We start from the raw sequence: 144,179 nt of genomic DNA on the forward strand, positions 1-144,179 counted from the left end.
GAAGTTCAAAGCTTTTCATCAAGCTTTGGGCCTACTCCTCTTTGTGGACTGATCATGTCCTCAAGCATGGCACTTCCCTATACTCTATGTGCCAGCTCTCTTTCACCGCATCACTCCCAGGGAGGATTTGTTACCATAAACATGTGGTAGTGATGTGTGTGAACACACTAAGGACTCCCTAATTTTTTCCCTCACTAGGAGGTTTTCCCCCCGTGAATTGTATATACACCCATCACTCTAGGGCTATCTTATCTTTTCATTGCACACTAGCTAATACACTCTCTGTTGTGTGCCTTGAGCTTTCTTCGTCTTCTCCAAGCTATGTGTGTTTCCCTGCAACCCTAATTCCACAACACAATGACTATGTTAGCTTGTTAGGCTTGACAAAATAGCATATCCACACTTATTAATGAGCTTACAAACAAGAACAACATATCAAGACCAACAAGCAAACAATCTCACTACACATCTACTAACTATATTGGGTGTTTCATTGAGTAAACAATTCTAGAATACAACAAAATGAAAGGGTCGTCACATAATACTATAATACGCTATGTTGGACCTGAAACAACATCAATTTGAGTGTACAAAAAATCATGATCCATCATCTCAAAGGTGGTCAAAATTGATGCAACAGGTTTGCATTAGCTAAGGAATACCCCTCTTAACACTTCCCCAACCAAAAATTAATGAAAATTTTGGCATGATGATTCAATGTGAAAAAGACTTCCCAGTTGTTGAAGCACCTCCTTGTTCACTTCCATCCTGTTTTGTAAATAGAGGAAGGGTTTGGAAGTAATGTGTGCTTGATGTAAATCTTTCTAACCTGTTTTTGCACATACATGAGTAGGAGGAGTTAGGAAGCTAAATCCCTTTCCTATTGAAATAGCACCGCAAATGATGCTACATACTTGTAATGGCAACATATCCTTTATTGGATGTACCAGCTTCATCCAAAATTGATCGAACATCTTGTGCATGGAGTTGATTCTCCTTTAATAGGTTTATCAAGCTATTTGGCAACGATCTTACCATAGCGCTTGTCATCCAATAGGTCAGTGACGTTTTTGTGATTCAATATTGTGAGTGCACGAATGCGTACATGCGCGTGCGGTGTGGTGCGTGCGAGGAGCACGAGATGGTGTGGATGGAGCAACCTCTTGAAAAATATGAGTGAGAGCTCCTTATTCTACATATACAAAGAATAAGGGTATGTACACACGGTAGGCGGACACCGGACGTTCGGCCCCGAGCAAAGGCGCAACACCTTTACCCCAACAAACTCCCACTTAAAGGTGATGCACCGATAAGTGAGACTTACTAGCTAAACTACTAGTATATACAAGAAACTAGGTGAGAGACTCTCTCAACCTATGCCCGCTAGCTCACGTTGTTGATCTACACACAGTCGTATATCGGCTCTAGTGGTAGGCGAGCGTGTGTATCCACCCTAGAGCCTGCATGTAAATCTTGCAGACAACTCTGTATGGTCTGCCAAGCTCCAAGAAGCATCATCCTAGTGTTAGTCACCGTACGACTGAGCATCCCTGCTCCAAATGCTCCCACTGTAGCTGTTAGATCGGGCCTTGTCACTAGTAGGTCGTACAAGAGACGCCCGAACATTGATAACAAACCTGGTTGTACTCGCCTTCCCTATACTATCTGCAATCATTACATCATCATGACTACTCATCACGTATGGATGTGTCAACACTGACATTGGGATGTCTACATCCCTCTCACCCATAGGCAAAACCGTGTGCCCTGGTATCAACTCATCAACCTCTAGCATGAGCATATCAAAGAACTCCCATGTATGTCATTTACGTTTGTGTCTCTAGGGAGCAGACATGCTCTACCTCTGCCTGCACAAACTCTGACAACTCCTGTTGTGTCTCACTAGAGCACCGTCGCTCTACCTTTGTCTCTACAGAGTCTACTAGCACGTCCTGCATAGCTAAATTCTTTGTCTTGTGAGCATGGTCGAGCTCACCCGCGAAGGAGACACGTCTCGTCTCTCGCTCAAAGCATGCCAGCAACAAAATCAAGACTATGTCGTCTCGTACCTCATATACATACATAGGGTAAAACAAGCCACCTCGGCTCCTTTGGCAATCACTAATGAACCTCAATGCATCTGGAAAGACTCCTCTCTAAGAAGTGTCTGACACCCACAAGCTGCTAATTGTCTCACTGAGATCAAAATCTGCCTCAGCTGAGGAACATAGCGCACATGATGTAGCGTATATGATGCACCACTGGGCAAAGACAAGCAGACATCTCCTGCATCCTCTATGTCACATGCTGAACCATGAGCAAGTTGCACACAACCAAGTCACACTAGAAAATGTGTTGAAGCACACGAGGTGGTGTGACATGGAAAGCAACGTTGCTATCTAGTAACCACTGTGGAGAAAGTGTGCTATCCATAGACATATCAGCAAGAGGTACACTCGAGGCAAGCATGACATCACCATCACTAGCATAGACTACCACTGGAACCGGCTCATGCTTTCTCCCAAGCTGCTCAAGATCTACGCACGATGCCGAATCTATTGTGCTTGTTTGGGGTCGATGCTCGACAATGTGTGTGTGTGTGTGTGTGTGTCCCCTTACACACTCTTCGAGAGTTGAAAAATGGATTTTTTTGACTCTCTGTTTGTTGTCTGCTGCACTCTGTCAACTCTTTCTGTGAACGCTAACGAGTGTGTGTGTGTGTGTGTGTGTGAGAGAGAGAGAGAGAGAGAGAGAGAGAGAGAGAGAGAGAGAGCATCACACAACCACACACACAATTTCCTTTTATTGCCTACGTGAACCAAGCAATTTCAAGCTCTTTTTTTTTTGCTTCAAAGACACAAGCTATGCAAGATTCCCCCTAAATTCTTTTTTTTTTTAATGCTTTGCATTCACCAGCGCTGCAGGCCTTTAGAGCATGGTCACGCGAGGCTTAGTTATTAGTTATTGATAACTATGCCAACTATGCACAGACAAAGCATTTAATGAATAACTAAGCCTCTTGCATGGTCACGCGAGACTTAGTTATTCACTCATCCTCCCAACTATGCCTTCAACTTCACATCTATGCCAAATTCGACATAGTTACAAAGAGTAGGCTTAATAAGCCATTTAATGCTCCTTTTTGCGTGTGACCAAGAATGAGGCTTAGTTATTTGTTCAAATACGTGATAACTAAGCCTCGCGTGACCATTGCCTTAAAATTGGCTTGTTTTTGAAAGCTATTGAAATTCCCTTGGTTTTAATTCCCTAGCTCTGCTCACTAACGGCTACTGCCCGATTTTCTCAAGAGCTGATGAGCTCCCCAATCCCACACTCGGATTTGCTTGAAAATGCTCTGTCGAGCTCTGTTTTCTGCTTGCTGATCTAATTCAGCACTGCAAGATCTGCAATCGAATATTCCCCCTTTGCTTTGATTTTCTTGCCTGACGAGCGGCCAACGTTGTCTCAAGCTTCAAATGCTCGACTCAGTGCTGCTGCCGCCCGACCAACTTTGCTCTCAAGCTTCAATTTGCCCCTAAGAACTGAGTCTATTGCCCGATTGTAATCGTGAGTCGTTCCTTGTAGCCTGGACCTGTTTCTGTAGAGATGCCAAGCTTGCTCAAAGCTCCCTCAAGACTGGCTACACGCACGAGTATGCCGAGATCTCACCGATCTACTTCCATCCGTGCTGGATCCACCCCAAACCACTCCGATCCAGTGCCATGAAGCGCCGAGCTCCAATTGAAGAGTGGGTTTACCTGGATGCGTATGTCGCGGTGCGGTGCGGTGTGCATGTGGGAAGGAGAGAAGGAGAGAGTACATAGTGTGTGGGTGGAGCAAGACTTTATACAAGATCTATACACACTCAACTTGCAATTGACAACAAAAAATTGTGTCCTCAACTTGCTACGTATCAGACATGTGTCTGCTAGACCTTGGATTCTTCCCTTCTCTTGTGCTTTTGAGCTCTGTTTTGCCTGAGAGCAAGCCTTGCATTGCTCTCACACCAACCTCAAGCTCTGTCCTGCTTTCGATTGGCTGCAGATCTTCTGCCCAATTCTTTGGAGAAGCTACCAAACTTCCCAAGATTCCCCTCCTTGTTTAGGGTTGTTGCGCACACGGAATAGCCGAGATCTCACCCGATCTCCTTCGGGTGCTCAACGAGGAGCTCCGATTCGACGCCGTCAAGCCGATCCATCGTCGTCGAGCTCAAACCACTATGGCCAAGCTTTATCGCTTTCGTGTCTGTCGTCGAAAAGCTGTCACACACGCGGTTCGTTGTCGATGCTTTGATACCACTTGTGAGTGTGCGTGTGCGCGGAGCGTGCAGGCGCTGTGCGGTGCGATACATGCGGGGAAGGGGAGGAGCATGAGATGGCGTGGGTTGAGGAACCTCTGAAAAAATATGAGCGAGGAGCTCCTTATTCTTCATATACAAAGAATAAGGGTATATACACACGGTGGGCGGGCGGCCGAACACCGTATGTTTAGCCCTGAGCAAAGGCGCATCGTCTTTACCCCAACAAATATGAGGCCGTAAGGGACCGAGGAGGCGGTTGTGTTACGCTCAATTTCCTTGTTGAGGTGAAGCAAAAATATGGGCATGCATATCAAAAGTAAGAGATATGTATGAGATTATGAATATAAACCTAACAAGGATAGCTTGCACTCTTTTCTTGATTCCTCCCAAGCCAACCTTCCAAGTAAAGCATTTCCACTCAAAAAAGATGGAGGTAGAGCTAAATCTAGCACTAAACTCTAGAGGTTGTCAAGTTGGCAGTGGTAGCTCTTTCATTTTGCCTTAGAGATTGTTGCTGTGTAGCTGCAGAAATGAGAGTGAAGGGGACCCAGAGAAGTCATTAAAGGTCAGGTTTATGGAGGTGAGCATGGGAAGGGAGCAACTAGAATGAGGAGAAATTCCCTCTGTTGAGGGAGTGCAATCACAAGGAATTGCAGCCCAAGAGGAACATCAATTTGCTTACAATGAAGCGAAAGAATACCCTCCAAATAGTCCCGAACTATTGATGGCCTAGCCTTGCCATTTTTCATAAACTCATAACCAAGCTAGCCATTTTTGAGAGGTTGAGACTCACCATTCTGCTCTTCAGAAAGACTAGCCTTTTCTCAATTTGTGGCAGCACCATCTCTAGCAGGTACAACTGAAGATAGAGACTTTATTGTCGAGTAAGCTACACAGCCTGTGCAGTAACCTACTACAAAAAACTCTCAAAGAATGGCCCCTCCTCTGATGAGCTGCAGTAGAGGGCAGGTAAAGGAGACGTTGAAGATTTGGAACATTATCGCAATGAAGGTATGAAAAAGTAGAAAGACAAAGGTTTATAGCTTAGCCCTGTCTATGGCACAATCGTCGGCTCGTTTAGAGCGCCTAATCTCTAGCGACAGCTATGGCAGTCCTTCACAACTCGTGAGCGACATGTTTCTCTCTTGTTTCTCGCACGGGATCTTCGCAAGGAAGATTTAGATCCTTTGGGATGGAGTCAGCATATCCTTTGCTGCTGCATTTGCAATTCTCTCCTCTTTGGGTAAAGCTGATTGTGTCATTGCAGCTCCTGGAAGTGAACCATCTGGATTTTTACAAGTGACATATCAATGGAAGGGATGGCTGCTCCTTTGGAAATTTAGGCGGTCATGCAAGGCCACCCCTCTAACATCCTCTCGTTGCCAACTTTTGCTTTTTACTACGACAAATAAATGCGTGTCACCACAGTCTAGGCTTCACTTGCCCTAGTTACTAATTGACACCTCCCTAGGGAGGTGGGATCAATGGCCCATATTAGGTGTCGCAAGGCAGGAGCAGTCTCGGCCGTTTGATCATTTTTTGAACTAGGTGTGAACTTGGGAGGTCAAATGTGGTATGAAATAGGTGTGAACATATCCGTGCGACGTGATCTATAAACTTAATGCACACATACCTTTCAACATGTACGCGATAGCTTAGCGTTTAGAACTTAGAAGTCAGCCGAGAGAGAGAGAGAGAGAGAGAGAGAGAGAGAGAGAGAGAGAGAGAGAGAGAGAGAGAGAGAGAGAGAGAGGGTATGGGCGGACCTAAGGCTGGGTTCAGACTAAACTGGCGGAAGAAACAAGTCTTCGCAAATCTGCCGCCGCCTAGTGTGAACAGTGTGGAGGAGGAAAAGTGAAAAAGTGAAGGGAGCTGAGAGAGGCCATCAACTCTTCGGGGGGGGGGGGGGGGGGACGGAAGAAAAATGGAGGGCCTGACGGAATAGTGCCTCAACTCCAACCAATCAAATTTCGGCATGGAGCATCGACGCCCCTTTGCATTTCTCTTCTGCCGCCTAGTCTGAACCCACCCTAAGATTGTGGGAATTTTTTGCATTCCCTAGACAATCCGAGAGCCACGACCAACGGGCGATCGTGAACCGTTGATCCCACCTCCCAGAAGGACGTCTCAGTGTCACCGGGGCCTAGACAGCTTTCAAAAATCAAACGTACAAACCAGAAAACCACTGCCTCACTCGAAGTCACACCCATTTGCAAATGCCATCGTTAATCTGAACAGGCCGCAGCTACACAGACAATGAAGGTGAAAATTCTCAGGTCTCTCTCTCTCTCTCTCTCTCTCTCTCTCACACACACACACACACACACATACACACACACACACACACACACACACACACACACACACACACACGATCTCTCTGCCATTGTCTCCAGAACGTGGTTGACTTGGGTGGTTTTTTCTATGAGCCATGTCTCCAGTATAGCTATGTATTGTTTCACTGAGTATTCTTTTGAGAGAGAGAGAGAGAGAGAGAGAGAGAGAGAGAGAGAGAGAGAGAGAGAGAGAGTTCTTCGACTATGGTCTGTATTCTTGCTCTGTGCATGTTTTGAGCGCACACATAGAGCCTGAGAAAACTCAGACCAAACAATTGTTATTAGTCAGCAATAAAGAAAGGTTCCCAGGATTTTGTTTGCTTATTGGAGACTTGTTATGTGTTGGTTTGGTTCCGTGTAGGTATGTGTAGTTGTGTCGTGACTTTCTCATCTATTTGGATGGGGCTTTTGGGGGAGAGAGAGAGAGAGAGAGAGAGAGAGAGAGAGAGAGAGAGAGAGAGAGAGAGCTCTTAGCCTACCACATGCCGTTGCCTTTACAGGGGTCAGAGGTGTAGATAGGGAAAATCACCCAACAAACCCTACAAAAATGATGTTTGAGGAACTGCATGTTGTGCCCTATTAGGGGAGGGGGACGCCCGCTTGGAGGAGAGCATGCTACCACAACTTAGAGCCAAAGCCTAAGCTAGAACACCTCTGGGGAACTTGTACATACACCTCTGTGAGCGCGTTTGTAGCACTTGCATGTCTGGATAGTTTCATCAGATTAGTTAGAACCATAGTTGCAACCATATTCGTGTGGTTAGCTGAACCATACACGTACGGAAATGATATCATACTGGGCCAAAAATTGCAATAAAAATTCAAGCTGATGAGGTTGATGCGGGTATAAATGATGATTGAAATTCGTTGTAGTTTCAAGGCTAAAGTATGATGTGAAAAATTCTATACTTCCATGGTGCTATGAGTGCTTACCATGTACAGTTGTTTGTGTTTTTCCAAATAAACTAGGGGTCATGTATGTTTCAAGCTCAAGGGTCGAAACATACTTCAATCATACTTCTTTACCCGTATGCGTTTGCCATAAGGAAATGTATTGCAGAGACTGTGGTTAGAACCCTTGCATGACCCTCTTTGCATAAATGATTGTACAAGGAGCATTCAGATTATTGGCGGTGTAGGTCGCCTAGGATAGTAGACACGTATTTGCTGTCATGTTCTGGCAATTATTGCGAAGCATGATGTGATTGATCATGTGTATGTCTTACCCGGTGCGTCTTTGCAGGTACACTTTGTTGGTCTGACTGTCACGTGGACAACTAACCCTATGTGCATGTGCATGTCTTACCCGGTGCGTCTTTGCAGGTACACTTTGCTGGTCTAACTGTCACATGGACATCTAACCCTATGTGCATGTGGACAAGCCCTAACTCCTATTTTTAGGATGTAGAACAACCTTCGAAGTGTCCTGGCACCTTTGCGATGCTGTACGCAGGACATGCATGGACAGGCACTTTAGCGTAGTTGCATACTGTCAGGTGTAGCGGAATTGAATATGGTGAAGATCTAGTTTTACACTTCCACAAATCCTTTCCTTCTTTCCTTGCGTTAGTGAATGCTTTGTATTTGAATGAACGTTCCTTTTACTTTCCACTGAAGAGAGGCGCTAAGAGAATGGAATAAAGATGTGTAGAGGGAGAGAGAAAGAGAAAGAAGAGAAGAGCGCCAGTCGATGGGGTCCAACCAACCCTCTCAAGGGCCCCCCACACCGTTACCGATGTGGTATTTGCTTTAGATTGCGTAAATGGAATGTCTACTAACTCGATGACGACAAATCACCGCGGTAACTCCTCAAGAAGAGGCACCTCCAGGGCTGATTTGATGTTACCTTGGATCCTTCTCGATGTGGGAATTGCGGATGACCACCATGGGCTGATTTGCATTCCGATGTGAGAAGTAGGATGGGCTGAAAATGCAGATCTCGACGAGGTCGATGATGGACAACGATGGAGCATTCAATTTTGGTGGGGGAATTGCTGTGGGAGGGCTCAATTTATTGCCGAAGTATCGGACCGTATCCGTCATTGGGAACTGCTGCGGATCTCTTGCACATCGGGTGAGGGATGGGTTGAAAACTGAAAAATGCAGGGCTAATGTGTTGCTGCCGCAATGATAGGGCTGAAAACCAAAAACGCTGGCTGCTGAATTCTGGAAACGCTGGCTGCTCCTGCTGCAAAACGTTGGCTGATCTTGGCGCTTCCTCCTTCTTGCTCCAAGTGGTGGCAGATGGTTCCCTTTATAGGTGAAGAATGGGCCTTAAGTAATTATTAAAGCCTAGGTAGGGCAACTGTTCACCAAGATTTCCAACAAATAAATCATAAAAATGATTTATTAAAAATAGGTTAAGGGGATCCAAATCTGGTTGCAATTGTCGCACATCCGCTCACCTGGGAATCCGATTGACGCGTGGTCTAGCACGTCTGATTCCTCTAACGTAGAACTACATGCTCGTCATGCTAGATGCCCATCGTAGTGTAATAACATCCGTCAAATCGCGTATACAAACCATTTATGCAAGTGGGTTCTAAACTGGAAAACCTAATCCAATGGACTTGTCCGGACATGCAAGTCTTGCGAACAGGCTCATAAAATTGCCGGTACTAATCTTGCTAGGATTCTAAACATTCCTATCTAGGAAGAAGGGGGTAAAACGGGCTCTAGAAGTCGATGAAGTATGTCCACGTGGCACACAGAGTCATGTGCACGTGACATCCCCTCTTGCTTGAGGTGAGGTACAGGTACCGATCTCCATGCACACCATAAGATGGTATCCGATGAAGTTCCTGCTAGATGATGTCCTCCACGACGACTTTTGAGAGAGAGGCTCCCTTGGGTGATGTGGAAATATCCAAAAGACAAGGATGGTTATGATGCATCTACTCACAGACAATGGATTGCCTCTTGGATCAACGATACCCTTGTTGGTTACCGGCCAACAATAACCTTTGCTGCCCCAACTCTGATGGTGTGAACCAAACTGCAAACCGGATGGATGCTCATAGAGCGAATGGTTGGATATGCAAATGCCGATGTCCACGAAGGTTACCGGCCAGCCTATGCTGCCCCTACGTGGGAAGATTGGCGAGAGCAACGCCGAATGGGAGATGAAGATGGATATGTCCTTTGGAATGCCCACGAACCACGGCAAGTCCTCTATATGATGTCGCATAAAACCGCCAAGTAACTCCTCAGTGATGGAGGCACCTCTTGGGGCTCCAACTAGATTGCCATATGATGGAAGCTCTAGATGAGTCCTCGTCTCTGCAACGAATGTGCCTGCAAATGTAGGCTCACGATGCCTGCGAACTCCTGCGGTGGTTGCCACGGATTGGAACTCTTTGGCTTCGGATGGATGGCTACAGATTGCTATGAAGATGTAGATGGTGTGGACCCAATGTGCTGCGAAAGATGTGTACAGATCAATGATGATGCAATGCCTCCTTGGGAATGATATAATTCTCCAACAGATGGGAGAGATGCTTTTTCAAACAATGCCAAGACTCCAAAGCTGATAAGTGGATTTGGATGGCACCTTCCTTTGTCGTCATAGGCTGCTAACAAATCCTTATACTCGCAATCAACATCTCCAGGTTTCCAATGCATGTCTTCAATGATGCGATTTGTCATGTCGAAGAAGTTATGAGTGCAAATATCCATGCTAAGATTTCTTTATGTTGAGGTGGTCGAGCGCGCACACTAAGTCAACTACCATCTCGCACGTGCACCACAACTGTAACCCTTGGTATAGAGTGTTTGCATTTCCTACGCTCAAGGCGCACGGTCCTACGCACAATGCCAGGTCCTGCAGTTCCCTAAGTGAGAAAAGCGTCCTTGGGCGAAACGCTACAACACACACTCAAACACCAGAGGAAAAAAAATTCCAAAGATTAGCGGATTAGTGCAAAATCGTCAAAGCTATGATACCAATGTTAGGTGCAGCGGAATTGAATATAGTGAAGATCTAGTTTTACGCTTCCACAAATCCTTTCCTTCTTTTCTTGCGTTAGTGAATGCTTTGTATTTGAATGAATGTTCCTTCTACTTTCCCCTGAAGAGAGGGGCTAAGAGAATGCAATAGAGATGTGTAGAGGGAGAGGGAAAGAGAGAGAAGAGAAGAGCGACACCCGATGGGGTCCAAACAACCCTCTCAAGGGCCCCCCACACCGTTACTGATGTGGTATTTGCTTTAGATTGCGTAAATGGAATGTATACACAATGCAGACTCTACTGACTCGATGACGACAAATCACCGCGGTAACTCCTCAGGAAGAGGCACCTCTGGGGCTGATTTGATGTCCCTTGGATCCTTCTCGATGTGGGAATTGCGGATGACCACCACAGGCTGATTTGCACTCCCGATATGATAGGCTGAAAACACAGACCTCGACGAGGTCGATGATGGACAACGGTGAAGCACTCAATTCTGGCGAGGGAATTACCGAGGGGAGGGCTCAATTTACTGCCGAAGTACCGGACCGCATCCGTCAATGGGAACCGCTGCGGATCTCTTGCACACCCGGCGAGGGATGGGCTGAAAACTGAATAACGCAGGGCTGATCTGCTGCTGCTGCCGCAACGCTAGAGCTGAAAACCAAAAACGTTGGGCTGCTGATCTGGCTGCAGGCTCGGCTTGGGCCTGAGCGGGACAAGCACTTCTTTCGCGCTTGTCTAGAGGTCGTTCGGATGCGGATTACTCCCCATCCAAACCGGCCTCAAAGATAGCGAGGTTGCCTGCTGCGCCAACATCTGTTTTCTCTTACTGACTCCATGAGAATCATCTCATGGAATGTGTAGGGATTAGGAGGGCCCCAGTTTCAGCGTCAGAGGGGTCGGCTGCGTCAGGAGCTGCAGAGATGCCTTGTGGGTGGTTAGATTGACATTCTTATGCTACAGAAGCATCATCTTTGTGAGAGCCGCATTCGGCAATGTGGTTAGATTTTGCGTGGTCGCTATGAGACGTTTTGGTTAGCTGCATTTGGACCTAGAGGCATCTAGGGTGGGGTATGTATGACTATTCCGGACTCTTTGCAGCAAGCCATTGTGGGTAGAGGGATTATTGTGCCAGTGAGGGCTCAATGGATTACTATGCAGGTTCAGGGTTGCCTCATGGGCTTCTTGAACCTCTGCGCGCCCAATGTGGCGAGCGCACATGTAGATTTTTTTGGGCTCACATTGTAGAGTCTCTGCCCACAGGCAGAGCAATGGTGCATTGGGCCCTTGGGGGAGACTTCAACATGTTGGAGGACCCCGCTGACAGGATTGGAGATAGCCATACTAGTGTGCATAAAGTTGAGTTGGCAGCTTGGGAGAGGTTATGTCTGACTGCGGGTTTCAGATGTGTGGCAACATTCTAGCTTTGTCAGGCCACCTGACAACTTGGCCTTCTCTCGTTCGGACCGGTAGAGTGGGAGGAGTGAATCTATCTTGGATAGATCGCTTCTACACTAGTGACCACTTCTGTGACTTGGGTGGGTCAGTTTGCATTTTGCCTTGGACTTCTTTTTCGGACCATGCATCAGTGATCCTCACAGTGACAGATACACAGAGGAGGGGGAGCATGATGCTTCGCATCCCTGAGGGGGTCTTGCCGGACTCTGCGCTCAGAGAGCGAGCGGTGTCTCTGTCACAAAGTGATGACGTGGCGGACAACAGAAACCCTAATTTCTGCCAGAAACCCTAAAATTCCTGCAAACCCTAAAATCTGCCAGAAACCCTAAATTGCAGCAAACCCTAATTTCTGGAAACCCTAACTGCTGGCTGAAACCCTCATTTCTGGCGCCAGTGCCACGTGGCAGGGTTGTATGGATTTTCCGGAAATTGCGCCGCAATTTGCGCTGAAAGCTTTTGGGCGTTGCTTTTTGCATGAAAGAGAGAGAACTTACTTTTTTTATAAAAAAAAGACTCTCTCTAAGAGAGAGAACTGATGCTTTTGATTTTGAAAGCTTTTGGGGCTCTGCTTTTGGGCATCCCTTGTACCTTTAAATTTGTGGAGAGGGCTTCACTTCTTAGGGCATCTGGACGCAGAGTCTGAGAGTGAAACCCTAGCCACTCTCTTGTACTTTGATCTGATTAATATAAAAAGAAATACCGAAAGGGGTGCCAGTCTTTGGGGCCAATATCTCTAGGCACGGAACTCCGCCGGGCCAATGCAAATCTATTGTGATCTGTGAATTGTTTTGAAGTGGTTATTTGGTGCTGTCGTGATTGATTTTTGACTTGGAGTGTCCAAGTTTGTTACAGTGGTATCAAAGCACGGCCGATTTCTCTTCTACGGGAAATCCGATCCCCGAATTTTTTTCCGCGGCACCTATGGCTTCAGGCAATGATCAGTCGACTCCCTCTGCATCTGGAGATGCGGGCAGGGATCACAACGAAGATTCCGGCACGGAGTATGGCCCGCCTAGGCCTACTCCAGCGGAGCAGCAAGAGATGGAGCGTCGAAAATTGATTAATGATGCAACAAAGATGATGCTCAATTTTGCCAAGGACCCGAAGATGGCAAAATATATGAACCAGACCTCTTTGGAAGAGGTACAGACAGAGTGGCAGAGAACCACAACACCACTCCCGAAACCCGCTCTCAAGAAATCTTCTGTCTCCAAGAAATATACGGAGAAGGATCTGGAGAACGTGGTTGATGCACGGATTGCTCAGCTTTTCGACGTGCAAAAGAAGGACAAAAAGCACGGCAAAAAGCAGAAGAAAGGCACTGACTTCCCTGGATATTTGGGTCGTCGGTCGACATTCGACAAGGCAAAGAAACTGAAGAAGCGCGTCAAGTTTGAAGGCCTATCCAGTTCTTCTTCTTCTTCTTCTTCTGACAGTTCTTCTAGCTCTTCAAACTCGAGCGAAGAAGATAGGAAAAGCAAAAAGCAAAGCAAGACACAACGCTTCGGAAAGGGCAAGAAAAAGGCAAGGAAGTCTAGGTCTTGCCCAGTGAGTGACACTTCTACAGAGGACTCGTCTATGGACGGTTCAGACTCTGACAATGGGAACTTTTATACGAACAAGAAGAATCTTTACAAAGCCAACCAGTATGACTTTCTCGAAGATAAAAGCAAGAAAGTCCGAGAGTTTAAGGAAGGTGGCCAAGCACTTAAGTTTGATACTTTTTCAGGATACTCCGATGCTTCGAAGGCTTTGTCTTTTATACAGCAGTTTGACATCGCTTTCGCGGGAGGACGCTATTCAGAGCACTCCAAGATTCGGAGAACTGCCTCTTATTTAAGGGGAATGCTCGCACTTGGTGGTCCACGCTTCTATTAAGCAAGACTGTGCCAGTTACATGGTTGAAATTCAAGAGGCTTTTTATTTCTTCTTGGTTAACTCAAGAGTTTGAGCGAGATATACGAGCTGCTTGGAACCATCTCCGGATGACCAAGAGCGATACAGTGAATTCTTACTATGAAAGATTCTGGAACTCTTTTCTACCCGCCTCTTCATTCAAGATCTCGTTCAGAGAACAGATTGAGCGGTTTACATTGGGTCTACCTATAGAGATCTGAGACCACTGCTTGGAACAGAAGTCAGCTTCTATTCAGGAGTTGATGAGTCATGCGAAGCGGGGCTTTGCAATTCACTCTGGCAGTATGACCTACCCCACAGATGAGGTCACGACACAACGAATCGGATAGACTTCTGGGAATGAAAGTAGAAAAAGAAAGAGCAACCCAGAGAAAAAGGATGCACGACCCAGACTTACTCCTCAGGAGCGGACTCGCTACATCAGGGAGGGGAACTGCTTTGGATGCGGGGAAACTGGACATATCTCCGCGAAGTGCCCTAAAAAGTCACAGAAAGAACAGAATGACAAGGACGACGAAAGGCCTGAGAGTTCGAGAGCAGCTGAGGACCGTGTACGAAAAGGCAAGATGAAAACAGGACTGGTTCCAGATTGTGTGGGTACTGATCCCGACACCATGGATGAGAGTACAGAACTTTGCCGAGCTTGGGGCAAAGTGAAAGATCAAGAGGCCCTGATTTTCTTTGATGGAGGAGCCAAGGCCAACTTCATTTCACCGGAATTGGCGGCGCGGCTCGAGATTACTCCCGATTGGAATGGACCACTTGCAGAGGCAATTCTAGCGGCACCCGGCAGGGACGTAGCCATTACACCTGTCATTGACAAACTTCGGTTGCATTGTCAGGGGTATTTGAGGCATGAGGACTTCTTCATAATGCCTTTGGAGGGTTGTGATGTTCTCTTAGGGATTCCCTGTTACCACAAGAACAACGCCGTGGTCGATTATCGGGCGAGAAAAGCGACTTTGACTACAGAAAAGGGCAGAATAATTGTACTTGATATTAAATTGAAGGGCGAGTCTGTCCCTATTGTATCGGCTTCGGCCATTTCAAAATTAATGAAATCCAGTTTGTTTGTTTACTCGATCTTTATGAAAGAGTTGAGTGATGATGATGGGACAAATATGTCTTAACTTGATAAAGAACGCCAAGATTTTCTACACTCTCACGCCGATTGCTTCTCAGAAGGTCTGCCAGGAGAGTTACCACCTGCTAATCCTGAAGATCATACCATTGATCTGATACCTGGTAGTACACCACCGAACCGGCCACCCTACCGTGTGAGCCGAGCACAGAATGAAGAGATTATGAACCAAGTGAAAGACCTCTTGGAAAAGGGTCTTGTCCAGCCTAGTACTTCACCGTATTGCTCTCCAGTGTTGTTGGTTTTGAAGAAAGACGGATCTTGGAGAATGTGCATCGATTATAGAGCTCTCAACAAAATCACCATCAAGAACAGATTTCCGATTCCTAGGATCGATGATATACTCGACAGGTTACAGGGATCCTTGTGCTTTAGCAGGATTGACTTGAAGAGTGGATATCATCAGATCAGGATAGCGCCGGGAGACGTCTACAAGACAGCTGTTCAGACGACTTTTGGGTTATTTGAGTTTTTGGTGATGCCTTTTGGCATTAACCAATGCTCCTGCGACATTTAGCCGGATGATGGATAGGATTTTTCGAGAGTACAGGCTATTTGTTGGCACTTTCTTTAACGACATCATTGTTTTCTCCAAGAATGAGGCAGAACACAGAGATCATCTGCTTCAGGTCTTTCAGGCATTACGAGATCACAAGTTAGTGATTAATGCAAAGAAAAGTGAATTTTTCCTACCAGAGATACACTTTTTGGGACACATTGTGTCAGCAGCAGGAGTGCAAATGGATCCGGCCAAGATAGAGACTATCTGTGATTGGCCTGACTTGAAGAATGTCCATGAAGTTAGAAGCTTCTTGGGACTATGTTCGTACTACAGGCGGTTCATATGAAAGTTTGCAGAGGTTGCTTCCCCTTTGCATATCTTGACACAGAAAGGAGTACCTTTTTCGTGGGGACCCACAAAGGTGACTACCTTTCAGACATTGAAAGAGAAATTGACTACGGGACCTATTTTGACTTTGCCGGACTTGCAGAAGTCATTCGAAGTATATTGTGATGCTTGTGGTTGTAGTCTGGGTGCGGTCTTGATGCAAGAAGGCCATGTCATAGCTTACGAGAGCCGTTTGTTCTCCAGGCCGGAGATGACAGCACAGATTTATGAGAGAGAGCTTTTGGCGGTTATCCATGCTCTTACTCAGTGGCGGCATTACCTACTCGGAGCGGATTTCACTGTCTTTACAGACCATCAGAGTTTGCGCTACTTCTTGTCACAGAAGCAGCTTTCGGAAAAGCAGATGCGGTGGGCGAACATCTTGTCACAGTTCCACTTCCAGATTGTCCATGTGCAGGGACAGAAGAATGTGGTGGCAGATGCTTTGTCTCGGAAACCGTTGGTTCTGGCTATTTCCGTGATACATCATAGGAGCTTCGAGGATATGGTCGATTAGTATGCCACAGATACAGATTTTGCAGATATTTTGACACGGCTACGGGATGGGGAGACAATAGCTGGATACTCCCTTCGGGAAGGCTACTTGATGAAAAAGACTATGTTGTGCGTTACACAACCGTTGAGGGAGAAGGTTATGACTGAATGCCACTGTCCACCTTTTACGGGTCACCGCGGCATTGCTACCACCATGAAAGGGGTAGAGAGATATTTCTTTTGGCCGAGACTCAAGAAAGATGTGGAAGAGTTTGTGCGCAGTTGCTTGGTATGCCAGAAGGTCAAGTTTGACATGCATATAAAGCACAGGGATTGTTACAGCCGTTACCCATACCCATCCACCCTTGGGAAAGTATAGCGATGGATTTTATTTTTGATCTCCTGAGAACACAAAGTGGTCACGATGGTATCTGGACTGTTATTGACAGATTTAGCAAAAAGGCTCATTTCATTCCAGTGAAGAAAACAGTCAAGTTGGATCACTTAGCAAGACTGTTTGTGGCCCAGATTTTCAGATTACATGGCATGCTTGAGACAATTGTCTCCGACAGAGACCCCAGATTTACGAGTTTGTTTTGGAAGGCAATTTGGGAGAACATTGGCACGCGGTTGCAGTTCTCGTCATCGTTCCACCCGCAGACTGACGGGCAATCCGAGATTGCCAATTGAGTGGTTCTAGATTTATTGAAGTCTTATATCTCAGATCAGAAGACTCAATGGGAAAGATATTTACCTTTGGTGGAATTTGCCTACAATAACACGATACACTTTTCGACGGGGAAGGCGCCATTTGAGATTGTCGAAGGTGCTGCGAAGGTTCCACCCTTCTTGAGCACGAAAGATAAGATCTTTGAAGCGGATGAATATACGCGAGATCTGGATACGGCTTTTGCCAAGGTTCGCGAGACTTTGCAGAAGTCTCAAGAACGACAGAAAAAGGCAGCGGATCGCCATCGTCGCGACATGAAATTGAAGGAGGATGATTGGGTGCTCTTACGATTTGAGAAGGCACGCCTACGAAAGAAAAAGGGAAAGGAGATTCTTTTTTCAAAGCTTAGTATGCGATACTACGGCCCTTTCCAGATTACTGAAAAGATAAATGAAGTCTCCTTCCGACTGAAACTACCAGATACTTGGAGGATTCACAATGCATTTCATGTGAGTCTCTTGAAACCTTTTAAAGGTGATGTGCCTGATGATGGGGAGCCTGATGAGCAACCCGAAGTGGAAGAAAACGAGGAGATCCTTGTTCCTGAACAGATTTTGGCACATAAGGATACGAAGAATAAGGGTAAAGTCCGAAGGCGGTTCTTGGTTAAGTTCAAGAATTATCCTGCACTTGATGCGAAGTGGATGGAGGAGGAAGACCTGGCAGATACTCCTCAGATTGTGAAACTTTACCTTGATGCTTTTGGTTTAGCATAGTCTACTCCAAATGGAACCCAGAATTCAGCTTGGCCGGAGATCTGGTGCAGTGGGATGCACAAGACGGGAGTCACTCCACTTCTTTGTCAACAGATGCCTTGATTTAGATACTAGAGTCACTGATGTCTCTTTGAGCTTCAGGGATACTGAGAGCTGACAGTATTCTGCTGTATGACTTTATGAAATGGAATTCCTGATAATGATACTGATTTGTTCTTGACTTCTTTTGAGTGCAGGAACCGATAGCCGAAATGACTGCAGCATTTTGGTCGGATTGATCTCGAATAGACATGGTTGCAATAGGGGTTAGTCAATCGGAGTCCGGACATCGATGAGGTCCCGATTGGACCTAGATGTGATTGCTAGCTACATTGCCGATAAATCATGGTCTAAGATCTGAATGAATGTTGAATGTCTTGTGATGTCTGGTGATGTCCTGTGATGTCGTGTGATGTGACTATCGATTTGGTACATGTGCTAGATGTGTGTTCCTAGTATGTAGGTACTAACAGTCAATGTCTGCTAGGACGGTTTATGGCTTTTGTCGGTTTGGCAAGCGTAATCGCGGTAGATTACAATGCTTTCAAGAGGGGGGTATGTCACAAAGTGATGACGTGGCGGACAGCAGAAACCCTAATTTCTGCCAAAAACCCTAAAATTCCTGCAAACCCTAAAATCTGCCAAAAACCCTAATTCGCAGCAAACCCTAATTTCTGGAAACCCTAACTGCTGGCTGAAACCCTAATTTCTGGCGCCAGTGCCACGTGGCAGGGCTGTACGGATTTTCCGGAAATTGCGCCGCAATTGGTGCTGAAAGCTTTTGGGCGTTGCTTTTTGCATGAAAGAGAGAGAACTTGCTTTTTTTATAAAAAAAGAGACTCTCTCTGAGAGAGAGAACTGATGCTTTTGATTTTGAAAGCTTTTGGGGCTCTGCTTTTGGGCATCCCTTGTACCTTTAAATATGTGGAGAGGGCTTCACTTCTCAGGCATCTGGACGCAGAGTCTGAGAGTGAAACCCTAGCCACACTCTTGTACTTTGATCTGATTAATATAAAAAGAAATACCAAAAGGGGCGCCAGTCTTTGGGGCCAATATCTCTAGGTACGGAACTCCGCCGGGCCAGTGCAAATCTATTGTGATCTGTGAATTGTTTTGAAGTGGTTATTTGGTGCTGTCGCGATTGATTTTTGACTTGGAGTGTCCAAGTCTGTTACAGTCTCTTTGGACAGAGGGCTTAGACTTGCAGGACTCTCCTGCTCATAGAGTGGCCTCTAGACTTGCTCAGCTTAGTCGGCTATAGCCTATTTCTCACGGAGTCTACGGCCCGCTTGGCTGCAGCGAGAGAGGAGAAGCGTCTCCGACGAGATGTTGCTTCCCTACAGAGGACGCAGGAGCAGCATCGAGACGGTCCTTGGTTGGAGGAGCAGTTACAGCAGGCTCGCCAAGAGCTTGCCAGCATAGAGGAGAGGCGCCAGGAGTTTGCTTTTCATTGACAGGCATCTCAGTGGACCCAGGTGGGTGACAGGGGCTTTCTTTGAGACAGTGGGGCCCCGACAGGCGCATGCCAGGGTCAGCTAGTTGAGGAGGCCTAACGGGTCAGTTGCTTCAGAGCCAGAGGACATGCGTGCTGTTGCCACAGACTTTTACCGTGACCTGTTGTTAGCAGAACCTCAGTCAGAGCGTCAGGATGCATGTAGAGAGCAGGGGTGGGCACAGATGCCTTGTCTTGTGACTGAGGAGATGCGCCAGAGTCTTGAGTTGCCTTTACAGCTAGAGGAGCTCCACGTGGCCCTCAGAGCACTTCCCCGTGGTAGTTGTCTAGGTGAGGATGGCTTGACCCAGCTTTTTCTTAGAGTATTGGGACGTGCTTGGCTGAGATCTCTGCAGCGCTTTTCAATACATCCTACACACAGGAGAGATGCCTGACAGCATGAGTGAGGGCTTGATCTACCTTATTCCCAAGGAGGGTGGCTCCTTGGATGAGATTCGACAGTGGCGGCCCATCACCATCCTCAACTCAGCCTACAAAATTCTTGCCAAGGCTCTGAGTTTGAGGATTCAGCCACCTCTAGAGAGCATCATACATGGGACACAGACAGGTTTTGTCAAGCGCAATCTCCTTGACAACATCTTTACTTTTTGGGAGGCGTCTGCTCTCGCGCGGCTCCATGGTGAGGATCTGGTGATACTTCTTCTCGATTTTGAGAAGGCCTACAATAGAGTTGACTAGGACTTCTTGGAGGGCACTCTACGTAGAATGGGCTTCTCAGATGCCTGGATCAGAGGTGTGTCAGCTCTCTACAGATGGGCACACAGTCAGGTACTTTTTTCAGTGGTAGAGGCGATCGTTTCATGCTCACACGTTCAGTCAGACAGGGCCTTTTTAAGGCGATGTGCCCGATGATGGGGAGCGAGATGAGCAACCCGAAGTGGAGGAAAGCGAGTAGATACTCGTTCCAGACCAGATACTGACACACAAAGATAGAAAGATTAAAGGTAAAGTGATGAGGCAGTTCTTGGTTAAATTCAAGAACTATCCTGCATTGGATGCGAAATGGATGGAGGAGGAGGACCTAGCAGATACTCCTCAGATTGTGGAACTTTACCTTGAAGCATTCGATTTAGCATAGTCTACTCCGATAGAACCCCGATTTCAGCATGGGCGAATCTAGTGTAGCGGGTTTGCACAAGAGGGGAGTCACTCCGCTCCTTTGTCAATAGATTGCCCCGATTTTTGATATAGAGTTACCGATGTTCCTTTGGGTTTCAGGGATACTGCTAGGCTGACAATATTCTGCTGTATGACTTTATGAATTGGAATTCCCAAAAATGAATATGATACTGATTGATTTGTACTTGACTTGTTTGAGTGCAGGAATTGATAGACGAAATGCCTGCAGCATTTCGGTCTCATAAATCTCTATAGACATGATTGCAATATGGATTAGTTAATCGGGCATCTGTGAGGTCCCGACTGGATCTAGATGCGATGCTAAATATGTTGCTGATTAATCATGGTTTGAGATTTGGAATGAATTTTGAATGTGATTTGTGATGTGATGTCCTGTGATGTGACTGTTGATTGGTACATGTGCTAGATGTGTTGTTTCTAGTGCGTCGGTACTAACAGTCAATGTGTGCTAAGCTAGTTTATGGCCTCTGTCTGTTTTGCAGGCGTAATTGAGAGCGATTACAATGCTTTCAAGAGGGGGGTATGTCACAAATGGGTGACGTGGCATGGTCCTGGACACATTCACAGAGTGGCAGCAGACCTAGACACACACAAACTGGCCGGCAGCACACGTGGCAGGCTGTACGCCTATTTCCGGATTTTGCGGTGCCAAACGCGCTAACAAGCTAACGTGGCAGCGTACGGATCTCCTCAAATTACGGAGGTTGCTTTTACTGGTGGATTTACGTTGGTTGACTTTTAGGAAGCTTTTTGACTTATTGCTTTATTTTTAAAAGCTTTTAAGTTGGATGCTTTTGGGGCTTTGCTCTTGGGCATCCCTTGTACCAATAAATAAGTGGGCAGGGCCTCACTTCTTAGAGCATCTGGACGCAGAGTCTGAGAGTGAACACCTACCCACTTTCTTGGATTTTGAACACAGATTAATACAAAAAGAAATACCGAAAGGGGCGCCAGTCTTTGGGGCCAATATCTCTAGGCACAGAATTATGCCGGGCCGTGTCGACTCAAGTGTGAATTGTGAACTGTTTTGAAGTGAATCTCTCCTATGTCACGGTAGAATCTTGACTTGGGGTGTCCAAGTTTGTTACACACACTTTGACTTCTCTTGTATTGGGTTAACACGTTCTAGATTCTCCATGAATGTGGTTGATGGCCTTCTGCCACGGGCAACTCTTTTGGGCACATGACTACAAGCAACTAACTCAAAACCAACTGGGAGAGTGATAGCTCAAGCCACCATGATCGCTAAAATGGAATGAGCCAGTCTCTTCAGGCAGCTAATCCAATGTTGGGTTAAGAGTTAGTTGTCAGTTCAGACAGACAGACAGACTTTAGACAATAGATCAGACAAAGACACCGACTCTGAAATGAAATTGGAAATAGTAACTGAAATGGAAATAATGCATAGATTGGAAGTGGAACTGGATTATATTTAGAACAGATCAGTACAACTGGAACAAAGTACAATGTGAGTCACGATTGCTCTGAGCTTATCAACAAGGAAATACAAGAGCACAGTGATGTGAGAGTGCGTGTGCGCGGAATCGTGAGAGAGAGAGAGAGAGAGAGAGAGAGAGAGAGAGAGAGAGAGAGAGAGAGAGAGAGAGAGAGAGAGAGAGAGAGAGAGAGAGAGAGAGCACAAATGCAAGATATGGTGCAGAGGGGGCGATCAGCCCCCCATGCTTTTGGGGCTTTGCTCTTGGGCATCCCTTGTACCAATAAATAAGTGGGCAGGGCCTCACTTCTCAGAGCATCTGGATGCAGAGTCTGAGAGTGAGCACCTACCCACTTTCTTGTATTTTGAACACAGATTAATACAAAAAGAAATACCGAAAGGGGCGCCAGTCTTTGGGGCCAATATCTCTAGGCATAGAATTATGCCGGGCCGTGTCGACTCAAGTGTGAATTGTGAACTGTTTTGAAGTGAATCTCTCCTATGTCGCGGTAGAATCTTGACTTGGGGTGTCCAAGTTTGTTACACACTCTGACTTCTCCTGTATTGGGTTAACACGTTCTAGATTCTCCATGAATGTGGTTGATGGCCTTCTGTCACTGGCAACTCTTTTGGGCACATGACTACAAGCAACTAACTCAAAACCAACTGGGAGAGTGATAGCTCAAGCCACCATGATCGCTAAAATGGAATGAGCCGGTCTCTTCATGCAGCTAATCCAATGTTGGGTTAAGAGTTAGTTGTCAGTTCAGACAGACAGACTTTAGACAATAGATCAGACAAAGACACTGACTCTGAAATGAAATTGGAAATAGTAACTGAAATGGAAATAATGCATAGATTGGAAGTGGAACTGGATTATATTTAGAACAGATCAGTACAACTGGAACAAAGTACAATGTGAGTCACGATTGCTCTGAGCTTATCGACAAGGAAATACAAGAGCACAGTGATGTGAGAGTGCGTGTGCGCGGAATAGAGAGAGAGAGAGAGAGAGAGAGAGAGAGAGAGAGAGAGAGAGAGAGAGAGAGAGAGAGAGAGAGACCACAAATGCAAGATATGAAGAGGGGGCGATCGGCACCCCATGACTACCATGAGTAAAAGACCCAATACACAATAACCAGATCGTGATCTCTGTGAGATGAGATATGTGGAAGTGGGTACCCCCTTGGCCCCATAAATAGGTGCCCAAGGGGAGGTAGGGCAAGGCCTGGTAAAAATCCCCATGACCCAATAGAAAATGATATATGGAAATATAGGAGGGTGCGCGGACAAGGTGGACGGCCAGACAAGATACAACCTAGACTATGGGTGGCCAACTTGGAGACATACTAGCCGTACAAGTATGCCCTAAACCTGTGAAGCAGTAGAGTGGTGTAAATCTAACATCCCCTCTCAACACCTGCCACCTGATGCTAAACAAATAGCGTGAAGCCAAAGATGTGAGGCAAATGATGAAGATGTCTGTTGCGATGTCCACTAAAGGACAATACTTCGGCGAACTCCGCGAGTGTAGCAGCAGTCTCGAGTGTCCCAACCGCCAAGAAATCTCCATGGAAAGATGCCGTCATGAAAGATACTGCGTGAAGGTCGCGAACTGAGTGTGAAAACAACTCCTTGCCGTGAAAGAAGTGCCAATAGACTGCAAGTGTCCTGCCCAAAAGGATCTGTGGTGTTTGTAGTCAAACCAGTCTCGAGAAAACGCGGAAGCCTAGGAACCATCATGAGAATGACCGAAAGCCTGTCAATGCATGAACCTACAACCCAGTGTGGCCAGGTGGCTAAGCTGTGTAAAACTCCAGGAAGGCTAGATGTAGTAATCTGCGTCATAAACTCCTCCGAATCAAGGAAAGCCAGACTAAACAATGTGCATTGTAGAAGCTACCGTAAGCTGCAGCAGTCATTGAGAGACCCCACGGACCACCACCGGATGGTGTCCTGTCAGTAGGTAGGGTAATACAAGATGAGGGGAAAGCCAGATTCAACAGTTAGCGCTGTGAAGGGCCTCTGAGAAGAGGTGTGGTAGACCAAACTGTCTGCACCGTAATCATCCTGTAGAAGTAGCGAAGCCAGACTGAGCAGTTTGCATTTTGAAGATCCTTTGAGAAGAGGAAAGGCCAGACCAATCTCTCTGTGCCGTCTTGCCTGTATCTCCTGCCTCCAATCCTTCAATGTCAACCAAAACAGAATCCGTGCCAACAACGCCACCAAACCGCAACTCTTTATGGCTCTCAATGTGAATGAGCTGGGGGTGGCCAACTACCCAGATCGGGGGATAAGTTTGTTGTAAGGTTATCGAGGGTGAGTGTAAGCAACTCTGAAGGTAGCAATCCAAATAATCAGGAGTGTAGAAGAGCAACCGCACTACCATCCAAGCCAAGCTCCGGGTGACTCCGAATGTAGTCGCGTAATGCTTGATCTCCGACATCTTGCGGGTAAACTCTCCAAGAGAGTCCAAAGCAGTGAAGTCCCACTCGAGTCTATAGATCCAAGCAATGAACCTGTCCAAGAAGAGATCCAAGATCCTCTCCCTAAGTCCATGTAGATGCTCCCGTGTAAGCAAGTGATCTGACGTGTCGAGGTCAAGTGGTAAGTGTATGTGCACCAAAGATGGTGGTGTCTTCTCTGGGAACGTCGGAATCCCATATGCCATGAGCATGGCCATATCTCGTGTGAACTCCTCTGATGAGTGCAAAGGTGTGTCCATAGCAAACCACAAGTCACCACCCCCCTTGGAGTGCGCAACCGTCGAATGATGGCTGGAATGAATGGATCTCCCAAGGATCGTACGCCTGTAGATGATCAAGCTGACGTCGAAGATACCGTGTACTGCAGCAGTCTCTAAGAGACCGCGCGGACCACCATCGGATGGTGTCCTGGTAGGAGGTAACTTCATCCTCTGTGAAAAACACAAGCCATGTGGCTGCTGTCCACACAAAAACGCAACTGCGAGGTGATGAAAATGCTACTGTCCAGCGATTTTCAGCGTGCTCGTACGCTCCTGGCGGGGTCCGGAGTGGTGTAGAGGGGCTGGGGAGGGTGATGAATCACTGTCACTGCCCCAGATGGGCTGAAAACAGAAAAAACAGCAAGGGGTAATGGCTGAAATCTAATGAAGATGGAGAGGACACAGGACTGGCAAGGCACCGAATGCCAAGCCGGTGTGTCGTAAGGCAAGATCCGGGGTATGAAGAGAAACTACAGCAGTGCTCCCTCCTTGTGTGCTGGAAAAAACACAACTCCACAAAAACACAGCCGGCCAGAAAACGCAGGCTGAATTTGCAGAGATGAGGCAAATGCCGGCCAGTAGCATGCAAAGGTTAGGTGATGGGGGGAGGAGGAAAAATGCCATGTGCTCCACCTCTTGCAAGCAAAAACGCAGCCCTTTCCAGCAAAAAACGCTGATGCCAGGAAAAACGCAGGGGGAGGAGAGAGGGCCAGAAGATCCTTCGTGACAGACTGGTCCAAAATGTTGCCTCCGTGCTCCTGGGAAGGTGATCGCTGATGTAGAAGCTCCCCAAAGCTGGCTGTTGCAAAAAACGCTTGCTGATCTAGCTTTCCAAAAAAACGTTGACTAATCTTGGGAGAAGTACCTGATGCGGAGATGCGCTATCCCAGGCCATGGAAAGTCGAAGCTGCTGATACCATGTGAGTGCGCATGTGCGGAAGAGAGAGAGAGAGAGAGAGAGAGAGAGAGAGAGAGAGAGAGAGAGAGAGAGAGAGAGAGAGAGAGAGAGAGAGAGTAGACCACAAACGCAAGATATGGTGAAGAGGGGGTGATCGCCCCCCATGACCAGCATGAGCTGAAGACCCAATACACAATAACCAGATCGTGACCTCTGTGAGATGAGATGTGGAAGTGGGTACCCCTTGGCCCCATAAATAGGTGCCCAAGGGGAGGTAGGGCAAGGCCTGGTAAAAATCCCCACGACCCAACAGAAAATGATATATGGAAATATATGAGGGTGCCCGGAGAAGGTGGGCGGCCAACCCCAAACTCGGGTGGCCGGACCAGGTACAACCTAGACTATGGGTGGCCAGCCCGGAGACATACTAGCCGTACAAGTATGCCCTAGACCTGTGAAGTAGCGGTGTGGTGTAAATCTAACAAGTGAGCTCCAAGACATTGGACTCAAGAGTACAATAGCGTGCCTCCTAAGCATTCCTCAAAAGCGTTCCCCATCAAATGAAGTAGTCGCCTATTTATAGGTGCCGGACTGGGTCTCTGATTGACTATCCATTGGTAGTTACCACAGTAACTGGTGGTAATTACCAGTACAACCGTAAGTCGGAATTCCAGCCTAGGGACTATTCCCACTGTCTACAATGGCTTACCCAATGTTGGGAACAAGCAAGCACATTGCACTTTGTGCTTTGATGGGAAGCAACATAGAGAGGCTATTCCAAAGCACTCTACATGCCAAGCTACTGTAGTTTTGGAGTTGGTTCACACCGACCTTTGTCGACCTATATAGACTTCATCCGTAGGTAAAGCTCTTTACTTCATGTGGCTAGTGGATGATTTCAGCTGCTTTACTTGGGTATACTTCCTCAAATACAAGGACGAGATTTTTGAGATCTTCAAGAATTGGCGTATAGTTGTGGAGAAGGAATCCAACAAGCAATTGAAGGCTATTCAGGTGGACAAGGGTGGAGAGTTTACCCTTCAGATTGCATCTCGGCTCCTAAGTCTTCCACATTATCTCCACATTTGCCTCTTCTTGGTGATCCTAATGATGATTACTCTCCTCTAGATACGTTGTCTAGAGTTGATGATGTAGTGGATAATGGTTCTTATCATAGTGCGGACGACGAGGAGGAGATGCCAGTTGCTCTCGAGAGTGCGAGCAAATCCATCAAGTTACCTAGGTGGCTGCTGGATACTTTGCGACATACTACGACTACAGCTTTTCTGCTGTATTGGTGTGCTCGGGATACTAAGAGGCAGTCTCGACAATTGTAGAAAGTTGAGATAGATGCCAGATGGACCTTTATTGCACGTGAACTATGCCTTGATGGCCTCCGTGGCAAGGGACAAAGAACCTCTTAGAGGAGGCACTTTTAGAACTGAAGTGGAAGGAGGCCATATAGGGCCCAAGAAGAGCTTGACTCCATTGAGAGGAAACATGGGAGTTGGTTCCAAGGCCACTCGTGCTGTTTGTAGTGCTACATGTGAGTGTGTCTGGTTACAGAGGCTGCTTTTGGAGAATGGATTTACGTAGCTGACAACCTTTATACTTATTGCATGGAACCTGATGTTTCATGCGAGGACCAAGCATATAGGTACAAAATCACTTTGTGCAAAACTAGTGTTTCTTCTTTTGTCCAGGGGTGGCTCCAGGATCTCACAAGCAGATTAGGGAGTGAGGGCTGTTTTGTGTCTGTGCTTGGTCATATTTGATGCATATGTAACTTTTCTGATGGTAGGAGCCATGTATCTGCCGGTCATTGTGCAGGTATGAGGCCGGACCCTAGTTCCTACGTCTCCTAGGGCTAGAGTCTGATTTTATTGCAGTTCTAGCCATATTTTCCTTCAAGGGTGAATCTGGGCTTATCCTGGATTCATCTAGGTATATTTTCATTTTATGGTTGATGTGGCATATTTTTATCATAGTGCCCCCATGTATTAAGTCGTGGGGTTTTTATGGGGGAATCGGGCAGTGGCCCCCCTTTCCCCCCTTGTATCTGATTTATGTGTTGCAGTGCATTACGCTAATGTTTTGGGGTCTCTCTCTCTCTCTCTCTCTCTCTCTCTCTCTCTCTCTCTCTCTAGCGTTTTGCATTTCAGCGTTTTGCAGACCTGGACCGGATTCTCTTTTTAGCATGTGCAGTGTGCAACGTTTTTCTCTTTCCCTTGCGATCTCACTCTTTATCCCTCAGCGCTCTCTCTTGGGATTGTTCCTATGACGTTAAAAGCTTCTCTTCTCATGTGTGTGTGTGTGTGTGTGTGTGTGTGTGAATAATATTGATGCAGATGTACATGATGTACTTGATGAGGAAAGGACTAAAAATGAGCAGGCTAGAGGTATGCCAAAATGGCTGGTGCACACTTTGCGTGACAGTAAATTGGATGCACCTTTGTCTAGTCGTACTCGTTCAGGCTCTCGCCATGCATCCTATGCATCAGATTGTTATGCTTTGGCTGTGTCTAGCTTACATGATGTTGAGGAACCTTTGTCTTTTGATGAAGCACAAAATTCAGAAAATTGGATGGCTGCCATATGCAATCAAAATATGATGCACTTACAGAAAATAACACATGGACTTTATGTGATTTGCCTCCCGGCAAAAAGGCCATTGGTACAAAGTGGGTTTACAAGTTGAAACGCAAGCCGGATGGTGAGATCGATTGCCATAAGGCTCGACTTGTTGCAAAGGGTTATGCACAGCAAAAAGGCATAGATTATGAAGAGACTTTTGCTCCCACTTGTCGTATGACTACTGTGCGTTTTCTATGTGCATTGGCAGCTCATTTTGGTTGGGATGTACATCAATCAGACATTGTTACTGCTTTCTTGAATGGTGACATATTTGAGGAAGTTTATGTAACGCAGCCTCGCGGTTTTGTCAAGAAAGGACAAGAGGACAAGTGTGCAAATGTAACAACGCTTTGTATGGGTTGAAGCAATCTCCTCGTGCTTGGTATGAGAAAGTTTACACCCATTTGGTCAAACAAGGCTTTCGTAACAGTCCAACAGAAAGCACATTGTATGTAAAGCATGACAGTGATGTACTTCTCATTGTGGTTCTTTATGTAGATGATTTGCTGATCAGTGGACCAAATGAGAGACATATTGCTGAATTTAAGGCTCAGTTGAATGCTACTTTCAAGATGAAAGATTTGGGGTTGTTGCATCATTACTTGGGCATACAGTTTAAGAATTGTGATGGTGGTATTGCCTTGTGTCAAAAAAGTTACATAGAGACATTGCTATGTAAGTTTGGACTTGAGGATTGCAAATCTATTGCCACTCCCATGGAAACAGTTTGAAATTGAGTCTACATGATGATGATGATCCTGCAGATGTCGCTCTTTACCAAACTTCTGTTGGATGCCTCATTTATGTATGCAACACAAGGCCAGATATTCAGTTTGCATTCTCACAAGTCAGCAGATTTATGCATAGCCCAGGGTCTAAGCATTGGCAGGCTGTTAAGAGGATTTTTTACTACCTTAGTGGCACTTTATATCTTGGCTTGTTTTATCCCAAGGGGGGATCATTGCCGCCAGAATTACATGCTTTTTTGGTCTCAGATTGGGCTGTTTGTTTTGACACGCGAGTGTACACAAGTTTTTGTTTCATGCTTGGCAGTTCATGTATATCATGGTTGAGCAAGAAGCAACCTACTGTGGCCACTTCGAGTTGTGAGGCTGAGTACAGGACAGTCTTCACAGCTACGGTTAAGTGTGTATGGCTCAGATGCCTTATGGCTGATTTTGGGTGTTGGATAGGACATTGCCAACACTATCTACAATGACAGTCAGAGCACATTGGCAGTTGTGAGGAACCCATTTTTTCATGCTCGCGCAAAGCACATTGAGGTGCATTACCACTATGTCAGGGAGAGGCTCTCAACAGGAGAGATCAGCTTGGCTTATGTGCCAACACAGGACAACCTTGCAGATCTTTTCACAAAGGCATTGTCTTGTGAGAAGCTTGAAGCTTTCCGCAAAGCTTTGGGCTTACTCCCCTTTGTGGACTGATCATGTCCTTAGGGCATGACACTTCCCTTTACTCATGTGCCAGCTCTCGTTCACCGCATCACTCTAGGGGAGATTTGTTATTACCATATATATGTGGTAGGGATGTGTGTGATCACACTAGGACCGCTGGGGCATTTTTAAACCTTTTTATCACCCAAGTGTGGTAGATTGGTTATCTAAGTTCCCTCTTAAGCAACAGGGCTTGAGTTCAAGACTTGGCGGATAGATCTTTGAAGTCTTTGATGTTAAAAGCTTCTCTTCTCATGGGTGTGTGTGTGTGTGAAGAAGAAGAGGAAATTGGAATAACCTTTCTATCACCCAAGTGTGGTAGATTGGTTATCTTCGTTCCCTCTTGAGTAACAGGTCTTGAATTCAAGACTCGTGGGATAGATCTTTAAGGTCTTTTGGGATTGTTCCCCCCCCCCCCCCCCCCCCCCCCCCCCCCCCCCTTTTCACTAGTTTGTAACGAATTGGTCTCATGGTTCATTTTGGCCTTTTGAAGAGGTTAATATATCATTTCATCTCTCTCTCTCTCTCTCTCTCTCTCTCTCTCTCTCTCTCTCTCTCGTTTGCGTGTTGCTCTTGCAGATCCATTGGGACGGGCTGTCCTAGACCTCATATCTCTGCTATTATGGAGGGCTCCCCACAGTTTGATGCTGATTCGGATGAGTTTTTCCCTCGCGTTAGATTAGAGGTTCATTGGCTGCCCTTGATCACGAGGGTTTTCTTGCCGGTTGCAGACTGGTCATCATCTGAGTCACCTTTTCCGCTGCACCTTTGACATATTAATGACTTGGAAGCTCCCACAAACCTTGTATGTATGTGAGAGACTGTTAAAACTTATTGTGTTTGTATGCAAGAGCTCAAGCCTCGCACACATAGTGCTCTCCATCTACTCTTTGTATGCTCTCTGTATCATTAAATTGCACACAAAGTTTTCACCCCCACTCGGCTTGGTTTTTTGAGCCTTACGGCTGAAAATTCATTTGCTTCTTTAATGCTTGCAGCTCAATGTCTATCTAATTTCAGTACATACAGATCCATGTATAATATTAAGGATAGGATCTGTACGTAGTTCTAATTCTACCTTAAGCACATTTAGCAGGGGCTGTCACTGTCCACCTTTGAGACAATCTGAGACGTGTGGTTTCAGCTGGTCTGCATGCTAGAAGGCCAGTGGTACTAGGTAGTTCAGACAATACGTAGCGATCGGTTTGGGCAGGCATTTATTAATACTTGACAGGTTGGTCCTTCTTCTCGACAGAAGGTAGCTTACTTCCCGGAAGTGTCGGCCACTGATGTGTTGTTTACTGTCTCGCATCATATGAAATAGCCCTTTGAGCTTTTCCCACCCCCCATTGCATCTGAGCTCATTATTATAGCACGGGAGTATCTCTTGGTGCCCTTTGAACTTGTATAGGGCATGCTTGTAGCCCTTGCTTCCTCAACAAAAGAAAGATAGCAGTTCAACTTTGTGAAAAGGTCTTTTTATGCACTTTTTTTTTCAGAAAGCATGTATGAGGCTGGATAAAATTAGGAACTGGTGGTTTATGTGCATGTGAAGCATTCAATGGCCAGTGAATTTATGCATTTTCCTTTAATGTGGCATAGTAATTTTGCAAGATTTCTCATCTATGTTTATTTTGTAGCTGGCATGCAGTTGCTGCATGGACGTGGGATGCACATGATGATGCTTGCGGAATCTGCAGAATGGCTTTTGATGGTTGCTGTCCAGACTGCAAAGTTCCTGGGGATGATTGCCCCTTAAGTAAGCCTTTTTTTTCAGACTATTATACATTCAGTTGTTTTTGTAACTTGTAATGTCCAAGAAGGTATTTTGTTATCTTTAGAACTTGACACTTCAAGAACTGCACAGAAAAAAGAGACCAGAAAGCATTTCGCAAGACAACATGCTTGTAATTAATGGGCTGGAAAAATATAATACTTGCTTTAGACATATGTTACATACAAAAAGAAAGATGCTGAAAATCTACGGGAGGACGTACCATGGCTGTCTTTGGTACTGCTCTTGCCTAGCTTGTCTCACCCCACCTATGCAAAAAGTGCCTAGTTTTCTGTCTCAATTTGGTCTGCTTATTCCCTTTAAGACCTCCTAGCCTATATATAATTAGACCTTCATTAATTCCGGGGTTGCCAACTCTCTTCCCATTTCTTTGTGATTGTGAACACTCTTTTTATGCTATTTCACTTCTTCAATCTGTTCACAAACATGAAGTTTTCACATTCAGATGCTCGCATATGTACCCTAATCATAAGTAATTTGACCATTCATATGACCACTAATATGGTTACAATGACAGTCAAAAGGGAGTACTTTCTTTAACATGAAAGTTTTGCAAGGGCAACCAGATCTTACATCTTTAAAAGCTGTAGGTGCCTGAATTAATGCCCTTGGGCCTTACTGTGGTTGTCCTAGGTTCTCAAACATGTCCGTTGCACTTGAAGGTGTTCAGTTGTCACGGAGGTCTGACCTAAGAACTAAACTTGTGTGACCAGATCGCATACAGAACCCAGTTAAGTAAAGGCATAAGGATGGATGCGGATTCGGTGGTACCCTTGAAAGAATCCAAGTGTTTGGGTTTCATCTTCCTCTTTCTGATTCTTTTGGTATTGGTATAGTTGGGTAATGTACTGTCTAAGGGCATTCCATACTTATATTGGTTAATCAATACCATTGCTATCTGTATCAAACTGGTAGCTTATGGCAGTCCATTTCCAGAAAAAACCTCTAGTAGCATTTCCTTGTCCCAATTTGGCCTTTCAAGTGTCTTTAAAATGGCCATAATGTGCACAAATTTACTTAAGTATGCAAGATTTCTCATCCATGATAGTTTACATTGATATAATTGTATAGAAGTTTAACCATTTTTTTGTATGCATACGAAGAACTTGTATCATGCCACGTTTTCTTCATGCTGTATCTTACAGCTTGTCTGTGTGGCTCTTCTCTACCGGTCCGGTAGGTTGCATCCATGTCATCACCTTGTGACAATTCAAGCAAACCAGCCCTAGATATGTTCTCTCCTCATCCAAAAAGGACCCTACATGTCGAGCTTGTTGCGGTTTTGCTGAGTTCTATTGCAGATCTATCTTGTGCTTGAGTTATTGGGTATAGATCTACATTTTCAACCTCTCCTTTAAAAGCAACCTCTCTATTAAATAGAGGTCGGTGGGATTATTGGATCTCATCCAATCTAGCCATTGGCGGCTCTCTCTTTGGGATCTACTTGGATTTCAGCCCATATGTACTCTACGCTCTTATCAGTAACCTCCTCGGTTGTCTGGATCTATTGTAGGAGTGTCACTTTTCTTCTTCTCTGACTCTTCCTTGGTTCAATATGTCTAGGAAACATCAGAAAGACGAAGGAAAAGCCAATCTGGTCGTCTCTCTTTTCAAGAAAGACTACATTGTGCCGACATGGTTCCTCTTCTTCCAAAGGATTCTATGTCACTCTGTATGTTTGGCTCTAGTCCTACCATGGATTTTCATACACGAGGCTTCTCCACATTAGAGACAATCCATATTTTGATGCTTCCAACTATGCTTATTAGACACAATCCTGACCCATCTACCATGGCACTACAATGGTGCCTATATGGCTCTTGCAACTATGCTGCCTACTCTCATAGTACATGCATCTCAGACTGCCTACTTTCTCCATTTGTATGCTCGTAGATGATCAAGCCGATGTCGAAGATACCGTGTATTGCAGCAGTCATTGAGAGACCGCACGGATCACCACCGGATGGTGTCCTGGCAAGAGGTAACTTCATCCTCTGTGAAAAACACAAGCCAAGAGGCTGCTGTCCAGCCAAAAACACAACTGGGAGGTGATGAAAACGTTGCTATCTAGCTATTTTCAGCGTGCTCGTACGCTCCCGGTAGGGTTTGTCACAAACTGATGACGTGGCATGTCCAACTTATGGACCTTTGCCGAGGGGCCTAAGTGCCATTAATAAGAAGCGAAGAGCATGCTGACGTGGCAAAACTGTACGGAATTCCGCGATTTCCGCTAATTGCTTTTGGCAGCGCTAGCTTTTGGGAGACATTGCTTTTGAAGTTTAATGCTTTTGGGGCTCTGATTTTAGCAACCTTTGTAAATCCTTTATAAGTGACCCAAGGGGGCTCACTTCTCAGAGCATTTGGACGCACTCGTGGGCTCATTGTACTTTGCTCACAGATTAATATAAAAATAAATACCGAAAGGGGCGCCAGTCTTTGGGGCCAATATCTCTTGGCACAGAACTACGCCAGGCCGTGTCGTCTCTTGTGAACTGTTTTGAAGTGAATCTCTGCTGTGTCGCGGTAGAATCTTGACTTGGGGTGTCCAAGTTTGTTAGAGTGGTTGTATTGACGAAGTACAACAGTTTGCTACGCTTCTCGTGATGACATCTTTCCATGGAGATTTCTTGGCGGTTGGGACACCCCAGACTGCTGCTACACCGCGGAGTTCGCCGGAGTATTGTCCTTTAGTGGACATCGCAGCAGACATCTTCATCATTTGCCTCACATCTTCGGCTTCACGCTGTTTGTTCAGCGCTGAGCGGGGGTGTTAGATTTACACCACTATGCTGCTTCACAGGTCTAGGGCATACATGTACGGCTAGCATGTCTTCGGGCTGGCCACCCTTTGCATATGCAGTTAGGCTGCATCATTGTCCGGCCGTCCGTTTCTGGGCCGGCCGTCCACTTTGTCCAGGGGTCCTCATATATTTCATTTTTCTGTTGGGTTGTGGGGATTTTTATCAGGCCTTGTCTTACCTCCCCTTGGGCACCTATATATGGGGCCAGGGGGTACTTACTTCCACATCTCATGACACAAAGATCATCTGATCACACGACGCTCCAACAATCTTGGTTTAGCTCTCTCACGGAGACTCACGGGCAGACCGTCACTATGGGTGACAACCACGAGATTCCAGTGTCTGGCACATGCCAGATTACCCTCTTTCGTTCTACCTCAGACCCGAAGTTCAATTCAGTCCAGGCGCTTTACGTGCCGGACATGGCCTTCAACCTCCTCTGTGTGTCGAGTTTGGACTCTCAGGGAATTGACATACACTTTGGGAGTGCCACAGTGACCATTTCTGATTCTACAACAGGTACTATCCTTGCATGCGGTGAGGGCGATGGTTCCCTACACCGTCTCGCTACTCTTTTGTCTAGGACCATGGAGGCTTCTTCTCTATGGCATGCACGATTTGGACATCTATGCTATTAGCAGCTTCAGTAGGTTGCTAGGACCTCTATGGTGGAGGGTTTACCAGCGAGATGCTCCTCATCAAGTCGCTTCAGGCACATGCAAGGCTTGCCTGATGGGCAAGCAACACAGGGTTGCCTTTCCGAAGCAGGCATCCAACAGAGCTTAGGCACCACTTGCACTAGTTCACATTGACCTATGTAGCCCGATGAGCACTCTTTCATTTTCTGGCTCACAGTTTTTGCTTTTGCTGTACTATCATGGAGATGGCTCGTGCGATGCTTGCGCATGCTTGTTTGCCCCGGGTTTACTGGGCAGAGTCGTGCAACGCGACGCTTTACATGCAGAACCGTTCTCTTACCCATGCTTTGCAGGACATGACTCCTTATCAGGCCTACTACGGGTGCAAGCCCTCGGTCTCACACTTTCGAGTTTTTGGGTGTTCGGGCTTTGTCCATGTACCAAAGGAGAAGCGATAGAAGTTAGACTTCAAGGCGAAAAAGCTCATCTCTGTGGGCTATTCACGAGAGTCTGATGAATACCGGCTTTAAGATCTTGACGCCAAGACCACCACAATTAGCCGTGATGTGACTTTCATGGAGCTTTTCAACACACCTGCAGAGGCGACAGCATCCAAGCCTATACCTTTCTTACCTCCTCCTCATCCACCTCCTACACCTTATCCTACGGTCAGATTCCGATTTTGATGTGGATGATGGTTCTCCTCCGGTGGAAGTGGTTCCACCTCGCAAGAAGAAGTTAGTACCTGGTTGGCTCTACTCTACGGTTTCTTCCTTTGGAGTCACGAAGCTACTAGACTCGCCAACAAACCCTGGACAGCCTCGACGTTTTGCACGCCTCAAGGAGAGGCAAGTTTATGACGGTGCAGATTTTGGGAACTTTGCACTCATGTCCCAGATTCAGGCTTCACCAGTTGAACCTTCCTTGGTGGAGGAAGCACTCCAACATGATTGGTGGAAGCGTGCCATGCAGACAGAGCCTAACGCTATCGAATGGAATAAAACCTAGACTTTGGTTACCAGGCCCAACAAGCGGAAGGTGGTTTCTACGAAATGGATTTTCAAGACAAATTACAAGGCCAATGGCTCCCTCGACAAACACAAGGCGAGACTTGTTGCTCGGGGTTTCACACTGTAACAAACTTGGACACCCCAAGTCAAGATTCTACCGCAACACAATAGAGATTCACTTCAAAACAGTTCACAAAGACGACACGGCCCGACGTAGTTCCGTGCCCAGAGGTATTGCTCCATAGACTGGCGCCCCTTTCGGCATTTCTTTTCTATATTAATCTTGGTGCAAAAGTACAAGGGAGTCGGCGGGGACTCACACTCAGACTCTGCGTCCAGATGCTCTGAGTAATGAGGCCAAACCAACTTATTTATTGGTACAAGGGATGCCCAAAAGCAGAGCCCCAAAAATCTCAAACTTAAAAGCTTCTCACTCAAAAGCAGAGGGCCCAAAAGCATCTCAGCGCAATTTCTGAAAATCCTTACGCCTGTAAGCGTGAAAAGCGGAATGTCCGTATGGCTTGCCACGTCAACATGTTAGCGCGTTTTGCGGCGGATTTTCCGTTGGTTGCCATGTCAGCCTGTCTACGCACTTCAGGGGAGCCTGCCACGTCATCTGTTTGTGACGTACCCCCCTCTTGAAAGAATTCTAATCCCCCTCGATTACGCTTGCAAAACAGACAAAGGCCATAAACTGTCTTAGTAGACACTGACTGTTAGTACCGACGTACTAGACACCACATCTAGCACTTGTACAAATCGAGTCACATCATTGGACATCACAAGACATCACTTGATATCACAGGACATCACATGACAAATCACACTCAAATTCATTCCAAATCTCATACCATGATTAATTGGCAACGTATTTAGTAATTGCATCTAGATCTAGTCGGGACCTCACAGATGCCCGATTAACTAATCCTTATTGCAATCATGTCTATAGAGAGTTATGAGATCGAAATGCTATAGTCATTTCTTCTTTCAGTTCCTGCATTCAAACAAGTCAAGTACAAATCAATAAGTTTCATTTTCATTTTCGGGAATTCTAGTTCATAAAGTCGTACCCCTGAAACCCAAAGGGACATTAGTGACTCTTATTCAAAATCGAGGTAATCCGTTGACAAAGGAGCGGAGTGACTCCCTTCTTGTGCAAACCCATTGCACGAGATTCACCCATGCTGAAATCGGGGTTCTATCGAAGTAGATTATGCTAAACAGAATGCTTCAAGGTAAAGTTCCAAAATCTGAGGACTATTTGCTAGGTCCTCCTCCTCCATCCAATGCAGGATGGTTCTTGAATTTAACTAAGAACCGCCTAATCACTTTACCTTTAATCTTTTTATCCTTGTGTGCCAATATCTGTTCTGGAACGAGTATCTCCTCGCTTTCTTCCACTTCGGGTTGCTCATTTGGCTCCCCATCATCGGGCACATCGCCTTTAAAAGGCTTCAATAGACCCACATGAAATGCATTGTGAATCTTCCAAGCATCGGGCAACTTTAGTCTAAAGGAGACATCATTTATCTTTTCTTTGATCTAGAAAGGTTCATAGTATCTCATGCTAAGCTTTGGAAAAAGCCGCTCCTTTCCCTTTTTCTTTCTTAGGCGTGCCTTCTCAAAACGTAAGAGCACCCAATCGTCTTCCTTTAATTTCAAATCGCGACGGTTTCGATTTGCTGCCTTCTTGTGTCTTTCCTGAGATTTCGCTAAAGCCTCCCGGACCTTGGCAAAAGCAGTGTCCAAGTCCCTCGTGTACTAGTCGGCTTCAAAAATCTTATCTTTCGTGCTAAGGAAGGGTGGAACCTTCGGAGCACCTTCAATGATCTCAAATGGTGCCTTCCCTGTCGAAGAGTGGATCGTGTTGTCGGCAAATTCCACCAAGGGCAAATTTTTTTCCCATTGAGTCTTCTGACCAGAAATGTAAGACTTTAATGAATCCAGTACGATTGTATTTGCAATCTCAGATTGCCCATCTGTTTGCGGGTGGAAAGATGACGAGAACTGCAACCGTGTGCCAATGTTCTCCCAAACAGCCTTCCAAAACAAACTCATGAATCGGGGAGCTTTGTCAGAGACTATTGTCTCAAGCATACCATGTAAACTGAAAATATGTGAAATGATGAGTCTCGTTGTCACGTGACACATCCAACCCTATGTGTCCGTGGACAAGCTACAGCATGATCAGGGTTCAGTCAATCCAGTTAGTCTAGATTAGAAGTGATCTGGCACTTTTGTGAGTCTATTTGTAGACCGTGCATGCCCAATCACTTGGTATAGATGCATATCCTCTCGTTGCACACCGCATGATCATAAGCATTCCCATCAGAATCCATTAGAATCAGTTAGGGGATTTTTCCACTGCATTTAGCCTATTTTTCCTATTTTGACATTTTTCACTTATTAATTTAAGTGACTTTCCAACAAAAGTAGGTAGGGCAATTTTGCTAAGTTTGTATATAAGCAAACCAAAGCTAGCACTCTTGGGTAGATGAGCAAGGAGCACAACAGGCCCCAGGCAGCAGGTACTCCCCTCTCTCAGCAAGACCTCTCCAAGCTTCCCTTGGCGAGCCCCTCTCCCATCAGAGCCCAGCGTTTTTGGTCATCACCATCACCTCCCCCAAGCTGGCGTTTTTCAGCTTGTCTTCATCGCCAACCTCCCCAAATCCCCAGCGTTTTTACTAACGCTACCAAGAGCTGCCAGCGTTTTCATTTTCAGCCTTCGGTGAAGCATTGTACCAGCGTTTTCAGCATTCATGAACAACAGCAGATTCAGCCCTAGACATTGCAGAAGATTGTCATTTTCAGCCTCTCAAAACGCAGCCAAAACCAGCGTTTTCAGCAGCCCGAAACAGTCCCAGATTTTCAGCCATAGTGTTTTTATGGACAGCAGATAGAAGACCGCGGATTTCAGCCCTTAGGTCATCATCGACGTCCCCGTCGTCGTCACCGTCATAGTCCCAAGTTGCATCAGTTTCCATGCATCATCATTGTACCACTTTGTGCAATCAATAGTAGACCACTCTCGCCGACGAGAGTGGGGCCTTCGGAGGAGGGTTTTACGTCTCTGGTGTCGTATCTCTCTTCTCTCTCTATCTCTAAGTCTCATACACTTGCACGCACAGTGTCCATTCACTTTGTTTGTGATCATAGCATTCTCTCATTAAGAACGGAAGGCTCTTCCTTCCCTAAGAACAAAAGGAACCTTGAGCACAGTTCGGAGCACTCATCTTGAGCAAAGCGCAAACATTCATTCTGCTGCACCTTACACTCGCTAAATGATCCGGCTTGACGGTTATCTTTATTGGAATGAAGTGAGCTTGCTTGTTAAATCTGTCGATGATAGTCCAAATGCCATCATGCCCACTCTATGTCTTCGGGAGATAAAAAATGAAATCCATAGCAATACTTTCCCAGGGGCGTGTGGGAATGGGTAAATGTTGTAACAATCCCTATGCTTTATGCCTGTCAAACTTGACCTTTTGGCATACCAAGCAACTGCGTACAAAGTCGTTCACATCCTTCTTGAGTCTCGGCCAAAAGAAGTAACGCTTCACACTTTTCAAGGTGGTGTCAATGCCGCGGTGACCCGTAAAAGGTGGACAATCGCATTCAGTTAGAACCTTTTCCCTCAACGGTTGTGTAACGCACAACATCGTATTCTTCATCAAGTAGCCATCCCGTATGCAATATCCTGCTACTACCTCCCCGTTCTGTATTCGAGTGAATACATCCGAATAATCTGGATCTGTGGCGTACTGATCGACCATGTCCTCTAAGCTTCTACGATGAATCGCGGAAATAGCCAAGACTAACGGCTTTCGGGACAAAGCATTTGCCACCAAGTCTTTCTGTCCCTGAACATGGAGAATCTGGAAGTGAAACTATGACAAGATGTTAGCCCAGTGTATTTGCTTTTTCGAAAGCTGCTTGTGTGACAAGAAGTAGCGTAAACTCTGATGATCAATGAAGACCGTAAAATCGGCTCCGAGTAGGTAATGTCGCCACTGAGTAAGAGTATGGATAACTGCCAAAATCTCTTTCTCATAAATCTTTGTTGTCAATTTTGGCCTTGAAAACAATCGGTTCTCATAGGCATGACATGGCCTTCTTGCATTGAGACCGCACCCAGACTACGACCACAAGCATCACAATACACTTCGAATGATTTTTTGCAAATCCAGCAAAGTCAATACTGGTCCACTAGTCAATTTCTCTTTCAAGTAGATGGAGTAAACAAAGAGACTAGATTTCATTAATTTGGAAATGGCCGAAGCCGATACAATAGGGACAAACTCGCCCTTCAGTTTTACATCAAGTACAATTTTTCGGCCCTTTTCATTTGTCAAAGTCGCTTTCTTTGCCCGATAATCGACCACGGCGTTGTTCTTATGGTACCAAGGGACTCTAAGGAGGACGTCACAACCTTCCAAGGGCATTATGTAAAAGTCCTCGTGCCCCAAATACCCATGACAATGCAACCGAAGCTTGCCAATGATAGGTGTAATGACTATGTCCCGTCCGGGTGCCACTAGAACTGCCTCTGCTGGTGGTCCCATCCTATTGTGTGTAATCTCGAGCCGTGCCGCCAATTAGGTGAAATAAAGTTGGCCTTGGCTCCTCCATTGAAGAAGATCAGGGCTTCTTGATCTTTCACTTTGCCCCAAGCTTGGCAAAGTTCTGTACTTTCATCAATCATGCTTGGGTCAGTACCCATGCAATCTGGAACCAGTCTTGCTTTCATCTTGCCTTTTCTGCCACGTTTCTTTGCTGCTCTCGAACTCTCTGGCATGTCTTCATGTTGTTCTTGCTGTGCCTTTTGGGGTACTTTGCGGAGACGTGCCCATGTTCCCCCGCATCCAAAACACTTCCCTTCTTTGATGTAATTGGCCCTCTCTCGAAGAGTGAGCCGAGGTTGTGTATCCTTGTCTTTCCTTTCTTGGGAACTCTTTATCTTTCTACTTTCATTGTGAGAGGTCTGTTGGGTTCTCTGAGTCAAGATCTCATCAGTGGGGTAAGTCAGATTTCTCGAATGTATCGCAAAACCCTGTTTTGCATGACCCACCAATTCTTGAATAGAGTTCGACTTTTGATCTAGGCAGTTACCAGTAGTCTCGGATCTCTATAGGGAGTCCGTAGCAAAACCGCTCAATCTATGCCTTAAATGAGACGACCTTAAATGAAGAGGTTGGTAGAAAAGAGGTCCAAAATCTCTCGCAGTAAGGGTCCAAAGAATCTCCCTTGGTCATCTGAAGATGATTCCAAGCGGTTCGTATATCTCGTTTGTATTCCCGAGTCAGCCAAGAAGAAATAAAGAGAGCCTTTTAAATTTCAACCATTTAATGAGAGCTTCCTTCCTCAGAAGAAGAGTGGACCACCATGTTCTAGCATTTCCTTTAAAGAAAGATGTAGCCCTCCTAATCTTGGAGTTCTCTAAGTAATGCCCTCCAGAGAAAGCTATGTCAAACTGCTGAATGAAGGCCATAGCCCTCGGAGCATCTCGAAACCAAGAAAAGGATTCAAATTTAATCGACTGTCCACCTTATTTGAATTCTTTTACTTTCTTGCTTTTGTCTTCAAGAAAGTCATACAGCTTGGCTCTTTAAAAATGCTTCTTTTTTGCATAAAACATGTGGTCGTCGGAGTCCGAACTCTCAAAGGACGACTCCGTTGTGGAACTGTTAGAAACTGGGCAAAATTTGGGCTTCTTTGCCTTTTTCTTGCCCTTCTGAAGCTTTGCTTTTTGCTTCGCTTTTACCTTTTGTCTTCCTCGCTTGAGTCAAAAGAGCTAGAAGAACTGTAAGAAGAAGAAGAAGAATTGGGTAGTCCTTCAAATCGTACACGCTTCTTCTGCTTTCTTGCCGATGCAAAAGAAGATTGACGATCCAAATAACCCGGGATTTTTATCCCTTTCTTGTGCTTTTTCTCTTGCTTTTTGGACTTGTTGATTGCGTCCAAATGCCAATTGATCTGTGTCTGAACCACCTCTTGTAATTCTTGCTCTGTAAACATCCTCGGAGAAAGAGGTTTCTTCATTGCCGGCTTGATGGTTGGTTTTGTGGCTTTCTGCCACTGGGTGTGCACTTCTGCAATGGATTGCTGAGACAAAAATTTTGCAAATTTCGGATCCTTCGCAATTTAAATCATCTGCTTTGTGCACTCGTCAACTTGCCGTCGACGTTTCATCTCTTCAAGTTCGTATTGAGTAGGCCGAGGTGGCCCGTACTCTTCCTCTGTTTGATCATGAAAATCTTCTTCGTGATCTCCTCCCGCATTAGCAGATGCAGAAGAAGTCGGGTGATTCTTGTTGGAATCCATAAGTGTCATGAGAAAAGGATCAGATTTCTCGATAGAAGAGAAATCGGCCGCACTCTGATACCACTGTAACAAACTTGGACACCCCAAGTCAAGATTCTACCGCGACACCTCAGAGATTAACTTCAAAACAGTTCACAAAGACGACACGGCCCGGCGTAATTCCGTGCCCAGAGGTATTGGCTCCAAAGATTGGCGCTCCTTTCGATATTTCTTTTTTATATTAATCTTAGTGCAAAAGTACAAGGGAGTCGACGGGGACTCACACTCAGACTCTGCGTCCAGATGCTGTGAGTAATGAGGCCCAACCAACTTATTTATTGGTACAAGGGATGCCCAAAAGTAGAGCCCCAAAAATCTCAAACTTAAAAGCTTCTCACTCAAAAGCAGAGGGCCCAAAAGCATCTCAGCGCAATTTCCGAAAATTGTACGGTTGTCAATGTGAAAAGTGGAATGTTCGTACAACTTGTCCGTACGGCCTGCCACGTCAGCATGTCAGTGCGTTTTGCGACGGATTTTTCGTTGGCTGCCACGTCAGCTTGTTGGCGCATTTCAGGGCAGCTTGCCACGTCATCAGTTTGTGACACATGGAGGATTGGGTCTATCAGTTGTGGAAAGCATTGTATGCACTGAAGCAGACTAGGCGACAGTGGTACCTCACACTTGACCAGTTTCTCATGAAGCTGGGGTTACGGCGTACCTCATCAGATTCCAACTGTTATGTTGTCTTTGATGGCCCCTTGGTTGCAATAGTAATTGTCTATGTGGACGATCTCATTTTCACAGGCTCATGGACCAGCAAGGTCAAGTCGATCATGAAAGCTATCGAGACACGTTTCGAGGTGACTGATCTTGGGCTTCTTCACTATTTTCTTGGATTCGAGATCTTTCAGACACCAGACGACATCTTCTTTTCTCAGCGGAAGTATGCGAAAGGCTATCTTGGAGAGATTCCAGATGATAGTCTGCAGATCGATTGACACTCCTCTTGAGCTCGGAGAGAACATATCGCTTCACGATCCTGCCCCACGGATTGACTTGGAGCAATACAAGAATGTTGTTGGTTGCCTCGTATGGCTGACTTATTCCCGACTAGACATCTGTTACACAGTTTCTGTCCTCACTTCCTTGAACACCCAATCTCGTTAGCAACATTGGCTGTGTGTCCAACGTACTTTGCAGTACATCAGCGACACCTTGGACCATGGTGTGTTCTATGGTTGCTCCAAGGGTTGCACCTTACTTGGTTGGTGCGATTCAGATTGGTCAGGAAATCCAGATACTCGACGCTCTACTACAGGAGTAGTTTTCACTCTCGGTTCGGGACCCATTTCATGGAGCCGTAAGCGGCAACCCACCGTTGCGCTATCTTCTATAGAGGCGGAGTACTGAGTGCTGCTTGTGAGGCCATATGGCTACGGAGATTATTGGGAGAGTTGTGTTTTCACGCTCGGACAAAGCACAGTGAGGTGCAGTACCACTATGTTCGGGAGCGGGTTTTGGCTGGAGATCTTCATTTGGAGTATGTCCCCACAACAGACAATGCAGCAGACATCTTCACGAAGGCTGTACCTCAGCGGACTCTGGCTCACTTTCGGCTCATCTGTGTTGTCTCAGCATCCGGTGCTGATAGAGGTGTTAGAGTTACACCACCGTTGCTTCGCCATTTTGTACGGCTAGTGATTGTCCCAGGTTGGACACCCATCGCACATTATGTAGATTGCATGGGCGACACTTTAAGCACGTGTTCGGCTGGTCATTTTCTGAGCTTGGCTGGGTGCACACATTTTTAGCCATTTTTGGGCTTTTATGTTTTTTGCACCAGTTACACATTTTGCCCTACCTCAACCTAAACATTTTATTAATAGAATGGTTAGGGTCTTGTAGTCATACATTGTGTATTGAGAGCATCATTTGCAGAGCTCTCTCTCTCTCTCTCTCTCTCTCTCTCTCTCTCTCTCTCTCTCTCTCTCTCTGTGTCTCTCTCTCTCTCTCTCCAGCATTTTCGGCGCGCGTGGCTCACACCCTCTCCGCTGCCCACTCTCACATCTCAAACTTCCTTTCTTTCAATTTCTCACTCTCTCGCTGAAGCTCAAAAATTGACACCTAACAACGGACTGAATTGGTCTATCTTTATGCAATTTTTATTGAGTAGTGCATGTGTGTGGCCTATCATTGAGAGGCGTCAACATGTACTCATGTAGTAAATGAGCTTTATGAAGTCTTCAACCATTTCTCTTATGGTTGATGGTAAGTCTCCACATGTTGCTTCGTGGCTCACACCCTCTCCGCTGCCCACTCTCACATCTCAAACTTCCTTTCTTTCAATTTCTCACTCTCTCGCTGAAGCTCAAAAATTGACACCTAACAACTGACTGAATTGGTCTATCTTTATGCAATTTTTATTGAGTAGTGCATGTGTGGCCTATCATTGAGAGGCCTCAACATGTACTCATGTAGTAAATGAGCTTTATGAAGTCTTCAACCATTTCTCTTATGGTTGATGGTAAGTCTCCACATGTTGCTTCTTAGTTTCCGTCTGTTACTATACGGCTCATCAACTTTGGGATGATCTTTATGCTCTCTATGGATCTATCGGATCAAGCAAGTGACCAAACATGTGCACAAGCTACATGGGAAGCATGTTTCTTTATTCAAACACTTTGTGACACTGTTACTCTTTAAGCTCGTTTCCCCAATATAAAAAATCAATTTTCTCCTAAATGACAATTTTTTTTGCCCTTGTCTTCAACAAAATCATATTGGTTGGCTCTGTAAATGTGCTTCCTTTTTGAGTAAAACGTATGGTCATTGGAGTCTGAATTCTCAGAAGAGGATGAATCCTCATCACAATTGTCAAAAAAGTGTCGAGATCCTCTTTTCTTGGCCTTCTTCTTGATCTTTCCCAGTCTTCGGTTCTTTCGTCGTTTCTTGCCCTTTCTGTCCTCATCACTTGAGTCAGAAGAGGACGAGCTGTCCGAGCTGTCAGAAGAAGATGAGGACGAACTGGAAAATCCTTTGAAGCGTATATGCTTCTTCTGTCAAGAGGGTTCGTCTGAGTCTTGCGGGATTCATCATTTGAATCCATGTGTTGCGGTAAGAGGATTGGATTTCCCGGTAGAAGAGAAATCGCTGTGCTCTAATACCATTGTCACAGGCTTGGGCACCCAAGTCGGGAATTTGACACGACACATGAGAGAATCACTTAAAATACTTCACAACTTTAAAATTTGAGTCGACACAGCCTGGCGTAGTTCCGTGCCCAGAGGTATTGGTCCCAAAATTTGGCGCCCCTTTTGGTATTTATTTTTTTATATTAATGCTTGAGCAAAGTACATCACTCGAGGGGACCTCTGCTCTTAGACTCTGCGTCCAGATGCTCTGTAGAGTGAGGCCCCTAGGGTCTATTTATTCTTACAAGGGATGCCCCAAAAGCAATTAAACTCAAAAGCAGTCAACGCAAAAAGCATCCGGTCTAAAATCTGCCATAAACAGCAGTCAGTGCAAATTACGGAATTCCGTACAGCCTACCACATCATCAGCTGTCAGCGCATAACGCGAAAAATCCGTACTGTTTGCCATGTCAGCCTGTTTCAGCGCAAATCCCGGGCTTGTCCATACAGCCTGCTGCCACGTCAGCTTTCCTCTGTCCTAGGCAGTTGTCACCAAGAGGTGTATTTTTCCTATTGCCTTCAATAAATAAGTACTAGATATTTTTATTTATTTCTATTTTTACTTGTTTCCCCGGGACCCTTGAAAAGGTGCAAGTGGACATTGCATGGCCAGTGTGAAACGGCTGCGGCCGAATAGGTTTCTCACACTGGGAGTCTGGGTTGGTCAGTTTGGGACTGGTCGGGCCAGTTAGCACTGAATTCTGATGAGTATGGAAGCCTGTGCCCGTCAACCGAAGTCTGGGCCACCGGGAAAGTCACTTACAACTTTATAAGTCAGTGGGAACTAGAGAATTACCTCAAAGGGGCAAACTGGACACTTTGCAGGAGGAGAGCTGCTTGCAGGACACCTCAGGTAGAGGAGGCGCCAAAGAGAGAGAGGGGGCTGATTTTTCACTCACAAGTGACCTACAGTGTGTGTGTGAGTAGTGGGTGCAGGTCTACAGCTTTAATGGAAAGCTTGCCTTCTCCTCTGTCTCATGTAGCGCGATGACCTGTTCTCGTGCATCTCTCTCTCCCCTTTGGCACATGGTAATGCCCTACTAGTTGGGCTACTCAGATGAACATGTACAGTTCTGGGGGTTTATGCGCGTTTGCCAAGGCAAGAGCCTTCTGAACAGGAACCGGATTAGCTAATTGCTAATCCCCCACAGGTATGCACAGTTCCATCGCGAAAGATTGCGAGTTCGGAGAGTTTTCTCGTGTGAAAACTCGTCCAATTCACAGGGGAGCTGTCCCATTGCGTGTGGGAGCCCTTGGGACACGCGTAGGCGTGTTCGCTCCGCTAAAAACGATCCGAAACAGCGAATTACAGCCTGCTGTGTTTTTCTGCAGGTTTAGGGTTTCGCACCTAAATTGCAAGGGAACCCCGGGGGAGCCTCGTGAGAGCCTTGGGATGCGTGTACAGGCTTTTGGGCACCCGGCAATGAAAAACAGAGAATTACAGTCCGCTGAATTTCTGTGACAGCTCACCAGAAAGCTTCCAGATAGCGAGGGAATCCATCCTAGATAGGTGCTTTTGACCTACAGGCGTTTTTGCGTGGTTATGCTGTCGAAATCCGGTCGAAAACCTGCGTTTTCAGCCCTTGCCAGGTTTGGACAGCTTTGTGAAAGCTTGTGCTAAGTGGTCGGATCGTCTACCTTAATTTGAATAAAGAAATACCGAAAGGGGTGCCAGTCTTTGGGGCCTACAAGAGTCGGTCTCGTGTGCGCAGTGACATTCTTCCCTTCTCAGTGCTCTGTGTAAAGTTAACAGGGAATTGAGATAGTACCGCCCTCTATGTTGTACAGGCCGGTTACATGGTTCCATCGACGGATAGTCACTTTTTCTTGAAAAAGTGCAACGTGGATTGTTGTGGGTGAAAGCAACACAGAGCTTGTCGTTATGGCATAGAAGAGAGACCAAGTACCTGAAGAGGGATCTTCCTCACATGGCACAGAGAAAATTCCTTCAACTCTAAAGAAGAGGACAAGTTGTTTAGAACTGAACTGCGTTGCTGCATGGACATGTTTCAGCAGTTGGCTAACAACCCAAGGATGCAGGAGTTCTTACAGGCTCCAACACACGGTTTTCAGCCTCCTACAGAGGGCATGATTGAGCCGTTGCAGGAAAAGGAGATTTCCAATGCTCAGAGGACTCATGATGCTCGAGGGAAAGCCCATGTGGTTGAGCAACTAGCGGTGTCCAATGATCCAAAGCAACTTGCTTTAGCTGGACAGGAACTGTTCGTGAATGGTCAAGGGAGTAATGAACACGCTATGCGACAGACCCTTTCTTTACCTATTACTTATCCTGGTTATTTTGGAGGTGGTTCAGTGTTTCAAGCTATGGATGGACCTTCCACAGGTTATATGCTAGGGAATGTGTTCGGGACAATGCAAATAGGCATGGGTAACCCTATGTACGCGAACATGGGTGTCCAACTAGGTTTTCAGGGTGCCTATGGCCAGTCTCGAGTGCCTGGAACACAATTTGGTATGGCTGGTTTTTCGCAGCCATACGTACAAAATGCAAATACGACAGGTAAAACAGTCGATGCGAGTGCTGGAATGAAGAATCATGGAGCACCACTGTTTTACAGGCACCTGTTTATGATAATGTGGCTCCTTTGAGTCAGCTTAAGGATTACAAGGAATGTGGGCAGGGAGTGAAGTTTGAAACTTTCAGAGAAACTGAGGATCAATTGAAGGCTTTGACCTTCATACAACAGTTCGATGCAGCTTATGCTGGAGGAAACTTCACGGAATCTTCAAAGATACGCAAGGCTGCCACTTTCTTGAAAGGGAATGCGCTTCAATGGTGGACCGCATTGTTGAACCAGGGGCAAGCCCCAACAACGTGGGTCCAATTTAAACAGCTTTTTGCGCCTGCATGGCTGACAAACACTTTTGAAGTGGATGTGATGACAGAATGGCACAAGTTGAATGCTAAACAGTGTGCAAATCTGGAAGAGTACAATAAACAGTTTTGGGGCGCACTGTTGCCAGTCACTTCTTATAGGTTTGTGCCATTGTCAGAACAGAATGAGAAGTACTGTTGTGGATTGCCCAAGAAAATTAGGGACTACTGCACAAAGACTACTGTCATGAATATATTTCAGTTGATAGAGAATGCAAGAGTGGCCAGCAATCTGTCAAAGGGACATTTCGATGGATTTAATAGCCACAAGAAAGGGTCCCAGGGCAAACAATTTTCAGCCAAGGGCAATGCTGCAGCAAAGCCTTCTGAGCCTTCCACAAGGAAGCCCTCCATTCTTTTTGCAAGAGATTCACTTCCTTGGGCACATTGTTTCAAAGCATGGGGTACGCATGGATCCCGCTAAAGTGGAAGCAATTAGGTCATGGCTAGACTTGAAGTCCGTACATGACATTCGAAGCTTTCTAGGATTATGTTCCTACTACAGGAGGTTCATTCGAAATTTTCCTGAGATTGCTTCTCAACTCCAGGCACTGCAAGGAAAAGGAGTTACTTTCAAGTGGACAGCCAAGGAAATTTTAGCGTTCAAACACTTGAAAGAGAAGCTGACTTCAGATCCGGTAATCATTTTGCTAGATCTTTGGAAACCTTTTGTGGTTCAATGTGATGCGTGTGGCCATAGTCTTGGTGTAGTTCTAATGCAGAATGGCCGAGTAGTCGCATATGAGAGCAGAATTCTTTTGAAGATTGAAAGAAACTTGCAAGTCTATGAGAAAGAATTGTTGACAGTAATTCATGCTCTCACTAGTTGGAAAACTATCTGCTAGGGGCTGATTTTGTTGTCCAAACGGATCATCAAACCTTGCGATATTTTCTTACACAGACGAAGTTGTCTGAGAAGCACATACGATGGGCAAACATCTTGTCAATGTTCCATTTTCAGATTGTGCATGTGCAAGGGAAAAAGAACGTGGTGGCTGATGCGTTGTCACGAAAGCACCAAATTTCAGCAGTGTCAATTCCGTACCATTGTGAACTCGACGAAATGAAGACACAATATACTGAAGATTCAGATTTTGCAAGGATCTATGACCAGCTTGTTGTTGGGCAACATCATGAGCACTATATGCTTAAGAATGACTTTCTCATGATGCATGGAAAGTTATGCGTTACTAAACAGTTACGGCCAAAGATTTTGATGAAAAGTCATGCTCCACCTTATGTTGGGCATCGTGGAATTGATGCGACAGTGAAAGGGGTTGAGGCATTCTTCTATTGGCCAACTTTGCGTCAAGATGTTGACACATTTGTAAGATCATGCTTAGTATGCCAAAAAGTCAAATTTGACTGACAAAAGCAACCGGGATTGTTGCAACCATTGCCGATCCCTGATAGGCCATGGGAAAGCATAGCAATGGACTTTATTTTTGATCTTCCAAGAACGCAAACAAGCAATGATGGGATTTGGACTATCATTTGTAGGTTCAGTAAGCAGGCCCATTTCATTCCTGTGAGGAAGAAGATAAAGCCAGAACACATGGTCAAGATATTCATGAGCAATATCTTTAAATATCACGGGATGCCTCCGCTAAAGTTCTCTTCTTCGTTTCATCCGCAAACTGATGGACAGTCAGAAAAGGAAAATTCTACTGTCCTGGACCTGCTCAAATGTTATGTGTCAGAGCACAAGGAAACTTGGGAACACCACCTTCCATTGGTTGAATATGCTTACAATAACACTGTGCATACGTCAACAGGTAAGGCACCATTTGAGAGGGAAGAAAGTCCCGCCCATTTTGCAGACTAAGGACAAGATATTTGAGGCAGACAAGTATGTGCAAGATATGGATGAAACATACAGGAAGATAAAGATTGCTCTTGAGAAGACTCAGGTTAAGCAAAAGAAAGTTGCCGATCGTCACCGTCATGAACTTGTATTTTCACTTGGTGATTGGGTGCTTTTGCGCTTTGAAAAGACGAGGTTAAGGAAAAGGAAAGGCAAGGAACGCTTGTTTCCTAAGCTCAATATTCGATATTATGGTCCTTTTCAGATTTTAGAAAAGATCAGCGATGTAGCTTATAGGTTAAAGCTACCAGGAGGCTGGAAAATACATAATGCTTTTCATGTCAGCCTTCTAAGACCCTTTGTTGCTAATGTGCCCGAGAATATGCTTGATGAGGAACAACCCGAAGTGGAAGAATTGGATGAGATCCTTGTTCCCGAACAGATATTGGCACATAAGGAAAGAAAGGTTAGAGGAAAAGTTGCAAGACGCTATTTGGTGAAGTTCAAGAACTATCCATCGTTGGATGCCAAATGGATGGAAGAGTCTGAATTGCTTGATTCACCTCAGCTATTGCAATTGTATCTTGAAGCCTTTTCTGATGGAACCCACAGTGACTTGATGTAGCCTTTTTGGAGCAAGGCAAGAGCATGGTTCATGATGCTCAAGAGAGTAGTTAAGCAATTGTATCTACTCTTTCCATACAAAATTTAGCTAGAGAAGTTTGTGCTTCAGAGTACACTAGAAGGCTTCTATGCTTGATATATGTGTCGTAGCCAGGTTGGTGGGATTGTTTAATCGTCCAACGCTACATTTCCTGAAGCATGTATATCTTGGACTCCCATCATAGAATATATGTGATATCAGGAGATACCGCATGTATTATTGGCATGCAAGCGAGGTCACTTGCAGTATTTCAAGGGTGGGGTGTGTCACCAGGAGGTGTATTTTTCCTGTTACCTTCAATAAATAAGTACTAGATATTTTTATTTATTTTTATTTTTACTTGTTTCCCCGGGACCCTTGAAAAGGTGCAAGTGGACATTGCATGGCCAGTGTGAAACGGCTGCGGCCGAATAGGTTTCTCTCACCGGGAGTCTGGGTTGGTCAGTTTGGGACTGGTCGGGCTAGTTAGCACTTAATTCTGATGAGTATGGAAGCTTGTGCCCGTCAAACGAAGTCTGGGCCACTGGGAAAGTCACTTACAACTTTATAAGTCAGTGGGAACTAGAGAATTAACTCAAAGGGGCAAACTGGACACTTGGCAAGAGGAGAGTTGCTTGCAGGACACCTGAGGTAGAGGAGGCGCCCAAGAGAGAGAGGGGGCTGATTTTTCACTAACAAGTGACCTACAGTGTGTGTGTGAGTAGTGGGTGCAGGTCTACAGCTTTAATGGAAAGCTTGCCTTCTCCTTTGTCTCATGTAGCGCGATGACATGTTCTCGTGCATCTCTCTCTCCCCTTTGGCACATGGTAATGCCCTACTAGTTGGGCTACTCAGATGAACATGTACAGTTCTGGGGGTTTATGCGCGTTTGCCAAGGCAAGAGCCTTCTGAACAGGAACCGGATTAGCTAATTGCTAATCCCCCACAGGTACGCACAGTTCCATCGCGAAAGATTGCGAGTTCGGAGAGTTTTCTCGCGTGAAAACTCGTCCAATTCACAGGGGAGCTGTCCCATTGCGTGCGGGAGCCCTTGGGACACGCGTAGGCGTGTTCGCTCCGCTAAAAACGATCGGAAACAGCGAATTACAGCCTGCTGTGTTTTTCTGCAGGTTTAGGGTTTCGCACCTAAATTGCAAGGGAACCCCGGGGGAGCCTCGTGAGAGCCTTGGGATGCATGTACAGGCTTTTGGGCACCCGGCAGTGAAAAACAGAGAATTACAGCCTGCTGAATTTCTGTGACAGCTCACCGGAAAGCTTCCAGATAGTGAGGGAATCCATCTGAGATAGGTGCTTTTGACCTACAGGCGTTTTTGCGTTGTTATGCTGCCGAAATCCGGTCGAAAACCTGCGTTTTCAGCCCTTGCCAGGTTTGGACAGCTTTGTGAAAGCTTGTGCTAAGTGGTCGGATCGTCTACCTTAATTTGAATAAAGAAATACCGAAAGGGGTTCCAGTCTTTGGGGCCTACAGGAGTTGGTCTCGTGTGCGCAGTGACATTCTAGTCGCTGGACGCAACTATGTTCTCTTCCCTTCTCAGTGCTCTGTGTAAACTTAACAGGTAATTGAGATAGTTCCGCCCTCTACGTTGTACAGGCCGGTTACATGGTTCCATCGACGGATAGTCACTTTTTCTTGAAAAAGTGCAACGTGGATTGTTGTGGGTGAAAGCAACACATAGCTTGTCGTTATGGCATAGAAGAGAGACCAAGTACCTGAAGAGGGATCTTCCTCACATGGCACAGAGAAAATTCCTTCAACTCTAAAGAAGAGGACAAGTTGTTTAGAACTGAACTGCGTTGCTGCCTGGACATGTTTCAGCAGTTGGCTAACAACCCAAGGATGTAGGAGTTCTTACAGGCTCCGACACAGGGTTTTCAGCCTCCTACAGAGGACATGATTGAGCCGTTGCAGGAAAAGGAGATTTCCAATGCGCAGAGCACTCATGATGGTCGAGGGAAAGCCCATGTGGTTGAGCAACTAGCGGTGTCCAATGATCCAAAGCAACTTGCTTTAGCTGGACAGGAACCGTTCGTGAATGGTCAAGGGAGTAATGAACACGCTATGCGACAGACCCTTTCTTTACCTATTACTTATCCTGGTTATTTTGGAGGTGGTTCAGTGTTTCAAGCTATGGCTGGACCTTCCACAGGTTATATGCTAGGGAATGTGTTCGAGACAATGCAAATAGGCATGGGTAACCCTATGTACGCGAACATGGGTGTCTAACTAGGTTTTTAGGGTACCTATGTCTAGTTTCGAGTGCCTGGAACACAATTTGGTATGGCTGGTTTTTCGCAGCCATACGTACAAAATGCAAATACGACAGGTAAAACAGTTGATGCAAGTGCTGGAATGAACAATTATGGAGCACCACTGTTTTACAGGCACCTGTTTATGATAATGTGGCTCCTTTGAGTCAGCTTAAGGATTACAAGGAATGTGGGCAGGGAGTGAAGTTTGAAACTTTCAGAGAAACTGAGGATCAATTGAAGGCTTTGACCTTCATACAACAGTTCGATGCAGCTTATGCTGGAGGAAACTTCACGGAATCTTCAAAGATACGCAAGGCTGCCACTTTCTTGAAAGGGAATGCGCTTCAATGGTGGACCGCATTGTTGAACCAGGGGCAAGCCCCAACAACGTGGGTCCAATTTAAACAGCTTTTTGCGCCTGCATGGCTGACAAACACTTTTGAAGTGGATGTGATGACAGAATGGCACGAGTTGAATGCTAAACAGTGTGCGAATCTGGAAGAGTACAATAAACAGTTTTGGGGCGCACTGTTGCCAGTCACTTCTTATAGGTTTGTGCCATTGTCAGAACAGAATGAGAAGTACTGTTGTGGATTGCCCAAGAAAATTAGGGACTACTGCACAAAGACTACTGTCATGAATATGTTTCAGTTGATAGAAAATGCAAGAATTGCCAGCAATCTGTCAAAGGGACATTTCGATGGATTTAATAGCCACAAGAAAGGGTCCCAGGGCAAACAGTTTTCAGCCAAGGGCAATGTTGCAGCAAAGGCTTCTGAGCCTTCCACAAAGAAGCCCTCGATTCTTTTTGCAAGAGATTCACTTCCTTGGGCACATTGTTTCAAAGCATGGGGTACGCATGGATCCCGCTAAAGTGGAAGCAATTAGGTCATGGCTAGACCTGAAGTCCGTACATGACATTCGAAGCTTTCTAGGATTATGTTCCTACTACTGGAGGTTCATCCGAAATTTTGCTGAGATTGCTTCTCCACTCAAGGCATTGCAAGGAAAAGGAGTTACTTTCAAGTGGACAGCCAAGGAAATTTTAGCGTTCAAACACTTGAAAGAGAAGCTGACTTCAGATCCGGTAATCATTTTGCTAGATCTTTTGAAACCTTTTGTGGTTCAATGTGATGCGTGTGGCCATAGTCTTGGTGCAGTTCTAATGCAGAATGGCCGAGTAGTCGCATATGAGAGCAGAATTCTTTTGAAGATTGAAAGAAACTTGCAAGTCTATGAGAAAGAATTGCTGGCAGTAATTCATGCTCTCACTAGTTGGAAACACTATCTGCAATTCCGTACCATTGTGAACTCGACGAAATGAAGACACAATATGCTGAAGATTCAGATTTTGCAAGGATCTATGACCAGCTTGTTGTTGGGCAACATCATGAGCACTATATGCTTAAGAATGAATTTCTATTGATGCATGGAAAGTTATGCGTTACTAAACAGTTACGGCCAAAGATTTTGATGAAAAGTCATGCTCCACCTTATGTTTGGCATCGTGGAATTGATGCGACAGTGAAAGGGGTTGAGGCATTCTTCTATTGGCCAACTTTGCGTCAAGATGTTGACACATTTGTAAGATCATGCTTAGTATGCCAAAAAGTCAAATTTGACTGACAAAAGCAACCGGGATTGTTGCAGCCATTGCCTATCCCTGATAGGCCATGGGAAAGCATAGCAATGGACTTTATTTTTGATCCTCCAAGAACGCAAACAAGCAATGATGGGATTTGGACTATCATTTGTAGGTTCAGTAAGCAAGCCCATTTCATTCTTGTGAGGAAGAAGATAAAGCCAGAACACATGGTCAAGATATTCATGAGCAATATCTTTAAATATCACGGGATGCCTCCGCTAAAGTTCTCTTCTTCGTTTCATCCGCAAACTGATGGCTAGTCAGAAAAGGCAAATTCTACTGTCCTGGACCTGCTCAAATGTTATGAGTCAGAGCACAAGGAAACTTGGGAACACCACCTTCCATTGGTTGAATATGCTTACAATAACACTGTGCATACGTCAACAGGTAAGGCACCATTTGAGAGGGAAGAAAGTCCCACCCATTTTGCAGACTAAGGACAAGATATTTGAGGCAGACAAGTATGTGCAAGATATGGATGAAACATACAGGAAGATAAAGATTGCTCTTGAGAAGACTCAGGCTAAGCAAAAGAAAGTTGCTGATCGTCACCGTCATGAACTTGTATTTTCACTTGGTGATTGGGTGCTTTTGCGCTTTGAAAAGACGAGGTTAAGGAAAAGGAAAGGTAAGGAACGCTTGTTTCCTAAGCTCAATATGCGATATTATGGTCCTTTTTAGATTTCAGAAAAGATCAGCGATGTAGCTTACAGGTTAAAGCTACTAGAAGGCTGGAAAATACATAATGCTTTTCATGCCAGCCTTCTAAGACCCTTTGTTGGTAATGTGCCCGAGAATATGCTTGATGAGGAACAACCCGAAGTGGAAGAATTGGATGAGATCCTTGTTCCCGAACAAATATTGGCACATAAGGAAAGAAAGGTTAGAGGAAAAGTTGCAAGACGCTATTTGGTGAAGTTCAAGAACTATCCATCGTTGGATGCCAAATGGATGGAAGAGTCTGAATTGCTTGATTCACCTCAGCTATTGCAATTGTATCTTGAAGCCTTTCTGATGGAACCCACAGTGACTTGATGTAGCCTTTTTGGAGCAAGGCAAGAGCATGGTTCATGATGCTCAAGAGAGTAGTTAAGCAATTGTATCTACTCTTTCCATACAAAATTTAGCTAGAGAAGTTTGTGCTTCAGAGTACACTAGAAGGCTTCTATGCTTGATATATGTGTCGTAGCCAGGTTGGTGGGATTGTTTAATCGTCCAACGCTACATTTCCTGAAGCATGTATATCTTGGACTCCCATCATAGAATATATGTGATATCAGGAGATACCGCATGTATTATTGGCATGCAAGCGAGGTCACTTGCAGTATTTCAAGGGTGGGGTGTGTCACCAGGAGGTGTATTTTTCCTGTTGCCTTCAATAAATAAGTACTAGATATTTTTATTTATTTTTATTTTTACTTGTTTCCCCGGGACCCTTGAAAAGGTGCAAGTGGACATTGCATGGCCAGTGTGAAACGGTTGCGGCAGAATAGGTTTCTCACACCGGGAGTCTGGGTTGGTCCGTTTGGGACTGGTCGGGCCAGTTAGCTTTGAATTCTGATGAGGATGGAAGCCTGTGCCCGTCAAACGAAGTCTGGGCCACTGGAAAAGTCACTTACAACTTTATAAGTCAGTGGGAACTAGAGGATTAACTCAAAGGGGCAAACTGGATACTTGGCAGGAGGAGAGCTGCTTGCAGGACACCTGAGGTAGAGGAGGCGCCCAAGAGAGAGAGGGGGCTGATTTTTGACTCACAAGTGACCTATAGTGTGTGTGTGAGTAGTGGGTGCAGGTCTACAGCTTTAATGGAAAGCTTGCCTCCTCCTCTGTCTCATGTAGCGCGATGACCTGTTCTCGTGCATCTCTCTCCCCTTTGGCACATGGTAATGCCCTACTAGTTGGGCTACTCAGATGAACATGTACAATTCTGGGGGTTTATGCGCGTTTGCCAAGGCAAGAGCCTTCTGAACAGGAACCGGATTAGCTAATTGCTAATCCCCCACAGGTACGCACAGTTCCATCGCGAAAGATTGCGAGTTCGGAGAGTTTTCTCGCGTGAAAACTCGTCCAATTCACAAGGGAACTGTCCCATTGCGTGCGGGAGCCCTTGGGACACGCGTAGGCGTGTTCGCTCCTCTAAAAACGATCCGAAACAGCGAATTACAGCCTGCTGTGTTTTTCTGCAGGTTTAGGGTTTCGCACCTAAATTGCAAGGGAACCCCGGGGGAGCCTCGTGAGAGCCTTGGGATGCGTGTACAGGCTTTTGGACACCCGGCAGTGAAAAACAGAGAATTACAGTCCGCTGAATTTCTGTGACAGCTCACCAGAAAGCTTCCAGATAGCGAGGGAATCCATCCTAGACAGGTGCTTTTGACCTACAGGGGTGTTTGCGCCGTTATGTTGCCCAATACCGGTCGAAAAACTGCGTTTTCAGCCCTCGCCAGGTTTGGACAGCTTTGTGAAAGCTTGTGCTAAGTGGTCGGATCGTCTACCTTAATTTGAATAAAGAAATACCGAAAGGGGCGCCAGTGTTTGGGGCCTACATGGTGTCGGTCTTGTGTTCGCAGTGACATTCTAGTCGCTGGACGCAACTGTGTTCTCTTCCCTTCTCAGTGCTCTGTGTAAAGTTAACAGGTAATTGAAATAGTACCGCGCTCTACGTTGTACAGGCCGGTTACAGCAGATGGAGGGGGGGGGGGGGGGGGGGGGGGGGGGGGGGGGGGGGGCGGCGTGGGAAGAGTGCAGATCGTGTTCACACTGTTGGGCGGAGGGGATGCGAGTGTGGGGAGGGGAGTCTGGGGCATGGAGAGGGGGGTTGGGCAGCGGGAACGAGGGGAGCATTGAAGTCTGAGGAGCGGGGGCAGGTGCTGCGAGCAGGGTGGAGGGAGGGGGAATGGGGGGTGTGGCAAGAGCAGGGAAGGGCCAAAAGCGAGGGGAACCAGTAGCAGAGTGCAGCATTGACGGGCTTGCAAGTGTTCGCTTTTGTAGAGTGGTGTTGCATGCGGGATGTGACATTGGGTTGACTTTACTCGCTCGGGCTCTTGCGTTACTCATGAGGGGGTGGTGTTCAGTTTTTTCTGTAGATGCTCGGTTTCGTTCTCATGCACTTAGTTCCACCTTCAGGTTGTACTGTAGAGGTCCTTCAACCTCAGTATTTGGTTAAGTTTATTTTTTGAGTCTGGGGGCCTTTATTTCAAATGAAATAGAAACTGCTCTTTGTACGATCATTGAAATGAGAAATTGTGTTTTATAAGATCATTGATCCTTAAAAAAGTTATCTTATTGAAAGATTTGTTGAAAGTGCTTATTTAAATGAATTTATCCCTTGCCACAAGCTACTCATAACATGACTGGTTTTGGTCAGAGCAGTTTGGGGAGCATGCAACCATGCATTTCATCTGCACTGCATCTTGAAGTGGGTGAATTCTCAAAGTCCCCGCCCGCATTGCCCGATGTGTCGACGAGAATGGCAGTTCCAAGGATAGCTTCCTATATTGTGTACTACTCCTTTTCTTGAAGAAATTGCAAACTTCTTATCATTGGAGGTGCCTGTGCAATCTTTGGTTTTGGGTATTCCAGTCCTTGTGTGCTCTAGCAGCATCTAGGCCTTTCTTTTGGGCTAAAGAAATCAAGAGCGGACTGAAACTCGTTTGTAGAGAGAGAGAGAGAGAGAGAGAGAGAGAGAGTTACACCGTAGAATGTTATGCACATTAATTCAAACAATATCCCACACATGCTTCTGAGTGACTTCAAGGGCATGTGCACACATGCACATCGATTTGTAGGTGATTAACTAACACTTCGTTTCATCCAGAGGAAGTTACTTTATGAGCTCTATGAAGGGAGGGAGGGGGAGAGGGAGGGAGGGAGGGACTTACACCGTAGAATGTTATGCACATTAATTCAAACAATATCCCACACATGCTTCTGAGTAAGTTCAAATCGATTTGTAGGTGATTAACTAACACTTTGTTTCATCCAGAGGAAGTTACTTTAAGCTCTACGACATCAATGCCTGATCAATTGTAGTTATTAGCATACATGATTCAATCCAAGGTGTGTGCCTACAATTGCATATACATGTGAGGACACAAAACCGCATGTGTGTGCACACACATCCTTTCTATTTAACAAAACATCCAGTCTTTTCACCCCACATGAGAACTCACCCACTCCTTCCACATACCCTAAAGTTGCAATAAGGAGCCCACACATGTAAATGGCACACTTCTAGTGGTGGCATCACTGCGAACTCAACATGCAAGAAAAAAGAAGCAACAAGGCATGCCTGCAACGTTTCATAATTGCAGTCTCCCCACCAAGCTTTTAAAAAGGAGATGAGAATTGGAAGGGACTCCCATAAAGCATCATGTAGCCTCATCAGTGGTCTCACACTATGGACAGAGTGGACTTTAGAGGAAAAGGGAGTCCAAAGTCGGCAAGGCAATTGCTAAATGTTCGTGAGAGCACGCTGTGGCCAATTGGAGGGAAGGTGTTCACCATGTGGACCATAAACACAGGGTGTGGTAGTGGATTGTTAAGTTGACTTGACCACCCATTAACTAAGATATTGAGAAAAACCTACTGTAGGGAATAATCAGTGTCACCTTATTGATGTCTCATCATCATCATCTGAGAATCTACAGGTCTGTGTCTAGAGTCTTTAACTCACTGCACTGTTTGTTGCTGTGGTGTAATGGCAGTCAATCAGCTATGTATTGATCTTGGTTTGCGGAATGAGGGTCTTTACCAATGTTTTAACCTCTTTGGGCAACATATGTTACTGTGGGTTCTAGTGTTCAGTGGTTGTGGACTTAAGTGTATTTCTATTGATTTTTGACTTAAGTGTACTTTTGCTGTTGCTATCATGTCTCTTTTGATACTTCAGAAAGGTAGTCTTACGAACTTGCCAAGGATAGATGCCTTAAGACGATGAATCACAAAAATTGTTGATACAAATACTCCACATAATGTGGCAATTGTTTTTGTTTTTAAGAAAAGATGATGAATCACAAAGCAAGACTAAGAGGGAGACGTTTTCTTTCTCTATGTTCATCTAGAACTGGATCTTGCTCTTGAGCTACAAGACGCCCCCCTCTCTCTCTCTCTCTCTCTCTCACACACACACACACACACACACACACTCACACACACACACACACACACACACACCCACCATTGTGTGCACCAGCATCTTTTTTAAAAAAAGAACCCTAACCTTAGGACCTTAATGGGAGCTTTTGGCAAGATAAAATGGATGTGGTTTTTTTGCATGGGAAAGGGTCCCTTTGTTGGTTGTCCATGGGCCTTTTCTATGCCTCGTATTATGGGGTACTAACAGGAAATGATCACTCGTGCCCCTCTCTCTCTCTCTCTCTCTCTCTCTCACAACACACACACACACACACACACACACACACACACACACGGTGGGCCCCCTGTAGATTATTGTACGTCATGACCAAAAGTTCCAAGAAAAAGGTGGAGGAGGCGACTACGTCTCAGGTACGGTATTTGTTTCAAGCAAAAATTTGTTATGGTTTTCTCTGATCAGGGATATGCGCATGTGCAAGGTTTTGTTGGTAAAGTTGTTATTGATATTGGACCCTTGTTTGGGGCCTGTGTATAGAGTTGGTATGGAGTATTTTTGATATGGTTGTCCAACATTGATCTCTTTGATTGGTTTGCATTCATAGAGAGAAAGAAGAAAAGATCATTCAAAGTTGGTAAAAACTAGGAAGGGCTCACACATAGTGACTAATAAAAACATCAAAATGCTTTATAAAGCTTAGGAAAGGTTCTTTTACTTATTCAAAATAAAAATTTAAGATGCTTCAATAGTTAATCTAGGATTGTGGGTGACATCGAGAATAAGTAGAGAGTCTGTTGAGGTTTACAAAGGACTAAGGAATAGTTGCCTTTTTTTGTATCAATGTAGGTGAAGCGCTCTCTCTCTCTCTCTCTCTCTCTCTCTCTCTCTCTCTCTCTCATGTAGTCATTTTTGACGTGGTAGATAATAGTTCACTCTTTTGATCATAACTTTTTCATCTGAATTTTGTTGGGTGATCTATAGCTTTGATAGAAGAGCACGATGTCCTCTATGCATTGATGTAAAAACAGAAATTTCATGAGTTATAGAAGGTTTTTTTGTAGCAGCATTTTTGAAATAAACATTTTCAAAAAAGTAGACTCTTATCTCTTATTTTATATAGAACGTCTTTCGACACTTGCAAGGGTTCTTCTTCTTGAACAAGGTCCACAACCATTGTAGAAAATGATTTGAAATCTCTTAAGTATGGAGATAGTACTACAACCAGTCAAGCAACGACATCTGAAGTTTGATCATGGTATACATGGTATCGTTTCAAGAGATCGCAATGAAACAAGGTGAAGAGTTACGGGCACTTGGAATGGAGAATGATACATTAAGAGTTCTTGTGGTTGAGAATGAGAATCTCAAGAGGACACTTCAGATACAAACATCACGTTTGATGCTTTTAAGAGGAAGTCAAGTAATGTAAACGTTCCTGTGAACTTGAATGCTTTGAAGGAGCGCATGAGCAAAGTATAACATGACCATGTATTGAAAGAGGAGAAATTTGACACCATGAACTGGGATGCATGTGACATGAAAAATATATGCATAATTAAGTATTGGATTGATGTACACGGTGATGATAATGTGTTTTCTAATTTCACTCATGCAAACTATGGCTCAAACAACAAATGTTGAGAATGTGGATGTAGAGGAGTTGAAGGAACGAGAGGAACGCTCTTAGAATATTGTTATTTGTGAAATTCTTGAAGAGAAGATAGAGACATCTGCTTCTATTGTCATTGTTATTGAAGATTTAATCAAAACCTTATAGAACACATAGAGTTGGCATATGTCATAATGATCAATATCTAATTCTCCTAAATGATTTTCTCATGTTAAACTGATCATTTAATATGGGGAAGTGCCAGGGGAGGAAAAGCTAGAATATTGGTTAAGCTAGCAGATCGGCCACAGTAGGGATCCAAAGGAGGGAAAATAGGGATTCAAAGGGGGGGCCATCTGCAAAAGAACCATATGCAACAATGGGCTAAAAAGACCCTAAGGTTCAGCCCATTAAGACTTCCAAAATGCTAAGGTTCCAAAATTCAAAGGTTGTGTCCAAAGGTCAACCATGGGGAAATTGGATGCTTTGTGTGTGTAAAAAAAGTCTTTACAAATCCCTACTTAGGGGGGGGCGAGCCTTGCTTGTAGGGGATGAGAGAGAAAGCCACACACACACACACACACACACAAGCTCCCTTTACACAAAGGGAATGAGGGACACATGTCAGTTCCATAGGCCAGATGCCCACAAGGTGTACCCAATTCCTATTGGATGGCCTTGGAGGTGGACCAATGAGAATTAGGCTAGAGTAAATCTAGTTTAATTAATTTAAAAACGCTTAATAAAAGAACCAATGAGAATTAAGTCCTCTAGAAGACTATCGGACAGTCTCCCAAGGGGTCCAATGAGCATTCAATAGCCCAATGGCTTACCTGATTCCTATTGGCCAGAAGGCAAAGGGGTCCAATGAGAGTTTAGTTGAATTATTGAATTACCTAAAGCTCTCACAAAAGGGGAAAGGGGGACACATGTCAGAAGGCTATCACTTATGTTGCTTAATTGTCATTGGCTAACCTTAGGGAGGTCCAATGAGAGGATACCAAGAGCAAATAGCAAGAGGGGTCGCCCAAGAGAGAGAGGGGGTTGATTTTTGCAAGGATTATCACACACACACACACACTGACACAATCTCATGTGTGAAGTAAAGAAGACTCTCTCTCCTTCTCAACCTTTAATGGAAAGCTTACCACCTACTCTAAGCTTGTGAGAAGGGAGGCCTACACCAACAACTCTTGGCTTTGTGATGCAAATCCAACCAAGAGCCAAGCTTCAATGCATGCTCATCTCCTCTACTATGCTAATTACTAAGCTAAGCTATGCTAATATGAGTGATTATGTGAGGAGATGTACATCTTTCTCGTAAGAATACTCCTACTTCCTCTCAATCTACTCTCATACCCTGCTAGCTCTCACCATCTTCTAAGGTGTGTGAGGTCTTGGGTCTGAGACCGGGGATAATTAATGTTGTGTTTGATAAGTGTTTTGCTTAGTACATGAAGCTTTCATCTTCATTGCACTAGCTAGTCTTGAAGGAACACAAAGAATTGTATTGTACAATGTCTCTCTTGATGGGAGAAATCATAATACAAAACCTTTTGGAGGGGGGACCACCGGCTTCATGAAAATCCGGTCCTCAACTGTTGTCAATAGCTTAATTTCTCTTTCTCTTTTGAAAGTATTGTTCATGCTATCTAACTAGGTGTTATGCTTTTGTTGCTCTCTCCACCTAAGCACTCTTGTAATTCTCATTAGGAATCTATTCTAATGAAATGTCCACTATGTTCATGCTAATTTCCGCTACACACAGGTTTTTAAGCCATTAAATGTTACATTGGTATCAGAGCACAAGGTTTCTCTTTTCTTGCTTAAGAAAGGAGGTCCTCAAGCTAGCTATAAATGGTTGGTATTATTAATTGCCTGTGAGTAAGTAGAATAAAGATTTTTCAGCCTTGCAGTGTGCCTGCCTTCGTGCAGTTAACGGGGCATCACCGTCGAGAGCTATGATCTTAATAGTGGAGTCCTACGGGGCTTGCCTACGGTTTAACCACTATTGAGCTATTAGAAGCTTGATAGGAGTAAGTGCTGTTTTGGTGTTGAATGACCCTCTCTTCTATTCCTTACAATTAATAGTATTCGAGCCACGATTACAGTAGCTTGAGTGCTTTTTCTAAAGGGGTAAAGAGGAGTAGCAACTAGGGCTTGAAGTGTCAAAGTACACCTAAAAAGTTTACACCTAAAAGTTGTTAGAATGGCTAACAATAATAAAGAGAGTGAAATTAATGTTGATAACTTTGATTTTGCTAATGAGCAAGCTACTAATGATGCTCCGATGCTTATTAACTATCTTGTTTCTAGGCTTCAACAAGCCATGGGCAATCCATCTCTCCAAAGTGAAGTGCACCGACATCTCCGTGCTCACGGGATTCTCCAAGCTCACCACGATGACGAGAGAACACCCTTGTGAGACTTCCAAAAGAGGTCTCTCTCTGATTCGGGAAGAAGAAAAGAATCCATACGAAGGGCTCAAGAATTTACTTCTTGATGATGTATCTCCTTCCCAAAGGAGAACTCAAGAGCCTCCACCAAAGGAACGAGAAAGAAGTGAGTCTCCCGCCACCTCGGCAGAGATGGCTCCACGAAGACGGCAGGCTAAATGCTCTCCATCACCACCAAAGCGGAGAAGACCATCGCACCCTTCTCCACACCATAATTCAAAGAGGGATGATAAAAAGCAAGAGAAGAAAAAGGCGAGAAAGAGGACACCCTCTTCTCCATCTTGTTCATCCTCTTCCTCTTATGAAAGTGATGGTGAAGATGACGAAGATCAAGACAAGAAAAAGGCGAGAAAGAGGTCACCCTCTTCTCTACCTTCTTCAAATTCTTCACCTTCTGAAGAAAGTGATGGTGCAACCTTTGAACCATCAAAAAGAAGAGGCCATAGGAAATCCTATGCTGCATGGAAGAGGTCGTCTAAGCTGAAGAAGTTCAAAGAGGGAGGGAAGAGCATCTCTTTTCTTACCTATGATGGCACCTTTGGTGCTAGGGACAAAGTGTTGGCCTTTATCCAACATTTTGATGCGGCGTTTGGAGATGAGGGCTTCACGGAGTCCTCTAAGCTACGCCATGTAGCTATGCACTTTCAAAAGTCCGCCAGGCAATGGTGGTCTAGCCTACGAGCCAACGGTGAAGCTCCGCGAACATGGAAAGCTTTGAGAGCTTCCATGATGAAGCAGTTTTTGGCCACCGATGCCAAAGACAAAGTACTCACCGAATGGTGAAGCTTAAAGCTCTCTCCCTATGAATCCATCCACAAATATGTAGACAAGTTTTGGGACCTATATCTCAAAGCCACTGTTTTCAAAAAGTTGGATTTTGGAGAGCAAAAGCAACAATTTTGTGCGGGCTTAACCGAAGAAATGGCGGAGTATGTCAACTCCCAAAGACCACGTACCATATCGGCGGTAATACACCATACTATAGTGGCCTCTTGAATGAATTTCCAAACGGGGGCTAAAAGAAATAATAAGCCCACGAAAAACAAAGGTTCCAACGAGCGTAAGGGGAATGACAATGTCCAAAAGTCTCTTAAGGGCAACTCCAACAAAGCGAAAGAGAAGGGAGTTTACAAAGGTAAAAACAAAATTTCTTCTGAAGAGCTTGAGCGTTATTGCAAGGATAACCGGTGTTTCAAGTGTGGCGAACAAGGACATGTGTACCGCGCTTGTCCCCAAAATAACAACCGCCAAGATCCTCCTAGAGCTACCTTGGTTGAAATCCAAGAGGAGGAGACTCACCAAACTCACCACAAAGGATCTCCTCTATGCCATGCTTGGGGAAAGGTAAGAGAACATGATGCTTTTATTCTCTTTGACTCTGGTTCTACTCACAATTTTATATCTCTAGAGTTGGCCACCAAGCTAGGCATACAAGCCTACGAGATGGGAGATGTCCTACCCGCATGTTAAGTATGGAGCCTGATTTACCCTTGTAATTTTCTGTGGTAAAAGCGCACATTTGTAAAGCCCCCATTATGAGGAGAAGCCATCGTGCGTGAAGGAAAATCACTCACCGGAATCCAAAATTTTCACGGACAAGAATCAGGGGCAACTTTAAAGGCCTCGGAATATTCTTTTTCGCTGGAATATTATGGCCGGCCGGCGGCCGGAAAGTGGTCGGAAAACAACCGGTCGGTTGGCCGGTGGCCGGTAATCAATGGCCGATGACCGGTGATCGGAAGTCAATGACCGGTGGCCGGTGGCCGAATTCAAAAGCGGACTTGTCTTCTCAAGGGCGGCCACACATGGGCGGATTGGAGGGTCCGATTTGGACTTATTTGCTCAAGGGCGGCTACACATGGCTGTCATAAGAGAGGGGAGCCCTTTTGGCCTATAAAAGGAGGCCATTTCTACACACATTTCAGAGTGTGAAGTTGATGCAACAAGGTGAGTGTGAGATAGTGAGAGTGAAGCAAGGCGGGAGCTCCATTAAGGGTATAATCCCTTTGTAAATTACTTCTTGTTTTGAAGTACTAAAGCCATTGAGTGGCTGCTTTCCCGTGGACGTAGCCCACATTGGGTGAACCACGTATATCGTGTGTACTCTCTCTCTCTCTCTACTCTATAATCTCGTGTATGTAAATCTGTCTCTCTCCATTAAGTAATCTACTCAATTATCTATTTAGCTACGTCTTATTTCCTAACAACTGGTATCAGAGCTAGGTTTGCTTGTAGCTAAATTATTTCAAGGAAAGGATTCCTTGAATTGAGTGGGAGTTATGACGGAGGAAGGGAAGCTCAAGATTGAGAAGTTCAACGGCAAAAACTACCAACATTGGAAGATGCAGATTGAAGACTATCTTTACCAGAAGGACCTCTATTTGCCACTAGGCGGTCTTGCGAAGAAGCCCGCAACAATGGCAGATGAAGCATGGATTGTCCTTGATCGAAAGGCACTGGGAACAATCCGGTTAAGCTTGGCGTCAACGGTGGCCTTCAATGTTTCGGAGATGAAGACCACGGAGGACTTGATGAAGTCACTTGACGACTTCTACGAGAAACCATCGGCATCCAATAAGGTATTTCTTATGAAGCGCTTGTTCAATCTAAAGATGACAGAGAATGGTTCAGTTGCAGAACACCTAAATGACTTTAACACAAACATAAGTCAACTTCGATCAGTGAAAATCAATTTCGATGATGAAGTGCGAGCTCTCCTTATACTATCATCTCTACCGGATAGTTGGGACAGCCTTGTGATGGCTGTAAGTAATTCTATCTCTGGCACAAATACTCTTAAGTTTGATGATGTTGTGGGTGTTCTCCTAAGCGAGGAAATGCGAAGGAGAAGCACATGAGAATCATCAAGTGCTGCACTATCAGTGGAAACAAGAGGAAGGCTTAAGGAGAGGTTCAAAAACCAAAAGGGTCGTGATCGCTCAAGGCGGAGCAAGTCACGCACAAAGTCAGTTCTTGAATGTTGGAACTGCGGCAAGAAGGGCCACGTCAAGAAGGATTGCTGGTCCAAGAAGAAGAAGGAGACTGAGTCTCAAGACAACAAGCCAACATCGGAGGCCAATGTGGCAGGTAAAGTAGAGCAAGATGCTCTAATTCTCTCATTAGACAATGTGTCTAATTCCTGGATAGTAGATTCCGGGGCTTCATTCCATGCGACACCACACAAGCAACATTTCCAAGACTACACCAAAGGTATTTTTGGGTATGTATACTTGGGAGATGATGAAGCTTGTGAGATTGTCGGCAAAGGTACAGTTTCTGTCAAAACTGCTAACGGAAATGAATGGAAGCTTAAAGATGTTAGGCATGTTCCTTCTCTTCGCAAAAAATTGATCTCTACAGGACAATTGGACGATGAAGGTCACAACATTGCATTCGGAAACAAACGGTGGAAGATCTCAAAGGGATCTTTGGTGGTTGCCAAGGGTGAAAAAGTCGGTACACTTTACTTGTGTACTGTTAACACGCAACCTTCAGCTTGTGCAGCAACTACAGAAGTTGACAGTGCGGTGTGGAACTACCGACTTGGGCATATGAGTGCCAATGGAATGCAAATCCTTCAAACAAAGAATCTTCTACCAGGTTTGAAAGAAGTGGACTTAGAGTTCTGTGAAGATTGTGTTTATGGTAAACAAAAGAGGGTAAAATTTCAAAAATCAGGAAATGAAAGAAAAAATAAAAAACTTGAGTTGGTTCATTCTGATGTTTGGGGTCCTGCAAGTACACCATCACTTGGTGGCTCATTGTACTATGTAACATTCATAGACGATGTGACTAGAAAAACATGGGTTTATGTCATGAAGAATAAATCCGATGTATTTTCCATATTTCAAAGGTGGAAAGCCTTTGTGGAGAATGAAATAGGTACCAAGCTTAAATGCCTGAGATCCGACAATGGAGGCGAATATTGCAACCAAGCTTTTGAAAGCTTTTGTGCTAGCAATGGCATTCGGAGGCAAAGGACAACCCCAAGGACACCTCAACAAAATGGGATTTCGGAAAGGATGAACAAGACAATCATGGAACGAGCACGAAGCATGCGGCTACATGCAGGCCTACCGCTTGAGCTTTGGGCAGAAGCTGTAAGTACGTCTGTGTACTTAATCAATCGGTCACCCTCAACGGCATTGGATGGGGGAGTTCCAGAAGAGGCATGGACAGGTAAACCGGTGAATTATGCATTTCTCAAAGTGTTTGGGTGTGAGTCTTTCATGCACATAGATAGAAGCCTAAGATCAAAGTTAGATGCAAAGTCCAAAAAGTGTTTCTTCATTGGCTATGGAGAAGGAGACTTTGGGTATCGCCTATGGAATCCTGAAGATGGTAAAATCTTAAGGAGTAGGGATGTAATTTTTAACGAACAAAATATGTACAAAGATTACTTGGAAAGAAAACAAACAAAAGAAACAGGTGATGAGTACATGGAGCTTGAGGACGGTGAAGACTCAAGGACTGCAAACGGTGACAATGTGCAACAACGTCAACCAAATGAGGAGCCTCAACCTATTCCCTGAAGATCTACAAGAGCAAGTAGACCTCCAGAAAGGTTTGTTCCTTCCTTCAACCATCTCTTGATCTCAGATTCTGGAGAGCCCGAATCATATGAAGAAGCTATGCAACATGAATCCAAAGAAGAATGGACGAAGAGCATGCAAGTGGAGATAGACTCACTACATCGCAACCAAACATGGGAGTTGGTTGAGTTGCCTAAAGGTAAGCGGGCACTTCAAAACAAATGGGTGTACAAGCTAAAGGAAGAAGAAGGTGGGAAGAAAAGGTACAAGTCTAGGCTTGTGGTAACAGGTTTTTCTCAAAAGAAAGGTATTGACTTCAATGAAGTATTTTCTCCTGTTGTAAAAATGAACTCAATTAGGCTTGTCTTAAGCCTTGTGGCTGCTCATGATCTAAATCTCGAGCAAATGGATGTAAATACGGCATTCCCTCACGGTGACTTAGAGGAGGAAATCTACATGCTTCAACCAAAGGGGTATGAAGTAAAAGGTAAGGAGAAAATGGTTTGCAGATTAAAGAAGAGCTTTTATGGTTTAAAGCAAGCATCAAGACAATGGTACTTGAAGTTTGATCGATGGATGTTGGATCATGGATTCACAAGATGCAACTCGGATCACTGCGTCTACACGGAGAATTTGGGAGATGGGAAATTCATCATCCTAATGTTGTATGTTGATGACATGTTGATTGCAAGTGCTAACATGCAGGACATCAAAGACCTAAAAGAGGAGCTGTCCAAATCTTTTTCAATGAAAGATTTAGGTGCTGCAAAGAGGATACTTGGTATGAAAATATCAAGGGACAGGACGAAGAAGACAATAAAGCTATTTCAAGAAGATTACATCAAGAAGGTACTAGAAAGGTTTGCAATGCAAAATGTAAAACCAGTTTCTACACCTTTGGCTGGTCATTTTAAACTAACGAAGGATATGTGTCCAAAGACACAAGAGGAGATAGCCTATATGTCTAAAGTTCCATATGCTGCAGCGGTAGGTTCTCTAATGTATGCTATGGTCTGGACAAGGCCAGACATTGCACATGCAGTGGGAGTTGTGAGTAGGTTCATGGACAACCCAGGTAAAGAGCATTGGCAAGCTGTGAAGTGGATACTTAGGTATCTAAAAGGGACAACAACAAATGCTTTGTATTTTGGAGGAACTTATATTTTTCTAGAAGGGTATGCTGATGCAGATATGGCAGGTGACAAAGATACTCGAAAGAGCACTACTGGCTATGTGTTCACGGTTGGAGGCACAATAGTAAGTTGGGCTTCAAAGCTGCAGAAAGTGGTTTCACTTTCTACCACGGAAGCAGAGTATGTAGCAATGACGGAGGCAAGCAAAGAAATTCTGTGGCTTCACAGATTCTTAGAAGAGCTTGGATTCAAACAAGACAATTGTGTCTTGTACAGTGATAGCCAAAGCGCTATCCATCTTGCGAAGAACTCAGGCTTTCATTCAAGGACAAAGCACATTGAGGTGAGATATCACTTCATACGCACTCTTTTGGAAGAGGGACAACTAAAGCTAGGAAAGGTGCATACAAGTGAAAATCCTGCAGACATGTTTACAAAGGTGGTCAACAAGGAGAAGTTGAGCTTTTGCTCATCTTCAATCGGCATTCAAGGATAAGAAGCCAGAATGGAAAGCAGTCACAGGTTTGGTTTGGAGATCAGTCTCCAAGTGGGAGATTGTTAAGTATGGAGCCTGATTTACCCTTGTAATTTTCTGTGGTAAAAGCGCACATTTGTAAGGCCCCCATTATGAGGAGAAGCCATCATGCGTGAAGGAAAATCACTCACCGGAAACCAAAATTTTCACGGACAAGAATCAGGGGCAACTTTAAAGGCCTCGGGGGCGGAGGCCCCCGAGACTTTTTTTTTGCCGGAATATTATGGCCGGACGGCGGTCGGAAAGTGGTCGAAAAACAACCGGTCGGTTGGCCGGTGGCCGGTAATCAATGGCCGATGACCGGTGATCGGAAGTCAATGGCCGGTGGCCGGTGGCCGAATTCAATGGCCGGTGGCCGAATTCAAAAGCGGACTTGTCTTCTCAAGGGCGGCCACACATGGGCGGATTGGAGGGTCCGATTTGGACTTATTCGCACAAGGGCGGCTACACATGGCTGTCTCTCATAAGAGAGGGCAGCCCTTTTGGCCTATAAAAGGAGGCCATTTCTACACACATTTCAGAGTGTGAAGTTGATGCAACAAGGTGAGTGTGAGATGGTGAGAGTGAAGCAAGGCGGGAGCTCCATTAAGGGTATAATCCCTTTGTAAATTACTTCTTGTTTTGAAGTACTGAAGCCATTGAGTGGCTGCTTTCCCGTGGACGTAGCCCACATTGGGTGAACCACGTATATCGTGTGTACTCTCTCTCTCTCTCTCTCTCTCTCTCTCTCTACTCTATAATCTCGTGTATGTAAATCTGTCTCTCTCCATTAAGTAATCTACTCAATTATCTATTTAGCTACGTCTTATTTCCTAACACCGCAGACAGTGCTTTCAAGGGGCAAGAAGCTTCAGTCACTCCCTTAATCGGGAAATTGAGGCTTCATGTCCAAAGCTATGTGGACAAAGAGGACTTCTTTATCTCTCCTCTCAAGCAGGAGGATGTAATCCTAGGGGCACCATGGTTTGACCGCCTGGTTGCCAATGTTAAATTTCTTGAAAGGAGAATCTCATTTAAGTTCAAGGAAAAAGACATGTATATAGATGCTAAGGAAATGGGTAACACTATCCCCATTGTACATACACCAGCTTTCAACAAGTCAATAAAGAGCTCTAATTCCGTGTACATGATTTTTGTTAAAGATTCTCAAAATGAACCTAATGCTTTAGCAAAATAAAATAAAAGCAACCAACAGGAATTAAAGTTATCCAATCTTCTCAAGGGGTTTCAAGACGACATCCCTTGTGAGCTACCTCCTAAACGAGGTAATGATGACCATGCAATTGAACTTCTTCCAGGAAGTTCACCGCCTAACAAACCTCCTTATAGAGTTTCTCAAGCTCAACAAGAGGAGATTATGCGGTAAGTGCATGAGTTAGTTGAGAAGGGCATGGTTATAGGCCTAACTCATCTCCATTTTGCTCACGTGTGCTATTATTGCAAAAGAAAGACGGCACATATTGTATGTGTGTCGACTATAGAGCACTAAATAGGATCACTATCAAGAATAGGTTTCCCGTTCCACGGGTAGAAGACCTATTTGATAAGCTACAAGGATCGACCTACTTCAGTAGGATTGACCTAAAAAGTGGCTATCACCAAATAAGGATAGTTGATCAAGATATTGTAAAGACCGCATTTCGCACCACATTTGGTCTTTACGAATACATTGTCATGCCTTTTGGCTTGACCAATGCACCAACCACATTTAACCGCTTGATGGAGAAGCTGTTCAGGACTCATCGAACCTTCACTGGAGTGCTCTTTGATGATATTATCATCTACTCTAATTCATTAGACGAACACAAGCAACACCTCCAGGTAGTATTTCAAGTTTTAAGAGAGAATAAACTTTATGTTAATCGAAAGAAAAGTGAATTTTTCTTGCAAGAGATTCACTATTTAGGTCACATTATCTCTCAAGATGGCATCCAAATGGATCCATCAAAGTTAGAGGTAATAAAAGGATGGCCTAAACTAAAGAATCTTCATGAACTAAGAAGCTTTATAGGTATGTGTGCATACTATAGACGCTTCATAGAGAAGTTCTCACAAATTGTGGGACCATTACATGACCTAACAAAGAAAAGCGTTAGGTACACATGGTCTGCTAAGAGAACAATGCTTTTGAAAAGCTTATCTCTCAACTTGTGCTTACACTACCGGATCCCTCAAAACCATTTGAGGTCCAATGTGATGCTTGTGGTGATTGCCTTGGAGTTGTTTTGCTCCAAGAAGGGCATGCCATAGGCTATGAAAGTCGAAGGCTCGACCCTGTTGAACAAGCTCTATGCATATATGAAAAGGAACTCCTTGCAGTTCTACATGCCTTAGACTCATGGAAGCACTATTTATTGGGGACTCCTTTCATTTTGTGAACGGATCACCAAAGTCTTAAGTACTTCATGACGCAAACCAAGCTCTCCGACAAACAAATGAGGTGGGAAAATTTACTTTCGCAATTTCATTTTCATATTGCTCACATTGCTGGCAAGCAAATCAAGTACGGATGCACTCTCAAGACGGCCGAGAGTGAATGCGGTTTCCATAGCAACTCACAATGATCTATCTTCAATGATAGATGAGTATGCTATTGATCCCGATTTTAGAGATGTGATTTCAGCCCTTGCATTAGGGAAGAAAGAAGAACCATTTACTTTACAAGATGGTTATCTTCTCTATGGCAATAGACTATGTGTTACTAACTCACTACGTGAGAAAGTAATGTATGAATCTCATGCTCCTCCTTATGCGGGGCATAGAGGGATTCAGTCTACCTTAAAAGGAATTGAAACATATTTCTATTGGCCTACGATGAAAGTGAACATACAAGAGTATGTTTCGAAATGTGTGGTATGCCAAACGACAAAATTTGATAGAGGGAAGCAACTTGGATTGCTTCAACCCTTGCCAATCCCTAATTCACCATGGGAGAGCATATCCATGGATTTTATCTTTGGATTGCCTAAGTCTATCCATGGGAATACGGGAATATGGACGATAGTAGACAGGTTCAGTAAACAAGCTCATTTTATACCTGTCAAAAAGACTATCAAAGCCCACCAAATGGCAACCCTTTTCATTTCACAAATTTTCAAGTACCATGGCTTGCCAATGTCCATAGTGTCGGATAGAGATCCTAGAATGACCAGTAATTTTTGGAAGGGTCTCTTTGAGAATTTAGGGACAAGGCTAAACTTCTCTTCGGCCTATCATCCACGGATGGCCAAAGTGAAATAGCTAACCTAACAATTCTCGATCTACTAAAAGCCTATGTAACGGAAGTAGATCAGAGATCCCAATGGGAGAAGTACTTACCCTTAGTGGAGTATGCTGACAATAACACTGTACATACTTCCACGGGAAAAGCACCTTTCGAGGTAATTGAGGGAAGATCAAAAAGTCCCTTTCTACTTAAGGTACATGGGAAGATCTTCGCTGCAGATGAGTATAGCCAAGATCTACAAGAATCTTTTCAAAAGATTAAGGATGCTATCTCTATCTCATAGCAAAGGCAAAAGGCTGCTGCTGACAAGCACAGAAGAGCCCAAGCCTTTAAAGAAAATGATTGGGTCTTATTAAAAATTCCCAAGGCTCGATTAAGGCACACGACGGGCAAGAATCCTACGGGACACCAAAACTACTATGCTAAACTAGCAAAAAGGTACTATGGTCCCTTCGAGATTCTTAGGCCAATTAATGAGATGGCCTATCAACTCAAGTTGCCCAATCATTGGCTTATACACAATGATTTCCATGTGAGCCTATTAAAGCCTTACAAAGGAGAGCCACCTCAAGAACCAACTACTGAAGACCCATTGGAGATTGAGGACCAAGAGGAGGTGCTGCAGCCCGAGTCCATTCTCCGACATGAAGACAAGGTACTAAGAGGCGGTAAGACTATCCGACGATATCTTATTAAGTTTAAGAATTATCCTTTTGAAGATGCTAGATGGATGCAAGGCATACAATTAAAGGATAACCTAAACCTTGTCAATGCTTACAATGATTCCCAAGAGTAAGCAAATGTACAAAATGTTAAAAATGAACAAAGGTTTTGTCTTATAAGACTCTCTTTTTCTTTGTTGTGCACAAAAATGAAGTAGTATGCATGCTTAGATCAAGTTTGCGGAGACGACGTCTCCCAAACACCAAGTAGAGCTTGTCACTATACTATAGAAGATTGATAGGACTAATGTGCTGACATGCTTGCGGCAGCCTCAGGCTCTCAAGCACCAAATGGACTAGTCATCCATTGTGGAATGATGTCGTAGGGTAACATAGGGATCCTCTACCCGCTAAGAAAAGGACTCATGAATCTTCTCTACACCATAGTCGAGGACGATTATGATTTCAAGAGAGAGGTAATGTCATAATAATCAATATCTAATTCTCCTAAATGATTTTCTCATGTTAAACTGATCATTTAATATGGGGAAGTGCAAGGGGAGAACAAGCTAGAATATTGGTTGAGCTAGCAGACCGGCCACAGTAGGGATCCAAAGGAGGGAAAATAGGGATCCAAAGGAGGGGCCATCTGCAAAAGAGCCATGTGGAACAATGGGCTAAAAAGACCCTAAGGTTCAGCCCATTAAGACTTCCAAAATGCTAAGGTTCCAAAATTCAAAGGTTGTGTCCAAAGGTCAACCATGGGGGAATTGGATGCTTTGTGTGTGTTAAAAAAAAAGTCTTTACAAATCCCTACTTAGGAGGGGGCAAGCCTTGCTTGTAGGGGATGAGAGAGAAAGCCACACACACACACACACACACACAAGCTCCCTTTACACAAAGGTAATGAGGGACACATGTCAGCTCCGTAGGCCAGATGCCCACAAGGTGTACCCAATTCCTATTGGATGGCCTTGGAGGTGGACCAATGAGAATTAGGCTAGAGTAAATCTAGTTTCATTAATTTAAAAACACTTAATAAAAGAACCAATGAGAATTAAGTCCTCTAGAAGACTATTGGACAGTCTCCCAAGGGGTCCAATGAGCATTCAACAGCCCAATGGCTTGCCTGATTCCTATTGGCCAGGAGGCAAAGGGGTCCAATGAGAGTTTAGTTGAATTATTGAATTACCTAAAGCTCTCATAAAAGGGGAAAGGGGGACACATGTCAAAAGGCTATCACTAATGTTGCTTAATTGTCATTGGCTAGCCCTAGGGAGGTCCAATGAGAGGATAGCAAGAGCAAATAGCAAGAGGGGTTGCCCAAGAGAGAGAGGGGGCTGATTTTTGCAAGGATTATCACACACAAACACACACTGACACAATCTCATGTGTGAAGTAAAGAAGACTCTTTCTCCTTCTCAAGCTTTAATGGAAAGCTTACCACCTACTCCAAGCTTGTGAGAAGGGAGGCCTACATCAACAACTCTTGGCTTTGTGATGCAAATCCAACCAAGATCCAAGATTCAATGCATGCTCATCTCCTCTACTATGCTAATTACTAAGCTAAGCTATGCTAATATGAGTGATTATGTGAGGAGATGTACATCTTTCTCGTAAGAATACTCCTACTTCCTCTCAATCTACTCTCATACCCTGCTAGCTCTCACCATCTTCGAAGGTGTGTGAGGTCTTGGATCTGAGACCGGGGATAATTAATGTTGTGTTTGATAAGTGTTTTGCTTAGTGCATGAAGCTTTCATCTTCATTGCACTAGCTAGTCTTGAAGGAACACAAAGAATTGTATTGTACAATGTCTCTCTTGATGGGAGAAACCATAATACAAAACCTTTTGGAGGGGGGACCGGCTCCATGAAAATCCGGTCCTCAATTGTTGTCAATAGCTTAATTTCTCTCTCTTTTGAAAGTATTGTTCATGCTATCTAACTAAGTGTTATGCTTTTTGTTGCTCTCTCCACCCAAGCACTCTTGTAATTCTCATTAGGAATCTATTCTAATGAAATGCCCACTATGTTCATGCTAATTTTCGCTACACACAAGTTTTTAGGCCATTAAATGTTACAACATAGATGTACTTCTTGTTGAAACTTGGGAGCATGATACACAAATGATTGATGGGTTGGAGGATTACAATGTACATTCGTTGATGTGGTCAAAGAATCTCAAGCAACGAAGAGGACAAGGAGGGGTAGCATGTATGGTTAAGAAAGGTTTGGAAGATTTTGTATCCATTGTGAAAGATGACAGGTACAAACATTATGTATGGTTGAAAATTATGACACAAAAAAGAGCACACATTTTTGCAACCGGTTGTTACATTCCTTATCATGATTCTCACTTTTATGCTTGGATGGATAGAGATCATTTATTTTTTGATTTAGAGAAAGACATTGCTTATTTTAAAAGCAAAGGTGTTGTTATTGTCTTTCAAGATATGAATGATTGCACAGAAACATTGCAACGTGATACTCAATAATTTGATATGTCGTACATTTTAAGAGAGTTTGATGAAGTTCACTTGTACGATCATACTTTTATGGATAAGAAAGAGCCGAATCACTATGAAACGTTACTTTTACACTTTTTGAATAGCATGGATATGTTCATTGCCAATGGTGTATCTTTGTGAAGTAAAACCAATGGAGTTACATGTTGAAAAAATAATGAAGATAGTGTGATTGACTATAGCTACACTCCGAAGACATCATGTATTGCATAAAGAGTTTCACGCTTGGCCAATGGACCTCAGAATCAGACCATCGGACCTTATGTATTGAAGTTGTATGTTGAGAATCAACTAAGCATGATAATCTCAGCCAAGGGAAGAGAAGTTATCACTATGTATGGATTTCAAACGGACAGTAATGTACATTGAAATGGTTGAGCAAAAATTATTAATGAAAAAGCTTCAACATGATGCGCTATTTGAATGGGAAGCTTTCAAGAAAGTTATTTGTTCTTGTACCGAACAATGCTTTGCTATAAAGCATGTCCATGGTATCAACAAAGATAGATAACGCAAAAGGTTGTTTGATAAAGAATGTCAAGATGCTCGAAAGTCCTTGATAAAACTTGATGCATGGTATAAACAAAGACAGCTATCAAAGTCGTTTGCATACATATAAGGCATTGATTCAAAAGAAGAAAAGAAGATGGAAAGTAAAGTATCAATTTTTTGAAGTCCAAAAAAAGATACGTGCATGTGAAAGATCTTGGAGAAACTTGAGGGACAAGCGGTTTGAATATGCTATGCATCATTTAGAAGCTGAAAAGAGAGCATATTATGCATTTGAGAACATGTGCAATGCGAGAAACATCAAGTGTTGGGTTTTCAAGAAGTACCTTTTTAACACATTGGTGACATTGGTTCTTCTTTATGGAGTTGAAGCATGGGAAGGGAGCATCTCAAAGTACTTGGAAAGAGTTTGAGAATGTCCAAAAGCGATTTCTTACAAACTTTCTCCAGGTTAAGACACAATTCCATATATGCGTCTACTTCTTGAGTCGGGATCTCTTCCAATTGAGGTTATGGGCATGGAAAGGGTTGTGGAGTACATGATAAAGATGCGTCAAAACCGCTCACATTGACTTCTTACAATTGCATGGGAAGCAAGCAAAAAAGTTCAAAAGATGCATAAAAGCAAGATCTTGAGAACGAGATGGATACAAGATATATAGAAGTGGTTTGAAAGTTGGATGCATTACATTTTCTACATGATGTCTCAAAAGACTCCCAAGTGAATGAAGCTTTTCTACAATGCCAATGTATTACAGCTTCAAAGAAATCTGGGATCCACGCTTCATACATTACACCACTCATATTGCTCCCAACGACAAAACCATGTTCTTTGCTGAAAGAGGAAACCGTACTCACCCGTACATGCTTGAGCATATTCCCATGTTAGCGATACGCACTATCGCAGTCATTCGGCTTAGCTCTCACTCCCTTCGATGTGGGCCAGGGTATTGGGAAATAGAGAAGTGTCAAATCGAGTGTGCATATTATGCTCACTACAAGTTTGAGAGTCTCTAAGTACCACAGACTACTAGAGTGCTCAGCTTTTAGTCACATCCAAACTTTCTTTCCTCACATTTTTAGCCATGACTTAGATTTGCACACTTTCCTATCCCAGTCACAATGTGGACTCTCCATTGCAACTCTCCTCACCACAATTTTGGAGCATCGAGAATCACTCATCAACCACACACGTACTACATCACATGTGACTTTGGTCCCATAGGTCATATTTGACCTTCGAGGATGATAATAAAATCTCTCTCTCTCTCTCTCTCTCTCTCTCTCTCACACACACACACACACACACACACACACACACACACACACACACACACATTGCTAGGGATAGTGTGTTAATATATCCTTGTGGTATTATTTATTGGGGACTAATTGACCCAGGCATTTTCATATTGAACAACTCATATGGACCTAGATGATACCCTATACTATATATTACTGAGGGTGGTAACCGTGTATGAAACTAGAAGTGGTGAAGGTCTCGTTGGGCCTTATTTGCTTCAAAACTCTCGACCAAACTTGGTTACATAGGTATTATAGGATACAAGTTTGCAATTGTTAATCATACTCTTAAATTCCCATGCAAAGGTTATACCTTCATGGATAATCCTATTATTTTAATTTGATTTACTAAGGACTTTTCACAAGGACTATTACTCTATGTTGTTATTAATATCTTCACACACACACACACACACACACACACACACACACACACACACACACACACACACACACAGTATTGGTACTGATATTGGTATTGGTACTGGTACTACTACTACTGGTACTGATACTACTATATTGATATACTAGATTGATAGTACCGGTGTTGTACTGGTACTGTATATATTGATGCTGGTACTACTAGACTATACTGGTATTTATACTGACACTATATACTACAGGTATTGATACTGCTATACTAGTACTGGTAATACTGGAGTTGTATTGGTACTGTATATACTGGTACTGATGCACGTGCACGCACGCACGCGCGCGCACACACACACACACACACACACACACACATGGCTGTTTATAGCGTGTTGTTGTTTTTCTAGTATATTTCTGCTGGGACTGTTGTCCCGAGTTATAGTAAATCACTCGCTTAAATTCACTACGTAACTTTTGTAAGGTAGTACCTTAATAGTACCTAACCCTTAGATACTAAATGGGTTATGGGCGGGTTACCCGGCTCTGTAAATGATGTCATCTTCTGCTTAATAGCGAGGTGGCTCCCTCTTGACAGGTCCGTTATACTGCTCTCTCTCTCTCTCTCTCTGTCTGTCTGTCTGTCTCTCTCTCCCTTTTCCTCTCTCTGTACATGGGGGTGATTGTACACCACCCCCCTCTTGAAGTTGTGCCCGCCATACAGCTAAAAAGGAAGGTGGTCACTTACTCCAAACCGTATAAAAAGGTGAGCTTTACATGCACACTTAGCAAGGGTGGTGTGTGTATTTGGGAGAAGTGTCTGTACATTAGGACTGTGAGAATTTTACCTGCAAAGGGGTAGTGTTAAGTGTCGGATCTATGACAAACGGCAAGGATAAGCAGGCTATTGTGGAGTTGGCTGTTCCAACTCAATCTCATGTGACTTTTGGCATTGAAATGGATTGTTGTCCAAATTGTTTGATGGTTGTGAGTATTCCTCATGCATATGCCGGTAGAGGCACTTAATAGTTTCTTTTAGTGAACTTTATCTCATGAGAGCTTGTAAAGCACAAGGGGCTTCATATGTTTTTTTCCCCTTGTAAATGATTTCATCTCTGAATATATGATTAGCTTGACCTTTCTTATTATTTATCTTTGAAAGCAATCTAGTTGGGTGACATCTATAACATGTGGGATACCCATGCATCACCTATATACGGTACCAATGCTAACTAAATGTTGTGTTTTTTCCATGGGTGCAGGTGAGGGTTACCTTGTCAACTATGATTTTCATAGTTCCTTGGCTTGAAGATGCGGACGATTATATCTTCTGGCTCTTGATTTCAACACTTGTGTATAAAGATTGTTTTGTACTATGAATGGGAATTATACCACCTTTTCAGTGACATAGTTTTTAGTGTCTTTTGTAATTTGAAAGGATTCTTTGGTGTATATGTTATATGGTTTTTCAAACTGGTTGCTAAAGCCTTTAAACTCCTACAAGAGTAATGTCTTCCTTGAAGACAATATCAAATACTATGTTGATAAGACCGATTTGACCCTTTTCAAGGACATTTTGACTTGGCACATCTCGGCTAATGCTTCATATTCGACTTTTGTTACTGTCATCTACTAAGACAGTAGGCCCATACACAATGGGCCTACTGCTAACCCATTGTGTATGGCGCCTGGGATAGGGCGGGTATACACACACACACACACACACACACACACACACACACACACACACACACACACACACACACAAAGTGTGTGTGTGTGTGTGTGTGTGCGTGCGGGTATACACACACACACACACACACACACACACAAAGTGTTACCATATACATGTGGTAGTGATGTGTGTGAACACACTAGGACCACCGGGGCATTTTTTCCCTCTTTAGGAGGTTTTTTCCCCGAGCATTGTATATACGCCCATCACTCTAGGGCTATCTATCTTTCCATTGCACACTAAGTAACACACTCTCTATTGTGTGCCTTGAGCTTCCTTCGTCTTTTCCAAGCCGTATGCATTTCTCTGCAACCCTAATTCCAACAGTTGGTATCAGAGCAGGTTGCGTCCTCCCGGGCTTAGTCGTCAGCTGCTCTAGTACATGCCTACTCTCTTCCTCCGATTTTAGTGAGGTTTGGCAAGCGTCCGCATGTCGACAAATATTTTGGGTAAGCTTGTAGAGCTTAGTCTGCTCAGATTTCTGATTTGGGCTCATTTCGGCCTCCGTTTCCACTACCGGCAGGTCTGCACAAGCATTTTGTGCAGAATTTCTGTGAGTGCCGTTTTTTGCATAACAGCTGCCTTATAGTCTTCTACGGTTTGTGCTATATAGCATGTGTTGTTCCCGCTTCAATTTCTCATATTTCAGGTGTAGCATTTACCATGGTTGACAACAACACACATGTGTTCAAGATGTTTACTACTGAGGACAGGTTGGATGGGGACAATTACCCTATGTGGGCTTATATGATGCAACATGTTCTTGTGTCAAAGGGCGTCTAGAACATTGTGCGGGGCATTGATGTACGTCCTGGTCTGAGGATGTAGGCGATGTTGAGGATGTTGCAGGTCTTGCTGCAAGGATTGCTGCTATTAGAGTTTTTTTGCCTACAACAGAACAAGCTCGTTGGGATGTAAAGGATGCGCATGCTCATGCATTGATTGCATTGTCTGTGAAGCGCACCATTGTTCCTCACATCCGTTCAACAAAATCCGCAACACAGACTTGGGATATCTTGGCTGGTCTTTATGCAAGTCGCAATGAGGCTAAAATTGCTTTGCTGCGTAAAGAGCTGGAGTCGAAGATTATGCATGAGGAAGATGATATGGACACCTTCCTTGCTAATGTCAAGGATATCAATAAGCAACTTATTTCTACAGGTGAAGTCATTTCAGACAGTTCCCTTGTGCAGACTGTTCTTGATGCCTTACCAGATTCTTACCAAACTTTTGTTAGTACTTGGAGACTTATGACCCAAGGAAATCCTGAAGTTGTCAAGTTTGATGCATTATGCACATTGCTGTTGCAAGAGTCACTTTCTAAAAAAAACAAGACTAGGCAGCGTGCAGTTGAACACGCTTTTATTGCTTCTCAAAAAGAAAGGGTGGTAACAACAATATAGCCACTTCTTATGGTTCTGCGAGTGGAAATTTTTTTGTTCCTAATGCTTCTGCTGGCAACAATTCTTCTGGAAATTCTGGTGATAAGGGCAAAAAGAAAATGCGTTGCCATTATTGTAAAGCTAATGATCACTTGATCAAGTCGTGTCCTAAGTTAAAGGCCAAAGAGGCTAAGAAGAAAGAGGCAAATGCTGGTTCCACTACAAATGCAACCATTGTTGAGTCTTCTGTAAAAGGAGACTGTGTTGCTTATGTTGATGCAGAATGGGCTTTTAGCGCGGAGTGCACTTATAATCCTGCTGTCCATGATGCATGCTTGTGAGTTGCTGCAGATTCACATGTGTGGTATTTCGACAATGGTGCTACAAAGCACATTACCTCACATCGTGAATTGTTCACGTCTCTCGAGTCTGTCCCTCATGGGAATTCAGTCACTTGTGCCAACAATGCCTCTTAGCCGGTTCAGGGAGTTGGAAAGATTGTGCTGACTGCTGCAAATGGCGGTTCTTTCACACTTGTTGATGCACTTTATGTACCTGGGATCAAGAAGAATGTCTTGTCTGTATCCGCACTTGCTAGACTTGGACTTGTAGGCAAATTTGTGGATGACAAATGTACAGTTCATGATCTCAGTTTTGGTAATGAAATTGTTGCATCTGGCCTTTTGTGCCATGGGCTGTATAAGCTCACTTTGTATGAAAAGTGTGGACAAAATTTTGCAAATGCTGTTACAGATTCAAGGGCTATTTCATATGCAAAACTTTGGCATGCACGTTTTGGTCATCTGAATTTTTCCAGTTTGCTATGTTTGCAGAAATCTGATATAGTTGCTTCTTTGCCGCCTCTTGAAGCATTTGTCAAACATGTTTGTGAAGGTTGTGTTTTGGGTAAGATGCAGCGTTCTAAGTTTCCAAAGGATGGTTCAGTTCGGGCCACATGTAGGTTGCAGCTTGTGCATAGTGATGTTTGTGGGCCCATGCAAACTCCGTCCTCGGGAAATTACCTCTACTTCGTAACTTTCATTAATGATTACTCCAGGCATGCATGGGTATTTTCGCTTAAAGTGAAGTCTGAAGTTTTTATGTGCTTTAAACAATTTCTGGCTATGGCTGAAAATGTCTCGAAATATACTATGGGCACCCTCCGTTCCGATCGAGGGGGGGAGTATATGTCTCATGAATTCAATGCATTTCTGGCTAGTCGTGGGATAAAATACCAAGTACATTGCCTTATACACCTTAGCAAAATGGTGTTGCTGAGAGGAAAACTAGGTCACTTACGGAAATGGCACGATGTATGGTCAAAAGTCAAGCTTTGCCACATTCTTTTTGGCTTGAGGCCATCATGTGTGCCACTTATGTACTAAACAGGTGTCCTACAAAAGCTTTGCAGTCTATTACTCCATATGAAGCATGGTATGATAGAAAGCCTTCTATTGAGCACATGCGTATTTTTGGCTTTTTGGCATATGCTTTGGTGCCACAAACACAACGCAAAAAATTGGATGATGAGGCTGTCAAATATATTTTTGTTGGTTATAGTACTGAAAGCAAAGGTTATAGGTTGTATCAGCCACAAACAAAATGTATGTTGGTTTCATGGGATGTAGTGTTTCTGGAAGATTCTGTTCATCTCTTGCTGTCATGTACTAGAGACAGTAATGTAAGGTCACAGAACATTTATGACACTTTGTTGCCTCTTTTTAGTGGTGGAAATACGAATGTAAGTTCCAATGAGGCAAATGTACAACCTATGGGGGTTTGTGAAAATGTTACAGATCAGCCTATTACTGATGCAGATGTACATGATGTACTTGATGAGGAAAGGACTGAAAATGAGCAAGCTAGAGGTATCCCAAAATGGCTGGTGCACACTTTGCGTGACAGTAAATTGGATGTACCTTTGTCTAGTTGTATTGTTCAGGATCTTGCCATGCATCTTATGCATCAGATTGTTATGCTTTGGCTGTTTCTAGCTTACATGATGTTGAGGAGCCTTTGTCTTTTGATGAAGTACATAATTCAGAAAATTGGATTGCTGCCATGCAATCAGAATATGATGCACTTATAGAAAATGACACATGGACTTTATGTGATTTGCCTCCTGGCAAAAAGGCCATTGATACGAAGTGGGTTTACAAATTGAAACCCGAGCTGGATGGTGAGATTGATCGCCATAAGGCTCGACTTGTTGCAAAGGGTTATGCACAACAAAAAGGCATAGATTATGAAGAGACTTTTTCTCCCACTTGTCGTTGACTACTGTGTGTTTTCTATGTGCATTGGCAACTCATTTTGGTTGGGATGTACATCAATCAAACATTGTTGCTGCTGTCTTGAATGGTGACATATTTGAGGAAGTTTATGTAACACAACCTCGCGTTTTTTTCATAAAAGGACAAGAGGATAAAGTGTGCAGATGTAAGAAGGCTTTGTATGGGTTGAAGCAATTTCCTTGTGCTTAGTATGAGAAAGCTGACACTCATTTGGTCAAACGAGGCTTTCGTAACAGTCCAACAGAAAGCACATTGTATGTAAAGCGTGAGTGTGATTTACTTCTCATTGTGGTTCTCTATGTAGATGATTTGCTGATTTGCTACTTTCAAGATGAAAGATTTGGGGCTATTGCATCATTACTTGGGTATACAGTTTGAGCAGTGTGATGGTGGTATTGCCTTGTGTCAAAAAAGTTACATAGAGACATTGCTATGTAAGTTTGAACTTCAGGATTGAAAACCTATTGCCACTCCCATGGAAAGACGTTTGAAGTTGAGTCTACATGATGCTGGCGATCCTGCTGATGTCACTCTTTACTAAATTGCTGTTTGTTGCCTCATTTATGTATGCAACACGAGGTCAGATATTCAGCTTGCAGTCTCACAGGTCAGCAGATTTATGCATAGCCCAAGGTCTAAGCATTGGCAGGCTGTCAATAGGAGTTTTCGCTACCTTAGTGGCACTTTACATCTTGGCTTGTTTTATCCCAAGGGGGGATCATTGTTGCCAGACTTACATGCTTTTTCAGACTGCGATTGGGCTGGTTGTTTTGACACGCGAGTGTCCACAAGTGGTTTTTGTTTCATGCTTGGCAGTTCATGTATATCATGGTTGAGCAAGAAGCAACCTACTGTGGCCACTTCGAGTTGTGAGGCTGAGTACAGGGCAGTCTTCACAGCTGCGGTTGAGTGTGTATGGCTCAGACACCTTATGGCTGATTTGGGTGTTGGTTAGGACACTGCCAACACTATCTACACTGACAGGCAGAGCGCATTGGCAGTTGCGAGGAACCCATTTTTTCATGCTCGCACAAAGCACATTGAGGTGCATTACCATTATGTCAAGGAGAGGCTCTCAGCAGGAGAGATCAGCTTGGCTTATGTGCCAACACAGGACAACCTTGCAGATCTTTTCACAAAGGCATTGTCTCGTGAGAAGCTTGAAGCTTTCAGCAAAGCTTTGGACTTACTCCCCTTTGTGGACTGATCATGTCCTCAGGGCATGGCACTTCCCTTTACTCATGTCCCAGCTCTCGTTCACCGCATCACTCCAGGGGGAATTTGTTACCATATACATGTGGTAGTGATGTGTGTGAACACACTAGGACCGCCAGGGCATTTTTTTCCTCTTTAGGAGGTTTTTTTCCCCGAGCATTGTATATACGCCCATCACTCTAGGGCTATCTATCTTTCCATTGCACACTAAGTAACACACTCTCTATTGTGTGCCTTGAGCTTCTTTCGTCTTCCCCAAGCTATGTGCGTTTCTATGCAACCCTAATTCCAACACAAAGTACTGGTACTGGTACTAATACTGCTATACTGCTATACTAGACTGGTAGTACTGGTACTTACTGGTACTACTAGACTATAATGGTATTGATATTGACACTATACACTATTGGTATTGATAGTGCTATACTAGTACTAGAATACTGGTAATGTATATATTGGTATTGATATTGGTACTAGTATGCGCGCACGTGTGCACGCGCGCGCACACACACACACACATGGCTATTTATTGTGTGTTGTTGTATTTTTGTTGGGACTGTTGTCCTGGGTTACCTTAGTGGATAACTCGCTTAAATTCACTACGTAATTTTTGTAAGGTAGTACCTTAATGGTACCTAACCCTTAGATACTAAATGGATTATGGACGAGTTACACGGCTCTGTAAATGATGTCATCTTCTGCTTAATAGTGAGGTGGCTCCCTCCTGACAAGTCTGCGATACTACACTCTTAAGTGCTCTCTCTCTCTCTCTCTCTCTCTCTCTCTCTCTCTCTCTCTCTCTCTCTCTCTCTCTCTCTCTCTCTCTCTCTCTCTACCTCGCGGCGCTGTTACACAATCCCCCTCTTGAAGCCGGGCCCGTCATACCGCTAAAAAGGAAGATGGCCACTTGATCCAAACCCTATAAAAAGGTGAGCTTTACATGCTCACTTAGCATGGGAGGTGTGTGTATTTGGGAGAAGTGTCTGTACATTAGGACAGTGAGGATTTTACGTGCAAAGGGGTAGTATTAAGTGTCGGATCTATGGCAAACGGCAAGGATAAGCAGGCTATTGTGGAGTTAGCTGCTCCAACTCAATCTCAGGTGACTTTTGGCATTGAAATGGACTGCTGTCCAAACTGTCTGATGGTTGTGAAAATTCCTCATGCATATGCTGGTAGAGGCACTTAATAGTTTTTTTTACTGAACTTTATCTCATGAGAGCTTGTAAAGCACAAGGGGCTTCATATGTTTTTTCCCCTTTGTAAATGATTCCGTCTCTGAATATATGATTAGCTAGACCTTTCTTATTATTTATCTTTGAAAGCAATCTAGTTGGGTGACATCTATAACATGTGGGATACCCATGCACACGTGCATACGGTACCAATGCTAACTAAATGTTGTGTTGTTTCCATGGGTGCAAGTGAGGGTTACCTTCTCAACTATGGTTTTCAAAGTTTCTTGGCTTGAAGAGGGGGACTATTATATCTTCTGGCTCTTGATTTCAACACGTGTATAAAGAGTGTTCTGTCTGAATGGGAATTATACAACCTTTTCATTGACATAGTTTCTAGTGTCTTTTATAATTTGAAAGGATTCTTTGGTGTATATGTTATATTGTTATTCGAACACACATACACACACATTACTAGGGATAGTGTGTTAATATCCTTGTGGTTTTTTTAAATTGGGGACTATTTAACCACAAGGATATTAACACACATTACTAGGGATAGTGTGTTAATATCCTTGTGGTTTTGTTAAACTGGGGACTATTTAACCTAAGGAGCCTTGGGTAAATTATTTGAGTAAAATCAGTAGGGATATTTTTAAAGGTGCCTTTAATAAACACCTAACCATTAGTAGCTAATTAAAGTGCTATGAAGGATGGTGGGCGGGCTCGCTCTGTCATTTTTTGCCCTCTTCTGTGACCTACTGCAAGTTTGCAATATTGCACATTACCTTCCTCTTTCCCCTTCTCTCTTGCCCCTCTCTTATCTCTCCCATCCCACGTTCTTTGTATGAGATGAAGTTGTTGTAGAAATTGGGCCCGCCTCACTAACTCAAAGGGAATGCGGTCACTTAATGATGTGGTGATGTTGTATCATCTTCATCTTGAAGCTGGCCTGCCACACTACTGTAAAGGGAAATGGCCATGGGCTCCCATCACTATAAAGCTAAGCATTTTGTTCTCACTTAGCATAAGTACTCTATGGCTTCTATGAGCGTGTGAGTACTTGGGTGCTTTGAGAGCGTGAGGTTTTTTTTTCGCAAGAGTGTCGGGTTTAGTAATCGACTTTATGGATAAAGGCAAGGATAAGCATGCTATTGTAGAGTTGGCCGCTCCGAGTCCATCTCAGGTGAGTTATGGACTACTGTCCGATTGATGTGGTATGATTCATTTGATGCTATGGTACCATCCCTAATACTTGTACTATAATGTGACTTCTATCGAGTCTTTTTTTGGCTATGGTTGGTTGGTTGATTTTCCTATAGGAAATGCTTTCCTTTTATTGGTAAATCTTAAAGAAGTGTAATAATGTGTATCGGCGGCCTTGGTTTGTGATTGCCTGTCAAAATGTAGGGCTTGTTCTATCGATGCATATAGATGGTCCTGTCATTAGCTCGGGGCTATTTCACAGGGAAGGAAAGTAGCCTTATGCAATAATGATGAATGGTGTCTTAAAAAGCTTCAAACTTGGTGACACTATATCGTAATGTTGACCTACCGGGTGAGAATAATCATTGGCCTGGCATGGTTACGAATCGGTTATAGGCATGGTTTTTTTAATAAAAATCATTTAATAAAGCTTTCGTCTCATAGTATTGGTTGATTATTAACTTGAACCTTTGTTTTGATTAAAATAAGATGATTGAAGTCCTGCCCATTACTTGGTGATAGAACCTATAAAGTTAACCTACTGGTAGGTAATAAACCATGACTTGGCAAAATTGATTGATTTTTATAAATTACCGCAACAGGTATGCTTCTATTGGGTGATTCTGGGTTGGATATTGAGCTTACTACTCTTGCTCAAATTTGGCCTATACCGTCTGTGTAGAGGGTGATTCTGGGTTGGAAACTAAGCTTACCACTCGTGCTCAATTCTGGTTTATACCATCAAATTCTACTCACTTAGCTATGATTGGGTGGTTGTGTATTGGGTTATGATTGATGGTGGCCACAATGGTTATTCTATTGTACCTATATAGAGGGGTTGATTGGTGTATGACCCTAAACAGTGGGGTAACCTACTTGTGGGGTAATAGACATCGGCATATATGGTATGGTAATTCTGCCGTGGTGGTTATACCAAGGTAATGTGACAATGGTTGGTTATCAAGGGTTTCACTCTTGTTCAGTTAAGGTCCATGATGTTGCGTCTATAGTTCTTGGGCATAACTGATTAAATGCATCGAATGACTGGTTGGTTATAATGGATGGTGGCCAAATATGGTTATGGTTAGGATGGGTTGTGAATTATGGTAATTTTGGTTGTAAATTAAGTTGCTCATAGGGTCGTATATGTTCATGAATTACATAGAGGATATGGGCATTTGTGGCACACATCCCTGGCTTTTTTGAACAAATAATGAATATAGGGTTTAACACTTACTACCTTAACTCCAACTAAATGGTGTTGGGATTATTTACTAATGTCTTTTTATGTTACAGGTGACTCCAAGGTATAAACTGATCTCACATATGAGTACTGTCACTGACCCTAAAAAAATAGTGGCAATTAATGCCAAACTTTGTAAAGGAAAGAAACACGAATATGTGGCCCACTTCGAAGCTAAATTGCCTCAAAAAACTCATTTCCGGCCTTATCTTATGAGAGCTTGTAAAGCACAAGGTGCTTCATATGTTTTTTTCCCCTTGTAAATGATTTCATCTCTGAATATATGATTATCTTGACCTTTCTTATTATTTATCTTTGAAAGCAATCTAGTTGGGTGACATCTATAACATGTGGAATACCCATGCATCACCTGCACACAGTGCTAATGCTAACTGAAAGTTGTGTTGTTTCCATGGATGCAGGTGAGGGTTACCTTCTCAACTATGCTTTTCAAAGTTCCTTGGCTTGAAGATGGCAGACTTTTATATCTTCTGGCTCTTGATTTCAGTACTAGTGTATAAAGACTGTTTTGTATTATGAATGGGAATTATACCACCTTTTCATTGACATAGTTTCTAGTGTCTTTTGTAATTTGAAAGGAATCTTTGGTGTATATGTTATATTGGTATTGTAACACACACACACACACACACACACACACACACACACACACACACACACACACACACACACACACACACACACACACACCTAACACCAATAATAGTATTAATACTATTCAAAGGTCTAGTTACTATATTTTAATCCCTCGGTGTCTGTCCTTGGTAATTTTACCTTGGATTGATCCTTGAGGGATGGGGCTCGCTTTACACAGCCCTTATAGGTTCTCCTAGTCGGTTGAAGACTGAAGAGGCTACCAGTTCTTACCTTTGGTGGTATATCTCTTTAAATAAATTTTTATGGACTATGTAGAACTTAGCACTATCTCAAGGGCTAGAGCTTCCTACGGAGCCTCTTTCTAAAGCCTCGCTTCAGGTACTTAGATGCATTCATGACCCTATGGCATGTGAATTGATAGCAGGGGCTTCAACTGATCTAGCCAACTCCTTGGTTCAAACCATGTCGTTTGATAAGTGTGTACATACCCTTGCCCAACATGTCAACAACTCTAAGGAAGGGGTGGCAGAGTTATCTGAATTCATTGAAAACATTCTCGCCCTGACACTTGCTCACAAAGAAGAGATAGCTCCAAATCTACTCACCCATGCTTTATTAACTTTATTTTGATGATTTCAGGAACATGCTACTTTTAAACAGACTGTACGTATGAGGTTTTTTTCATGGTCTTGATCAAAAGCATGATATGCATTATCTGAAGACTATGAATAAAAACCATATTTTTTTCTAAATTGGTTGTCAAAGCCTTAAAACTCTTATCGGAGTACAGTCTTCCTTGAGACATTATCAGATATTGTGTCGATAAGATCGACTTTACTTTCTTTAGTGAAACTTTGATATGGTACATCTCCGCTAAAGCTTCGTACTCGACTATCTTACTCTCATCTACTTGATGAGGCAGTAGGACCATACTCAATGGGCTTACTACGTTAACATTGAGTATGGTGCCTGGGTACGGGTGGGCGCGCGCACGCACACACACACATTTCTAGGAATAGTGTGTTAATATCCTTGTGGGGACTAATTGAGCTAGGGATTTTCAGATTGAACAGCTCATATGGGCCTAGATGACGCCCAATACTATATATTACCTAAGGGTGGTAACCCTGTATGAAGGTAGAACTGGTGAAGGTCTCCTTGGGCCTTATTTGCTACAAAACTCTCGACCAAACTTGGTTACATAGGTATTATAGGATACAAGTTTGCAATTGTTCTTTACACTCTTAACTTCCCATGCAAAGGTTATACCTTCATGGATAATCTTGTCATTTTAATTTGATTTACTAAGGACTTTTCACAAGGACTATTACCCTCTGTTGTTATTTAATATCTTCTCTCTCTCTCTCTCTCTCTCTCTCTTTCACACACACACACACACACACACACACACACACACACACACACATTACTAGGGATAGTGTGTTAATATCCTCACACACACACACACACACACACACACACACACACACACACACACACACACACACACACACACACACACACACACACACACACACACACACACACACACACATTACTAGGGACAATGTATTAATATCCTTGTGGTGTTTTTTAAGTGGGGACTATTTAACCTAAGGAGCCTTGGGTAAATTATTGGAGTAAAATCAGTAGGGATATTTTTAGAGGTGCCTTTGATAAACACCTAACCATTAGTAGCTAAGTAAAGTGCTATGAAGAAAGGCGGGCGGGCTTGCTCTGTCATTTTTGCCCTCTTCTGTGACCTATTGCAAGTCTATAATACTGCGCATTACCTTCCTCTTTCCCCTTCTCTCTTTCCCCTCTATCTCTCCCGTCCCCGTTCTCTGTTGCAAGTCTGAAATACTGCGCATTACCTTCCTCTTTCCCCTTCTCTCTTTCCCCTCTATCTCTCCCGTCCCCGTTCTCTGTACGAGATGAGGTTGCTGTAGAAGCTGGGCCCGCCTCACTAACTCAAAGGGAATGCGGCCACTTAATGATGTGGCACTACTTTATCATCTTCATCTTGCAGTTGGTCTGCCACACTGATGTAAAGGGAAATGGCCATGGGCCTTCATCACTATAACGGTGAGCGTTTTTTGCTCACTTAGCATTGGTATTGTGTAGCTTCTGTGAGCGTGTTAGAGTGTGAGGTTTTTTTCCGCAATGGTGTCGGGTTTAGTAATTGGCTATATGGCTAAAGGCAAGGATAAACATGTTATAGAGTTGGCTGCTCCGACTCCATCTCAGGTGAGTTATGGACTACTGTCCGATTGATGTGGTATGATTCATTTGATGCTATGGTACCGTCCATCATACTTGTACTGTAATGTGACTTCTACTGAGTCTTTTTTTGCTATGGTTGGTTGATTCATTTTCCTATAGGAAATGCTTTCCTTTTATTGGTAAACCTTAAAGAAGTGTAATAGTATGTATTGACGGCCTTGGTTTGTGATTGCCTGTCAAAATGTAGGGCTTGTTCTGTCAATGCATATAGATGGTCCTGTCATTAGCTCGGGCTGTTTCACAGGGAAGGAAAGTAGCCTCCTGCAATAATGGATGAATGGTGTCTTAAAAAGCTTCAAACTTGGTGAAAGACACTATATCGTAATGTTGACCTACTTGGTGAGAATAATCATTGGCTTGGCATGGGCACGAATCGGTCATAGGCATGATTTTTTTAATAAAAATCATTTAATAAAGCTTTCGTCTTATAGTATTGGTTGATTATTAACTTGAAATTTTGTTTTGATTAAAATAAGATGACTGAAATCCTACCTATTACTTGGTGATAGAACCTGTAAAGTTAACCTATTGGTAGGTAATAAACCATGACCTGGTAAATTTGGTTGATCTTCTATTGGGTGATTCTGGGTTGGATATTGAGTTTACTACTCTTGCTCAAATCTGGTCTATACCGTCTGTGTAGAGGGTGATTCTGGGTTGGAAACCGAGCTTACCCCTCATGCTCAATTCTAGTATATACCGTCAAATTCTACTCACTTAGACATGATTGGGTGGTTGTGTATTGGGTTATGATTGATGGTGGCCACAGTGGTTATTATGTTGTACCTATATAGAGGGGTTGATTGGTGTATGACCCTAAATAGTGGGGTAACCTACTTGTGGGGTAATATACATCATCCTGTATGGTCTGGTAATTCTATCGTGGTGGTTATACTAAGGTAATGTGACTGGTTGGTTATCGAGGGTTTCACTCTTGATCAGTTAAGGTCCATGCTGTTGCGTCTATGGTTCTTGGGCATAATTGATTAAATGCGTCGAATGACTGGCTGGTTATAATGGACGGTGGCCGAATATGGTTATGGCTAGGATGGGTTGTGAATTATGGTAATTTTGGTTGTAAATTAAGTTGCTCATAAGGCCATATATGGTTGCGTATTACATAGAGGATATGGGCATTTGTGGCACACATCCCTGGCTTTTTGGAACAATTAATGAATAGGGTTTAACACTTACCACCTTACATCTGGTCACCGACTCCGACTAAATTGTGTTGGGATTATTTACTAATGTCTTTTTATGTTACAGGTGACTCCAAGGTATAAATTGACCGCACATAAACCGACCCTCAAAAAATAGCGGCAATTAATGTATGAGGATGTTCTAGGTAGTAAAATTGGATTATGTTTTGCTAAGTTATGCCAGTGTTCCGTAATGGCTCAACGCACCACACAAAAGCCAAACTCTATCTATGATCAATTCAACAAAAGGACAAGTTGTGTAAGTATTCACCACTTTACAAATCATCAAGAGGGAAAAGTGCTTTGGGTCCATAGGGTTTTGTACTAAGTTTTTTTTTATTTTTTGATTTTGATTTTTTCTTTCTCACACACCAGGCAAACATACTTGAAATGTACAAACTTTCTCATAAAGGCCAACCTTCACTATTGAATCGCAAGCATATAATGCTCTTATGGAAAGTAGAAACAAAATGACGTGGTTGGCTATTGAGTGAGATGAAAACTCCCATGTGTAACAGGTGGTTGATGTGAATATGTGGAATGCATAAGTGGAAATTGAGGTGCAAATCACTTGAAAGCATTGTTAATGTGGCATGAAAGGTGGCAAAAAGGACTTTATATTGGGGTGCATGACTTGGTTGATATATGAGCAAAGATGGAAAAAGATGTATGGGATGCAATGTAGCATGAGGGTCATTGATGAGGTGATAATTGACGTGGCACTCCATGTAACTTGAGGTGGCAAGGTCAATGCATGTGGCCTTAGCAAGGTTACATGCCAACATGGCATGTGGATGGTGCAACACTGAGGGATATTTGTCTACATCTTTTGACTCCACTATATAACAAGAAAGACTAGTCCATTGGATTTTCCAAAAGGAGAATAAAACAACCTCCATATCAGTCACCATAGAATGTAAACTTAGTTGTTATAGAACTATGATTAAGGAGGTAGAGACAATGAACCATTCATAATTAGATGAAAGTGGAAAGAGCATAGCTTGCATTATTCTTGAAATGTGTACAAGGTCTCTCTTTTGTTGATGGAGAGAGTCATCTTAGGGCTAGTACAACTTAGATAGTACAATCGTAAAGATCCCTACCAATGTGGGTTGACCCTAGAAGAGTGGTAATAATTTTTGCTGGTAGATTTATGCGTATAGGGAAAATAGGAGTTACATGGGTTTGGTTCATGCACATTGTAGTTGGAAGGTAATCATTTCATAGAAAAATCATCTGATGGGATAATCATATCATAAGGGTATTCAAATCATGCAAGAAGAGGATTAGGACTAGAGGCCAAAGCCCATTTTCCAACAATCCTCCCCTTGAGGTTTAGACTATGGCAAACATAATGGGACTTAAGTACCTCCCCTTCAACAATGCTCATGGTAGACCAAGCTCGCCTAGCCTATATAAAAAATGGTGCAATGCAAAAGAGTCGAGTACATCGTATATGATTGTTTACAAATAAGCGAAATCAAGTCATAATAGATAGCGTGGTGATTACTGCCTTCATTATAAGAACAAAAATAATGGTTGTCTTCATCCCCCTTTTCTTCTTTCCCATCAACTATGTGAACTCAAAGATTTCTTGTATTGCTGTTTTTTGTTGTTGCTGTTGCTCTTTGACCCCTTCTTTGAATGTATGTCCACCTTTTGCTTCTTCTTCTCTTGATACAAGCTTACTTAATATCATTTGGCTTGGCATACATTCAATTGATCTTGTGCAAGAAATTTGTCATTCATTTCTTTGTAATGTGTATTAAGATCACTTGTATTCATTATGGTAAAATGTCCTTGATCACTCAAAGCTTTCGTACATCTTCTGCTCAATGGTACATGATGCTTGTGTATGAGTATGCTTCATAGCTTAGATGAATTGACATGGTGGATACATTGCAATTTTTTTGTTGCACAGTTTAGTGCAAAATAAAGATTTTTTTTTCATTATGAATCTTGAAGTTGGAAATATTATGGTTTTGCTAGTGTGAAATCCTTCCAAACTAGGATGACACTGTGCAATGTGTGGGATAGTCTTAGGTGTAAAATAGATCAATGTGCTACCCATGAGACTACACTTCTACACTGACAAGTAGCACCACCTTGAATGTGTGAATTCACTATGGAAGTCATCCCAAAAATGGTAGGAGCGTGTGAAGAAGTCCCATTGGACCCAGATTTGTTTTTTGAAAGAGTTTCTGAGTTCGCCCAGATTGCCCAAAAATAAGCTTGAGCCCCAAGTATGCACACCTAAATATGAGGTGAAGAGGCTACCCAAGGAGCCCTTGTGTCTAAAATTAGTAAGCAAAAGCTTCACTAGGTAGCATCTCTCTCTCTCTCTCTCTCTCTCTCTCTCTCTCTCTCACTCACACACACACACACACACACACACACACACACACACACACACACACACACACACACACACACACACACACACACACACACACACACAATGTCAATGGGGTGATTAGCTTGCACAAATGAAATCCAAATTTTGTGTTTAAGAGCTCAAAATGAATCTCTTAGCAGAGGCCATGAAGCTTAATGAAACTTGCAAATGCAAGGCACATTCATAATGTGTGTTTTAATTGGGGAGAGAAATTGATTAAAAATGAGAAAAAAAACAATTAAAAATGCAATTTCTAGATTAATTTTCACATAATGAGCAACCACACATGGTGAGCGCCAAAATATTAAAAAAATAACTTTCCAAAGCTTCCAATAGAGTGTGCTTATTGTGAATGCAAATGATGGATTACAGAATTGAACTAGAGAGACCTAAGTATGAAAATGCAAGCCTAAATCTCTTCAAGGCCAATAAATGATGAACATGAGTGGCTCATTGGGGTTTTCCAAAGAACATGCACACACACAATTTATTAGACAAGTGATTAGTAAGAGGAGATTATTGCTCATCGGCATGAATGTGGGTGAGTCATCCCTAAAAGAATGGGGATGCTTTTGGATTGTATTTCGAATGCATAAAAGGCAAGCAGGAGTCACATGGGTTTTGGTTCATACACATGGTAGATGGGAGTGCATAGATAAATCATCTTGTAAGGAAATCATCTCATGGGGTGATGCTATCATAAGGTAAGTTCATATCATGCAAAAGAAGGTTCAAGACCATAATCTAAAGCCCATTTTCCAACAAGTTGAGATTGCAAAGATTGTGTATTCCTAATGCATGTGTGCATTCTATGTTTTTATTATTCTTGGAGCACTTTATAGAGACCTTGAAGCCTATTTGTGCAAGAAAGGGTATGTCCACAGGGGAACATGAAAGAAGGCTAGCTTGTCCTAGAGTTTCTTGTGTGTACATTGTAGAGTTTCTTTTAGTGTCTGATCATAGTGTTAACACATTATGGTGCATTAGAGGATGAGCGTTGTGTGGAGAATAATGGTGCGCCATGGCATGGAAAGAAGATAAACAAGAAAAAATATCAACTTGGTTTGTATACTTCACATCCTAGCAATGGAGAAATGGCTTGATCGGCATCAAGATACAAAAAATGGGAGAGAGAAGTTGCTATGCATACTGCTATAAGGCTTAAAGACCACCGGTGCAATACCCTAGGCCATAAAAGGCCTTGCCTTCTTTGATGAGTATTAGGTGCCTACACTCACTCTAGTGAGAGCGTAGCAAGAGGGTGTACACATGATGCATGAGGAATGGGTATTCTCTCTAGGTTGCAACCCCAAGTAAATCTCCTAATCCCTTTTATTTGCTAAGCTCTTATCTATTCTGTCCCCTAAAGAAAAAAATATGGATGTTGCTTATACCTAGTGGATCACAAACAATATAAAAAAAAAATTGCAATCAAATTCACGGATGATACTTTTTCCCAAGCCATTGGAGCCATGGGTGGTATGTCATTAATGCCTCTCCATAAATTGTTGAAGAATATTGACTCAAAAGATTTGGATAGCTCCAGGTTGTGTTATTTTCCATGCCAGATTCTCATACAATTTACTTTTCATTTGCATCTCTCTCTTCACATCTAGACTAGTTAGATTGACCGCACACACAAGAGGAGTTATGTGCTTGATATGCTTCTCTTGTAAATTCCCATTGAGCATACCTAAAGCAAAGGACATCATTTTGGATGCTAGCAACATCATCCCATTTATTGGATTTTTTAGCATTTTTTCAACAAACTCATGAGTCATTTCATCATCACATTGCCTAGAGCCATTATTATCCATTCAAAAATCTCATGAGTCACTGCAACTTTATCTCTATAGTGGTGATGGCAGTTGGTGGCATGGTGATATCAAAGGTGTGATCTTTTCCTTCCACAACTGCAAAGAGCATTGATACCATTTGACTTACTCATTGACACCACCCTTGTTGGCAAAGCCTTGCCCTTAAGTCACCATTTTGTGCAGCCCTCTTATGCTCTTAATGACATTGCCCCTCCTCTAGAGTCTACTATAATGTAGACACTAGAAGAGACACTTGTACAGACCTCGCAAAGAGGCATTAAGGCCACATTAGGGGTTGGCCAAAGGTATATTCTTATATAATAAAACATAGCAAAAATAAGGTGCATGACACGAAGGAGACACTTGTACAGACCCCCAGGCAGAGTCCTTAAGGCCACATTAGGGGTTGACCAGAGGTGTTGACCAAAGGTGTATTCTTATATAATAGATCATAGCAAAAATAAGGTGCACATGTTGAGTCTTGGAAACATATGATTGATCGCATGCATGCGTTGTGCAATCATAATTTTTGGCACATAACTTTAAATAATTAAAAAATTCAAGACATGCCCAAGAAAAAGGAGGTCATTGCTACCCTTCATCACATTGCTGACTCATGCTTACTTATTTCATAACAAGGGATTGAGCAAGCCAAATTGGCTTGACAAAGAGGATTGGAGGAAAAACAAAGATGAGGCCCCGTAGATCCAACAAATAGAGCCATCATTGGGATATGGTTGTGAGGGCCATGCGAGAAACCGTCGAGTGCACCATCTCCAAATGGATACATCACGGTTCCTACTATATCTCCCACTTGAGACCGACACCAAGACAAGACTCCTCCTACTCTTCGATGGCAACTCAAGGGGGTGATAACCAAAAATTTTATAATCACATGTCATAGCTTTTTTTTTTGGTAATAACACTTGTGAACATGTTATTAACATGTTAATAACTTCTCATGTTCACAAAAATGCTGGTTTGGCGTGACTTGGGAACCGGCCAAAATCCCGTCAGGTTTTTGGATTAGCCCGGTGAACCCGCCGGGTATTGTAGATACCCTGCGGTTCTCACCGGGGTCGTCAATAAGCTTGACGGGCTGCATATCCCTATATATAACTGGCCCGGGCGGGCCCTTTGGGATATGTTTCCTGACCATCTTCTCACCCACAAGTACTGAGAATTTTATATGTGTGGGTGTGAGTGGGTGTGTGTGCTCGTGCGAGCAATTGCAGTGTACGACTAGAATGGACTTGAGCAAGGTTAAGGAAAGCATGGGGGCAAAGCTTGCACAGAAAGAGCAAGAAGCAATGAGATAACACAAGCGCAGACCCCCCCCCATCGCAAGGGTTGAAGTGCAACTTAACAAGGTTAGTCGAGATGTACATGACCTTTCTCAATGTTTAAATCCTATACGCCAAGGCAATCACATGATCTCCCACTTTTTAATGCATCCTGAGGTTGTGAGCATCTCAAATGTGGTTAGGAGTTCCTCCACCAACCAATGTCCCCTATGCTACAAATCCTTCGACGGTTGGAGTGGCCTATATTTAATGAAGGTCTATATACCATACTTGGCATGGCCAATGAATACAAACCACCGCGGTCGCAAGAGGTAACTCCTAGTGTACTTGGAAATCTATTCCAAGACAAAACTAATTGTAATCTTTTACTAATGACATTCTTTTTGCAAAGTCAATGAAACTATCGCTTAATCGTCATTGTTATCATTTTCCAAGATTTGTCATCTATGTCTACTTTGTCGCATGATTGATTGAGCTTGTCTGAGTCTATATCAAGATTTTCCTCTTGCTCAATGTTACCATATACATGTGGTAGTGATGTGTGTGAACACACTAGGACCGCCAGGGCATTTTTTCCCTCTTTAGGAGGTTTTTTTCCCCCGAGCATTGTATATACGCCCATCACTCTAGGGCTATCTATATTTCCATTGCACACTAAGTAACACACTCTCTATTGTGTGCCTTGAGCTTCCTTCGTCTTCTCCAAGCTGTGTGCATTTCTTTGCAACCTTAATTCCAACAATTGGTATCAGAGCAGGTTATGTCCTCCCTGGCTTAGTTGCCAACTGCTCTAGCACACGCCTGCTCACTTTCTCCTATTTCAGTGAGCTTTGGCAAGCGTTCGCAGGTCGACAAATATTTTGGGAAAACTCGTAGAGCTTAGTCTACTTAGATTTTTGATTCGGGCTCATTTCGGCCTTCATTTCCACTACAAGCAGGTCTGCACATGCAATTTCGTCATTTTTTGCAGAATTTTTGTCAATGTTGTTTCGGCATACAGGTGCCTTATAGTCTTCCACGGTTTGTGCTATATAGCACGTGTTGTTTCCGCTGCATTTCTCCTATTTTTGGGCAGTTTTCACATCAGGTGCAACATTTACCATGGCTGACAACAACAACACAGATGTGTTCAAGATGTTTGCTGCAGAGGACAAGTTGGATGGGGACAATTACCCTATGTGGGCTTATATGATGCAACACGTTCTTGTGTCAAAGGGCGTCTGGAATATTGTGCAGGGAATTGATGTACATCCTGGTTCTGAGGATGTAGGCGATGTTGCAGGTCTTGCTGCAAGGATTGTTGTTGTTAGAGTTGTTTTGCCTACGACAGAACAAGCTCGTTGGGATGTAAAGGATGCGCAGGCTCATGCATTGATTGCGTTGTCTGTGAAGTGCACCATTGTTCCTCACATTCGTTCAACAAAAACTACAAAACAGGCTTGGGATATTCTAGCAGGTCTTTATGCAAGTCGCAATGAGGCTAAAATTGCTTTGCTGCGTAAAGAGCTGGAGTCGAAGATTATGCATGAGGAAGATGATATGGACACTTTCCTTGGTTTTTGGTGTCAAGGATATCAATGAGCAACTTATTTATGCAAGTGAAGTCATTTCAGACAGTTCCCTTGTGCAGACTGTTCTTGATGCCTTACCAGATTCTTACCAAACTTTTGCTAGTACTTGGAGACTGATGACCCAAGGAAATGCTGAAGTTGTCAAGTTTGATGCATTATGCACATTACTGTTGCAAGAGTCACTTTCCAGAAAAAACAGGACTAGGCAGCGTGTAGTTGAACATGCTTTTATTGCTTCTCAAAGAAAGGGTGGTAACAGCAATGCGGCCACTTCTTATGGTTCTGTTGCGAGTGGCAAAACTTCTGTTCCTAATGCTTCTTCTGGCAGCAATTCGTCTAGAAATTTTGATGATAAGGGCAAAAAGAAGATACGTTGCCATTATTGTAAAGCTAATGATCACTTGATCAAGTCGTGTCCTAAGTTGAAGGCCAAAGAGGCTAAGAAGAAAGAGGGTGGTTCCATTGCAAATGTTGGTTCCACTACAAATGCAGCCATTTGTTGAGTCTTCTGTGAAAGGAGATTGTCATGCTGATGTCGATGCAGAATGGGCTTTTAGCGCAGAGTGCACTTACAATCCTGTTGTCCATGATGCATGCTTGTCAGTTGCTGCAGATTCACATGTGCGGTATTTTGACAGTTGTGCTACAAAGCACATTACCTCACATCGTGAATTGTTTACCTCTCTCGAGTCTGTCCCTCATGGGAATTCTGTCACTTATGCCAACAATGCCTCTTCTCCAGTTCAGGGAGTTGGAAAGATTGTGCTTACTGCTGCTAATGGCAGTTCTTACACACTTGTTGATGCACTTTATGTACGTGGGATCAAGAAGAATCTCTTGTCTATATCTGCACTTGCCAGACTTGGACTTGTAGTCAAATTTGTGGATGACAAATGTAGAGTTCATAATCTCAGTTTTGGTGATGAAATTGTTGCATCTGGCCTTTTGTGCCGTGGGCTGTATAAGCTCACTTTGTATGACAAGTGTGGACAAAATTTTGCAGATGCTGTTGCAGATTCAAGGGCTATTTCATATGCAAAACTTTGGCATGCACGTTTTGGTCATCTGAATTTTGCCAGTTTGCAGCGTTTGCAGAAATCTGATATGGTTGCTTCTTTGCCACCTCTTGAAGCACCTGTCAAACATGTATGTGAAGGTTGTGTTTTATGTAAGATGCAACATTCTAAGTTTCCAAAGGATGGTTCAGTTCGGGCCACATGCAGGTTGCAGCTTGTGCATAGTGATGTTTGTGGGCCCATGCAAACCCAGTCCTTGGGCAATCACCTGTACTTTGTGACTTTCATTGATGATTACTCCAGGCATGCATGGGTATTTTCTCTTAAAGCGAAGTCCAAAGTTTTTATGTGCTTCAAACAATTTTTGGCTATGGCGGAAAATGTCTCGAAATGTACTATGGGCACCCTCCGTTCCAATTGAGGGGGGGAGTATATGTCTCATGAATTTAATGCATTTCTGGATAGTCGTGGGATAAAACACCAATGTATAGTGCCTTATACAGCTCAACAAAATGGTGTTGCTGGGAGGGAAAACAGGTCACTCACGGAAATGGCACGATGTATGGTCAAAAGTCAAGCTTTGCCGCATTCTTTTTGGCTTGAGGCCATCATGTGTGCCACTTATGTACTTAACAGGTGTCCTACGAAAGCTTTGCAGTCTATTACTTCATATGAAGCATGGCATGATACAAAGCCTTCTATTGAGCACATGCGTGTTTTTGGCTGTATGCTTTGGTGCCACAAACACAGGGCATAAAATTGGATGATAAGACTGTCAAATGTATTTTTGTTGGTTATAATGCTGAAAGCAAAGGTTACAGTGTATCATCCACAAACAAAACGTATTCCGGTTTCATGGAATGTAGTGTTTGTGGAAGATTCTGTTCAGGCCTTACTGTCATGTACTAGAGACATTAATGTAAGCTCATAGGACATTTATGACACTTTGTTGCCTCTTTTCAGTGGTGGAAATACGAATGTAAGTTACAATGAGGCAAATGTACAACCTATGGGGGTCTCTGAAAATGTTACAGATCAGCTTATTACTGATGCAGATGTACATGATGTACTTGATGAGGAAAGGGCTGAAAATGAGTAGGCTAGAGGTATGCCCAAATGGCTGGTGCACACTTTGCGTGACAGTAAATTGGATGCACCTTTGTCTAGTCGTACTCGTTCAGGCTCTCACCATGCATCTTATGCATCGGATTGTTATGCTTTGGCTGTGTCTAGCTTAAATGATGTTGAGGAGCCTCTGTCTTTTGATGAAGCACAAAATTCAGAAAATTGGATGGCTGCCATGCAATCAGAATATGATGCACTTATAGAAAATGACACATGGACTTTATGTGATTTGCCTCCTGGCAAAAAGGCCATTCGTATGAAGTGGGTTTACAAGTTGAAATGCAAGCGGGATGGTGAGATCGATCGCTATAAGGCTTGACTTGTTGCAAAGGGTTATGCACAACAAAAAGGCATAGATTATGAAGAGACTTTTGCTCCCACTTGTTGTATGACTACTATGCGTTTTCTATGTGCATTGGCAACTCATTTTGGTTGGGATGTACATCAATCAGAATTGTTACTACTTTCTTGAATGGTGACATATTTGAGGAAGTTTATGTAACGCAGCCTCGCAGTTTTGTCATAAAAGGAGAAGAGGACAAAGTGTGCAGATGTAAGAAAGCTTTGCATGGGTTGAAGCAATCTCCTCGTGGTTGGTATGAGAAAGCTAACACTCATTTGGTCAAACGAGGCTTTCGTAATAGTCCAACAGAAAGCACATTGTATGTAAAGCATGAGGGTGATGTACTTCTCATTGTGGTTCTTTATGTCGATGATTTGCTTATCACTGGACCAAATGAGAGACATATTGCTGAATTTAAGGCTGATTTGAATGCTACTTTCAAGATGAAAGATTTGGGGCTGTTGTATCATTACTTGGGTATACAGTTTAAGCAGTGTGATGGTGGTATTTTCTTGTGTCAAAAAATTTACTTAGAGACATTGCTATGTAAGTTTGGACTTGAGGATTGCAAACCTATTGCCACTCCCATGGAAACAGGTTTGAAGTTGAGTCTACATGATGCTGGCGATGTTGCTGATGTCACTCTTTATCAAACTGCTGTTGGCTGCCTCATTTATGTATGCAACACGAGGCCAGATATTCAGTTTGCAGTCTCACAAGTCAGCGAATTTATGCATAGCCCAGGGTCTAAGCATTGGCAGGTTGTTAAGAGGATTTTCTGCTACCCTAGTGGCACTTTACATCTTGGCTTGTTTTATCCCGAGGGGGGATCATTGCCGCCAAACTTACATGCTTTTTCGGACTCAGATTGGGCTGGTTGTTTTGACACGAGAGTGTCCACAAGTAGTTTTTGTTTCATGCTTGGCAGTTCATGTATATCATGGTTGAGCAAGAAGCAACCTACTATGGCCACTTCGAGTTGTGAGGCTGAGTACAAGGCAGTCTTCACATCTACGGTTGAGTGTGTATGGCTCAGACGCCTTATGGCTGATTTAGGTGTTGGACATGACACTGCCAACACTATCTACACTGACAGTCAGAGCGCATTGGCAGTTGCGAGAAACCCAATTTTTCATGCTCGCACAAAGCACATTGAGGTGCATTACCACTATGTTAGGGAGAGGCTCTCAGCAGGAGAGATCAGCTTGGCTTATGTGCCAACACAAGACAACCTTTCATATCTTTTCACAAAGGCATTGTCTCGTGAGAAGCTTGAAGCTTTCCACAAAGCTTTGGGCTTACTCCCCTTTGTGGAGTGATCATGTCCTTAGGGCATGGCACTTCCCTTTACTCATGTGCCAGCTCTCGTTCACGGCATCACTCCAGGGGGGATTTTTTACCATATACATGTGATAGTGATGTGTGTGAACACACCAGGACCGCCGGGGCATTTTTTCCCTCTTTAAGAGGTTTTTTCCCCCGAGTATTGTATATACGCCCATCACTCTAGGGATATCTATCTTTCCATTGCACACTAAGTAACACACTCTCTATTGTGTGCCTTGAGCTTCCTTCGTCTTCTCCAAGCTGTGTGCGTTTCTTTGCAACCCTAATTCCAACACTCAAGGCTTGTGCACAACACATGTCCAACATCAAAGTGTTTGTCTTCTATATCATTGCAATCATCAATCCATATGGCCATATCTTTTTCATATTTGTTGATTTCAATGTGCCGCATAATTTTTTCATTGCAATACATGTAAACAAGTTTATTTGCACGATCTATAAGAAGTCGATTGGGAGTAGTGCTGTGAATATATTTGTACATGCTCTAATTTCTTTTTGAGCTTGAATTTGAAGAACACTGGCTTAAAACCTTCATTGCAAGATCACGCAACAAATCATAGTGTTCTCCACCATTCATCATCTACCATTTCCATGCACGCTGCTCTTTTGCCATTTATTGAACAAGAGAGTTTGAAAATAGACCTTCTTTCAATCAAAAGGAAGACATTTCTTTTATGCATCTTACAGATCATCAACATTGGCATAGAAAGTGTTTACCATTGTGTAAAAATCATGAACCACTTCAACATTGGACATGGAGTCCATATTTCAATATTCAGGATCTAGCATATAAGCAGCACTGTGTAATGGTGTATGCGCTCCAATCCATTTAGCATGAAAGTACTTCAAGAGGAATTTCCTTTTTCGAAGAGAGAATGGAACACGCCAATGCTTTTCCACCACTGACTGCTCTAATTTTTCAGGACACTCCAAACTCTTTTGGACATTCTACCATTGCATCCATCATAAGCGAGGCCCAAAGCCCAGAGCTTCCATGACGGCTTCTATATATGTCCATATTATTCTGTCATAAGCCTTGTCCATGTCCAACTGCAACAGAATGCACTCCTGCTTTGTGACAATTGCGTATTCGATGCCCACCATTGCTGCCAAGATGTTATTGTAAATGGACCTTCCTTTTATGAAACCATGTTGCTATGTGTTATGTTACTCTAGTGTCGAGGCTATCTAGCCATCGTCTCTTTTTCGCAGCCAACAAAATTTTGCCGGCTGGCTTCCACGTCTCCATGCCCAAGCGGTGTGTTAGCAGCTAAAGATCTGTGAGAGAGAGAGAGAGAGAGAGAGAGAGAGAGAGATTGAACTAAAAGCGATTCAGCTCAAGCTCAATGGAACTGAGACAGGAGCAAGAAGCCGGCCAACAGTGGAGCTCTTTCTCGTGGTTGAAGTGTGTTGTGGTGGTATTTAGGCGGGAAGAGGGGGGAATGGGGTTTAGCATCAACGCCAATTGCTCTACAATGTATAACTCAATCAAGTCCGAAGATGAATTGTAATAGGGAAATTCTGGTCTGCTAGACTAGGCTCAGATCCTCAAAGTAATGCATGTGGGTCAAGTAGGCTGGTCCTTGACTACTCTTCCTTTGCGTGGGCAAGACCCCACTTTCCAAATACACAGTACTTCCTTCTCAGGAGATTCTCATCTTTGTGTGCAAGCAGATTTTCAAGAGAGCGGCGTTGCAAGCATATTACATGAGGGTTTACAACTGCCTTCCATCGATAATCTAGTTAGCATTGTTCGTACACATAGAAAAAGGAAAGACCGGACTCTTTCAGGGCTTCTCTATTTTCAACTGTGCCAATATGGCTTGGAGACGGACGAGGACATTGGAAACCACCTTGTACCTATGCTGGTCACGTGCGGGAATTTGTCGACTGCACAACAAATTTTTCAGAAGATACCTTATCAGGGAGAGCATGCTTGGACATCTTTACTACAAGGGTATGTTGAATATGGTGTATCACACCTGGCCTTCCAAGCTTTTCAGAAAATGCAAGCCAGAAATGTGCATCCTACCACACATACATTTGTAGCACTAATCAAGGCATCTGAAGATCTTAGGGATGTCAAAAGAGGCCAAGAATTGCATGCTGCAGTTGTTGAACGTGGGTATGAAGCTGAACCTTTTGTGAACAATAGCCTGTTATGCATGTATGCAAAATGTGGGTCAATTCTAGATGCAGAGAATATGTTTGATCAAATATCCATTCGAGATAAAGTAGCCTGGACAGCTCTAATGGCAGCATATGTGGAATGTGATCTAGGGGAGGAGGCCTTGGCTTGTTTAGAGGAGATGCACTCTGAGGGCGTGGTACCAGATGCTGTCATGCTTGTGTGCATCTTGAAAGCATGTGCTTCAATAGGAGCTCTAGGCAGAGGCCAGATGGTTCACAAAGAGATTGTTGAAGAGGGACTAGACACGCAACCTTCGGTTGGAAACACTCTAGTTGACATGTACGCAAAGTCCGGACTACATGAAGAGGCCAAGCAACTGTTCGACGAGCTTCCTTGCAGAGACATAGTCTCTTGGACTGCATTGATAACTGGATATGCTGAGAATGGGCTTGGTGAAGATGCAGTCAAGCTGTTTGAGCAGATGCAATCAGATGGCATTGTCTTAGATGAGAAAATGTATGTCAGTGGGTTGAAGGCCTGTTGTAATGTAAATTTTGTACGTAAAGGTTTTGAGTTGCACACTGAAATTGCAGTTGAGGGGTTTGAAGGAGAGAGAAATGTTGCCAACACTTTGATAGACGTATATTCAAAATTTGGACTGCTTGAAGAAGCACAAGCAGTCTTTGATGACCTATCCTCACCAGATGTTGTGTCTTGGACAGCACTCATCGCAGGGCTTGCTGAACATGATCTTCGTGATGATGTAATGAAATACTTAAATCAAATGCAACTGGATGGTTGCTCTCCAAATGTTCCAACATATGTTTGCAGCTTAAAAGCTTGTAGCCAGCTAGAAGCCTTGGACTGGGGCCATAAAATGCATGCTAGGCTTGTCGCAGAAGGGTTTGAGGATGAGACACTAATAGGTGGTGCGCTCGTCAATATGTATGCTGAGTGTGGCTCAATTCTTGAAGCACAAGCAGTTTTGAGTCAGTTATCAGCTCAGAATTTAGTGGCATGGAGTGCACTGATTGCAGGATTTGCAGAACAAGGCACACCAGAAGCGGCAATGAAATGCTTGGAACAAATAGAGGAGGTTGGGTTGTCTGCAAATGAGGTAGCACTTGTTAGTTGCCTGAAAGCCTGCAGCAAGGCACGCACTTCACAGAGCGGCTTCAAAGTACACAATGAGATCGTGAAAAAGGGCCTTGAAACTGGTCAAACATGCGGCAATGCCTTGGTAGACATGTATGCCAAATGTGGATTGTTACTTGACTCGCAAGAGGTTTTTGACAAGTTAAGTCACGAAGTTATTGGCTGGACGGCTCTTATGGCAGGCTATGCAGAGCATGGATTTAAGGAGGAAGCTTTGATTTGTTTTGAAGAAATGCAGTTGGAAGGTGTCTCCCCAGATATCATGTTGTGGAATACAGCCATCTTATGCTATGCTGAGGAAGGGGCGATAGAAGAAGCATTCGTACTTTATACACGGATGCAGGAGCAATGCATACTGCCAAATAAATTCAGTACTGTAAGTGTTCTTCAAGGGTGTTGCAAAACGGCAGCAATAGAGATTGGTCGCAGAATTCATGTCCAAATTCAAGCAACAAAACATCTTGCAGGAACAGAAGAGCTTTTGCCGACAGCTTTGATTGACATGTATGGAAAGTGCGGCAGCATGGTTGAAGCTCGGCAGCTGTTTGATGAAATGCTGACCAGGAGTATAGCGCAATGGAATACAATTATCACTGCCTATGCTCGCCAAGTAGAATGTAAACTTGTTTTGTCGATGTTCAGTCAAATGAGGGAGGAAGGTGTGCAGCCAGACACGTCAACATTCAGCAGTGTTCTCTTTGCTTGCAGCCATGGGGGTCTTATGAGAGAGGGCCAAATGTATTATGAGCTTATGGTGAAAGACTATGGTATGACTCCTCATGTAAGACATGACAGCTGCTTGGTTGACCTTCTAGGGCGTGTAGGATGCTTGAGTGAGGCTGTGGTGATGTTGGAGATAGTGCCGTCTCAAGAAGACTCTGTGGCATGGAATACGGTGTTGGGTGCTTGTCAGAAGTCGGGTGATGTAGATGTGAGCGAACAGGCATTCCACGCTCTACTTGATCTAGGCAAACAAGATTCCAAAGCATTCATCATGATGGCAAACATCTATGCAGATATTGGAGTCTGAGTGGTTGGTGTAACTTGTATCAACAAAAACAACTGGACTATATTTTAGCAGATATCGTTACCATTTTCTACTAGGAGGCAAAGCAAGTGAGAATGTGCCAAAGCACAGTGATACAATTTTGCTCTATTGCAATCAACTGCTTGTCAATATGCTTCAATATGTGCAATTCTGTGTGATGACGATAGAGGCTCTGTAATGGATTGTGTTGTCATCAATATCCAAGTATCGTCTTCAATGTGTCAGATTATGCAAGCCGATGGTATCAAATAATCTGCAATGCTGTAGCCCGTCTGCTTGTACCTTTCAAAAATGTGCTCCCTTTAGAGCCCTGTTGTAGCATTGGATGAGGTCAGCTGATAGCAAATTGAACAAAGCATTATATTATTCATTTGAGCAGTTTAAAGAAACCGTTATTTGCCACCGGACAGCAAACAATGAAGTGCATCAGTCCTTCACTGCAGCACATTTCATTATTTTTTCTGGTGGCCTTGTGTGTACACATACGATGGTTATTGATGGATAATCATGTAAAGAAAGCACATTAATTTGTTACTTCATCATTGGTCTCAATCATTGATTGAATTCCAGGCATCATGTAAGAACCAAGGATTCCATAACGGTGCAAGAACTTCCACTTATCCGACACATTATACCAAGGCTACAATATTTACTACATTGCATGAATGTGAGAGTATGTTTTGGGAAATTGAGATAAGCTAGAAGAGTCTTTATCTCCACGTGATTGTTGGGTGACATACTTTGCGGCCTCCATGGGCTATACATGTGATAATGTGGATGAGGAAGTTAAGGAGCTTATGACAATGATGGGGGTGAGAGCACCCACACATACCAAAGCATGGAGGGTGGGGAAAAAGAAGGCAGATATAGGCACATCCTCGGTCAAAGAAAGGGCACTAATTTTGCGTGTCCCCTCAATGGAAGCAAAGGAGTGCTTGAAAAAGAGGCCAACTTTAAAAAAACGGGTGTCTTTTTAGGAGATGATCTTACCTTGGCACAGCTAGCACACATGATGGAGGTCATGCCAGAGATCAAGGCAGCAAGGGAGAAGGGAAAAGTGGCTTTCTATAGAGATGGTTGCATTGTGATTATGGAGAGACGTACCACATGAGGGTGCGAGAACTCAACATTGCTGCTTGGAACTGTAATAGGTCCCTGAGAGTGGATGTAGGAGCCCTTGAGGACTTCTTCACTAGGAGGGACATTGCACTTTACTGGGAAACGCATCAAGCTCCTAGACAGAGTTTACCACATGTAAGTGGATATAGATGGGAGTCGGCCAGTAGACAAGAGACACGATCAGAGCGCAGGGGACAAGGGTCTGGCGGAGTGGCTGAACTTTACAGGGAGCAGTTACAGCCGATGATACACATTGCTTGCAGAGATGATCATGCCAGGTATATGTAGGTGAAACTGAGGCCAGAGAGTGGCAGATACCTATATATTGCTATATGCTATTTTGCACCTAGTACGTCAACTTATGGGCACCCAGAGGGCAATCAGCATTTACTATTTTGGATGAGGATATATGGGAATTTTCCAGAGGTGGTAATATCATGATTTTGGGAGATTCCAATGCCAAGATAGCGCAGTGCCAGTCAATCTTCTATGACACCTCTGTGGAGATGTTGAAAGAGCCTTATACCCATGGGTCTGGCCAAAGTCTCACATGATAGAGAGCAGACGGAGTATGAAAGATTTCTTACAGGGATGGGTAGTGCACATGGTTTAGCCATCTTGAATGGTATCTGGAGATTCCCTGAGTCAAGCGGTTTCACTTGTTTTCCCCATTGTCATGGAGCTAGTACAGTGGATTATGTCATGACTACACCTAGTTTCGTTCCATGTATTGATGATTCTGCGGTGGCCCAAATTGGGGTGGTAGTGGATCATGCTATCTTGCAGTTTTTGCTTAGTTTCTCTTACAGTATAGTTGCTCCATCGTAGGCACCCCAGCAGATTCGTTATACATATGCGAAGGATACAGACTTTGTCTAAATTGATGAGATATACATGCACTACTTATAGGATCCAGGGCACCCTATTCATGAGCTCACATAGGTTCTTACAGACACTACATGATGTAGCGACAGAGTCCTTCCCACATAGCCACCCTTCAGAGAGACCTTGTTGTGGGAAGATGCCACAGAATAGTTGGTATGATGAGGAGTGTAGAGAGACGAGAGTCAGACTACAGAGGGAGGTCCTCAAGGGCGTCATCACTCACAGGCATTCACGGATTACCTTCCGGCACCTTGTGCGATGGAAGAAGAGAGCTTACCTAACTCAGATGGAGAGAGATTTACATTAATTATTCTTGGGTCAGGACTCAGGTGAGGCTTGGAAATTGTTTCGTAAGCACTCCCCAACACAAGGTTTTACACCTAAAGACATATGGGGTGAGTATGCTACTCCTCTCTACATGGCCCTGGACCAGCAATTATTGCTAGATCCACTAGAAGCATGCCGACACACTTGCGCTTTCTTTACTCGAGAGACGGTAAAGAAGGCTGTTGGTAGGATGAAGGATGGGAGAGCATATGACCATGATGGATTGATAACTGAGTATTCTATACATGCGAAGAATATTTTGGTTGATCTTGCATTGATGTTTAATAGAGCTATTTGTGAGGGTTTCCCTAATACTTGGAGCATGTCCATGATTGTACCTATTTTCAAATCTGGGGATCCTACTTTGCCTCCATCATTGAACATGAGCTGAGCATATGGGCAAAAAGAGAGGGCATCCGAGCACCAGGCCAAGCTCGTTTCAGGAGGGGTTTCTCTACTCTAGATCACATTCTCACACTACCATCTATAATTGAAGAGGGCATATTTCATGGGAGGAGGAATTTTTGTAGCTTTGTGGATTTTTGCAAAGCTTTTGATATAGCTCTAAGAGATGGATTGATGCACAAATTGCAAGAGCTGGGAGTGCCAATAGATCTCATCTGGGGGATCGTGGCCTTGTACAAAGCAGTTACAAGATGTGTGTACTCCCTAGAGGATGTGAGAGATTATTCACTCCACAATTGGGGTGCTATATCCATCTCTCAACAAAGGCAAAAGACTGTTGTTGATAAGCACAGAAGAGCTCAAGCCTTTAAACAAAATGATTGGGTCTTGCTTAAGTTTTCCAAGGCTCGATTAAGGCACACTACGGGCAAGAATCCTACAGGACATCAAAAGTACCATGCTAAGTTAGCAAAAAGGTACTATGGTCCCTTTCAGATTCTTAGGCCAATCAATGAGATGACCTATCAACTCAAGTTGCCCAACCAACCACTGGCTCATACAAAATGCTTTCCGCATGAGCCTACTAAAGCCTTGCAAAGGAGATCCACCTCAAGAAGCAGCCATTGAAGACCCACCAGAGATCGAGGACCAAGAAGAGATGCTACAGCCCGAGTCCATTCTCCGACTTGAAGACAAGGTATTGAGAGGTGGTAAGACCATCTCACGATATCTTATCAAGTTTAAAATTTATCCTTTTGAAGATGCTAGATGGATGCAAGGCATACAATTAAAGGACAACCTAAACCTTGTTAATGCTTACAATGATTCCCTAGAGTAAGCAAATGTACGTATAAATGAACAAAGTTTATGTCTTATAAGACTCTCTTTTTCTTTATTGTGCACAAATGTTAATAAGTATGCATGCTTAGGATCATGTTTGTGGAGACAACGTCTCTCGAACACCAAGTAGAGTTTGTCACTCTACTATGGAAGCTTGATACGGACTAATGTGCAGACATGTTTGCAGGCCAGCTAAGGCTCTCAGGCACCAAATGGACTAGTCATCCATTCTGAAACGGTGACGTAGGGTAAAATAGGGATCCTCTATCCGCTAGGAAACAGACTAATGACTAGGCTTTATCTTCTCTACCTTATAGTCGAGGACGACTATGATTTCAAGAGAAAGGTAATGTCATAAAAACTAATATTTAATTCTTTCAAATGATTTTCTCATGTTAAACTGATCATTTAATATGGGAAAATACCAGGGGAGTAAAAGCTAGAATATTGGTAAGGCTACGAGACCGGTCTCAGCAGTGATTTAAAGAAGGAAAAATAGGGATCCAAAGGGGGGCAGTATGCAAAAGAGAAATGTGCATCAATGGAGCTTAAAAGATCCAAGATTCAACTCCATTAAGACTTCCATAGGCTAAGGTTCCAAAAATTTAACTAAAAAGTCCAATGGCCAAAGGTGAGAAATTTGGATGGCTATGGGAAGACTAAAAGTCTTCCCACATCCCTAGGAAGGAGGGGGAGAGTCCTAATGGTAGGGGATGAGAGAGAAACACACACACACACACACACACACACACACACACACACACACACACACACACACACACACACACACACACACACACACCCAAGATCTCCCCAAAGGGAAGAATGGACACATGGCAAGCTCCTAGCCCAGTTGCCCCCAATCTCCCCTCAAATCCTATTGGATGGCCATAGAGGTGGACCAATGAGAATTACGCTAGAGTAAAATTAGTCTAATCAATTTAAACATGCTTGATAAAAGAACCAATAGAAATTAAGCTCCCTAGAAGACTATTGGGGACAATCTACCAAGGGATCCCCAACAGCCCAATGGCGTGCATGATTTCTATTGGCCAGAAGACCAAAAGGTCCAATGAGAGTTTAAATAAATAATTTAATTACCTAAAGCTCTCACAAAAGGGAAAAAGGGTACACATGTCAGAAGGCTATCGATTATGCTTCTGATTTTGTGATTGGCTAAGCTTTGCAGGAGCCAATGAGAAGCCAGCAAGAGAAAAAAGCATGAGGGGTCGAGCAAGTAGAGAGAGAGTTGGCATTTTAGTCTAACTCACTCTGCTACACACACACATTTTATGTGTTGAGCAAGAACTCCATCTCCTTCTCCAAGCATGGAGAAGTAGAGGCCTACACCAACAACTCTTGGCTATGGAATGCAAATCCAACCAAGAGCCAAGCTTCAATGGCATGCTCATCTCCTCTACCATGCTAATTACTAAGCTAAGCTATGCTATTAGAGTAATTATGTGAGGAGAATACTTCTTTCTCGTAAGATACATTTTCTTCCTCTCAATCTTTCCTCATCCCTTGCTAGCTCTCAACATTTTTGAAGGTGTGTGAGGTCTTGGGACTGAGGCTAGGGACACTAGGTGTGTTTTTCAAGCATAATTTGGTACATGAAGCTTCCATCTTCATTGCACCAATGAGTTTTGTCATCTTCATTTTACAAAAGTCTCTTTTCATGGGAGAAACCATAATACAAAGCCTTTTTGGAGGGGGGACAGGCTCCATGTAAATTTGGTCCTCAATTATTGTCAATTGTTCTATTTCTCTCTCTTTTCAAGTATTGTCTATGCTAAGCTAGCTAGGTGTAAATTGCTATGTTCCTTTCTCAAATTACGTATACTCTCTATGCTTATTAGGTACTTATTCTTAAGGAAATGCTCATTATGTTATCAATTTTCGCTACACACAAGTTACTAGTACATTCAATATTACCCTCGGAGCTTGGGATTCCTCCACATGGGTAGGGGGTAGAACCCTTGGCCGCAACTTGCTATTGGTAGAGTTGGAAAACACATCTTCTACCCCAATCCCTCTAAATAATCTGTTGTTTCACATTGGCTGCTTTTAATAAATCGAAAGAATTTGTTGATGCTTGGGGGGATTTTGTCCATTGTTGATCCGCCATTGGTCAACTTATGTTACCATACTCATATTAAGAGACCTCTCATAGGGATCTTTACGTTTGTTTGATGATGATATTGACAGAGAAACCATTATATTCCAAAAATACTATGGATGCCATGTCTTGAAAGAGATTCAGACTATGGCCTTGCAAAGTGCAAGCGAGACAAAGGAATCCACTATCCTCCACAAAGAAGAAAGAGCTAGAAAAGAGGACGAAAAAGGGGACCAAAGACAACATCTTCATCAACGACAAAAACCAACAAATCATACTCAAGGAGAGCTGTAGCAATAAAGGCCATGGGCTTTTAAGTGCACTTGCTATGGTCCAACCCTTGCAAGATGCAGGCATAGGTGTGGGTGCAATCTCATAAAAGTAGATGGCCAAAAGAACAAAGCAAAAACGAAAAACAATAAAGCATCATCATTAAGAACAAAGCTCCTTGGCATTTGAGCCTCCACGACTAAAGTAAAAAACCAAACACCAACGACATTCTATAGCCTCCTAATAATCCCACTAATCGGTGTAATCATGAGCCAAAGTCCACATCCAAACCTCTCCCATCCAGATTCTTTTTGGCAACTATGTGAGAGGTTATATTAATATGAGAAAACCATTACATCAACCCATGCTCAATTTGAGCCATGGCCACTTACATTCAAAAAGGAGTCCCATCCTTGCAAACATCACATTGCCAAAAACCTGGAGATAAAAGTTACCCAATTTCACTTGTCACAAATCTTGCCTTTTCCAATCCCAATTATACTTTCCCTACTATCATGGATAATCTTTGTGTAGATGGCTACGGAGAGCCCCTAGACAAATACTCCACCATTCTTGGCCTTCCAAAGATAGTGGAAGAAGCAAAATCTAACAACTTGAGTCCATTTGTGTTGGGTATGCAAGTCCGGTAATGGTGTCTTAGCCTGTGGGCACAATCCCTTGTAGCATGCAATGTAGGTTCAGTGGCAAGTCAAGTGGTGCATGCCTTTATATGTAAGGTGTTTATACACAAATGAATAATCAAATATAGCGTGTACTTTCTCTTTTCAAGCCATCAAGTCTCTCTCTCTCTCTCTCTTTTCTCGTTTCTGTTGCACCCTCTTCTAGCCATGGCACACCCTCCGTGGCATCCACCATAGGTGGTCTCAACACTTGGTATCAGAGCTCTTCCCGATCTCAGCCTCGGTTCGATTCAGCTTGCGAGAGCAGTTGCTTATGCAAAGAGAAGGGAGGAGAACAACCTGCATGATTTTGCCCATAATCAGCAGCAGCAGGAGAATCGTCTTGGCTTTCTGGTGAAATCTCGTTTCTTGAGCGACTTCAAATTCGGCATCAAGAGTCTGCTGCGAGCCAAAAACAACCTCACGCTGTCGTCGTTGTCATCTTGCACCATCTCTGCATACAGAGGTCGTTTTATTTTTTTGGTTTGCTTATTTCACACTCCTGTGACCCACCCAATTTGGTCTTGAGTCCCCAAGCAGCGGGTATTCCCACCCTCGGGAACACTCCACTTCCACACTCGGTGATCGGATAGGAATTGGTAATTTCTTGAAGGTTTAAACTGAGAATTTTTCGACCAGCGGCAGTAACATCAAGGCAATTTTAGAAAACTGACAAGTCTTGGCTCGGAACACAATTGGCTAACGGTGGTTGTAGCCTTCAATGATTTGGACGGGCGTAGCAGATAAAGAGCTACACTAGTCTAGAGCACATTTATCTTGTTATGTATGCAAATACTTATCACGTTCAAGGTTTACGACATGCAAGAACCAGATACATCGACAACCACAAGCACAAAAAGTTTTGCTTTCAAGAATTTGGTCCATCAACAATCTACAGAGTTCACAGTCGATTTTACATGTCTAGTGTCATAGGTTTAGAAAAGTGTCATAGGTTTATTTCAAATTTGGTATGTTGTCAATATCAATTTCAAAGCCTTGTTTTAGCCTCTCGATAGTCAGTTATTGTCATGCTTGTCAGTTGTCATTATGTCAAAAAATTGTACGGGTTATAGATAGACACTGCCACATAAAAAGTGGTAAGACCACCCCTTTGTTGTTTGGTCAGGTTATGGTATGTCTAACACCGATGGTTGTTTGAGGGAAGTACACACACACACACCTATGCTATAGTCAAGGGGGGGGCTTCTACTCATGGTTTCAGGTGAATGAACTCTGCCATGGTTTGTTTATCTCAAGTCCATTGTTAGTGGTTTGGTCTTGAGGGGGGGTTTGTTGGGTATGCAAGCCCGGTAATGGTATCTTAGCCTGTGGGCACAATCCCTTGTAGCATGCAGTGTAGGTTCAATGGCAAGTCAAGTGGTGCATGTCAATTTTTGCCTTTATATGTAAGGTGTTTATACACAAATGAATAATCAAATATAGCGTGTACTTTCTCTTTTCAAGCCATCGAGTCTCTCTCTCTCTCTCTCTCTCTCTCTCTCTCTCTCTCTCTCTCTCTCTCTCTCTCTCTCTCTCTCTCTCTCTCTCTCTCTCTCTCTCTCTCGTTTCTGTTGCACCCTCTTCTAGCCATGGCACACCCTCGGTGGCATCCACCATAGGTGGTCTCAACAATTTGCACACCTTACCTGCCAAGCCTCTTACCCCCGGGCACTCCAAGAATAAGTGGGCTAGATCCTCCCTAGGAGTTCTGCAGCCTAAACACCTATCACAGCCTATACCTTGAGCTAAGATCTTGTCACCTGTAGGCAAGGCTCTCCATAACACCTTCCATAGAAAAATCTTCATTGACAATGGTAGCTGAGGATTCCATATGTTCTTTGTAGATGCCAACCATTGAGCCTGTGGACATTGCTTGCCCCGTCGTTTGTTCAGGGCATCCCACCTTGCATATAAGAGCTAGGCATATGCCCTTGGTGTGTGGTTTGAGGAAGTGGCTACTCTGTGGCCAATGCCAGGCTTTCCAAAACTCTAACATTTTGGTCCCCTTGGCTAGCCAAAGCTGATGGTATACTTGGACCCATACTGGAGAGAGATTCCTAGGTGAATAACAAAGGACTCCAACGTCTGACTCTCCCATCCAGATTCTTAAGCCAATGCAAGGCTCTTGTAATATCAAGGGGCCATACCTCGTGATCCTAAAACCAAACACCTAAAGCCAAACGTAATGTCATGTGACTATACCACTTGATCCTATAAAGCCCCAAAACCCAAAGGTCAATGCCACATGTTGGTTTTCTCAACCACACTTTAAACCAAAGGCTTGTTCACAAGGACATCCACATGGAGAGGGGCTATTAGAAATAGCTATGTAAACATGTTTAGTGTGGAACATTCCTCTCACTTTAGGCATCAATCTCTTCTACATTGCCTTTTTGTTTGTCTTGATTATTGTTATTAAGCCCTTATTTTAGCGTAGCTTGTTGACCTGTTGGTTTTTGTTGTGGAAAATTAAAAAGCCTTTTCATAATTATGGAGCAGTAATTTAGCTCCATTTTGGTCCCTTTTTGCATTACATCCATTCATGGTTAGGTGTTCATCTTCTTACTCTTCTATGGCATCATAGGATGCCTCTCAGTATGTTCACTAATCTGAGTCTTTACTTGATATTTCCTTTTCTATCACTTCAAAAGAACGTTTCCACTTTTTAATGGATTGGTATCAAGCTCCAGTTTCTATATCTTTTCTATTCTCAACCTTTAGTTCCAAGATAGAGGAGACCATGTGAATAGGGTGACTACACAATAGCCCTCTTCATCGAAATTCTAATTAAAATGGCCTCATTGACGCAAACATCCATAGTGGCCAAGATATGGTTCCATTCAAAGAGCTCTTATTGAGCGATCACTTTGGTATATAGGCTTAATCACGCTCCTATCTTGTACTTAGTCTTCTCTTTGTAAGCTACAACACTTGGATGCATTGCACTTCCATAATATGGGGTTTGACAATAATCCACGAGGGCAATATTTTGGTGGCAAAATTTAACTCCTCCCTTAGGTCTTGGCAAGGTCATGGTAAAAATGATATTTAGTTCTTACCCTCTTAAGAAGCCCCACTTGCATCATGTAGATATGATTGTAACCCCAATCCTTTATCGGTGTTGGCTTATAGCACGCAATGTCTAGATTCGAGAGGATATAATCACACTGGATTTTTTCTCAAAATCTACCATGATTAAGGTGTGTTGCTCATCTACCCCATAAGATAAAACAAGCAAGGATAGACCTAGAAATGAATGTTTATATTTGATAGTTGCTTGATTGTCTGCAGACATTTGACACTTTGGTTCTTTGATGAGTGTAAAGTCTCCTACAATAGGTGTTAGACTACTAGGGTTTCTTCTCTAAACAATAACACATCATTATAAATTTTCTATATCATCTACATTCAAAAGGAATAAACAATATCCCAATATACATGCTTGCTTGATTGTCTACAGACGTTTGATAGTTGCTTGATTGTCTACAGACATTTGACACTTTGGTTCTTTGATGAGTGTAAGTCTCCTACAATAGGTGTAGACTACGAGGGTTTCTTCTCTAAACAATAACACATCATTATAAATTTTCTATATCATCTACATTTAAGAGGAATAAACAATATCTGCTCTATTTGCATTACGAGTGTCTTATAACAAGATAAAGAGGCACGAAGGCCTCCTAAGGTAAAGGCGGGCGAGGGAGAGTAAATTTAAATAAGTGCCTACAATCACATGGAATTTTTGCTATGTTTCAATATAAAATTGTATTATTTATTTTTAACAAATGGCTCCTATTGGCTCGCCTAAAATAAAACACATTAATTGAAAGATGCTTTCAAGATTCCCTTTACTCTCATCGCCTAGCCCTCACCTCCCGCTCATATCGCCAAAACCTTCTTCCACCTACGTGTTGCCCTTTCCTACCTCTCAACGCGTCCCTGCAAGCCTACAAATCCGTCTCCCCTGAGAGCTTGCACCTAAGCTTCTTGCACCATTCATGGACTTGCATCTATGGAGCAGTCTCCCCACATCATCTCCACTATGTCTGTGCCAATGAAGGTCGCAAGAGATGGAGAGAGAGAGGGGGGGGGGGGGATTCTATTCGCCTATGCCTTATGAAGTGTTTCTACCTTTGCTCTGGGACGAGCGCGTGCGCGCGAGAGAGAGAGAGAGAGAGAGAGAGAGAGAGAGAGAGAGAGAGAGAGAGAGAGAGAGAGAACCCTAATTGGGAGACATGACCTCCACGTGGCCTACCTCCCCCTTCTCACTCCTCTACCTCTAAATCTCCTCAGGCATCTTCTTGTCATGTCCACTAATGGGTTATTTTTTTATTTTCTGTCAGTCGGTACCCCTTACTCACATTAAAAGGTATTCCTAATTCAAACATTCTCTCAACAACAACAAAAACGATGCGCTGGTCTATAGCACGCAGCAACGGGCAATGTCGAAACACGTAGATTTGCAACAGTATTAGCTGAGAAGGACGGATACAACATTGTGTGTGTAAGTGAGTGTGTGTGTGTGTGTGTGTGTGTGTGTGTGTGTGTGAGAGAGAGAGAGAGAGAGAGAGAGAGAGAGAGGACACTTTGAAGAGAAGAAAACGCTAAAGAGAAAATAAAAGAGAAGAGAAAGACCTCTTTATATGGACACAAAAGGTCTTTTGACTTTCCACCTTCATATGCCTTTTGACTTTTCAGTTTCATATGACTTTTCATTTCCTAAACTCACCCTTCACTTATGCAATTAATATGTTTTGAAAGATTTTTTTTTTCTGAGATTGAGGAGACCTAATCACAAAAGGTTTATATATAATGAAGGCTCCACTTAAATAATAAGTAAAAGGTGCACCTTGCATATCAATACTTTGAAACAAAATAAAATAAAAAGAAAGTAAAATAAAAAGACACATTAAAAATTAAAACAAAAGAATATTTTAATGATTTGATATTATAAGAAAAGATAAATTCAATAAGCATAGAAAATAATAAAACAATTTAGTGGAACGAATTTTTTTGAAATCTTTAAATGAAAGGACCCTTTATCAATTCCTCACACAGTGTTTGGAAAAGTCTTTTTGCCTAAGCGACAGGTTTCTCCTTAATAATATAGATGCAAACTAGAAATACTAGTAGAAATTTTCAAATTTGCAAGATGTTTGAACTATTTCATAGTATATTTTATTAGGTTTTCTTCCCCTTACTATCCTTTGCAACCGATCTCTTGATTTTCAACCGGCTCAAGGCTAAGCTTAGGCATACCTTTCTCGAACACTAAGGTCCTCACATCATGGGATCAAACTCCTATGAACATGCTTTGATCCTATGAACATGTTGTTTAATCTTTTGTTCTCTAAAGTCTTTTCAAGCATACAAGAATAGCTTACTATTCACAAGACTTTTGAGGCTCCTAAGGGACACTTGTCTTACAAAAGAAATTGAACCACCTTCACCCTTTTAGTACTAAGGCCTTAAGTAGGCCAAAAACCCTCATCCTCCTCTAATGTATATATGAATATACATTTTTGGAATATGTGCCTACGATTTTCATAAAATTGAAAGAGGGGAATCCGTTCTAACGAAATGGTTAAACATGCCGCACCAAGCAAGGGCGACCTTGGCAGATGGCAGAGAAAGCAGTGTGAGCAAGGCGGACGGGGGGAGGGCAGGGATGAAGCAAGGCAGGAAGTCATCGACGGCGGAGAAGCTGCCTCATAGAAAGTTGACATGTAGACAGGTTACAAAGGTCATGTTTTTTAAATCAAAGGGAGGGTCTGCTAACAAACCAATCAAACTAATCTAGGAAGAGTTGAGTGTAATATAATAAAAGTAGAGTTGTAAAAGAAAGAAAGAAACTAACTAAACAGAAACATTTGGTATCAAGAGCCTGAGAGGTACATATACAATAAGTGGGTGTGTATCTCAGAGAGAAAATACAAAATGATGGATATGTGTATCTCACCAATATAGATATGATCCTCTCTGTTGCTCGATCACTCAGTATACATCTACTAGTGATGTGCCTTGTATCCCTCCTCTCTGGTTGGTCTCATCTTTGCTCAATGTCTAGATGGAAGAACATCGTGATCTGTCTCTAGGTGTGTGAGCCTCTCTCTCTCTCTCTCTCTCTCTCTCTCTCTCTCTCTCTCTCTCTCTAACCCTGCTCGATATCGCTGAATCTCAGATAGATAGAGGCCAAGACATCTCGGATCTTGGTATCTCATAACACTAGATAGAGTCTCAAAACCCTCTTTAAAGAGGCAGTGAAAGTGGCCACATATCTCATAGTATACTATGCAATGGCATATATAGTGAAGCTTTGTCTTTGAAGAGCGCTCTCTGACACAATAATCACTACTTGGCCTTAGCTAAAATGCCTCGATATTGGCTAGTCTCAATCTCCATCTGATGAGATGATGTCCGAATCTGTGCAGGACAAGTGAATGTCCATGTAGGCATGACTAGATAAGAACCCATCCTCTATGAGGGAGATAAAATTCTCTTTGTGTCCAACTCTTGTATAGGTTGTAACCATGTCCTCTGTGTATCCAACTGAAACATATCCTATTGTATAAGTCTAGTGACCTCCCTCTATTTCAAAAAGAGAGAGGGTGCATATAGAGAATATTGAAAGGGGGGGAGCCTGCCAATAGAGAAACCATGTATAGGTTGTATCTGAATCCTTTGTGTATTCAACTAAAACGGATCCTATCGTATAAGTCTAGTGACCTCCCTCAGAGAGAGAGAGAGAGAGAGAGAGAGAGAGAGAGAGAGAGAGAGAGAGAGAGAGAGAGAGAGAGAGAGAGAGAGAGAATACTGAAAGGGGGGGGAGTGTGTCCATACAAAAACCATGTGGCTCAAACCATGCTACCATCTGTGCATACCAACATGATGTATCTCCCTTTACTGCTAAGTGCCAGGAGGAATCTAGGGTCAGCCGAGTGTAACGATCTTGTGAGGGCACCCATAAGCTGTATATGAATGTCACTGATCTCATACGATCCTCAACTGCCAAAGGCTGCCAAAGGATGAGCAGCTACCTCTCCTTGAATGATCGCATGGGGAACCTAGAGCTTAGCCTTGATCATCCTAGAGATCATAGAGATAGGTGGCCTCTCGATGTCACACCACCCTTCTGTATGTCCTGTTGGAATTAGGGTTGCAGAGAAACACACACAGCTTGGAGAAGACGAAGGAAGCTCAAGGCACACAATAGAGAGTGTGTTACTTAGTGTGCAATGGAAAGATAGATAGCCCTAGAGTGATGGGCGTATATACAATGCACGGTCCACAAAGGGGAGTAAGCCCAAAGCTTTGCGGAAAACTTCAAGCTTCTCACGAGACAATGCCTTTGTGAAAAGATCTGCAAGGCTGTCCTGTGTTGGCACATAAGCCAAGCTGATCTCTCCTGCTGAGAGCCTCTCCCTGACATAGTGGTAATGCACCTCAATGTGCTTTGTGCGAGCATGAAAAACTGGGTTCCTCGCAACTGCCAATGCGCTCTGACTGTCAGTGTAGATAGTGTTGGCAGTGTCCTGTCCAACACCCAAGTCAGCCATAAGGCGTCTGAGCCATACACACTCAACCGTAGCTGTGAAGACTGCCCTGTACTCAGCCTCACAACTCGAAGTGGCCGCAGTAGGTTGCTTCTTGCTCAACCATGATATACATGAACTGCCAAGCATGAAACAAAAACCACTTGTGGACACTCGCGTGTCAAAACAACCAGCCCAATCTGAGTCCGAAAAAGCATGTAAGTCTGGCGGCAATGATCCCCCCTTGGGATAAAACAAGCCAAGATGTAAAGTGCCACTAAGGTAGCGGAAAATCCTCTTGACAGCCTGCCAATGCTTAGACCCTGGGCTATGCATAAATCTGCTGACCTGCGAGACTGCAAACTGAATATCTGGCCTCGTGTTGCATACATAAATGAGGCAGCCAACAACAGTTTGGTAAAGAGTGACATCAGCAGGATCGCCAGCATCATGTAGACTCAACTTCAAACCTGTTTCCATGGGAGTGGCAATAGGTTTGCAATCCTCAAGTCCAAACTTACATAGCAATGTCTCTATGTAACTTTTCTGACACAAGGCAATACCACCATCACACTGCTTAAACTGTATACCCAAGTAATGATGCAACAGCCCCAAATCTTTCATCTTGAAAGTAGCATTCAAATCAGCCTTAAATTCAGCAATATGTCTCACATTTGGTCCAGTGATCAGCAAATCATCAACATAAAGAACCACAATGAGAAATACATCATCCTCACGCTTTACATACAATGTGCTTTCTGTTGGACTGTTACGAAAGCCTCGTTTAACCAAATGAGTGTCAGCTTTCTCATACCAAGCACGAGGAGATTGCTTCAACCCATACAAAGCCTTCTTACATTTGCACACTTTGTCCTCTTGTCCTTTTATGACAAAACCGCGAGGCTGCGTTACATAAACTTCCTCAAATATGTCACCATTCAAGAAAGCAGTAACAATGTCTGATTGATGTACATCCCAACCAAAATGAGCTGCCAATGCACATAGAAAACGCACAGTAGTCATACGACAAGTGGGAGCAAAAGTCTCTTAATAATCTATGCCTTTTTGTTGTGCATAACCCTTTGCAACAAGTCGAGCCTTATGGCAATCGATCTCACCATCCGGCTTGCGTTTCAACTTGTAAACCCACTTCGTACCAATGGCCTTTTTGCCAGGAGGCAAATCACATAAAGTCCATGTGTCATTCTCTATAAGTGCATCATATTCTGATTTCATGGCAGCAATCCAATTTTCTGAATTCTGTGCTTCATCAAAAGACAGAGGCTCCTCAACATCATGTAAACTAGACACAGCCAAAGCATAACAATCTGATGCATAAGATGCATGGCGAGAGCCTGAACGAGTACGACTAGATAAAGGTGCATCCAATTTACTGTCACGCAAAGTGTGCACCAGCCATTTTGGCATACCTCTAGCCTGCTCATTTTCAGCCCTTTCCTCATCAAGTACATCATGTACATCTGCATCAGTAATAGGCTGTTCTAAAACATTTTCAGAAACCCCCATAGGCTGTACATTTGCCTCATTGGAACTTACATTCGTATTTCCACCACTGAAAAGAGGCAACAAAGTGTCATAAATGTCCTGTGAGCTTACATTACTGTCTCTAGTACATGACAGCAAGGGCTGAACAGAATCTTCCACAAACACTACATCCCATGAAACCAGAATACCTTTTATTTGCGGATGATACAACCTGTAACCTTTGCTTTCAGCACTATAACCAACAAAAATACATTTGACAGCCTTATCATCCAATTTTTTGCGCTGCACTTGTGGCACCAAAGAATATGCCAAACAGCCAAAAACACGCATGTGCTCAATAGAAGGCTTTCTATCATGCCATGCTTCATATGGAGTAATAGACTGCAAAGCTTTCGTAGGACACCTGTTAAGTACATAAGTGGCACACATGATGGCCTCAAGCCAAAAAGAATGCGGCAAAGCTTGACTTTTGACCATACATCGTGCCATTTCCGTTAGTGACCTGTTTTTCCTCTCAGCAACACCATTTTGCTGAGGTGTATAAGGCACTGTACATTGGTGTTTTATCCCACGACTAGCCAAAAATGCATTAAATTCATGAGATATATACTCCCCCCCTCGATCGGAACGGAGGGTGCCCATAGTACATTTTGGGACATTTTCAGCCATAGCCAAAAATTGTTTGAAGCACATAAAAACTTCGGACTTCGCTTTAAGCGGAAATACCCATGCATGCCTGGAGTAATCATCAATGAAAGTCACGAAGTACAGGTAATTGCCCAAGGACGGAGTTTGCATGGGCCCACAAACATCACTATGCACAAGCTGCAACCTGCATGTGGCACTAACTGAACCATCCTTTGGAAACTTAGAACGCTGCATTTTACCCAGAATACAGCCTTCACAAACATGTTTGACAGGTGCTTCAAGAGGCGGCAAAGAAGCAACCATATCAGATTTCTGCAAATGCAGCAAACTGGCAAAATTTAGATGACCAAAACGTGCATGCCAAAGTTTTGCATCTGAAATAGCCCTTGAATCTGCAACAGCATTTGCAAAATTTTGTCCACACTTGTCATACAAAGTGAGCTTATACAGCCCACGGCACAAAAGCCCAGATGCAACAATTTCATCACCAAAACTGAGATCATGAACTGTACATCTGTCATCCACAGATTTGACTACAAGTCCAAGTCTAGCAAGTGCGGATACAGACAAGAGATTCTTCTTGATCCTAGGTACATAAAGTGCATCAACAAGTGTGAAGGAACTGCCATTAGCAGCAGTGAGCACAATCTTTCCAACTCCCTGAACTGGATAAGAGGCGTTGTTGGCACAAGTGACTGAATTCCCATGAGGGACAGACTCGAGAGAGGTAAACAATTCATGATGTGAGTTAATGTGCTTTGTAGCACCACTGTCGAAATACCACACATGTGAATCTGCAGCAACTGACAAGCATGCATCATGGACAGCAGGATTGTAAGTGCACTCTGCGCTAAAAGCCCATTCTGCATCAACATCAGCATCACAATCTCCTTTCACAGAAGACTCAACAATGGCTGCATTTGTAGTGGATCCAGCATTTGCAGTGGAACCACCCTCTTTCTTCTTAGCCTCTTTGGCCTTCAACTTAGGACACGACTTGATCAAGTGATCAATGGCAACGCATCTTCTTTTTGCCCTTATCACCAGAATTGCCAAACGAAGTGCTGCCAGCAGAAGCATTAGGAACAGAATTTTTGCCACTCGCAGCAGAACCATAAGAAGTGGCTGCATTACTGTTACCACCTTTTCTTTGAGAAGCAATAAAAGCCTGTTCAACTGCACGCTGCTTAGTCCTGTTTTTTCTAGAAAGTGACTCTTGCAACAGCAATGTGCATAATGCATCAAACTTGACAACTTCAGGATTTCCTTGGGTCATCAGTCTCCAAGTACTAGCAAAAGTTTGGTAGGAATCTGGTAAGGCATCAAGAACAGTCTGCACAAGGGAACTGTCCGAAATGACTTCACCTGCAGAAATGAGTTGCTCATTGATATCCTTGACACTAGCAAGGAAAGTGTCCATATCATCTTCCTCATGCATAATCTTTGACTCTAGCTCTTTACGCAGCAAAGCAATTTTAGCCTCATTGTGGCTTGCATAAAGACCTGCTAGAATATCCCAAGCCTGTTTTGCAGATTTTGCTGAACGGATGTGAGGAATAATGGTGCGCTTCACAGACAACGCCATCAATGCATGAGCCTGCGCATCCTTAAGATCCCAACGAGCTTGTTCTGTCGTAGGCAAAACAACTCTAACAGCTGCAATCCTTGCAGCAAGACCTGCAACATCCTCAATATCGCCTACATCTTCAGAACCAGGACGTACATCAATGCCCTGCACAATGTTCCAGACACCTTTTGACACAAGAACATGTTGCATCATATAAGCCCACATAGGGTAGTTGTCCCCATCCAACCTGTCCTCAGCAGCAAACATCTTTAACACATCTGTGTTGTTGTTGTCAGCCATGGTAAATGCTGCACCTGATGTGAAAACTGCCCGAAAATAGGAGAAATGGAGCGGGAACAACTTGTGCTATATAGCACAAACCGTAGAAGACTATAAGGCACCTGTTATGCAGAAAACGGCACTGACAAAAAATCTGCACAAAATGACGAAATAGCCTGTGCAGTACTGCCCGTAGTGGAAACAGAGGCCGAAATGAGCCCAAATCAAAATTCTGAGCAGTCCGAGCTCTTCGAGTCCACCCAAAATATTTGTCGACCTGTGAATGCTTGCCAAATCTCACTGAAATCGGAGAAAGTGAGCAGGCGTGTGCTGGAGCAGCTGGCGACTAAGCCCGGGAGGACGTGACCTGCTCTGATACCAATTGTTGGAATTAGGGTTGCAGAGAAACACACACAGCTTGGAGAAGACGAAGGAAGCTCAAGGCACACAATAGAGAGTGTGTTACTTAGTGTGCAATGGAAAGATAGATAGCCCTAGAGTGATGGGCGTATATACAATGCACGGGGGAAAAAACCTCCTAAAGAGGGAAAAAATGCCCCGACGGTCCTAGTGTGTTCACACACATCACTACCACATGTATATGGTAACATGTCCATGATGATAACTATGATGATCTACTGAGGGTCCCCATATTTGTAGTCCATATAGAATAGTTGAGGCAACTAGAGTATAAAAAAGGCATAGCTTGGTGGGAGGCTCCTTGAATTGCACCCGTGAACACATCCTCTCTAAACCTTCCAAAACTGTGTATGCTCTAGTCAATCTAGTCTATGCCGCTCTCTTCATGGAGAAAATTGAGCCATTAAAAACCACCCAAAGGTAATATCCGTATACTCCAATTGGTCTTGTCCATAAGTAAAACTGGGTGGTGATCGCCTAACCCATTGTGTTCTAGTATTGAATACCATAGCCTTCGTCTTCACAAGGTTAGAAAACCTACCAGTATCCTGTGCAAATGTGTGTAAAGCATCAAGATAATGTTGCATCCCCTCATGTGAATATGAAATAAGCACAATATCATTTGCATACAACACTAGGAGTATCCATGTCTCTACTAATTGTGCTCCTCTATCACACTCCCTCTCTATGTCGTCTGAAGCCTCATACACGGCAACCCTGTTTCATCCTTAATTTTTTGGAAAGATTCTTGCATGTCTCGGCTATATTCATCTACAGCAAAGATCTTCACATGTACCTTGAATAGCAGGGGACTTTTTTATATTCCCTCTATTACCTCAAAAGGTGCTTTCCCCGTGGAAGTATGTACAATGTTATTGTAAGCATACTCCACTAAAGGTGAGTATTTCTCCCATTGGGACTTTTGATCTACTTCTATGACATAAGCTTTCAGTAGATCAAGAATTGTTAGATTAGCTATTTCACTTTGTCCATCCGTTTGCGGGTGATAGGTTGAAGAGAAGTTTAGCCTCCCATGGTACTTGAAGATTTGTGATATAAAGAGGGTTACCATTTGATGGGCCTTAATATATTAGTCTTTTTGACAGGTATGAAATGCTCTTGTTTGCTAAACCTATCTACTATTGTTCATATTCCTGTATTCCCATGGATATACTTCGGCAATCCAAAGATAAAATCCATGGATATTCTCTCCCATTGAGAATTAGGAATTGGAAGGTTTAAGCAATCCGGGTTGCTTCCCTCTATCAAACTTCGTCTTTTGGCATAACACACATTTTGAAACATACTCTTGTATGTTTGCTTTCATGGCAGGCCAATAGAAGTATGTTTCTATCCCTTTTAGGGTAGACTAAATCCCTCTATGCCCCGCATAAGGAGGAGCATGAGATTTTGACATTACTTTCTCACGTAGTGAGTTAGTAACGCATAATCTATTGACATAGAGAAGATAACCATCTTGTAGGGTAAATGGTTCTTCCTTCTTCCCTAGTGCAAGGGCTGAAATCACATCTCTACAATCGGGATCGATAACGTAGTCATCTATCATAGAAGATAGATCATTGTGAGTAGCTATGGAACCACATTCACTTTTGGTCGTCTTAAGATTGAATCGGCCACTTGATTATGCCTTCCAGCAATGTGAGAAATATGAAAATGAAATTGCAAAAGGAAATTTTTCCACCTCATTTGTTTGTCGAAGGATGATCTGCGTCATGAAGTACTTAAGGCTTTGGTGATCCATTCACAGAATGAAAGGAGTCCCCAATAAATAGTGCTTCCATGAGTCTAGAGCATGTAGAACTGCTAACAGTTCCTTCTCATATATTCCTAGAGCTTGCTCAACAGGGTCGAGCCTTCGAAGTATGTAGGCTATGGCATGCCCTTCTTGTAGCAAAACAACTGCAAGGCAATCACCACAAGCATCGCATTGGACCTCAAATGGCTTTTATAGGTCCGGCAGTGTAAGCACAGGTTGAGAGATAAGCTTCTCTTTAAACCAAGACCTCACACACCTTCAAAAATGGTGAGAGCTAGTAGGGAATGAGGAAACATTGAGAAGAAGAAGATGTATCTTACGAGAAAGAAGTATTCTCCTCACAAAATTACTCTAATAGCATAGGTTAGCTTAGTAATTAGCATGGTAGAGGAGATGAGCATGCCATTGAAGCTTGGCTCTTGGTTGGATTTTCATTCCATAGCCAAGAGTTGTTGGTGTAGGCCTCTACTTCTCAATGCTTGGAGAAGGTTATGGAGTTCTTGCTCAACACATAAGTTGTGTGTGTGAAGCAAAGTGAGTTAGACTAAAATGCCAACTCTCTATCTACTTGGTCGACCCCTCTTGCTTTTTGCTCTTGCTGGCTTCCCATTGGCTCTTGCAAAGCTTAGGCAATCACAAATCAGAAGCATAATTGATCGCCTTGTGACATGTGTCTCCCTTTCCCCTTTTGTGAGAGCTTTAGGTAATTAAATAATTTATTTAAGCTCTCATTGGACCTTTAGTCTTTTGGCCAATAGGAATCAAGCAAGCCATTGGGCTATTGGATGCTCATTGGACCCCTTGGTAGACTGTCCAATAGTCTTCTAGGGATCTTAATTTCTATTAGTTCTTTTATCGAGGATTTTTAAATTGATTAGACTAATTTTACTCTAGCCTAATTCTCATTGGTCCACCTCTATGGCCATCCCATAGGATTTGAGGGGAGATTGGGGGCAATTGGGCTAGGAGCTTGCCATGTGTCCATTCTTCCCTTTGGGGAGAACTTGGAAGTGTGTGTTTCTCTCTCATTCCCTACCATTAGGGCTCCCCCCCTCCTTCCTAGGGATGTGGGAAGACTTTTTAGTCTTCCCAAAACCATCTAAATTTCCCACCTTTGGCCATTGGACTTTTTAGTTAAATTTTTGAAGCCTTAGCCTATGGAAGTCTTAATGGAGCTAAACCTTAGGTCTTTTGAGCTCCATTGATGCACATTGCTCTTTTGGAGATTGCCCCTCTTTGGATCCCTATTTTCCTTCCTTTAGAACCCTACTGGTGAGGCGGTCCGGGGCGGGCAACAAGAGAGGCGACCTCTAAACACCCCTCAAGGCTCCCGTGCTGCTCAATTGGGGCTGGGGCAACCACAAGCACAACAAAACAACAAACCCACAGCCAAACCCAAACAAGATAGGGGCACCACCTAGTTATGGTATGCGAACTAGGACGCAAGAGAGATTTTGGCACAACCAAGAAGATGCACCACACAACACACACAAGCAACCTCACACCAAGACACGCACAAAATGGACCAGAGAGAGCTAGAGCAAAGGGAAGAGAGAGAGGAATGGATCTTGCGTAATACCTTATTTGTGACTTGCAAATGGATATGGTTCGTTATGATGCTATCGTAGAACTTGTACAAAACTCACTCAATGCTTAGTGATTGCTAAACATTGCAAAAACACACACACACACTGTCTTAGGGTGTGGGAGACCTCTCACCACAATACCCTCTTATAATGGACACAAAACTGGCAATGAAAATCACACTAAAACACTTTCTAAAATCAAGATCAACCGATAAAAACTCAAATACACAAGTCACCTTGAATTCACCAAACCGTATTGCACAAATGGAAGGACGAAGATTTGAACGTCGAATCACGCCTTTGATGCACCAAACCTCAATTTATTGATGATGAAGGAGAATATACAATAGTGGTTTTGAGATTTGAGGAACTCACGCTCTCTCACTTGCAATGTGTAGCTTGAAGGCTTCTCTCACACCAAGAGTGAATCTCACAAGTGGTTGCTACACCTAAGTCTCTCCTCACGCATAGAGTGTTGGGGTGCTATGTGAGATGTTGGAGGTTGTTTTACAAGAAGGAGAGGGGCCTAATTATAGGTTGGAGACCCCTCATTAAGATTATTGGAAATCCTAATTTACAAGCTAACAAATCAGGATTATGATTTTTTTGAATATCAAAACATTGTGGGCGTTCTTTGTCTGCTTGAGTCATGGGTGTGGGCTCAAAAGAGAGCATTATTGATGGTAGATAAGGTGAGAGAGAGAGAGAGAGAGAGAGAGAGTGTGTGAGAGAGTTACTTTGTACATGTCTTGAGGTGAGGTGTCTTTTATGGTTAGGTCAATGCTATTTTGTGTTAGTATGTTAGTGGTTAGTGTTAGTAATCACTAGAAAGTTAATGATATATTTACAATGGGTAGAATGGGGTGGATGGTTGGAGTAAGATGGTTGAATGAAGTGAGCAAATCCTTGTGATGGTGAAGCTTGAAGAAGTTTTGGACTTACTTGTGTAGGTTCTCAAAATGACTATCGATCTTCTTCTTCGTCGTCTCTTCTTTACGCCACCGCCGCCAAAGTTGATCATCGTGATGAAAATGGTAATTCCGTTGATGAGATCTTTTGATTTGCAGAGGTTAAGCATGGTACACATGCTGAATTTATGTATATATATAAGGAGTAAGATGGAATTGTACTTTGGAGATAATAGAGAGAGGCATAGAGATGGTGTATGTACATGGAGAGCTCATATGAGAGCTATGGGAGTAAGTGGGGAGGTTAATGGTGAAGAAGGTGAGAGAAACCATTGAAGGTGCAGGTTTGAGTGAGGGATTGAGAGGAATGTGTGTGTGTGTGTGTGTAGAAGTGTGGAAAGAGGTGAGAGAAGACTATGGGCTACTTGTGAGAAAAGTGGGCAGACTGGGGTCCACTCAAAAAATCATATCTCACTGCTGGTAGCTCCAAAAATCATGAAAAAATTTGAGGTGATTATTCAAAGCGTGCGCTACATTTTCTCTTTTGATCACCGCTCCAAATTCAGAGTGGAGATGGATATTAAAAATCCCACCAAAAGACCTATTTTTTCTTCACAAAAAGTCTTGAGTGGCCCCCTCCTTTGTTGAATTTGTACAATGCATCCAAGAGTGAGCCCCTCCTTTGTCATATCATAATACAAAGCATCCAAGTTGCCCTTGACACATGCATGGAGGAGGATTATTGGTGAATAAAGAAATATATACATGGTCGGACTAGTGTATGGACTATTCATGGACTTTAGCTCAATGAGCACATGGTGTTAGAATAATGAGTAAAAATAATAATAAAAATATGGAGGACTTATGGATATGGAAAGATATTGGAATCATATGATATGGTCCCTCTTTGAATTATTTTGGGTGAAAGAGGAAAAGGTATGCAAGTAAATAATATAATAAACGTGACCAATGAGTAGAAATCAATTTTTTGTTTTCACGAGGGTGAGGGTGAAAATGTGGGAGTGATTTGTGCAAGAGGATGAAAGAAGGCAAATTTAATAAAACACACACCTAGGTATAAATATTAAAATAAATATCAAAATAATTATAAAAATCCCTATATTTAGGCCACATATATAATGAAATATTTACACACAAATGGGCCATAATATTTATTATTTTTTTGGCTCAACTAGCCCAGTGACTAGCTAGCTGAGGATTTTAAGAAGATATGGGAAAAGCCCCCTAACTCACACACGCCTATTTACAGTGAAATGGTAGGGATAGCCATAGTGTTTGGGTGAATTTGGTAGGGTGAGGTAGCTTACTATGGAAATTATGGAAAGCCGAAAAACGGCTATCACTGGCACCGATCTAGTAGCCTTACCAATATTCTAGCTTTTACTCCCGTAGTACTTCCCCATATTAAATGATCAATTTAAATTAGAAAGAAATTTGGGAGAATTAGATATTAGTTTTCATGACGCCGAGCAAACTTTTTCAAGCGATGATAAAATCAAGCGAGTTAGTGAGAGGCATTTTATCAAAACACACATAGCCAAGACATCTTGTAAGTCACTCATTTATATAATTCACTTATCTCTTCACTTGAGAGACTAAATAAATTGCCCCTAGACCTCGTAAAGATAGTGGTGGTAATGTGTGTGTGTGTGTGTGTGTGTGTGTGTGTGTGTGTGTGTGTCTGAGGGACGTGTGTGAGGGAGCAGTTGAAGAATTTTAGCATCCATTCTTCTGATTTCCCAAAAATGGTATCAAAGCGAAGTTTTACGGTAATCCGTAACTTGATTACAAATTTTCAAGAGAAATTTTGAATCGAGAACAACGCATTTGCAATTTGAAGTTCAATCGATTGTTAATTGGAAATTAATTGGAAAATTCTCCATCAAATTGAAGTTATCGGCAATTGTAAATGGTATGGCAAGCATTTAATTCAAAAGCGTTGCTATTGCTCGAATTCATGAAGAAGAATTTGCCTTGGCTTAAGAAGTGGAAAGAATACACAAAAATTCTAGTTTTCAAGATCGCTGAATGGAACAAGCTTACTTCTTCATTTCAAGCCGGTAGGATTCGAGCTCAACACTCAAACTCAAAAACGGGTTTATAAATTCCACCTGCTCAACTTGACACCATTTGCAGAGGAGCTTACACACACAATACCCTGGTAGTCAACATCAGCCAAAGCACATAAAAATCTATATCTTATGGGGTCGCCCAAGCATGGGGGTCACTTTAGTACACTGCAACAAGGCTCAATTCGTACTATAGCCTGCTTAATCAACCCCATTATCCTCGCACACTCTCGCAGTCTACTGATAGCTTTTACCTGCTTTTCACACGACCTTTGTTGAAAGGGGTGGCCCTTAGTTAAAGTACCCACTATTATCCCCTCTATGACCGCCCACCAAGCTCCAAAGCCATTTTCTGTCGAAGGTTAATTCACACTACGTAACCATTAGAGCAACATTCATTGTCTAAAGATATTGACTTGGCGCTTAATGTGGAGAAGAAGAAAGGTGGACATTAATCCCACACTAATCAACCTACTAACACTAATTGTAACAAAAAAGTTTACTTTTCTCTCTAACTTTGATAGAGAGAAGGAATCAAAGCTGCACTTTCTTAGAGAGACTCGGGTTTGACAATTTTGCTACACCTTCTCAGGCCCTTCTTGTAGCAAAATAATTGCAAGGCAATCACCACAAGCGTCACATTGGACCTCAAACGGCTTTGAAAGCATTGTTCTCCTTGATGGACCATATATACCTAACGTTTTTCTTTGTTAGGTCATGTAATGCTCCCACGATTTGTGAGAACTTTCTATGAAGCGTCTATAGTATGCGCACATACCTATAAAGCTTCTTAGTTCATGCAGATTCCTTGGATTAGGCCATCCTTTAATTACCTCTAACTTTGATGGATCCATTTGGATGCCATCTTGAGAGATAATGTGAACTAAATATTGAATCTCTTGTAAGAAAATATCACTTTTTTTCCGATTAATATAAAGTCTATTCTCTGGTAAAACTTGAAATATTATCTAGAGGTGTTGCTTGTGTTCGTCTGATGAATTAGGAGAGTACTTAATTTGAGAAAGCAACATAGCAATTTACACTTAGCTAGTTTAGCATAGACAGTACTTGAACAGAGAGAGAAATAGAACAATTGAGAACAGTTGAGGACCGGATTTACATGGAGTCCGTCCCCCCTCCAAAAAGGCTTTGTATTATGGCTTCTCCCATCAAAGGATACTTTTGTACAATACAATCTTTGTGCTCCTTGACAAAACTCGTTGGTGCAATGAAGATGGAAGCTTCATGCACCAAATTAAGCTTGAAAAACATGCCTAGTGTCCCTAGGCTCAGCCCCAAGACCTCACACACCTTCAAAAATGGTGAGAGATAGCATGGAATGAGGAAAGACTGAGAGGAAGAAGATGTATCTTACGAGAAAGAAGTATTCTCCTCACAAAATTACTCTAATAGCATAGGTTAGCTTAGTAATTAGCATGGTAGAGGATATGAGCATGCCATTGAAGCTTGGCTCTTGGTTGGATTTTCATTCCATAGCCAAGAGTTGTTGGTGTAGGCCTCTACTTCTCAATGCTTGGAGAAGGTTATGGAGTTCCTGCTCAACACCACATAAGCTATGTCTGTGTGTGTGTGTGTAGCAAAGTGAGTTAAAATGCCAACTCTCTATCTACTTGGTCGACCCCTCTTGCTTTTTGCTCTTGCTGGCTTCCCATTGGCTCTTGCAAAGCTTAGCCAATCACAAATCAGAAGCATAATTGATAGTCTTGTGACATGTGTCCCCCTTTCCCCTTTTGTGAGAGCTTTAGGTAATTAAATAATTTATTTCAGCTCTCATTGGACGTTCAGTCTTTTGGCCAATAGGAATCAAGCAAGCCATTGTGCTATTGGATGCTCATTGGACCCCTTGGTAAACTGTCCAATAGTCTTCTAGGGAGCTTAATTTCTATTGAGTCTTTTATCGAGCATTTTTAAATTGATTAGACTAATTTTACTTTAGCCTAACTCTCATTGGTCCACCTCTATGGCCATCCCATAGGATTTGAGGGGAGATTGGGGGTAACTGGGCTAGGAGCTTGCCATGTGTCCATTCTTCCCTTTGGGGAGAACTTGGAAGTGTGTGTTTCTCTCTCATTCCCTACCATTAGGGCTCCCCCCCTCCTTCCTAGGGATGTGGGAAGACTTTTTAGTCTTCCCAAAACCATCCAAATTTCCCACCTTTGGCCATTGGACTTTTTAGTTAAATTTTTGGAACCTTAGCCTATGGAAGTCTTATTGGAGCTGAACCTTAGGTCTTTTCAGCTCCATTGATACACATTGCTCTTTTGGAGATTGCCCCTCCTTGCATCCCTATTTTCCTTCCTTTAGATTCCTGCTGACACCGGTCTAGTAGCCTTACCAATATTCTAGCTTTTACTCCCCTAGTACTTCCCCATATTAAATGATCAATTTACATGAGAAAATAGTTTGGGAGAATTAGATATTAGTTTTCATGATGCCGAGCAAACTTTTTCAAGCGATGATAATATCAAGCGAGTTAATGAGAGGCATTTTATCAAAACACACATAGCATGTGTTCTTGTAAGTCACTCATTTATATAAGTCACTTATCTCTTCACTTGAGAGACTAAATAAATTGGCCCTAGACATCGTAAAGATAGTGGTGATAATGTGTGTGTGTGTGTGTGTGTGTGTGTGTGTGTGTGTGTCCTTGTCTATTTGTATGTAATAGGTAAAGAAAGAGATGGTGAGAGGTTTGATGGATATGTGTGTGAGGGGAAGGTTGAAGAATTTTAGCATCCATTCTTTTGATTTCCCAAAAATGGTATCAAAGCAAAGTTTGACGGCAATCAGTAACTTGATTACAAATTTTCAAGATAAATTTTGAATCGAGAACAACGCATTTGCAATTTTAAGTTCAATCGATAGTTAACTAGAAATTATATGGACAATTCTCTATCAAATTGAAGTTATCGGCAATTGTAAATGGTATGGCAAGCATTTCATTCAAAAGCGTTGCTAATCTTGCTCGAATTCATGAAGAAGAATTTGCAAGGAGAGGCAAAGAAGCAGTTGTTGAACGGGATTGATCAGGTGAAGATTAAATTCAACATTTGAGTTCCTTGAAAGATTTTGGAAGAATTGGCCTTGGCTTAAGAAGTGGAAAGAAGAGATATTATTTGAAGGGAGAAATTTTGAGAAGTGATGTTATCAACAGGATACACGAAAATTCTAGTTTTCAAGATCGTTGAATGGAACAAGCCTACTTCTTCATTTCAAGCCGGTCGGATTCGAGCTCAACACTCAAACTCAAAAACGGGTTTATAAATTCCACCTGCTCAACTTGACACCATTTGCAGAGGAGCTTACACACACAATACCCTGGTAGTCAACATCAGCCAAAGCACATAAAAATCTATATCTTATGGGGTCGCCCAAGCATGGGGGTCACTTTAGTACACTGCAACAAGGCTCAATTTGTACTATAGCCTGCTTAATCAACCCCATTATCCTCGCACACTCTCGCAGTCTACTGATAGCTTTTACCTGCTTTTCACACGACCTTTGTTGAAAGGGGTGGCCCTTAGTTAAAGTACCCACTATTATCCCCTCTATGACCGCCCACCAAGCTCCAAGGCCATTTTCTATCGAAGGTTAATTCACACTACGTAACCATTAGAGCAACATTCATTGTCTAAAGATATTGACTTGGCGCTTAATGTGGAGAAGAAGAAAGGTGGACATTAATCCCACATTAATCCCACATTAATCAACCTACTAACACTAATTGTAACAAAAAAGTTTACTTTTCTCTCTAACTTTGATAGAGAGAAGGAATCAAAGCTGCACTTTCTTAGAGAGACTCGGGTTTGACAATTTTGCTACACCTTCTCAGGCCCTTCTTGTAGCAAAACAATTGCAAGGCAATCACCACAAGCGTCACATTGGACCTCAAAGGGCTTTGAAAGCATTGTTCTCCTTGATGGACCATATATACCTAACGTTTTTCTTTGTTAGGTCATGTAATGCTCCCACGATTTGTGAGAACTTTCTATGAAGCGTCTATAGTATGCGCACATACCTATAAAGCTTCTTAGTTCATGCAGATTCCTTGTATTAGGCCATCCTTTTATTACCTCTAAGTTTGATGGATCCATTTGGATGCCATCTTGAGAGATAATGTGAACTAAATATTGAATCTCTTGTAAGAAAATATCACTTTTTTCCGATTAATATAAAGTCTATTCTCTCGTACAACTTGAAATATTATCTAGAGGTGTTGCTTGTGTTCGTCTGATGAATTAGGAGAGTACTTAATTTGAGAAAGCAACATAGCAATTTACACTTAGCTAGTTTAGCATAGACAGTACTTGAACAGAGAGAGAAATAGAACAATTGAGAACAGTTGAGGACCGGATTTACATGGAGTCTGTCCCCCCTCCAAAAAGGCTTTGTATTATGGCTTCTCCCATCAAAGGATACTTTTGTACAATACAATCTTTGTGCTCCTTGACAAAACTCGTTGGTGCAATGAAGATGGAAGCTTCATGCACCAAATTAAGCTTGAAAAACATGCCTAGTGTCCCTAGGCTCAGCCCCAAGACCTCACACACCTTCAAAAATGGTGAGAGATAGCACGGAATGAGGAAAGACTGAGAGGAAGAAGATGTATCTTACGAGAAAGAAGTATTCTCCTCACAAAATTACTCTAATAGCATAGGTTAGCTTAGTAATTAGCATGGTAGAGGATATGAGCATGCCATTGAAGCTTGGCTCTTGGTTGGATTTTCATTCCATAGCCAAGAGTTGTTGGTGTAGGCCTCTACTTCTCAATGCTTGGAGAAGGTTATGGAGTTCCTGCTCAACACCACATAAGCTATGTCTGTGTGTGTGTGTGTAGCAAAGTGAGTTAAAATGCCAACTCTCTATCTACTTGGTCGACCCCTCTTGCTTTTTGCTCTTGCTGGCTTCCCATTGGCTCTTGCAAAGCTTAGCCAATCACAAATCAGAAGCATAATTGATAGTCTTGTGACATGTGTCCCCCTTTCCCCTTTTGTGAGAGCTTTAGGTAATTAAATAATTTATTTCAGCTCTCATTGGACCTTTAGTCTTTTGGCCAATAGGAATCAAGCAAGCCATTGGGCTATTGGATGCTCATTGGACCCCTTGGTACACTGTCCAATAGTCTTCTAGGGAGCTTAAATTCTATTGATTATTTTATCGAGCATTTTTAAATTGATTAGACTAATTTTACTCTAGCCTAATTCTCATTGGTCCACCTCTATGGACATCCCATAGGATTTGAGGTGAGATTGGGGGCAACTGGGCGAGGAGCTTGCCATGTGTCCATTGTTCCCTTTGGGAGAACTTAAAAGTGTGTGTTTCTCTCTCATTCCCTACCATTAGGGCTCCCCCCCTCCTTCCTAGGGATGTGGGAAGACTTTTTAGTCTTCCCAAAACCATCCAAATTTCCCACCTTTGGCCATTGGACCTTTTAGTTAAATTTTTGGAACCTTAGCCTATGGAAGTCTTAATGGAGCTTAACCTTAGGTCTTTTAAGCTCCATTGATGCACATTGCTCTTTTGAAGATTGCCCCCTTTGGATCCCTATTTTCCTTCTTTTAGATCCCTGTTGACACCGGTCTAGTAGCCTTACCAATATTCTAGCTTTTACTCCCCTAGTATTTCCCCATATTAAATGATCAATTTACATGAGAAAATAATTTGGGAGAATTAGATATTAGTTTTTATGACGCCGAGCAAACTTTTTCATGCAATGATAAAATCAAGCGAGTTAATGAGAGGCATTTTATCAAAACACACATAGCATGTGTTCTTGTAAGTCACTCATTTATATAAGTCACTTATCTCTTCACTTGAGAGACTAAATAAATTGGCCCTAGACATCGTAAAGATAGTGGTGATAATGTGTGTGTGGGTGTGTGTGTGTGTGTGTCCTTGTCTATTTGTATGTACTAGGTAAAGAAAGAGATGGTAAGAGGTATGATGGATATGTGTGTGAGGGGAAGGTTGAAGAATTTTAGCCTCCATTCTTTTGATTTCCCAAAAATGGTATCAAAGCGAATTTATACGGCAATCAGTAACTTGATTACAAATTTTCAAGAGAAATTTTGAATCGAGAACAACGCATTTGCAATTTCAAGTTCAATCGATAGTTAACTGGAAATTATATGGAAAATTCTCTATCAAATTGAAGTTATCGGCAATTGTAAATGGTATGGCAAGCATTTAATTCAAAAGCGTTGCTAATCTTGCTCGAATTCATGAAGAGGAATTTGCAAGGAGAGGAAGAGAAGCAGTTGTTGAAGGGGATTGATCAAGTGAAGATTAAATTCAACATTTGAGTTCCTTGAAAGATTTTGGAAGAATTGCCCTTGGCTTAAGAAGTGGAAAGAAGAGATATTATTTGAAGGGAGAAATTTTGAGAAGTGATGTTATCAACAGGATACACGAAAATTCTAGTTTTCAAAATCGTTGAATGGAACAAGCCTACTTCTTCATTTCAAGCCGGTCGGATTCGAGCTCAACACTCAAACTCAAAAACGGGTTTATAAATTCCACTTGCTCAACTTGACACCATTTGTAGAGGAGCATACACACACAATACCCTGGTAGTCAACATCAACCAAAGAAAAAAAAAATCTATATCTTATGGGGTCGCCCAAGCATGGGCGTAACTTTAGTACACTGCAACAAGGCTCAATTCGTACTATAGCCTGCTTAATCAACCCCATTGTCCTCGCACACTCTCGCAGTCTACTGATAGCTTTTACATGGTTTTCACACCACCCTTGTTTAAAAGGGTGGCCCTTAGTTAAAGTACCCACTATTATCCCCTCTATGACCGCCCACTAAGCTCCAAGGCCATTTTCTATCGAAGGTTAATTCACACTACGTAACCATTAGAGCAACATTCATTGTCTAAAGATATTGACTTGGCGCTTAATGTGGAGAAGAAGAAAGGTGGACATTAATCCCACACTAATCAACCTACTAACACTAATTGTAACAAAAAAGTTTACTTTTCTCTCTAACTTTGATAGAGAGAAGGAATCAAAGCTGCACTTTCTTAGAGAGACTCGGGTTTGACAATTTTGCTACACCTTCTCAGGCCCTTCTTGTAGCAAAACAATTGCAAGGCAATCACCACAAGCGTCACATTGGACCTCAAACGGCTTTGAAATCATTGTTCTCCTTGATGGACCATATATACGTAACATTTTTCTTTGTTAGGTCATGTAATGCTCCCACGATTTGTGAGAACTTTCTATGAAGCGTCTATAGTATGCGCACATACCTATAAAGCTTCTTAGTTCATTCAGATTCCTTGGATTAGGCCATCCTTTTATTACCTCTAACTTTGATGGATCCATTTGGATGCCATCTTGAGAGATAATGTGAACTAAATATTGAATCTCTTGTAAGAACAAATCACTTTTTTCCGATTAATATAAAGTCTATTCTCTCGTAAAACTTGAAATATTATCTAGAGGTGTTGCTTGTGTTTGTCTGATGAATTAAGAGAGTACTTAAATTGAGAAAGCAACATAGCAATTTACACCTAGCTAGTTTAGCATAGACAGTACTTGCACAGAGAGAGAAATAGAACAATTGAGGACCGGATTTACATGGAGTCCGTCCCCCCTCCAAAAAGGCTTTGTATTATGGATTCTCCCATCAAAGGAGACTTTTGTACAATACAATCTCTGTGCTCCTTGACAAAACTCGTTGGTGCAATGAAGATGGAAGCTTCATGCACCAAATTAAGCTTGAAAAACATGCCTAGTGTCCCTAGCCTCAGACCCAAGACCTCACACACCTTCAAAAATGGTGAGAGCTAGCAGGGAATGAGGAAAGATTGAGAGGAAGAAGATGTATCTTACGAGAAAGAAGTACTATCCTCACAAAATTACTCTAATAGCATAGGTTAGCTTAGTAATTAGCATGGTAGAGGATATGAGCATGCCATTGAAGCTTGGCTCTTGGTTGGATTTTCATTCCATAGCCAAGAGTTGTTGGTGTAGGCCTCTACTTCTCAATGCTTGGAGAAGGTTATGAAGTTCTTGCTCAACACCACATAAGTTGTGTGTGTGTGTGTGTGTGTGTGTGTGTGTGTGTGTGTGTGTGTGTGTGTGTGTGTGTGTGTGTGTGTGTGTGTGTGTGTGTGTGTGTGTGTGTGTGTGTGTCCTTGTCTATTTGTATGTACTAGGTAAAGAAAGAGATGGTGAGAGGTTTGATGGATATGTGTGTGAGGGGAAGGTTGAAGAATTTTAGCATCCATTCTTCTGATTTTCCAAAAATGGTATCAAAGCGAAGTTATACGGCAATCAGTAACTTGATTACAAATTTTCAAGAGAAATTTTGAATCGAGAACAACGCATTTGCAATTTGAAGTTCAATCGATAGTTAACTGGAAATTATATGGAAAATTCTCTATCAAATTGAAGTTATCCGCAATTGTAAATGGTATGGCAAGCATTTCATTCAAAAGCGTTGCTAATCTTGCTCGAATTCATGAAGAAGAATTTGCAAGGAGAGGCAAAGAAGCAGTTGTTGAAGGGGATTGATCAGGTGAAGATTAAATTCAACATTTGAGTTCCTTGAAAGATTTTGGAAGAATTGTCCTTTGTTTAAGAAGTGGAAAGAAGAGATATTATTTGAAGGGAGAAATTTTGAGAAGTGATGTTATCAACAGGATCCACAAAAATTCTAGTTTTCAAGATCGCTGAATGGAACAAGCCTACTTCTTCATTTCAAGCCGGTCGGATTCGAGCTCAACACTCAAACTCAGAAACGGGTTTATAAATTCCACCTGCTCAACTTGACACCATTTGCAGAGGAGCTTACACACACAATACCCTGGTAGTCAACATCAGCCAAAGCACATAAAAATCTATATCTTATGGGGTCGCCCAAGCATGGGGGTCACTTTAGTACACTGCAACAAGGCTCAATTCGTACTATAGCCTGCTTAATCAACCCCATTATCCTCGCACACTCTCGTAGTCTACTGATAGCTTTTACCTGCTTTTCACACGACCCTTGTTTAAAAGGGTGGCCCTTAGTTAAAGTACCCACTATTATCCCCTCTATGACCGCCCACCAAGCTCCAATGCCATTTTCTATCGAAGGTTAATTCACACTACGTAGCCATTAGAGCAACATTCATTGTCTAAAGATATTGACTTGGCGCTTAATGTGGAGAAGAAGAAAGGTGGACATTAATCCCACACTAATCAACCTACTAACACTAATTGTAACAAAAAAGTTTACTTTTCTCTCTAACTTTGATAGAGAGAAGGAATCAAAGCTGCACTTTCTTAGAGAGACTCGGGTTTGACAATTTTGCTACACCTTCTCAGGCCCTTCTTGTAGCAACATCATCAACATACAGCAGCATGGCAACCAATTTTGCTACACCTTCGCAGGCCCCTGGGCAACCAAAATCCTTCAAGAAATCAATGTCCTACTCAACCTTCCAATGATAACAAAAGAATGAAATGCTTTGAATGTTTTCACTTTGGTTGCTATGTAGATAGGTGCCCAATGGCCAACGCAATGGAGTCACACAAAGTCCAAACCAAAGACACTTCACCACAGCAAACACCCAAACGGTGCAACAGTTAATCAAGAGTTAACCTCATTGAAGATACTGTCCCCAACAATAATGAAGTTGAAACCGATTACAATCAAGGCTATGATCCCAAATATGATGCCAATGACAACACTTTTTCAGGGACTTCTACATCTCCACACACCTTACTTAAAGTGAAGGGCATAGTTCAGGGTGAAGATATTACTATTCTCAAAAATTATAGTAGTAGTCATGATTTCATTTTTACATGATTGACAAAACTCTCTATGAATTCTCTTCACGCCACAAAGTCAAGACTATTTTTAATAATCAACATTTCAAATGTAAGACTCAAGTCACTCTTGAAGTTTGCATTGGTGAATTTTCAGAGAAACGTACATTTCTTGTCACACCATTGCATGGTATTAGGGATTTTAATTACACGATGACGCATTTTGTTAAATGTTAATTATTGTTGTTATTATCACTATTTTTTTCATGTTAATAACATATCTAATGTCATGACTTACGAAAACCGGTAGAAAACGTAGAACCGGCGGGGCAACCACAAACCCCCGGCAGGCCCGGCGGGCATATTATGAATCCGGGTGGGCCCGGCGGGCAAAGCAAGAATCCCGCCGGCCCCGTCATGTACCCCCTCCATATTTGGCAGCTCTATATAACCCTGTAGTAGACATCACATCACATCACCGCTTCCTCTAAATTTGGTCATCCTTTAAAATTTAGAAGAAAAACTAAAGGTAAAAGAATGAATAGTCTTTAAAAAAAAGTAAAACTTAATGAAACTCTGATCATGGATCATTAGTTCTTTTTTGGACTGAACTGATTCTTGAAAGGAGGTAGAAAGGTGAATCTTTGGGTCGGTATCTCTACATTTGGGATGGACTAATCTCATGTTTGGTTCACCGTTATATTTGCTAAATTGATTGCTATATTGATTAGAACTTCTATCATGGGTCATTAGTTCTTTTTTGGACTGAACTGATTCTTGAAAAGAGATAGAAAGATGAATCTTTGGGTCGATATCTCTACTTTTGGGATGGACTGATCACATGTTTGATTCACCGTTGTATTTGCTTGTTATTCCGATTAGAGATCCAATCATGGATCATTAGTTCTTTTTTGGACTGGACTGATTCATGAAAGGAGGTAGGAAGGTGAATCTTTGGGTCGATATCTCTACTTTTGGGATCGACTGATCACATGTTTGATTCACCGCTGTATTTGCTTGCTATTTCGATTAGAGCTCCAATCATGGGTCATTAGTTCTTTTTTGGACTGGACTAATTCATGAAAGGGGTAGGAAGGT

General features: G+C 43.1%; 2 protein-coding genes across 9 annotated transcripts; both read left to right on the forward strand.

The window, feature by feature from the left end:
• The first annotated feature begins 6,328 nt into the window (after positions 1-6,328).
• Positions 6,329-59,546, forward strand: APC11 (anaphase-promoting complex/cyclosome 11). Of its 8 annotated transcripts, none has more exons than XR_015188214.1 (4): positions 6,342-6,576; positions 31,430-31,548; positions 58,148-58,281; positions 58,737-59,546. XR_015188214.1 is itself a non-coding variant. In XM_086512964.1 (4 exons), exons 1-3 carry the CDS (start codon positions 6,557-6,559, stop codon positions 58,266-58,268), a joined length of 255 nt encoding a protein of 84 aa, XP_086369090.1. In that variant the 5' UTR covers positions 6,418-6,556; the 3' UTR covers positions 58,269-58,281; positions 58,737-59,546. The 8 variants fall into 8 exon arrangements, 6 of the variants coding, with proteins under 6 accessions (XP_086369092.1, XP_086369093.1, XP_086369090.1 ...); XR_015188213.1 differs by having other exon boundaries at positions 6,343-6,576; positions 58,766-59,546; XM_086512964.1 differs by having other exon boundaries at positions 6,418-6,576; positions 58,153-58,281.
• A 45,643-nt stretch (positions 59,547-105,189) lies between these two features.
• Positions 105,190-111,183, forward strand: LOC147458297 (pentatricopeptide repeat-containing protein At2g03380, mitochondrial-like). The gene has a single exon (XM_086512968.1). It carries the CDS (start codon positions 105,561-105,563, stop codon positions 108,318-108,320), a length of 2,760 nt encoding a protein of 919 aa, XP_086369094.1. The 5' UTR covers positions 105,190-105,560; the 3' UTR covers positions 108,321-111,183.
• The last annotated feature ends 32,996 nt before the right edge of the window (positions 111,184-144,179 follow it).

Source organism: Adiantum capillus-veneris, chromosome 5 (genome assembly GCF_014529385.1).
Source record: "Adiantum capillus-veneris isolate H3 chromosome 5, ASM1452938v2, whole genome shotgun sequence".
Taxonomy (NCBI): Eukaryota; Viridiplantae; Streptophyta; class Polypodiopsida; order Polypodiales; family Pteridaceae; genus Adiantum; species Adiantum capillus-veneris.

Coding starts and splice junctions, on each gene's coding strand:
- APC11 (XM_086512964.1), top strand. CDS start 6,557: ATGAAGGTGAAAATTCTCAG. Junction 6,577..31,429: donor ATGAAGGTGAAAATTCTCAG/GTCTCTCTCTCT, acceptor TTTATTTTGTAG/CTGGCATGCAGTTGCTGCAT. Junction 31,549..58,152: donor TGGGGATGATTGCCCCTTAA/GTAAGCCTTTTT, acceptor TGGTCAGAGCAG/TTTGGGGAGCATGCAACCAT.
- LOC147458297 (XM_086512968.1), top strand. CDS start 105,561: ATGCATGTGGGTCAAGTAGGCTGGTCCTTGACTACTCTTCCTTTGCGT.